We start from the raw sequence: 143,699 nt of genomic DNA, 5'->3' as shown, positions 1-143,699 counted from the left end.
AAAAAAAAGGGAGTGCTATAAGAGGAACCAGCTAGTTGCCTGATTTCTTGACAGTAAGTCTGAGGGCCTGAGGTCTATACCCAGGAGAGTAGCCACTCTTTCAACTTGTGCTCTGACCTTCACATATTCGCTTACGGCACGTATCTTCACACACTTCTCAATGGCACAGATACAGAAATTGTAAAAAGAAAACAATATGAAAAACAATAAAATCACCCCCCCCCCAATCCAGTAAAATAGCTAGCTACCTGCTTCTGGGTTGCCTAGTAATACATGATGTCATCATGTGCCCCCCACCATGTGTGTGGCAGATGCACCTGGCAGACGCAGTTATGCTGGGCAGGAGCTATAAATGGATCCCTGCCTCTTACCTCTCTCTTTTGCTCTCTCCCTCTTTCCTGCTCTCTCCCCTTTCTCTGTCAGGGCATCCCCTTCCCCCACCATGTCTCTCTCTCCTTCCCTCTCTTTCTCTACCTCCATCCAATAAATATCTTTCATACCAGATCTGTCATATGTGTGTCATCATTTTAAAAATAATAACATATCCAGTTTAACCAGGTCAAATTTAAAACACTGATATTCACCAGGCAGCAGCAATTAAAAAAAAAAAAAAGCTTATCTAGGATTGCTCACACTTCTCTTAGCTGAACCTTGGTAGTCAAAATAATAACGCTTTCCCAAACTTCTGTGATACCATTGTCCAGTCATGCCAGCATTAGGGGAGGTGGAGGCAGGACATCAAAGTTTAAGCCTGGTCTACATAGTAAATTCCAGGACAAGCCAGAGATACAGAAACACTCTCTCTAAAAACCAAATACATACATTTGTTTAAATCAGCTTGGTCTATGATGCCCAATGCCAATAGTTAGTGTCTCCACAATGGGAGATCATGAGGGCAAAAAAGGCCTGGGATGAGAAGACACAGATAGAAGGTTTGACATGAGAATGTTTTGTATAAGTTGATGGCTCCTGTTCAGCAAGGTTATTAATATGTACAGCTCTGATGCACTATTTGCGGTTGGAGAATGAAACAGTCATTAGAAAGATAATTTAGCAATGTTGGCAAGAAGAGCACAGGATCTCTCAGAGTTAGTACACAGTGGCCATGAGACTAATAACCTAATAACTAATGAGATGGACTCTTATGCTGAAGAGGCTGGTTCCCCTGACTCTTTCAAGATTCTCCTCCAGCACAAAATGTTTGCCTTGGGCAGCACAAAAATGTAGTTTTCTTTTGGAGCTCTCATCAGGGTCTCTGAGAAAGCCTTTGATAGGCCTGGCTATCAGAAGGCCCACCTCCAACCTAAACAAACAAACAATTTGAAAATGGTAACAGTAGTTTCATATAGAAAGGCAGGACTTAGAAAGAAAGACTAGTATGGGTTGGAGAGGCAATCCACATAATGGGGAATAAGAAAATATTAACAACACTAAAACTTGATTTTTAAAAACCATAATTCATGTACCATCAGCTATATTACAAAAAAAAAAAAGGAACGCAAACTCAAATTGCTAATTTCCTATATAAATTTTGACCTGAGAGTGATGGTACAGTCCTTGAATCCCACCGGCTACAGACTGAGTTGACAAAATACTTAGGAATGTAACCATACTCTGCCTCAAAATAATCTTTGGTATAAGGCTCAGTGAACAGATGCTTGCAAAGCATGGGTGGACTCTTGAGTGAGTACTTCTACACCAAAAAATGAAAATAGAGCAACTACAACCAATCTTACTGAAATAGGTAGATTATAAGTGCTGTAACTGGTGCCAGCTCGGCTGGGTGAGTAAAAGTGCCCTGAGAGTGATACCCAGGAAAGAACATGGCTCTCTAACTTGTCATCTCACCTTCACACTTGTACTGTGCTTTCTTTGTTCATACACATCTCAGTAGCCCCAATTCAGAATTAAACAAACAAACAAACAACTGAAAAGAATTTGGTAGGGGCTGGAGAGGTGGCTCAGAGGTTAAGAACACTGGGTGTTCTTCCAAAGGTCCTGAGTTCAATTCCCAGCAACCACATGGTGGCTCATAACCATCTATAGTGATGTCTGGTGCCCTCTTCTGGTTAGCAGGCACACATACAGGCAGAACACTATATACATAATAAATAAATAAATCTTTTTTTTCTTTAAAAAAGAATATGAGAAACAAAATATCAAAACAACAACAAAATCCAGCAACACAGCTAGATGTGTGAGTACAACCATTGACCAAAATATAACTTCCTTTACCACATTGCGAGGATGACAATAGGAATCAAAGCATTCACAGTGAACTTCCTACCAAGTTTTCAAGTTATCCCTGTACAGCTTTCTTAGGGTGAAATAGAAACAAATGCAGTTTTCTATGAAAATTCTTATTTTCTAGGTATTTCTTTTGGATTAAACAACTAACCCTTCCCTGAGTTTGCAAAGAAAAGATAAACAAAGAAATACATAAAGCAGACATTTGTTTTTTTTTTTTAAAGATTTATTTATTACTTATGCAATGTGTGTTAGCATGTACACCTGCACGCCAGAAGAGGGAACCAGATTTCATGTTTAGATGGTTGTGAGCCACCATGTGGTTGCTGGGAATTGAACTCAGGACCTTTGGGAAGAGCAATCAGTGCTCTTATCCTCTGAGCCATTTCTCCAGCACCCAAAGACATTTGTAATACAGTAAGAATCATGAATACAGGCCTGTCAAATCAGTTACTCTACTGTATGCACCCAGATATTTATTTTTTATATTGCAGGAGACCAAAGTTGAGAGATTTTTAAATTTTTTCAAAGGAAATTTTGGAGTTTTACAGACAATTTAAATTAAGAAATTAGATATTTTTAAAGGAACAGCTTTTAAAATATTTAAATGTATAAGCTATAGGACACAGCTTAACAGCTAATATCTACTTACAGCTAAGTACACACCATGTTTATCTTTCCAGGTCTGGAGTACCTCACCTATGATTATATTTTTTTTCTAGTTCTATCTATTTGCCTGCAAATTTCATGATGTTATTTTTTAATAACTGTGTAATGGTCCAATAGCACATTACATTTATTCTTTCTTTGGTTGAGGGTTATCTAGATCATTTCCAGTTTCTGGCTATTATGATTAAAGCCACTATGAACATAGTTAAGAAAGTATCTTTTTGGTAGAAGCGGACATCTTTTGGGTATATACCCATTTCCAGTTTTCTGAAGACATGCCATCATGCCATCTTGATTTCCATATGGTTCTACAATGTTTGCAGTCCCACCAGCAAAGGACTGCTGCCTCGCTCCTCCTCCTCACCAGCATGAACTGTCCTTTGTGTTATTTATATTAACTAATATGACAGGTACAAGATGGAATCTCAAAGTAGTTTTGATTTGCATTACCCTGATGGCTAAGGATATTGAGCATTTATTTAGGTTTTTCTCGGCCATTTGAAATTCCTCTATTGAAAATTCTCTATTTAGATTTATACCCAATCTTTTATTGAGATTATTTGGTTTGTTAATGTCTAGTTTCTTGAACTCTTTAAATATTTTGAATATTGGCTCTCTATCAGAAGTGTAGTTGGCAAAAATAATTTTCCATTCTGTAGACTGCCACTTTTTCCTATTGATGGTGTCTTGTAGAAGCTTTTCAGGGTTATGAGGTCCCATTCATTAATTGTTGATTTTAGTGCCTGAGCCATCAGTGTTCTGTCCAGGAAACTGTCGCCTATGCCAATGTGTTCAAGGCTACTCCCCACTTTATCTCCTATCAGATTCAGTGTGTTGAGATCTTCAATCCACTTAGACTTTGTATGGGGTAATAAATATGAAGCTATTTGCATTTGTCTACATGCAGACATCCAGTTGGACCAGCAATATTTGTTCAAGATGCTTACTCTTTTCACTGTGTCTTCTTTTTCCTTCTTTATCAAAAATTGGATGTTCACAGGAATGTGGATTTATATCTGGGTTTTTGATTCAATGCCATTGATCAATGTATCTGTTTTTATGCCAATACAGTCTTTTAGTCTTTCTTTTCTTTTCTTTTCTTTCTTTCTTTCTTTCTTTCTTTCTTTCTTTCTTTCTTTCTTTCTTTCTTTCTTTCTTTTCTTTTTTTCTTTTTCTTTTTTAAACTTTACTTCTGTAGTGCGGTTTGAAATTAGGGAACTCCAGGAGTTCTTTTCTTGTTCAGGGTTGTTTTAGCTATTTTGTATTTTTTGTTTTTCCAAATGAAGTTGAGTATTGTTCATTCAAGGTCTGCAAAGAATTGTGCTGGGGCTACAGAGATGGCTCAGAGGTTAGCACTGGCTACTCTTTCAGAGGTCAATTCCGAGCAACCACATGGTGGCTCACAACCGTCTATAATGAGATCTGGCGCCCTCTTTTGGCGTTCAGGTCTACATGCAGACAGAACATTATATACATAACAAATAAATAAATCTTTAAAAAAAGTGCTGAAAGTTTGATGAAGATTGTATTGAATCTATAGATGGCCAAAGGCTGAAATACTGGCCAAGTCCAGGAAGAACAGGCTGTTTTGAAGCTGTCCAGGGTCTGTGAGAACGTCCTTGGCTGGGAGTGAAAGTGCAGGTCTGGCTTGACACAGCTGTGAGGTTAGACTGGAGCACCTGCGGTTGCTGTTTTGGCGATGTCTTGGATGTACGGAACACCTGGGGCTGCCAGGACACGGGAACGGATATATAGGCAGAAGACAAAGTTAAGTAGGTCACACAGAAAATTACTTCTAGGTGTACATCTGAAACTTTTGGGAGAGCGAGCAGACAGGGAAGGTTTGGATTAAAGAAGAGAAGATTGAACATAGGGAAACTCGGTTTACCCAAAGGAACCTCCATTTATCTGATAGCTGATATTAATTAAAAGGTTTTGTTTTGGATCTGTCATCTAGGGAATACTGAGTCCGAATTTGGTTGCAGAAGCATGTAAGCTTAGAGGCCCTTAAAGCAGGCAGTAGGTATATGAATCTGAAATCATCTAGGAGACACTCCAAAGGAGAGCCTCGGGGTACAGTGGAAGACATGATTCCCATGGGTGAAGAGAAAAATGTAAGTCAGTTCTGCCAGACTTTGGGGCGTCCTCACGAAGCACTGGAGAACCAGAGGTAGGGGGGCACAAGCTGGCAAAGCAGGTCATCACAAGCAGTCAGGGGCCACAGGGAAGACTACCCAGGGACAAGGCCTCACCTAGTACTAGGATTTCCCAACGTGTGAGAAAAGGAGAGCTGAGAGATCGCATCGGAAAAAAGAAAAAGATTATTCACCCAAGGGAAGGTGCCTGTAGTGAGTGTGGGTGAGAAGCAGTAGCAGTCGCTGCCCCTGTTCCCCAGTGAAGGAGAGGTGCCAGCGTTCTCTCGGACAAGGGGAAGCGTTTATGCCAACCAGAAGGGAAGACTCACCAATTAGCCTGTGTTGGTGCAGGAATGTAGCAATCACGTAGTTGGGGGAGGGAAGTCCCCAAACCAGGGGAAAGGGCGTGGGTGGGATGGGGTTGAGGGGAGAATCTCACCTTTTGAGATAGACAATAGGTGTAGTACTTATCTGGAGCCCAAATGACCTGGATTCTGGTGGATTTTTGCAGCCTACAAGAATTAATGAATTAGAGCTGTAGTGATAAATGTCAAAGCTCTGGACAGTTACTATAAGAGCAGCAAGCAATAGGAGGAAATATGAAGCATTTTTATTTTATTTTATTATCTTTTTATTTATTATGTATACAGTGTTCTGCCTATATGTACAGTTGCACCGCAAAGAGGGCACCAGATCTCACTATAGATGGCTGTGAGCCACCATATGGTTGCTGGGAATTGAACTCAAAACCTTTAGGAAGAGCAGGCAGTGCTCTTAACCTCTGAGCCACCTGTCCAGCCCCAGAATTTTTATTTATTTAGGATACCTTAAATCACCTTAGATTTACCAACCTTAAAACATCTTTCTTAGACACTCAAACATTTATAACTTGTATTTACCAACTTTAAAGCACTTTCTTAGACCCTCAAACATTTTCTTAGAAGCTTCATAACTTAAACTTCTGTATCCTTAGGCCTTTGTATCTAATTAGTTACTGTGAGACATAGGTGGGTGAGAAAAAACACATTTATTGCTTTAACATTTATTTGTTAGAGAAGTTGTAAAAGGTTACATCTGTACCTGTTTTTTTTTTTTTGTCTGCTAATAAGTTAGACTGTGTCTAGACCTGACAGTATTATGTATAGGAGTGAGGCTTAAGGCTGTCTCCTGAATATGAAGAGAACTGAGAAGGCATCTGAAGCCTCCCAAGACAAAAGTTGGCAATATGACAGTGGGACCCTAGTGTGAGGTTAAAAAAGACCTGCAGTGTTACCCTGGGCTGGGCAAGGCTGGTGGAGGTCGCTGACTCTAGGAGCCATTTGTCCTCTGTCAGGCCAAGGAGCTTGAAGGCTGAAAGTGTCTATGGCTCTTGTGCTGGTTGAGCCTCCATGGCTGGGCACAGAGCACAAACCTTCATGGGAATATTTTGACTTCCAGAGGCCAGTCTGCCAGCAAGCAGTCGTGGCTTGAGGCAGCCAAGGGACTGGTGTCTTTCCTGGCTGCTTTTGAAACAGTTAACTGATGGAGTTGACTTTGGCTAGATCCCCACAGGTTGGGAGATTACAGACCTCTTGTTCTCTCTTCGGGAATGCTGACACAGCCTCAGAGCATATACTTTTATGCTATAGCTGAGTCCATTGGGAAGGTTCCTCTCAGGCTTTAAAAATCATTTTTTACCAACTCCTAGATGTGGACTCAGGGACCATCCTCAGCTGTTCAATTAAGACGGCAGTGAGACCATGTTTGCATCTGTAGGACTATAAATATATATTTTGGACATGTTAGAAGACTTGATCATCTATAAGATGACTGACTATTAGCTTGCATTTGTTAACCATTAAATATTAGGACTTTATGTCTGATACCTTGCAGGAGCCTGCCAGCACAGTTGAACAGTTCCTGAGTTGGGGTACGGATTGAAAGAAAACAACAAAAACTAATATACTACACATGGGATCTGCCAGTAGAAATTATCACACCGGGTTTATTCCACAATCCCTATTCATAGCCAGAGCAAAGCACCTCTGTACCATGAAGGGGTTCATCTAGAAGTCAAAATTGTTTACCTCGACCACCTGTCTGTGTGATCCTCACACAAACAAAAGGAAGTGAACTTTGCAAAATATCCTGCCTGCTGTCTCAAACAAAAGGAATTGAACTTGGCAAAACACCCTGCTTATCCCTGACTCCAGGTGAAGGCCAGGGTGAAAACAATAAAGCAGCCTGACAAACAAGCCTCTCTCCACAATACCTGTTAAGTTGGAGCCTTAAAAACATAGTCCATAAAGAGAATATAACAGTTTTTTATATGATTTAATTTATAAAAAGTCTAAGGCCATATTACAGATGATATTATCATATTTAGAAAACAAGACCAAACATATTTTAACCAATTTGAAAGTGAAGATATAGCATACTGTCCAAGTTTTATCGTAAACAAATGAATGTCTCTAACATTAATAGATCTCACTTTAGAGTATCCTTGGAAATATATAGTTTAAAGGTATCAATGCAAAAACTTCTACATAGTAACCCGTGAGTTATGAGTTTTAAAATCAACAAAATAGTAGAATAGTATAAAGCAATTTTAAAATTACATTTGAATTTATTATATCGACTCTATTAGCCAGAAAGCCTAGTGGTGAATCCAGATCACAGGCAGCTCATGTCAGGAAAAAAACAACAACAACAAAAAAAAACAGCATTCATTTATTAATTTAGGAACTGATAAAGACATAGGTAGTTAGACACACATTTTAAGTTAACTTGTTAATCTGAATAGACCTTTATAACCTTGAAATTTTAGCATCATGTTAAAATTATTTTGAACCAGGGTTGAATCATATATATAGCATATTGTAAAGATATAACTTTGAATTTAAATACCCATATCCATTTCAAAAGGAGAATTGCCTGCACAACATAACCCTAACACATTCAGATGTTTTTCTGGAGTTTTGTTGTTGTTGTGATGCACCTTTACTCACTCAGCCAAGTAGCTGGTTCCTCTCATAGCACTCCCTTCTATCCCACTTATTTCAGTATATTTTTCTGTAGTAGTTCTAGTTTCATTTTGTGGTAGAGAATACCAGGCCCTCATTCTTGAGCCAGCTTCATGCTTAGCCAGCATCTCTTCACTGAATTAAAAAATATATATATTGAGGCAAGGTCTGCTTAAGTTATTCGAATATTATGTCAATATACTCTGTAATCATACCTGGCCTTAAACTTTTAAAGCTGCTGCCTCAGTCTTCCATGTGGTGGGATTTTAGGACTGCATCACCACTCTCAGCTCTAAATTCATACGGGAAATTAGCAATATGAATCTATTTTCTTATAAGAAATAGCTAAAGTTGTTTCAATCATGGTTTTCAAAAGTGCACTTTTGGCGTCATTTATAGTTTCTTATTCCCTCTAATGTGGCTTTCATTTGTAATCTCTACTAGTCTTTCTTTCTAAGTCCTATCTTCCTGTTTTTTTTTTTTTTTTTTTCCATTTTCATATGTGTTGTTGTTAAGGTTGGAGGTGAGTCTTTTGGGAGTTAGGCTTGTCCAAGGCTTTCTCAGATGCCCTGATGAAAGCACCAAGGCAACATGACTTTTGTTTCCTATTTAGAGGCAGACTTGGTAAGTCCTGGCCTGGTGCTTGAGAAAGCATCTTGAGCAGGTCAAATAAACCAGGCTCTTGAGCCTAAGAGGTTATACTTTCAGTCTCGTGGCCACTGTGTGTTCAGTCTGAGTTATCCTGTGTTCTTCTAGCCAACATTGCTGAATTATCTTCGTGCTGACTGTCTCATTCGTCACCTATAAATAGTGTATCAGAGCTGTACATCTTAATAAACTTGCTTAACGTGAGCCATCATATTATTTAAGACATAGTGAGCCCAAACTTTCAATTTCTGTCTTTTTGTCCTAGGTCTTTACCCTGGTCACCACCCCTTTGTGGGCCCTGATAGTTGGGTTTTTGTTTCTTTGTTGGTTTGATTGATTTTCCTGGCTGTCCTGAAACTTACCCTATGGACCGGGCTTAAACTTTTGATATCTGGCTTTCATCTCCTGAATGCATGAAAGGCAAGTGCCACCACAGAAAGCTGGGAAAGTTTTAATGCGTTGGGTACCAGTGTGTAGCTGCGAGAGGTGAGCAATCCTAGGTGTGCCTTACTGAAGTTGCTGACGTCCGGTGACGTCAGTCAGGTTGTCTAAATTTGACGTGGATGGGCTGTGCACCCTTTCAGCTGGGAGGCAGGGGGTCACTCCACCGCCCAGTGTTTAACGATCTTTGTATGCTAGCGACCCTGTGCCTTCTGGAAGGAGAAGTGTGCACTGAGTGCAGGAATAGTGTAGGGACGACTTCGCAGGCCGGGCGCAAGCTCTCCTGCAGTGCTAAAAGCCGCAGGTGTGTAACAGTTTTCTTCTGGAGTGGAGCCTGGCAGGAAAACGCTGCGCGTCCTGTCGCTAAGCAGCGCCTGTCACTCAGGCGTCACCAGCCAATCAGGGCCTCGAGGCAGACCCGCCAGTCAGAATGGGGCGGGCACTTCCGGGGTCCTCCTTGCTGCAGTTTTCCCTGATAAACTGCGGAAGCCCTCGGTTGTGTCTAGAGCCGCGCGGTGATCGGCTGCCGGGAGCCGAGGAGAGTGGGGCGAGCTCGGAGTCCGCGCCATGGTGAGCGGGGCCGCCGTTCCCACGCGGGGAGGAGCCGCGGGAGCCCGAGTGGGTTCGCCCCGGGGGCGGGGACGGGAGGCGCGACGAGGTGTCCCGTGTTCACCTGAGGTTTTCTGAGGTCCCGGCACCTCCCAAGTGCAAGCGGGACCTTTGAGTGACTTGATTCCCCTGGCTGCGCCCGAGCAGAGAATGGGCAGCGGAGCCTGGTGGGAAAACTTCCTGTTGCTGGCCTCACCGGGCAGCGAGCTGTGGTAGGTCAGTAGTTTGGGGCCGGGCCTCTCACCTCCTGCGCCCTGCTCCACGTTGGTCTCCTGGTCTGCAGTTGTTCATTTCATTGGCAACCCAGAGTAGTGTTATGTCTTTAAGATAAAGTGTCCCGGAGATAAGAATTTCCTTGAAAAGTTATTCGTTTGTACCTGTTTTAACTTAAAGAAGCTGTGCAGAGGAGCTGAAGAGATGGCTCAGAGGTGAAGAACACTGGTATGGTATGTAGGCACAATGCTGTAGAAAGAAAGAAAGAAAGGAAGGAAGAAAGAAAAGAAAAGAAAAGAAAGAAAGAAAGAAAGAAAGGAAAGAAAGAAAGAAAGAAAGAAAGAAAGAAAGAAAGAAGCTGCTGTGCGGAGATAACTTGATAACTTTGTAGGAAGTTAACTGTGAACGCTTTGCTTCCGCTTGATATCCTGGAAATGGAGTGAGGGAGTTCTATTTTGGTCAAAGACTATATTACCACTTTAGCTAGGTATTTTGCTGGATTTTAAATTTTTGATGTTTTTCAGTTTTCATTTTGGTTTCTGTTTTGTTTTCTAAAAGTTCTGAATTTATGTAGATGAGGCATGTGTGAACAACCATGCCATATGTCTGAAGGACAATTTGGAAGAGTGGGTTCTCTCCTTGGTGTTTAACTGAGGCCCTCAGACTTGGATGCAAGTTCCTTTACTCAGAGAGCTAGCTGGTTCTTGCACATCCTATACTCCATCTATTTCTAGTAGTGCTTTTTTTATTTTTGGTGTATAGAATACTGCATAATCATTCTAGAGGCTCTGCCATGGTTGGCCTTTTGGTATGCAGGGCTATCAAAGGCTTTCTCAGAGGCCCTGATAATAGCCCCAAGAGAATACTACTTTTTAGTCTTGCCCAAGGAAAGGCATGGGAAATTCTGGTGCTAGAGCAAGCATCTTGAAGGAATCAAGGCAGCCAGGCTATTCAGCTTGAGAGCCTGTGGTTTTTAGGCTCATGGCTACTGTGTATGCGCTGTGAGAAAGCCGTTGTTCTTCTTGCCAACATTGCTAAATTATTTTTCTGCTGACTTTCTCATTCTCTACGTGCAAGTAAGGTATCAGAGCTGTACATCTTACTAAACTTGCTTAACATGAGCCATCAGCTTATGCAAGACATACTGCTGCCACACTTTTCTATCTTTGTCTTCTCATTTCAGGCACTCACTCTCATTAGTGTTTCTTTGTGTGTCCCTTGCTGTCCTGGAACTAACTGTAGACCAGGCTTAAATTTTGATCTTTTGTCTTCATTTCCAAAGTACTGGCCTGATAGGCATATGCTACCACAGAAGGCTGGGAAGTGTTATTGTTTTGGGAAGTGTTAATGTTCAGCTGAGATATATGTGCGCTATATCCTAGGTGGCCTTTTAAAAATGGCTGCTGCCTGGTGACTATCAATTCGGTGATATAAACTTGCCCTGGATAGAATGGGTGCCCTTTCAGCTGTGAGGCAGGGGACTCACTCCACTGCACATTGTTTAGTGTTCTTTGCATGCTTAGATGAAGGAGGAGTGTGCTTCCTGAGTGCAAGATAGTGCAGGACTGGCTTTTCAGTACAGCCTCAAGTTCTACTGCAACGGCAGCTCTCCAGCTCTGGGAAGGTTTCCTTCCTGGTGTGGAAGGCAGGGCTGGGAACCACCGTGCTGAGTCACTTTGCAGCACTCTGTTACTAAGAGAGCTGTTGCTGTCACTTAGGCCTCACTAGCCAATCAGGGTCTCCAAGGCACCCACCAGTCACAATTGGGAGGGCATTTCCTGTCCGCCGAGCTGCATGCTGAGCTGTGGGCCTGAGGAAGGGCCTGGTTTTTCTGTGTTTTGTGCTGTTACTTACTGACAGGAGTTGGGAGAAGAAGTAGGATAAGTAGGAATCTACATAATGGTGAGCAAGGGGACACCATCCCCAAGGGGCACGCTACCTCGGGAGCTCCTGTGGAGTTCAACCTGGACTATGCTAATGGAAAACATGGCTCAGTGCCCTGTCCGATTCCCTTTGGTCCCCTGAGGTCCCTGTCCTTCCCAGGCAGAGCTGTACCTCTGAATGACTTAGTTCCGCTGGCTGTGTCTGTACAGAATGTGGGGAGCAGGAGCCCTTGTGTGAGAACATCTTTGTTTATACTACCATGTAGTGGGAGAGCCTCCGCTGATTTTATGGTCTCCGGGTATGGCACATTTGCTCTCTTGCAGAGCTCTTTGTCTAGTGTCTTCGAGAAGTTCTGCCCTTGGAATTTAACAATCAAGTGTAGGATTCATGTGGAGTTAATTCTGTATGTGGTGTGAAGTCTGTGTTATTAAAATATTTGCATTTAGATTCCATGGTGGTCCCTTAACATGTGTTAGTAAGGTCACACGTACTGTGTCTCTTGGTTTCATATGTTAAAATTGAATTTACCTTAATCGTTTTTTTCCTCTGTTTGCTCAAGTGTTCTGTCAATCTTTTTTTTTTGTTTGTTTGTTTTGTTTTGTTTCTTTGAAGCATGATTTCTCTTTGTAGATCAGGCTGGCTTGGAACTCACTGAGATATGCCTGCTTCTACCTTCCTAGGGTGGGACTAAAAATCTGGGCCACTGCAGCCTAGCAAAATTACAGGCTTTATTATTGTTTTATTCCAAGTTTGAAGTCAAAGGATAACACTGTATGTACTTTGTATTCAATCTTACATTGCTCTCACCAGGACATATGCTGTGCAATTCTACTATGTGTCAATGAGAAGTAAAATGTAGAGTTGTTTCAAGCTAATAGGAAACCAAATTAACACCTGTTACATGGTTAGACTTTTTATTGGCAAGATTTAAAAGACTGTAACCGTAATCTGTCCCTTTCACTTTGTTTTTGCATGTATCTCTGTATTATACTTTCATTTAATCAATACGTTGCATTAGTTGAGCATGGGAGCTCACACCTGTCATCCTAGGACTTTGGAGGAAGACTCAGGCATTTCAAGACTAATGTGGTCCAAATACTGAGGACCAGGCTAGCTAAGCTACAAAGAGATCCTGTCTCAAAAATCACACACACAAGCATAAGAATGTGATTAAGTATAGGAATGAGACCATCTGTAGCCAGAATTTAACCAAATAGTGCTGATGGGATGGTTCAATAGGAAAAGTACTTGGTGTACAAGCTGATGACCTTAGGTTGATACAGAAATCCTTAGTGGAAGGGAGCACCAACTCTTGAATATTGTCCTCTAATCTTCAGACACTCAACAGGCCACTCTTGTGCCTGTCCTGACATGCAAATCCCCCACATACATCACACAGAGACACATAATAGGAAATTTTTTAGTTGTCTGTATCAGAAAAAAAAAGAATACTTTTTGGTCATGGATAATAATTACCCATTTTAATGGGATTAAAATATCATGTCAACCCCTGTATAGGTATTATTAAATAGATAATCTTTGCAATAAAAATTGTTTTCATGCATGCTCTTTGGTTGATGGTTTAGTTTGTGATCTTCCATCAGTGCAGGTTTGTTTACTCTGTAGATCTTTAATTCAATTTCATTGATTAATCAATTAGTCTGTTTCTATTCCAGGACCATGCAATTTTTATTACTATTGCCCTGTAGTACATCTTGAAGTCAGGGATGGAGATACTGCCAGAAATTCTTTTACTTATAGGCTTTGTTTTAAGTATTCTGATTTTTTTTTTGTTGTTGTTGTTTTTCCATGTGAAGTTTAGAATTGTTCTTTCATGGTCTGTGAAGAATTTTGTTATTTTCATGGGAATTGCATTGAATCTTTAGGTAGCCATTTTTGCTTGTGTAAATTCTACCCGTGCCTGAGCATGGGCGATCTTTTCATATTCTGATACCTTCTTACATTTCTGTTTTTGGAGACCTGAAATTCTTTTCATACAGCTCTTTCACTTCCTTGGTTAGAGTTACCTCAAGGTACTTTATATTACTTGTGTCTACTGTGAAGGTTGTTGTTTCTTTAATTTCATTCTCAGCCCATTTGTCGTTTGTTTATAGGCGAGTTACTGACTTTGTCTTTCTTTCTTTTTTTAAAATTTCGGATCAGCCACTTTGCTGAAGGTGTTTATTAGCTGTACGAGTTCTCTGGTAGAATTTTGGTGGTCACTTATATATACTATCATAGTGTGTACGAATAGGCATTCTTGGACGTCTTCCTTTCCAATTTGTATCCTCCTTGATCTCTTTTAGTTGTCTTACTGCTCTAGCTAGAATTTCAATTACTATATTCAAGAGATACGAGGAAGGTGGGTAGCCTTGTCTTGTCCCTGGTTTTACTGGAATTGCTTTGAGTTTCTCTTCATTTAATTTGATGTTGACTATTGGCTTGTGCATATAGCCTTCATTATGTTTAGGTATGGGCCTTGTATCCCTGATCTCTCCAAGACCTTTATTATGAAGGGGTGTTGGATTTTATCAAAGGCTTTTTCTTCATCTAATGAGATGATCATGAGATTTATTTTTTCAGTTTGTTTATATGCTGGATTACATTGACGGGTTTTCATATATTGAACCCATTCTTGCATCCCTGTGATGACGTCTGCTTGCTTGATCATGGTGGATGATTTCTTTGATGTGTTCTTGGATTGTGAGTGTCTTACTGAGTATTTTCGTATCAATGTTCATAAGGGATGTTGGTCTAAAATTTTCTTTCTTTGTTGAGTCTTTGTGTGGTTTAGGTATTAAGGTAACTGGCTTCATAGAATGAGTTTGATACTGTTCCTTCTGTTAATATTTTTTGAAATAGTTTGAGGAGTATTGGTATTAGCCTTTCTTTGAACGTCTCATAGAATATTGTGCCAAAATCATCTGGCATTAGGCTTTGATTGGGAGACTTGATGACTACTTTTATTTCCTTAGGGGTTATAGGACTGTTTAAACTGTTTGCTTGATCTTGACTTAACTTCGGTAAGTGAATTTATCAAGAAAATGTTCATTTTTTTCTTAGATTTTTTTCCAATTTTGTGGAATATTAAAGTAAGACAAAACCATTCTTTGAATTTCCTCAAAATCTATAGTTATGTTCGCCTTTCCATTTCTGATTTTGGTAATTTGGATACTGTTTCTCTGCTTTTCAATTATTAGTTTCACTAGGGTTTGTCTAGTTGATCTTTCTCAAAGAAGCAGCTCTTGGTTTCATTTTTTTTTGTATTGTTCTCTTTGTTTCTAATTTATTGATTTGAGCCCCAAGTTTGATTATTAACTGATGTCTACTCCTCTTGGATGTGTTTGCTTTTCTTTATTCTAGAGCTTTTAGGTGTGTTTTTAAATTGCAGAATGAAAATTCTCTAGTTTCTTTTATGAAGTCACTTAGTGCTATGAACTTTTTCCTTAGCAGTACTTTTATTGTGTGCCATAAGTTTGGGTATGTTGTGCCTTCATTTTCATTGAATTCTAGAAAGTCTTTAATTTCTTTATTTCTTCCCTGGTCCAGTGGACATCGAATGGAGAGTTGTTTAGTTTCCATGAGTTTGTAGGTTTTTTCTTGTTTTCCTTGTTTTTGAAATCTAGCTTTAATCCATGGGGATTTGATAATATACAAGGAATTACTTTAATTTTCTTGTATCTGTCGAGGCTTGCTTTGTGACCAAGTGTTTCATTATTTTGGAGGAGGTTCCATGAGGTGCTGAGAAGAATGTGTATTTTTTTGTGTTTGGGTGAAATGTTCTGTAGATAACTGTTAGGTCCATTTGATTCATGGCATCTGTTACTTTAATTATTTTTCTGCTTAGTTTCTGTCTTGATGATATATCTATCCTTTGGTGAGAGTGGGTTGTTGAAGTCCTGACTATTAATGTGTGTGGATTGTTGTGTGATTTAAGCTTTAGTAATGTTTCTTTCATACATTTGAGTGCCCTTGTATTTGGGGCATGAATGTTCAAATTTGTGGTGGTCATCTTTGAGTATGAAGTGTCCTTCCTCATCTCTTCTGATTAATTTTGGATTTTAGAATGGCTACCTCAGCTTGTTTTTTTGGTCCATTTACTTGGAAAACCTTTATCTGGCCCTTGTCTCTGAGGGAATGTCTGTCTTTGTTGCTAAGGTATTTCTTTGTGTGTTTATATGCAGCAGAATGTTGGGTCCTCTTTACTCATCCATTGTGTTAGCCTGTCTCATTGATGTTGAGAGATGTTAATGAACAATGACTGCTAGTGCCTGTTATTTTGATGTTGTTGGTTGTAGTGTGTTTGTGTATTTCACTTCTTTTGGTTTTGCTGCAGTGGCGTTATTTATTTTCTGTTTTCCTGGGTGCAGTTTACTCCTTCAGTTGATGTTTTCCTTCTAGTGTCTTCTGTAAGTAAAGCTGGGTTTGTTTGTAGATATTGTTTAAAGTTTTTTTTTTTCGTGGAATATCTTGTTTTCTTTATTTATAGTGATTGATAATTTTGCTGGGTACAGTAGTATGGGCTGATAACTGTTTTCTCTTAGGGTCTGCATGACGTCTGTCCAGGCCTTTCTGGTTTTCACAGTGTGATTCTGTCCATTCTGCCTTTAGATGTTACTTGGCCTTTTTCTTTGCTCTGTATATTTAGTGCTTTGATTATTTTGTGGTGTGAGGATTTTCTGGTCCAATCTGCTTCATGTTCTGTAGGCCTCTTGTATGTTTATAAGCATCTCTTGCTTTGGGGGAATTTTCTTCTGTGATTTTGTTGAAAATATTTTGTGGAGCTGGGAATATTTTTTTTCTTTTATTGCTATAATTCTTAGGTTTCCTGTTCTCATAATATCTCATAATATCCTTGATGTCTTGTTTCAGCATTTTTTTTTTTTAGGTTTTTTTTGGCAGAGGTATCTAGTTCTTCAATTTTATATTCTACACAGGAGATTCTTTCATCTCTTGTATTCTATTGGTATTGTTTATCTCTCTAGTTTCTGTTTTTTTTTCTTTAAGTTTTCCATCTCCAGGGTTTCTTTAGCTTGTGTTTTCTTTATTGTTTCTATTTGCAATTTCAAGTCTTGAGCCATCTTATTCATTTCCTTCACCAGTTTGTTTTCATTTTTCTGTGTTTCTTTAGGTGTTTCTGAGCCTCTTTTTTTTTTTTTTGCTTGTATTTTCCTGTATTTCTTTAAGGGGTTTATTAGTTTCTTCCTTAAATGCCTCAGTCATCTTTCAAAATAGATTTAAGGTCTTTATCTTGTGTTTCAGCTAAGTTAGGGTATCCTGGGGTGCTTGCAGTGGGAAAACTGGGTTCTCGGGGTACCATATTGCCCTGACACTTTTTTTTTGTTGATTTTGTTCTTACACTGGCCAGCCCGTGGGTGAGGACAGGGGTCCAGTCTGAGGGACTGAGAGTCCCCAGAGTCACTACATAGACACTGGGAGTTGGGTGAATGCAGTCCGAGGATGAGCAGGCTGGTTTATTCATGGAAGAGAGGGCACGTTACATAGCTTTGGGTAACCAGTCAGGTTCCTCCACACCATCTCTGAGCCTGTCATTAGTTGTTGGTCTCTGGGCAGGCTCCCCAACAGCAGGACATGCATCCTTAGCCTGACTACTTCCATAGTCACATCAGCAGCAGAAATGGCCCCAGGCTGTGAGCCCCATTGGTCCCTTGCTGGGAATGCCCCCAGTTGTTGGCTGGTTGTTCCTGGTTCCCTTCTGAATTTCTTAAGGATGACCGAAGAGCCCTGGGCAGGGGCCTGGAAGTTCCTGGTGCTGCCCTCCTCAGGATGGTGGGTATGGTTGTATATTGGTTGCTTGATCTTAGGGAATAGCCTGCAGTTCTCCTCAGTTAGCTGTGTCCCAATTAGAACCTTAAGCAGTGAATTGGAGTTGGGGTGTCTAGCCTGTATGCTCCAGAGGATGGGCAGGTTTCCTCAGGAAACCACTAGCCCTCCTCTTGCTGGGAGAACTTCCTGAGTCAGCAGCCCCGTCACTCACTTGTTTGTTCCTTGGTCTCTGGGTTCAAACTGCCTAGATACCATGTGGGCTGGTTGCTGCCTTTTTGGAGTGAGATCCTATATGCTCCTGAGGTCTGGCTGGTTTCCTCAGAGGAGATTGACAGAATGGTGGACTGGAGGCTGGTCCCAGGAGTTGGGTAGCCAGAGGCTGTAATTTTGGGTCCCTGGAACCTGGGACCCAAAGAAGATGAGAAAAGTTGGGTGGGTAGAGGCTGGAACTGGTTGTCCCAGAAGCCAGTAGCCTTTCCCGGAATGGTGGGAAGATCCATGTTGCTAGAGGCTGAAACTGTGCATTCCTGGCACCCTGTACTACCCTTTCTTGGTTCGGTCTACTCAATACCACACTTTGTCTTGTCACTCTTTGGCTGAGAGACAGCTAGGTTGTTTCCAATGTCTGGCTAATTAAGAATAAAGCCCCCTCCCCCCCAAAAAAAATAAAGCCTCTAGGAACGTAGTTGAACAAGTGTCATTGTGGTATGGTGGAGCATTTTTGGGTATATGCCCAGGAATGGTATAGCTGGGTCTTGAGGAAGATCTATTTCTTTTTCTCCAAGAAACCTACACATTGATTTCCAAAGTAGTTGTACAAGTGTGCACTCCCACCAGCATATGCTATCACTTCATTTTTGCTCTTAGCCATTAGAGATGCCTCTGTTGAGAGATCCCTGTTTAGCTGTTTTTTAACCCATCTTTTAATTGGGTTATTTGGTTTGTTGTTTAATTTCTCGAGTTCTTTATATATTCTGGATATTAGCACTTAGTCAGATCAAGGGTTGATGAAGATCTTTTCCCATTCTGTAAGCTGTCGTTTTGACCTATGGTTGGTGCCCTTTCCCATTCAGAAACTTTGCAGTGTCATGAGGTCTCATATATTAATTGTTGATCTGAGTGTCTGAGCTATTGGTGTTCTGTTCAAGAAGTAGTATCCTGTGACAATGTTCAAGTCTCTTCCCCACTTTCTCTTCTAATAGATTCAGTATAACTCCTTTTATGTTGAAATCTTTTTTGAGTTTTGTGCACAGTCATAAATCTGCAACAATATTTGCATTCTTCTACATGCAGGCATCCAGTTAGGCCAGGACCATTTGTTTAAGTTTCTTTTTTTTTTTTTTTTTCCATTTTATGGTTTTGGCTGCTTTGTCAGAAATCAGGTTTGTATAAGTGAGTGCGTTTATTTCTGAGCTATCAATTCAATTTCATTGATCAACTTTTCTGTTTCTGTTTTTATGCCACTAGCGTTTGTTTATTACTATTGCTTTGTAATACAGCTTGTGATCAGGTATGATGATATCTCCAGGAGTTCTTTTGTTGTATAGAATGGTTTTAGCTATTCTGGGTCTTTTAGTTTTTTATACAAAGTTTAGGATTGCTCTTTCAAGGTCTGTGAGAAATCCTGTCAGAATTTTGATGGGAATTGCAATAAATGAGTCTGTAGATTGCTTTTGGTAAGATATCCCTTCTTACTATGGGAGATCTTTCCATCTTCAAATATCTTTTTCAGTTTCTTTCTTCAAAAACTTTCACATTTTCTGGATGATGGTGCCACATGCCATTAGTCCCTGCACTTGGGAGGCAGGGTCAGATGGGTCTTTGTTAGTTCAAGGCCAGCATGGTCTACAGTGCAAGGATTGTAAGGTAGCCAAGGATTGCAGGATAGCCAAGACTACATAGAGAAACCCTGTCTCAAAAAAAAAAAAAAAAAAAAAAAAAGAAGTTCTTGTCATAAAAGTTTTACTTGCTTGGTTAGAGTTATACCCGGATGTTTTACATTATTAGTTGCTATTGTAAAGGGTGTTATTTCCCTAATTTTTTTTTTCAGGCTGTTTGTAGCTTGTATAAAGGAAGACTACTAATTTTTGTGAGTTAATTTTGTAAAGAGCAAGTTTACTGAAGGTTTTTAGCATCTGTGGGAGTTCTGTGGTAGAATTTTGGGGTCACTTATGTATACTATTATATTATCTGCAAATTGGAATACTTTGACATCTTTTCTGTCTACACTTCCTATAGCAGGAAGTATAGCTGGCCTGATAGGTGTGCCACCATAGGGGGCTGGTAAAGTATTAATGTTTAGGCTAATAATGTGCAGCTGAGAGAAATTATAATAATCCTGAGGTTGCCCTGTTAAAATTGCTGATGCATGGTGAGTATCAATCATGTGGTTTAAATTTCACCTGAATGGGCTGGATACATTTTCCACTCTGAGGTAGGAGAATTGCTGCACTGCAGAGTGCATGATGGTCTGCATATGCTAAAGACCCAGAGTGCTTGAGAAAGAAGGTGTTGCAGTTCAGGCACAATTTCTACTACAATGGGTCTGGGACAGTTCTGTGCTTTTGGTGGAAGCTAGAGCTGGGAATCACTGCTGAACGCCTTTACAGGATTGTGTCCCTAACAGCTTCTCTCAATACTCAGGCCTCAGTAGCCCAATAGGGCCTTAGGTAGGTGGGCATACCTGTCAGAATGTGGGAGGACCCTTCCAGTCTGCCATTCTGCAGGCTCATATTTGGGCCTGAGGGACTGTCTAGTGGCTCCCTGTGCTGCACTGTGGACCACTGGTGGGAGCTCTGAGAATAGCAGGAGCTAGTTCAGAAACTGCATCATGGTGAGTGAGAGGTCACAGTCCACATGGGGAAGAGCCACAGGAGCCAGTAGGGGTCTTGGCAAGGGCTGTCCTGTGAGGTCCCTTGAGGTCATGTGAGGTCCAGACAATGCCTTGACTTATACTGAGGTTCTAGCACAAGTTTCTGCAATTCCCAGGCAGAAGCAGGACCTCTGAATGACTGCTCAGTTGCCTGTGTCTGTGCAGACCATGGGGAGCCGGAGCTCTTTTGTGTCATCATCTTTGTTTCTGACATCACCATGTAATGAGCATGACTGAGCTCCTTTAATTTTCTGCATGAAAGGTAGTTTACTATCTTGGAGAGCTGTAGCTTCTCTAGTATCTTATCAAAGTTTTTCACCTTGCACTAAACATTCAGTTGTATTTTTATTTCTAATCTTTTTTCTGTGTTATGTTGATCTCTTTATTTTTCCCTGGAAAGTATAGTTTTTACTGTAGCGATATGCAAAGGTTGGAAGTCAGAGGATGTCAATATTTATGCTCTTTATGTTGATCATATGTTGATGTTGTGTTGATCGTCTTTTTCATATCGTATGACCTCTTGTAACCTGTTTTCTCTTGTTTTGTAGCATAAATTGTTAGATATTTTATTGGATCTTTTTTAAATCAATAGCTCAGGTTCTATAGCTGTAATATAATATTAACATAATATCCAAGATGGGATGTGGTTTTTGCTCAAGGTTAGCTCAGCTCCTTCCTAACATCTAATCCTGTATGTGGTACACGTCTCAGTGGGATTCACACTTCTCAAAGGTTATGTGTGCACTGTTTAACACATTAGTTAGGTGAGCATTAATACAGACAGGAATTGTGTAGGCAAGTTAGGTTCAGAGAGAAGAATTCAGTGGTCTCAACAAGAGACAGTTGAGTCCATCCATATACATGAACACATAAATTATAACCGTGTAAGCCAAACATTGTAAGCAATGTGTTTTACCTTATCCTCAGTCTCCTTCCAGAACATTTTGTTTGGTTCTATCTTTATCACAGTTACGTATGGTCTGGGCTTCCCAGTAGGTTTTCAGTCTTGTCTTGGTCCAATATTTTCTCTGGTCTTTAAAGGGAAATGTGTGTTCTGTTTCATTGTGTGACATGTAGATGTAATTTGTGTTTTTATTTTATAAAATATCGTAATCAAGAGATTGTCTTGAGTGCAAGAAGAAATTTGGACATTTTAACAGTGTCAGGTCTATTATATAATATGGGTGTATTTAAAATCAGATTAAGTGCATTTTTCACCATGGGTTGACTGTGATCCTCTCAGGACTTAGGTCAACGTGATGGATTCAAGAAAAAGTCTCCAAGGTAGGATGATGTGCCTGAGCATTTGTCTCTGTGGTGACATTTGTCATTGTGGTGCTTATGAAATCCATAGTAGGAGTATTTCTGGAGGATGTTCCTTTCATACAAAGGGTATTGGGTTTTTATATCCTTGCTTCACTTCCCCTTCTTTGTGTGATTGAAACTGAGAAGGCCCTTACCTTGTCATATAGAAACATCACTACTATTATAGACTCCATCCCTAAACAATGTAAGCTAAAATAGAAAACAATTTCTTTTCCTAGCTAAACCATTTTTCTTGCCTTGTATTTTTATGGTTTTTTTTTTTTTCTGATTGAATTACAGTTTTGTACACGCCAAGCATTTGCTCTTTTGCAGAGCTTTATTCAAATCATGACTTTTGATCTTTGTCAGAGGGCATCATTTTTCAGACCAAGATAGCATGTGTTCATGACATTAGTACTGATCTCCTGGACCAATAGGTTTCAGGAGATAGGTAACATTCTCCCTAAATCTGTGTATTATTTTTTTACTTTTTAAAATAATTTTGAAATGTATGCATGGCTCTCTTGCATGTATGTGTGCCTTAAGATGACAAACTGAAGCCAGAACACAGCATTGGAGTCTCTTTACCTGGAATTAGAAATGGATGCGAGCCTCCATGTGGGCACTGGGGATTGATTATTGTTCTCTTCAAAAGTAACATGTAATCTGAGTTTTGGCCCATCGTTATGTGCTCATCATTTTGTTATTTTTCTTGTTGTTTTATTGGTTAGAATCCACATTTGCTTTACTGAGTATGTTTTTGAGAACTCTCTTATCTGTTAGTAACTTATTAAAAGTGCATCCCTTCCTAGGAACGTCATATTAACCATACAGTTTTAAAGGGCTCACGCCAGTTTTCTGACAGACAAGTACAGGATTGGAATGAATGTTTAATTCTTTGGAGGAAACTTGAGTGAACTCATGAGTGTACTGTATCGTTTTTGCTTTGTTTGTTTGAGATAGGGTCTCACTATGTACTTTTGGCTGTTCTGTAAATCTTTCCATCCAACAGGCTTGCCTGGAAATCAGAGTTACACATGTTTCTTCCTCCTGAACTTTGGGATAAATGGTGTGTACCACCATGCCTGTTTTTTCTGTGTGTGTGTGTTTTCTTTTTCTGAAGTTAATAATTTTGGTAGAATAATTTTACTGTCATTACTATGTGGTGTTGCTGTGTTTGTATGTCTCTGTTTATATGTTGCTGTGCATTTCTCCTGCAATGCTATGGTCTATTCACTTGACACAGAAATGGATGGCATCCTTCATTTTCTGTTTCCTTCTTAAATGAGTTGGTGAATGCATTTGAAATTGTATGACACAGAATATTTCAAGTACACAGAATTATGTGAATATATTCTCAATGGAGTGTACTTTTAGAATGCACTCAGACATACCATTTTTATTATGTACATGTATTGAACATTTTAGGATGCAGTGACCTATGAGGATGTGCATGTGAACTTCACTCACGAAGAGTGGGCTTTGCTGGATCCTTCCCAGAAGAGTCTTTACAAAGATGTGATGCTGGAAACTTACTGGAACCTCACTTTTGTAGGTAAGACTGTGACTTTTTTCTTTACTATTTTACTTAAGAGGACAAACTTTTTGAAAGTGGTCAGTTTCTCTGATTTCATTGTCAACAGGGGAGCATGTGGTGAATAAATCAAGCATTGATCTAATGTTCACTGAGGATTGTAATTTCAGGTTTGCTACTCACCAGTAATACACATTTTCTGGTACTGAATTTTAGGCTATACATGGAAAGAGTGCAATACTGAACATTGTCAAAGTTTTGGAAGACAAAGAAGGTAATTCTCATGTGCAAGTTAATATGTATGTGCCTTTAAAGAAATTTTAATGTACCCTAAAGTTTTAATGAAAAATAACAGTGAAAATAAGTTTAGATTTTTGATGATTACTAAATTCCCAGAAAAACATCTTTCTCAATGCCAGGTAGCTTATTAATGTTTGGAGAATGTTCTTTTAAGAAACCACACAAAAAGCCAGGTCTTGGTGGGACATGACCTTATCTTAGCACTCAGGAGGCAGAGGCAGAGAGATCTCTAAGACTGAGACTTGCCTAGTCTACAGAGTGAGTTTCCAGAAAGCCCTGGCTATGCAGAGAAACTGTCTCAAAACACAGATAACAAACTTCACCCCACCTTTCAAAAACAAAAAGTTAGAACAAGATAAGACAAGGAAATGATGCCTTAACAGATGTCACAATTGAAATCATATCCACATGAGAGCCATGTTTTGGAATTGTCCGTCCATTTAGTTTCTTACCACCCAATTATCAGAAAAACGCATGCAAATTGATAAGGATATTGGTGTATCTGCAAGGCTCTGTATAAGGAAATCATCCATATTACAGCTAATGTCCCTCACATGCTTGTAGTGACTTTCCCTACTTTAGTGAGAAGTTCATGAAAGAAAAGAAGGTTGTGGTGGAGAAACCTGAATTCCTATACTACAAATGTGTGAGACAGAAATGGTTAGATGATGCAAATACAATGTGAAAATGTTTTATTTGTGATTCTTTGTTACTAGGCATATCATTTGTCACTCTGGATACAAGCTATATGAGCAGAAAAGAGATGGAAAGAAGCAATGTACCTTTGCATCTCCCAGATCAAGGAGAAGATACGTGGTAGTCCCCCCTATGAGAGGACATGATGACTGTGATACAAGTTTACAATTAATTGGTTTTCCAACTCTCGTGGGAATAGTTCAACAAACTCACAGTGCAGAAGGAACTCATGAAAACAGGGAATATGGAAATTCATCTGCCTGTCCTTGTTCACTTTGCACATTTAATATATCTCACCCTATAGGAAAAATTTGTAGCAGTAATCAGTGTGGTAAAGCTGTGAGTTCTTTTTTCTTTCAAAAATGTGAGAACACTCATTTGGAAAAAGAAAGTTTTATGTATGAGCCATGTGATAAAGGCTTTAGCTCTCGCAGGAATCTTGAAACATATAAAACAACCAATGATAAAGACGATCTCAATGAATGTAATCAATGTGATAAAGCCTTTAGATCAGATTCCTCTTTGCAATTACTCCAAAGAAGTCATTTGCAAATAAAACCCTATGAATATCAAGGTGATAAAGCTGCTGCTCACCATAGTCTTCAAGAACCTCGATCTCATACTAGAAAGAAAAGGTATGAATATCTTCAATGTGTTAAAACCTTTACACGTTCCAGTTATCCTCAAATACATGAACAAATTAAGACAGAAGAGAAACCTTTTAAATGTTATGAATGTGGTAAAGTCTTTGCACAGAGCAGCCTGCTTCAGAAGCATGAAAGAATTCACACTGGAGAGAAACCCTGTGAATGTAATCAATGTGGTAAAGTTTTTTCATGTAATGCTTATCTTAAAATACATAAAAGAATTCACACTGGAGAGAAGCCCAGTGAGTGTAATCAATGTGGTAAAGTCTTTTCATGTAATGCTTATCTTAAAATACATAAAAGAATTCATACTGGAGAGAAACCCTATGAATGTAATCAATGTGGTAAAGTCTTTTCATGTAATGCTTATCTTAAAATACATAAAAGAATTCATACTGGAGAGAAACCCTATGAATGTAATCAATGTGGTAAAGTCTTTTCATATAATGGTAATCTTAAAATACATAAAAGAATTCACACTGGAGAGAAACCTTATGAATGTAATCAATGTGGTAAAGTCTTTTCATGTAATGGTAATCTTAAAATGCATAAAAGAATTCACACTGGAGAGAAACCCTATGAATGTAATCAATGTGGTAAAGTCTTTTCTTGTAATGGTTATCTTAAAATACATAAAAGAATTCACACTGGAGAGAAACCCTATAAATGTAATCAATGTGGTAAAGTCTTTTCATGTAATAGTTACCTTAAAATCCATAAAAGAATTCACACTGGAGAGAAACCCTATAAATGTGATCATTGTGGTAGGGCCTTTGCATATAAAAGTGTTCTTCAAAATCATGAAAGAAGCCATACTGGAGAGAAACCCTATCAATGTAATCAATGTGGTAAAGCCTTTGCACGAAATGGTGATCTTCAAATGCATGAAAAAACTCATACTGGAGAGAAACCATATAAATGTAATCAGTGTGCTAAAACCTTCACACGTAACAGTGATCGTCAAATTCATGAAAGAAATCATACTGGAGAAAAACCTTATGAGTGTAATCAATGTGGTAAAGCTTTTGTAAGTAACAGTAAACTTCAAAAACATAAAAGAAGTCATACTGGAAAGAAACCGTATGAATGTAATCAATGTGGTAAAGCCTTTGTACGTAACAGTAATCTTCAAAAACATAAAAGAAGTCATACTGGAGAGGAACTGTATGCATGTAGTCAATGTGGTAAAGCTTTTGTATACAAGAATTATCTTCAAATGCATGAAAGAAGTCATACTGATGAGAAACCTTTTCAATGTCATCAATGTGGTAAGGACTTTACATGTAAGACTAATTTTCAAAAACATAAAAGAATCCATACTGCAGAGAAACGTTATGAATGTGTTCAGTGTGGCAAAGCCTTTCTAAGTAACAGTAAACTTCAGAAACATAAAAGAAGCCATACTGGAGAGAAACCTTATGCATGTAATCAATGTGGTAAAGCCTTTGCACAGAACAGTAATCTTCAGAGGCATGAAAGAACTCACACTGGAGAGAAACCCTATGCATGTAGTCAATGTGGAAAAGCCTTTACACAGAAGAGTCATCTTCAAGAGCATGATAGAATTCATACTGGAGAGAAACCCTATGAATGTAATCTCTGTGGTGAAGCTTTTGCATATAAAAATGTTCTTCATAGGCATAAAAGAAGCCATACTGGGGAGTAACCCTATGAATGTAATCAATGTGCTACATAATTTGCTCAGAACAGTGTTCTTTGGAAGCATGAAAGAATTTATAGTGGAGAGAAATCCTATGAAAGTAATCAGTGTGGTAAAGCCTTTACATGTAACTGTGATCTTCAGATGTGTGAAATAAGTCATACTGGAGAGAAACTGTAAATGTAATTAATGTGGGAAAGCCTTTGCACAAAACAGTCATCTTTAGAGGCATGAGTTATGGTCATCTTAGAAACCACATGTATGTAATGAATACTATAAAGCCTTTTCACAGAAGAGTTATCTTTTTAGTTATGAAAGAAATACTGAACAAAAACTCTATGAACATAATGTCATAAATAAAATTTAGCAACTTAAAAGTTTTTTTTTCCAGAGATTTATTACATATACAGTGATGTGCCTGCAGGTCAGAAGAGGACACCAGATCTCATTATAGATCATTGTGAGCCACCATGTTATTGCTGGGAATTGAACTCAGGGCCTCTGGAAGAGTAGTCTCATAACCTCTGAACCATCTCTCCAACCTATCTAGCAACTTTTAAAAGCATGAGGCAATTCATACTGGTTAAAAAAAAAACATTAACCTTATGTGTGAGGTATATCCTCCACTATACATGTATTTTGTCCACTAATCCTTCTCACTGGTGCTTCAGTAAGATTTGTGCAAATGCTCAAATCATTAAAATACTGTGTCCTGAAAACAAGTAACAGGACAGGAGCCTATCACTGAGGGCCTCTGAAAGTCTCTACCAAACAGTGTATCAAAGCAGATACTAAGACTCATAACCAAACCTTCAGCAGAGTACAGGTAATCATATGAAAGAAGGGGGAGTTAGATTTGGAGAGGACAGGAACTCCACAAGAAGCAAATATATCTTGGCACAGGGGTCTTTTATGAGACTGTATCTCCAACCAAGGACCAGTATGGATATAACCCCTGCTCGGATGTAGCCCATGGTAGCTCAGTATCCAAGTGGGTACCCTAGTAAGGGGAACAGAGACCATTTTGGACAAGAACTCAATGGGTGCTTCTTTGACCTCTCTCCCCTACCCAAGGGAGGAGCTTCCCTGCTAGGCCACAGAGGACTTTGCAGCCAGACCTGAAGATAACCTGATAAGCTAGGGTCAGAAGAAAGAGGAGGAGGTCCTTCCTTATCAGTGGACTTGGAAAGGGGTAGGGAGAAGATGAGGGAGGGAGGGTGGGATAGGGCGAGAATGAGGGAGTGGGCTACAGCTGGGATACATAGGTAGTAAATGGTAACTAATATTAAAAAAATAAAAATTTAATTAAAAAATACTGTTTCCTTTCAAATTGTAAATATACTGTTTCCAAGAATACAGAAACATAGGAATTGCTTTACCGGTTGAAATTACTGCAATGAAAAATTCCAAGAAATATTAGTGCTGTTCATCAAAACACTGATGGTTCTTAAAATCATCTGACTGAAAGATAGGTCATTTAGAAAACATGTCACCTAGTCATAGTGTTGCATGCTTGTAATCCTAGAGCTTGTGAGACAGGTAGATCTCTCTTGAGTTTCAGGCCAACCTGAGTTTTAGGATGGCCATAATTTTGTACAGAGATCTTGTCTTAAAATATCCAAAAGGTGGTTTAGCAAGATGATTTCTATAGTTTTAAGGTTCAATTCCTGGCACCCACAGGGAAGCTCACAACTATCAGTCTCATTTCAGGATATCCAACACCTCCCCATAGATATACATGCAGGCAAAACTTAACCATGTAAAATAAGTCATTTTAAAAAAAGCATATTAATCATTTTGGCACTTTCTCTAACATAATCTGGCTTCATGTACATACAACTAAATCTTCCATTGTCTTTGTTCACATCTAAAGAACTGTGTTAACAAATACAGTAAGAGCCAGTGTGCTTAGAGTAGAAAGTCTTGTCTTCCCCTACCTATTTTATCTAGATGTTCGAAAAGATAGGTAACGGTCAAACCCAAGAATTCCCATTTGTCCAAAAACTCTAGAAATATTTCTCAATTTTCAGTGGTATAAAGGATAAAGGGTTGGTCAAGTTCAGGGAGAGTCAGGGCAGGGGCTTGTAGGAGGACATCTCAGAGGAATAAGAAAGCAAGTGTGAAAGGTTTAATAGGATCCATAGGCTCAGTTAAGAGGTTCTTAGCTGTTCTACAGACAGGATGTGCAAGAAGACCAAAGTTAGTGCAGGTTCTAAGGTATTCCCACACGCTATGGAAGGATAGAACCTTTTTTTTGTGTGTGTGTGTGCTTAGAAGTGTGATGGACCTCAGGTGTTGTATGTGATCAAGAGTGATTTTTTGACTCTTATGGGATAGCCTAGGTACTTGACCCAAGAGACAGAAAGTTGAACTTTGTAAAGGAGGGCTCTGCATCCCTTGTTTTCTAAAATGTTAAGAAGCTGTGCGGTATGTTAGTATGACAGCAAGCCCGAGTAGAAGGTCATTTACATATTCTGTTAAGCAGCTGGGGGTGGGCTAGCGAGAGGAGATCAGTGGCCAGAGCCTGAAAGGGAAAACGGGCCTGACCTGGAACCTGTGCGTATGGACAGTTTATGTAAGCTAAAATTCTGTCCTCCCATGTTAAAGCAAAGAGATCATGTGAATTTTAGTGTAAAAACTGTTGAAGGCATCCATACGGTCTATGACTTTAAAATGAGAGGGAGAGGAGGGAGTCTGAGGTAGAGTATAGGGTTAAGGACTACTGGGTGTATAGGAGTGACAGCAGCATTAATAATCCTTAGGTCCTGGACTAACTAGGTAATGTAAGACTTGGGGGAGTCCCATGTTACCAGGAAGGCCCTCGAGTAAGGCATGGAGATTGGGAATGATGCAAGAGGTTTATTGAAGCTAGTGTGTTAGGGTCGTCCTGCACTGTGAGGAGAGGCGACCCCGAGGAACAAAAGCTTTGGGTTTTTATACATTCAGGCATAGGCAAACTTTGAAAATAGCAACAGGGCAGTTTTTCATTGGTGGATATTTGGGATCTAGCTATGTGTTTAGGACTCTCCAGTAGGGTGGCTGGCAGTGTGGTCTGGGTCAAGCTGCCCACATTGTAGTTTTTCCAAGGACTGCCTGCCCTCATCAGTGTCCTTGGGGTTTTCCAGGATCTTGTCTTTGCAGATGTTCCAAGGACAGCCTGCATCTATGTCTTTGGAGTGTTTTCAGCATCTGTCTGTGTGGATGCTCCAAGAACTGCCTGCATCTATGTCCTTGGGTGTCTCCGGAAACTTTCTGTAAGGTTTGAGTCCCAGGGGGGCCCCAAAAGGGAGGGGGGATACTCAGCATTTGACAATTGGTACTGGTTATATTAGAACCAGAGGCCTTAAAGGCTAGCCCTGCATAGTAAGGGGGAGCTACATCATAGTAAAGCCAGCAGGATCAAGTAATGTTAGGGTCAGTTTGGTTTAGGACCTGAAAGATAGTCCAAAGTAGGTCTTTTGATTCTAGAAGATGTAACTCAGGGAGTTCCTTTAATGCGGACAGTGACGGAAGCAATTATCAACAGGGGGAATGGTGCTGGTTTGTAGCCAGGACCTGGTTAGGACCAATAGCCTTTGCCTCAAAGGGCTGGAGAAGGAGCTTAACTGCAAATAATCCTCCATCGTCAGGACCAAGTTCATGATGTAGTGTCAGTTCCCATTGTTTTACCTGTCCCCATCTCTGAGCTACCATTCCAGCCTCTGAATTTCATGATTAGAGGAACTTTACATCTCTTACTCAATGAATTGGGCCCACAGGGATAAGCATTCTGATACCTGGGCCAGGAGAAAGTTAAGAGGTCTTGCCGACGACCAGGGTTCCAATGTAGGTCTTTTCCATAGAAAGGAGTCCCCCTCAGCCCCCGTCCCATTGAGGTCTTAGACAAGCTGATTCATAGCCCCAAGATTTACAATAGTATTCTTTAGCTCCTCCACAGGTGCCTTGTTTGGAGCTCTCTTCAGGGCATAGGTAGACAATTTTATAGACCTGGGGAAGATTATCTAGCTGGAGTTTGTCCCAGAGGGCCTGGACATTAATGGAAAGATCTGGGAACCAAGTTCCAGGAGGGGTGACTTTAGAGATAGAGCCTATATTATCTCCATAACTGTTATAAACAACCCAGGTAAGGTTAAGGGGACGAGGAAGGCTTGGAGTAATTAGACTTGCCCCCAAGCAAATCAACAAGATTTTAAAGGGAAGTCCCATCATGACTTCTTGTGTGCCTGTCCAGTGCTGCCCGTCGGACCGGCTTGACTTTCAGTGGGTTACCAGTGGATTCAGCTTGCCAGGACGGAGAGTCCAGGGATAGGTGGGCTGGCTTGGCTTGTGAGCCGTGGACCCAGGAGGCGATGCCATCCACTTTAATGGCTGTAGGTGTGTCAGCAACACAATGTACGGTCCTTTCCAGTGGGGCTCTAATGTTTGCCCTCCATGTCGGCGGATGTATACAGCATCGCTGATCTGGAACCGATGTGGAGAGTTAGGGGTCCCTGGGGCGTAGAGAGCAGACAACTGAGACCAGATATCGTGCTGTACAGTTTGCAAGGCCACAAGTCGAGCTATCCTGTCCTTGTCATGGAACTGGGATAATTCCAGATCAGGGCCGGAGGCCACCAAGGGTGTGAGGGAACTGAATAGAATTTCAAATGGGGTCAATACAAGCTTATAGGGGGAATTTCTAACCTTAAGCAGGGCTAAGGGAAGGATTTCTAACGAGTCCATGCCCATCTGCAAAGTCAATTTAGTTAAGGTCTCTTTTAGGGTTCTATTCATTCTTTTTACCTGTCCTGAACTCTGGGGACGATAACCTGGATGAAGTCTTCAATTGGTCCCCAGTACCATAGCCAAGCCCTGAGAGACAAAAGTCTGACCCTATTACCTTAGGGACTCCAAATCCAGGAAATATTTCTTTTAAAATCTTCTTAGCTACAGCAGTGGTCTCCTGTTCATCCAGAGAAAGTATTTATAAAGACTAGCAAATACTTATAATCATATTTCCTGGCTCTATTTCAGTAAAATATACTTGGAAGACTCCTGGCCATGTTCCCCTGAGCCTTCTTCCTATTTTATTTTTAGTGTTACATGCATTGACCTGTTGACATACCTTACATCGTCCTGTAACTATATCTACCAGTCTTCTTAAATCCAAGACATACACCTGAGACCCTTTAACTGCTTCTATTAGTTTCTTGTGTCCCAGATGAATCCATTGATGCATTTGCTGGATTAGATCCATGGTTTGCCTCCTGAGGAGATAGTTTCTCATTTTTGAGTTTTCCAATGTCCCTCATTTTGAGGTAATAGTTAGTGGGATAGTCCTTAATTTGGGCTTCCTCTTCAGCTGTGTAGCTGAGGGGTGGCCAGCCCTTAGTCCAGTCCCAAGTGGGGGATGAGATGACCTCGGTTTGGACCAGAACAGTTTCCTTTAAGGCTACCTCTTTGGCTACTCGATCTGCCATGTTGTTTCCTATGGTGACTAGATTATCTGACTTTTGGTGGCCCGGGTAGTGTGTGATACTAACTTTCTTGGGTAACTGGAGGGCCAACAGGAGGGCCAGAATTTCAGGCTTATTCTTAATATCTTTCCCGTTAGAGGTTAGGAGGCCTCTCTGTTGCTAGATTGCCCCATGTACATGAGCAGTGGTGAAGGCGTACCTGCTATCTGTGTAGATATTGATTTTTTTTATCACCTCCCAGTGTCAAGGTCTTCGTGAGAGCAATCAGTTCAGCCTTCTGCGCCGACGTACCTGAGGGTAATGCTTCTGCCCAGACAATAGTTTGCCAGTCCACGACCATTGCACTGGCTTGACATCCCTTGGCCAAAAATCTGCTCCCGTCTGTGTACCAAGTCATCTCTGTGTTTGGCAGCAGCTGATCTGATAGATCTTTTCGCCATCTCTGGAACTTAGCCAGTATTTGCAGGCAATCATGGGGGGGTGGGGGAGTGTCTCTAGATTGGGGTCCAGTAGCAGGGTGGCTGGATTTAGGCCTGCTGGGGGTACAAAAGTGATACTGTCTGAGTTTAGTAATGGATTCTGATAATGAGTCATTCGGATGTTAGTTAGCCAACGGTCTGGAGCCTGCCCGACAATATTTTCTAGAACATGTGGGGCTGTTATTTTAAGATTCTGTCCCAAAATGAATTTGTCAGCATCTTTAACCAAAGTGGCCGTGGCTGCTACTATTAGGAGACATGGTGGCCATCTTGCTGCCACAGGATCCAACCTCTTAGACAAGTAGGCCACTGGTCATTTCTATGGCCCCAGTTTCCGAGTCAATACACCCTGGGCTATACCCTTGTTCTCAGCCAAGAACAAATGGAACGGTTTGGTAACATGAGGCAGTCCTAAAGCAGGGGCACTCAGAAGTGCACATTTAATGGCATCAAAAGCATGTTGTTCTTTGTCTCCCCAGATAAATGGTTGCCCAGTCTTAGTGAGGGGATAGAATAGTGCTGCTAGCTCTGCAAACCCTGGAATCCAGAGATGTCAGAAGCCTGTCGTTCCCAGGAATTACCTCATTTGTTTAGGGCTTGTGGGTGTTGGGAGGCTGAGGGTAATCTCCTTTCTTGTTCTAGAAAGCCAGCACTGACCATCCTTTAACAGGTAGCCAAAGTAGCTTACCTGTTGCTGACAGATTTGTGCCTTCTTAGTGGAGGCTCTGTATCCTAATTTTCCCAGGCCCTTTAAAAGTCTCTTGGTACTTTCCAGACATTGTTGCTCGTCCTCAGCTGTGATCAGGAAGTCATCCACATACTGCAAAAGGTCACTTGGGGGTTGGAGACACCATGCCTTGTAAGATCCCGGTGAAGTGTTTCTTCAAAGATAGTGGGTGAGTTTTTGAATCCTTGAGGCAGCCGGGTCCAGGTCAGTTGTGCATTGAATCCAGTTTCAGGATCCTTCCATTCGAAGGCAAAGAAGTCCTGACTCTGGGGTGCTAATTCCGGGCAGAAGAAGGTGTCCTTCAAGTCCAGGATGATATACCAGGTCCTAGAGGGGGCTAGTGAACTCAGCAAAGAGTAAGGGTTGGGCATTGTAGGATGTAGGTCTTCAACCCTTCAGTTGACCTACCTTAGGTCTTAGACCAGGATAATCCTGGGTTCCTGGCTTTTTAACTGGTAATAAGGGAGTGTTCCAGGCTGATTGACATTTTCTGAGAATTCCCAATTTTAGGAGCCTGTTAATGTGAGGCCTGATTCCTTCCCGGGCTTCCTGGCACACAGGATATTGTCATATCTACACAGGGGCAGCCTGAGCCTTTAGTTCCACTATAACTGGAGGCCAATAGATTGCCTTTCCCATTCTTGCTGTTTCCACCCAAGCCTGTGGGAATTCCGCCAACCAGACCTCCATATTGAGTTCTTTTTTAGCTCCCTTTTGACCTGGCTCAAAAAGTTTGTATTCATCCTCCTGTTTGAGGGTTAAAATGTGCAAAGGTTCCCCATCTGGCCTCTTGAGTTGTGGCCCTTCTGGGAGAAAATGAATTTGGGCCCCTATTTTGGTTAGGAGGTCTCATCCTAATAGTGGGTAGGGGCATTCAGGAATAACCATGAAAGAATGGGATACCTGACCCATTCCGAGATCTACAGATCTTCAGGTAGTCCATGCATATTGTTTGGTCACAGTTGTCCCCTGCATCCATGATCTTTTGGCCCATAGGCCCATCTGCCTTCAGGAACACGGAATGTTGAGCACTTCCAAGAACTGGGTTGGTTTCCCCTCCACTTGTAGTATTACCCTGGGTTTGGGGAGGGGCTCTGAACCTCGTCCCCCCTAATCACTGTCTTCTTCCAATGCCAATACTTTTGGTTATGGAGGGCGCTTTTCCCAATTTTTAGTTCCTTGTTTCTTTTTTGGGCATTCCCTGGCCCAATGGCCTTTTTCCTTTCAATAAACACATTGATCCTTACTCAATTGTAATTATTTTTTTGGCCTCTTGGTTTGTCTTCCCTGGTTTCCCTAACAACTGTGGCCAGGATCTTTTGCAAGTTGCAATCCTGGTTTTTTTTTTTCTTCTTTAATTTTCTCTCCTCCTGTTCCTTTTCCCCCCTCTTTTTCTTTTCTTCTTCAGTTTCCCTGCTATGATATACTTTTTCTGCTACTTGCACTAATTCTCTCAAAGAATTATCCTGTAATCCATCTATCCTTTGCAGCTTCCTTTTGATATCTGCACTTGACTGTTCTACAAAAGACATAACTACATTTGGCTTGTATTCATCTTTGCTAGGATCATAAGGAAATGCCTCCATGAGTCTCTCCAGGAAGGCGGCTGGAGATTCCTCGGGACCCTGTCTAACTTATCGTACCTTAGTCAAATTGGCGGGCCATCTAGCTGCTCCTTGAGACCTGCCAACAGAGCCTGGTGAGATTGGACAGATCCTGTGTTCAAGGTTCTGATTCATTTTATTATGAATGACTTTGCCCTCTGTCTTTCTTTCTTTTTCTTTTCTTTAGTGATTTAATCCAAAACGAAGTTTTTGTTAGATAGGAATTTCCATAAAAAGAAAAAAAAACCTCTTCACTTGCTCCTGTTTCACCCCAAGGAAGCTGTGTAGAGATACCTTGATGACTTCGTAGGGAGTTAACTGTGAAAGCTTTGCTTCTTTTTGACATTCTGTCTGTGTTGAAATACATTCTGTCTGTGTTGAAATACATTCTGTCTGTGTTGAAATGAATTCTATTTTGGTGAATGGTTGTGCTAGCTGTTTTACTGTTTTTTTTTTTTTTTGTTTTTTGTTTTTTTTTTTAGTTTTTTGTTTTTCATATTGTTTTCTGTTTTAAAATTCTAAACTTGTGCCTTTGAGATGTGTATGAAGACACATTCCACAGCACATGTGTGAAGATCAGAGGACAAGTTGGAGGAGTAGGTTCTCTCCCACGTCTATCATGTATATAGCATATTGTAAAGATATAACTTTGAATTTAAAAACCCATACCCATTTCAAAAGGAGAATTGTCTGCACAACATAACCCTAACACATTCAGATGTTTTTCTGGAGTTCTGTTGTTGTTGTTGTGATGCGCCTTTACTCACTCAGCCAAGTAGCTGGTTTCTCTCATAGCACTCCCTTCTATCCCACTTATTTCAGTATATTTTTCTGTAGTAGTTCTAGTTTCATTTTGTGGTAGAGAATACCAGGCCCTCATTCTTGAGCCAGATCCATGCTTAACCAGCTTCTCTTCACTGAATTAAAAAATATATATATTGAGGCAAGGTCTGGTTAAGTTATTAAAATATTATGTCAACATTAACATACTCTGTAATCATACCTGGCCTTAAACTTTTAAAGCTGCTGCCTCAGTCTTCCATGTGGTGGGATTTCAGGACTGCATCACCACTCTCAGCTCTAAATTCATACAGGAAATTAGCAATATGAATCTATTTTCTTATAAGAAATAGTTAGCTAAAGTTGTTTCAATCATGGTTTTCAAAAGTGCACTTTTGGCGTCATTTATAGTTTCTTATTCCCTCTAATGTGGCTTTCATTTGTAATCTCTACTAGTCTTTCTAAGTCCTATCTTCCTGTTTTTTTTTTTTTTTTTCCATTTTCATATGTGTTGTTGTTAAGGTTGGAGGTGAGTCTTTTGGGAGTTAGGCTTGTCCAAGGCTTTCTCAGATGCCCTGATGAAAGCACCAAGGCAACATGACTTTTGTGTCCTATTTAATAGAGGCAGACTTGGTAAGTCCTGGCCTGGTACTTGAGAAAGCATCTTGAGCAGGTCAAATAAACCAGGCTCTTGAGTCTAAGAGGCTATACTTTCAGTCTCGTGGCCACTGTGTGTTCAGTCTGAGTTATCCTGTGTTCTTCTAGCCAACATTGCTGAATTATCTTCGTGCTGACTGTCTCATTCGTCACCTATAAATAGTGTATCAGAGCTGTACATCTTAATAAACTTGCTTAACGTGAGCCATCATATTACTTAAGACATAGTGAGCCCAAACTTTCAATTTCTGTCTTTTTGTCCTAGGTCTTTACCCTGGTCACCACCCCTTTGTGGGCCCTGATAGTTGGGTTTTTGTTTCTTTGTTGGTTTGATTGATTTTCCTGGCTGTCCTGAAACTTACCCTATGGACCGGGCTTAAACTTTTGACATCTGACTTTCATCTCCTGAATGCATGAAAGGCAAGTGCCACCACAGAAAGCTGGGAAAGTTTTAATGCGTTGGGTACCAGTGTGTAGCTGCGAGAGGTGAGCAATCCTAGGTGTGCCTTACTGAAGTTGCTGACGTCCGGTGACGTCAGTCAGGTTGTCTAAATTTGACGTGGATGGGCTGTGCACCCTTTCAGCTGGGAGGCAGGGGGTCACTCCACCGCCCAGTGTTTAACGATCTTTGTATGCTAGCGACCCTGTGCCTTCTGGAAGGAGAAGTGTGCACTGAGTGCAGGAATAGTGTAGGGACGACTTCGCAGGCCGGGCGCAAGCTCTCCTGCAGTGCTAAAAGCCGCAGGTGTGTAACAGTTTTCTTCTGGAGTGGAGCCTGGCAGGAAAGCGCTGCGCGTCCTGTTGCTAAGTAAGCAGCGCCTGTCACTCAGGCGTCACCAGCCAATCAGGGCCTCGAGACCGACCCGCCGGCCAGAATGGGGCGGGCACTTCCGGGGTCCTCCTTGCTGCAGTTTTCCCTGATAAACTGCGGAAGCCCTCGGTTGTGTCTAGAGCCGCGCGGTGATCGGCTGCCGGGAGCCGAGGAGAGTGGGGCGAGCTCGGAGTCCGCGCCATGGTGAGCGGGGCCGCCGTCCCCACGCGGGGAGGAGCCGCGGGAGCCCGAGTGGGTTCGCCCCGGGGGCGGGGACGGGAGGCGCGACGAGGTGTCCCGTGTTCACCTGAGGTTTTCTGAGGTCCCGGCACCTCCCAAGTGCAAGCGGGACCTTTGAGTGACTTGATTCCCCTGGCTGCGCCCGAGCAGAGAATGGGCAGCGGAGCCTGGTGGGAAAACTTCCTGTTGCTGGCCTCACCGGGCAGCGAGCCTCAGCTGCTTTTACTGTCTGCAGGGAAGCAAGTGTGCTGACTCGCAGAGCTCTTTCTCCAGTGTTGTCTAGAAGCTCCGCACTTGACATTCAGGTGTCGGCTCCGTCCGCAGTTAATTCTGTGCAGGTGGAAAGTCTGTGTTAAGACATTTTCGTGTAGATGCCACGGTGGTCCAAAAGAGCAAACTTACTCGGTTTTCTGGCCTCATGTGTCAAAATTGACTGTTTTAATTGTGTGTTTTTTCTTCCAAGTTTTTTCTCATGGGCTGTTGAACTCTTTATTCTTTCCCAGACAGTACAGTACAGTTTTTTTTTGAAGCAGGGTTTCTCTGTTTTTAGTAGGCTGGCTTGGAATTCACCTGCCTGCCTCTGCCTTCCCAGAGCTGGGATTAAAGGCGAGGCCACTACTGCCCAGCAAGAGTGTAGTCGTTAGTACAGTTGTATTTGAAGTTTGAAGTCCAAGGGTGTCACTGTGTTTAGTATTTATTCAATCTTGTGTTGAACATTGTTTTCATTCGTGATTACCTTTTCTCATCAGTTTTCTTTTGTTGGTAGACTAATTGTTAGACATTTTATTGGACTTTTGTTGAATCTGTACTTCAAGTTTTGTGTTGTCGTAGTATGATATTTACATACTAGCCAAGATGGCAGCAGATCTCATGGTTACTTTCTACTCAAGTTTAGCCCAGCTCTCTGCTAAGGGGAGCCCATGCCTGTGTAGCTCTGAGCCTTTTTCAGGGGGAGCTTTTAAGCACAAAACTCATGATCTGGATTGACACACTTTCAGTGTTGAAAGCAGAGTGGTTAGCTGGGGGCCAGGAGGATAGAGACTGGCATCAGTTCTTTTCCCAACTATAGCAACATGTTTCAGTTACTGCTGATCAATTAGCATACAGACAACAGTTTTTTTCCAAAGCCAGACATAGTTTCTTTCATCTCATGAGAAGTCTAAGCCTTTTCAATTTTGTAGGATAATTTTTTTGTAATGGAATCTAAGTGTTATTTTAATTCAGAAACATACTTAATACTATTAAGTCCTGATAAACCTGTCTACATAGTTTGGAAAGCATCAGAAGAGGCACATTTAGTCATCCCATTACTATATGCCCACAAAGTAGTCTCTGAGGCTCATTAATATTGTTGGTCTTCAGATGAGTTAACATACAAAGCAGAGTATTAATTTGGGCTGCCCGTAGTCACAGTGAGCTTTTTTCAGTCAATGGGCTGAAAGTCTGTTTAGTTCCTATCCATATGTAAGATGACAGGGGTCAGGTGCCTGAGGATAACCAGTGATCAACGGGGTCCATGTCAGAAGTAAGAGTCCCCATTCCCCTTACTACGAACCCTATATGAGGACTGAGATACCCATTGGCTACATGTGTAGGGAGCCTTGGTCCAGTCCATTCATGGTCCTTGGTTGGTGCCTCAGTCTTCACTGGCACCCGGGCCCCTGGTTAGTTGGCTCTGTTGGTCTTCTTGTAGAGCTCCTGTCCCCTTTGGGTCCTTTGATACCCCCCTCCTCCGCCGCACAAACTCTTCCACAAGGCTGCCTGTGCTTCACCCAATGATTGGTGGTAGGTTTCTGCATCTGTTTCCATCAGGTGCTGAGTGGAGCCACTCAGAGGACAGCTATGCTTGGCTCCCCTCTGCAAGCAAGCAGAGTATTGCTAATCCTGTCAGGGCTTTGCTGTCTGCCCTGGGGTGAGTTTCAGGTTGGGTCAGTCATTGTTTGGACATTCCTCCAATCTCTGCTTTATTTTTGTTCCTACACATCCTGTAGGCAAGGTAAATTTTGGGTCGAAGTTTTTGTGGGTGGGTTTGTGTTCCCCTCCCTTCACTAAGAAGGTGGCTTTTTCAGTGTCCATGACCCGTGTTACCAGGAGTCTCAGCTAGGGTCACCCTTCTATGTTAACACTTAGAAGCCTACCCTATTGTAGGTCTCCAGGTTGTCTCAGACAAGACCCCACTCAAGCTTTCTCTCCCTTCTGCAACCCTCTGCTGTCTCACCTCTGCTTTCCCCAGGTCTGATATCTGATTCTCACACCCTCCTTTCTCTCTGTGCTTTCCCTCTTACCCTGTTTCCTCTCTTCAACCACTTCCGCTGTCTGTTCTATTTCTCTTTCTGAGCGTGAGTTAAGCATGCTCTCTTAGATGTTCCTTGTTCCTTGCCTTCTTTGGGTCTGTGAATTCTTTGGGTCTGGTAATATGATTGCGTTGTACTATGTGGCTAAAATCCATTTATAAGTGAACATGCCATGTATGCCTTTCTGGATCTGGGTTATCTTGCTCAGGATGGTCTTTTCTAGTTCCATCCATTGGTCTGCAAATTTACATTCCATTGTGTAAATGTACCACAATTTTCTTTATCCATTCCTTGGTTGAGGGACATCTAGGTTGTTTCCAGATTCTGGCTATTATGAATAAAGCTGCAATGAACATAGTTGAGCAAATGTCCTTGTTGTGTGGGAGTGGTGTAGCTGGTTCTTGAGGTAGAGCTATTCCCAATGTTTTGAGCTAGTGCCAGATTGATTTCCAGAGTAGTTGTAAAAGTTTGCACTCCCACTAACAAGAGAGTAGTGTTCCCCTGTCTCTACATACTTGCCAGCATGTGCTGTCACTTGAGTTTTTGTTGGGTGTAAGATGGAATCTCAGAGTCATTTTGATTTGCATTTCTCTGATGGACTAAGGGTGTTGAACATTTCTTTAAGTGCTTCTCAGCCATTTGATATTCCTCTGCTGAGGATTCTTTGTTTAGCTTTGTACCCCATTTTTTAATTGGATGTTTTGTTTGTTGGTGTTTAATTTCTTCAGGTTTAAAAAAAATATATATTTTAGATTAGTCCTTTGTCAAATGTAGGGTTGTTGAAGATCTTTTCCAAATCTGTAGGCTGCTGTTTTCTTCTATTGACAGGGTCCTTTGCCTTACAGAAGCTTGAAATTTCAGTTTCATGAGATCTCATTTATTAGTTATTGATTTTAGAGCCTAAACTGTTGGTGTTCTGTTCAGAAAGTTATCTCCTGTGCCAATGAGCCCAAGGCCCTTCACCACTGGTTTTATGTTGATGTCTTCGATCGACTTGGGTTTGAGTTTTGTGCAGGGTGATTGATACAGATCTATTTTCAGTTTTCTACATGTAGACATGCAGTTAGACCAGTACCATTTGTTGAAGATGCTTTCTTTTTTCCCATTGTATGGTTTTGGCTTTATTGTTAAATATCAAGGTGTATGGGTTTATTTCTGGGTGTTCACTTTGATTCTATTAATCAGGTAGTCTGTTTCTACGCTACTACTGTGCAGTTTTTATGTTGCTCTGTCATAAAGCTTTAAATCACGGATGGAGATACTTCCAGAAAATTTTATATTGCATGTCGGAGGTACCCTGCTGGTTGAGGTTGCAGTTCTCGCCTGGTCCAGATAGCCATTGTGAGCTCTGCCTTAATGGCAGGTCTCTCTCCCCTCTCTGGGGTCCCCAGCTCTCTGCCTGACTTCATCTGAAGAGTGTCTCTATAGACACAGACTCCCCTAACCACATTTGATATATGGCCTCTGACAGAGCTCACTGCCACTTCTCCCCTCCAAGTGCCTGTATATTAATTAGGTACTGTGTTTCCAGTCACATGATAGGAGTGTGCTATATAATGCAAATCAAGCATCCTTGAAGTGCCTAGTTCCAACCAATTATGTACACCTATTCTTGGAGGCCCTCCATTCCCCACGGGGTGTATAAGCTTTGTTCTCTATAATTAAAGTTCAATTAACTATTAGCTGTTCCCTGGATGTTTGATTCCTGTATAGTGCTCCAAGGACATTCCAGACATTTCTCTGATAGCTAAAGACATTGAGCCTTTTTTTTAAAGTGCTTTTCAGCCATTTGAAATTCCTGTGTTGTGAATTCTCAGTTTAGCTCCATACCCTGTTTTTTAATTGGATTGTTTTATGTGTCGATGTTTAATTTCTTAAATTCTTTATATATTTTGGATATTACCCTCTCTCTTATGTAGGGTTGGTGAAAAATTTTTCCCCAATCTGTAGGCTGCCATTTTGTTCTGTTGACAGTGTTCTTTGACTTACAGAAGCTTTTTCGTTTCATGAAATTCCATTTATTAATTGCTGATCTCAGAGCCTGTGAAGCTCGTGTTCTGTTCAGGATGTTGTTTCCTATGCCAATGAGTTCCATACTTTTCCCCATTTTGTCTTCTAATAGGTTTAGAGTCTCTGGTTTTATGGCAAGGTCTTTGATTCACTTGGACTTGAATTGTTTGCAGGATGATAAACACAGCTCTATGTGCATTTTTCTACAGGTAGACATCTAGTTAGACCAGCACCATTTGTTGAAGATGCTTTCTTTTTTCTCATGTATGGTTCTAGCTTCTTTGTCGAAAATCAAGTGCCTCTAGGAGTGTGGGTTTGTTTCTGGGTCTTCAATTCAGTTACATTGATTAACCTGTCTGTTTCTATGCCAATACCATGTAGTTTTTATTACTATTGCTTTGTAGTATAGCTTTAAATTAGGGATGTTGAAACCATGAGGCATTCTTTTTTTAAAAAAAAATAAATTTTTATTTTCTATATTTATTACAGTTTATTCACTTTGTATCCCAGCTGTAGCCCCGTCCCTCATTCCCTCCCAATTCTACCCTCCCTCCCTCATCTCTTCCCATTCCCTTTTCCAAGTCCATTGATAGGGGAGGTCCTCCTCCCCTTCCATCTGACACTAGCTTATCATGTCTCATCAGGAAGTTCTTTTATTCTACAGAATTGTTTTGGCTATCCTGAGTCTTTTATTTCTTCATATGAAGTTAATGGTTGCTCTTTCCAGGTATGTAAAAAATTGTGTTAGAATTTTGATGGTAATCTGTAGATTGCTTTTGGCAGGATGTCCATTTTTACTGTGTTAATCCTACTGATCCATGAGCATGGGAGATCTTTCCACCTTCTAAAATCTACTTTTCTTTCTTCAAAGACTTTAAGTTCTTTAAGTCATACAGTAGAGTTTAAAACTCTAACCAAGATATTTTATATTATTTGTGGCTATTGTCAAGGGTGTTATTTTCCTAATTTCTTTCTCAGCCCATTTGTTTCTTGTATAAAGGAAGGCTGCTGGCTTTTTTGAGTTAATTTTGTATTCAGACTCTTTGCTAAAGGTGTTTATCAGCTGTAGGAGTTCCCTGGTAGAATCTTGGGGGTTCACTTATGTATACTATCATATCATCTGTGAATAGCGATACTTTGACCTCTTCCCTTCTAATTTGTATCCCCATGATCTCCTTTACTTGTCTTATTGCTCTAGCTAGTACTGCAAGTATCATATTGAAAAGATATGGTGAAACTGGGCAGCCATTGCATTTATATATGTGCCTTCTATCTGATTTCCCTAAGACTTTAAACAAGATGGGGTGCTGGATTTTATCAAAGATCTTTTCAGCCTCTAATGAGATGATCATGGATGATCTTGTGTTGTTTTTTTTTCTTTTTTAAAATTTTTTCTTTTTATTTTATTGTTTCAGTTTATTTAGTTTTCTTTCCAAGGGTGCCCCCTCCCTCCTCTCCTCCAAGATTCCTCTTTTTCTCCTTCTCCTTTCCCTTCTCTCTTGCCCAGAAAAGGTAAACCCTCCTCAATCCTATATCATCCTTCCTTAGCACATCAAGTCACACCAAGATAGAGCATATCCTCATCCTGAGAGGCCAGACAAGGAACCCCTGGCATGGAGAAGTGATCCAAAAACAGGCAATAGAGTCCATCTTGCAAGCAGTCCCCCATCTACTTGCCATTCAACCCCATGAAGATCAAGCTGCCCACCGGCTGTAAATGTGCAGGGTTCCTAGATCCAGATCATGTATGATCCTTAGTTGATGTCTCAGTTTCTGTAAGCCCCCATGGGTCTGGGTTAATTGTCTCTGTTGGTCTTCTTGTGAGGCTTGTGTCCCCTTCAGGTCCTTCCATCTTTCCTCTAACACTTCCACAAGACCCCCAGAACTCTAACAGCAAGACCCAGCATCCATTTCGGTCTGCTGCTGGGTGAAGCCTCCTAGACAACAGTCAAGTTAGGCTCCTGTCTGTAAGCATAGGAGAGCATCATTAATAGTGTCAGGGATTTTTGTTGTTGTTGTTTTATTTTGTTTTCAGCTTGTTTATATGGAGGATTACGTTCATGGATTTTCATATGTTGAACCATTCCTCCATTCCTGGGATAAAGCCTACTTGATCATGTTTTATGATATTTTTGATGTGTTCCTGGATTAGGTTTGCAAGTATTTTATTGAATAGTTTTGCATCAATGTTCATACAGGAGATTGGTCTGAAATTCTCTTTCTTTGTTGAGTCTTCATGTGGCTTAGATATCAGGGTGACTGTGGCCTCATAGAATGAGTTTGGCAATGTTCCTTCTGTTCCTGTCTTGTGGGAAAGTTTGAGGAGTAGGTTATTGGTTTTTCTTTGAAAGTCTGGTAGAATTCTGTGCTTTAACCATCTGGCCCAGGGCTCTTTTAGGTTGGGAGGCTTTTGATGACAGCTTCTATTTCCTTAGGGGTTAAAGGTTTTTAAATTGTTAACCTGATCTTGTGTAACTTTGGTAAGTGGTATCCGTCATGAAAATCATCCATTTCATTTACATTTTCCAATTTTGAGGTATATAGGTTTTTGAAGTATGATCTAATGATTCCTTGGATTTCCTTGGTGTCTGTTTTTATACCCCCTTTTAATTTCTGCTTTTATTAATTTGCATGCACTACTTGTGTGTTTTAGTTTCTCTAAGGGTTTATGTTGTTGATTTTCTCAAAAAAAATAGCTCTTGGTTTTGTTGATTCTCTGTATTGTTCTCTTTGTTTCTAGGTTATTGATTTCAGCCCTGAGTTTGATAATATTCTACTGTATACTCCTCTTGGGTGTGTTTACTTGCTTTCTTTTCTAGAGCTTTCAGGTTAGCTGTTAAGTTGCTAGTATGAGCTCTCTCTACTTTCTTTATGAAGGCACTTAGCACTATGAACTTTCCTCTTAGCACTGCTTCCATTGTGTCCCATAAGTTTGGGTATGTTGTGCCTTATTTCTCATTGAATTCTAGAAAGTCTTTAATTTCTTTCCTTATTTCTTCTCTGACCCTTAATGACAACTGACATTAAGTAGAGAGTTGTTCAGTTTTCATGAGTTTGTAGGCATTCTATTGTTTCTGTAGTTGTTGAAGTCTAGTTTTAATCGATGGTGGTCTGATAGAATACAAAGTATTATTTCAATTTTCTTGTATTTGTTGAGGCTTTCTTTGTTTCCTAGTATGTGGTCAATTTTGGAGAAGGTTCCATGAGGTGCTGAGAAGAAGGAATATTCTTTTGTGTTTGGATGGAATGTTCTGTAGATATCTGTTAGGTCCAATTCTCTCATAGCGTCAGTTAGTTTTGTTATGTCTCTGTTTAGTTTTTGTCTCAATGCTCTGTCCATTAGTGAGAGAGGTCTGTTGAAGTCTTCTACTATTAATGTTTGGGATTGGATGTGTAATTTAAGCTTTAGTAATGTTTCTTTTACAAATGTGGGTGCCCTTGCATTTGGAGCATATATGTTCAGAATTGAAATGTTATCTTGGTCAATTTTTCCTTTAATGAGTATGAAGTGTCCTTACATATCTTTTTTGATTAATTTTGGTTGAAAGACTATTTAATTGTAATTATTAGAATAGCTACTCTGGCTTGCTTCTTGTGTCTGTTTGCTTGGAAAATTTTTTTAAGCCCTTTATTTTAAGGTAATGACTGTCATTATTGCTGAGGTGTGTTTCTTGCATGCAAGAGAATAATGGGTCTTGTTTATGTACCCATTTTAGCCTGTGTCTTTTTATTGGGGAGTTGAAGCCATTGAGATATTAATGACCAGTGGTTGTTACTTCCTGTTCTTTTGATGTTGGTGGTGATAGTGTGTACCTGTGTTCTTTCTTTTCGTTTTGTGTGTGTGTGTGGTCATTTGTATTTTGTGTTTGCCTGAGTGTAGTTAGAGTTTTCTTGGGTTGGAGCTTTCTTCTAATATTTTCTGTAGGGTTAGGTTTGTGGCTAGGTACTGTTTAAACTTCATTTTATCATGGAATATCTTGTTTTCTCCACCTAAGGTGACTGATATTATTGCTGGGTATAGTAGTCAGGGTTGACATCTGTGTTCTCTTAGTGTCTCCATGACATCTTTCAGGCTCTTCTGGCTTTCATAGTCTCTGTTGAGAAGTCACGTATAACTGTGATAGGTTTCCTTTTATATGTGACCTGGCCTTTTTCCCTTGCAGCTTATATATATATATATATATATTTATTCATTTACTTATTTTTGTGCCGTACATTTAGTGTTTTGATTATTATGTAATGGGAAGATTTTCTTTTCTGGTTCAATCTATTTGGTATCCTGTAGGCATTTCTTTCTTTAGGTTGGGGAAGTTTTCTTCTGTGATTTTGTTGAAAAATTTTCTGGGCCTTGAAGCTTTGAGTCATCTTCTATTCTTATTATTATTAGGTTTGGGTTTTTCATATTGTTCCAGATTTCTTGGATGTTTTGTGTCAGGAAATTTTTTTAGATTTAACATTTTCTTTGATTATTAGTTTCTTCAGTCATATCTTCTACACTTGAAATTCTTTCTTTCATCTTTTGTATTCTGTTACTGATGCTGTGTCTAGTTTCTGTTCTCTTCCCTAGGTTTTTCATCTCCAGGATTGCCTCAGACTGTGTTTTCTTTATTGCTTCTATTTCCATTTTTAGGTCCTGGACAGTTTTATTTATTTCCTTCTCCCATTTGGTTCTATTTTCCTGTATACCTTTAAGGGGTTTATTTAATTCTTTCACCTGTTTGATTGTATTTTTCTGCAGTTCTTTGAGGGATTTATGTTATTCTTTTAAGGCCTCTATCATTTTTCGTAACCTCAGATTTAAGATAATTTTCTTGTGATTCCAGTGTGATAGTATTCTCAGGGCTTGCTGTGATAGGATAGCTGGGTTTTGGTGGTGTCATACGGGCCTGGGTTTTGTTGCTGTTGTTCTTGTGCTGACCTTTAACTATTTGGTTGACTCTGTTATTAGCAGGCCTGGTGTTCTCTGATGGTAGTAGGTTTCTGGGTAAGCAGAATTCCTGGTCCCAGATGGCTACAGTCCTCTGGTTTTCCTGCAGCTCCCTGAAACATGCTGGCCTCTGGGGCGGCAGCTCAGGGTAGGCCTTGGGAAATGGTGCAGGCCTGGGAGCTCACGTGTGGGATGTGCAGGGGAAGTGGAGCCCCAAGGGCCCTGGGCTGTTGGTCATGGGCTGTGGCAGGCCCTCTCACCTGCTCCCTGATCTGTGCTGGTTTCTAGGCTGTAGATTGGGGTGAGTCCTGGGAAATGGCACAAGCCTGGAAACTGAGTTATGGGTAATGCAGGGGAAGTGGAGCACCGAGGGCTCTGGGCAGACCTCACCACTCTGGCTGGCAGGTTTTGGTAGGTCAGTAGATTGGGGGCTGACTATTTCACCTCCTGCTCCATGCTCCATGGTGGTCTCCTGGTCTCCAGGGCTGCAATTGTTCATTTCTTTGGCAACTCACAGTTGTTGGGACATATTAAATAATGACCATCAGGCGAACAACAGATTTTATGTGAAAGAGGTTTATTAGATAGAGATGAATAGAGATAGAGAAGGGAGAGCAGGACATGATGGGGGGAAAGAAGGGGCGCCCCTACAGAGAAAGGAAATAGGGCCAAGAGGGGACAGAGGGCAAGAGGGAGCAAAAGAGCAAGAGAGAGACCACGTGTTGGTTTGTTCCCTTTAAGGAGCAAGGTAATGATGCCTTCCAGGTGTGGCCACCTGGCTGTGACACATGATGACATCATAAGTTGCTAGGCAACCCAGAAGCAGGTGCCTAAATACTAACAAGAGTAGTGTTATTTTTTTGAAATGAAGTATCCCAGAGATAAGAATTTTCTTGAAATTCAGTTATTTCCTTGAAAAACAGTTATTCATCTGTTCCTATTTTAACTTAAAGAAGCTGTGCAGAGGAGCTGAAGAGATGGCTCAGAGGTGAAGAACACTGGTTGTTCTTCCAAAGGTCCTGAGTTCTCAGGAACCACATGATGGCCCATGACCATCTATAGTGAGATCTGATGCCTCTTCTGGTATGTAGACAGTGCTGTAGAAAGAAAGAAAGGAAGGAAGGAAGGAAGGAAAGAAGGAAGAAAAAAAGAAAGAAGGAAAGAAGTTGTGAATGAGTCTGCAGATTGCTTTTGGTTAAGACATCCATTTTTGCTATGGGAGATCTTTCCGTCTTCTAATATCTTCTTCAGTTTCTTTCTTCAAAGACTTGACATTTTCTGGATGGCGGTGCCGCATGCTGTTAATCCCAGCACTTGGGAGGCAGAGGCAGGTGGGTCTTTGTGAGTCCAAGGCCAGGGTGGTCTACAATTTGAGTCTAGGATAACCAAGGCTACATAGAAAAACCCTGTCTTGAAAAACAAAAACAAAAAAACCAAACCAAACCAAACCAAAACAAAACAAAACCTTGAGGTTCTTGTCATACAAGTTTTACTTGTTAGAGTTATACCCAGATGCTTTACATTATTAGTTGCTATTGTAAAGGGTGTTATTTCCGTAATTTTTTTTTCAGGCTGTTTGTAGCTTGTATAAAGGAAGACTACTAATTTTTGTGAGTTAATTTTGTAAAGAGCAAGTTTACTGAAGGTTTTTAGCATCTGTGGGAGTTCTGTGGTAGAATTTTGGGGTCACTTATGTATACTATTATATTATCTGCAAATTGGAATACTTTGACATCTTTTCTGTCTACACTTCCTATAGCAGGAAGTATAGCTGGCTTGATATGGTGTGCCACCATAGGAGGCTCATAAAGTATTAATGTTTAGGCTAATAATGTGCAGCTGAAAGAGCTTATAATAATCCTGAGGTTGCCCTGTTAAAATTGCTAATTCATGGTGAGTATCAATCATGTGGTTTAAATTTCACCTGAATGGGCTGGATACATTTCCCACTCTGAGGTAGAATTGCTGCACTGCAGAGTGCATGATGGTCTGCATATGCTAAAGACCCAGAGTGCTTGAGAAAGAAGGTGAAGTTTTACAGTTCAGGCACAATTTCTACTGCAATGCCAGTCTCTGCAGGTCTGGGACAGTTCTGTGCTTTTGGTGGAAGCCAGGGCTGGGAATCACTGCTGAACACCTTTACAGGATTGTGTCCCTAACAGCTTCTCTCAACACTCAGGCCTCAGTAGCCCAATAGGGCCTTAGGTAGGTGGGCATATCTGTCAGAATGTGGGAGGACCCTTCCAGTCTGCCATTCTGCAGGCTCATATTTGGGCCTGAGGGACTGTCTAGTGGCTCCCTGTGCTGCACTGTGGACCACTGGTGGGAGCTCTGAGAATAGCAGGAGCTAGTACAGAAGCTGTACCATGGTGAGTAAGAGGCCACTGTCTCCACATGGGGAAGAGCCACAAGAGCCAGTAGGGGTCTTGGCACGGGCTGTCCTGTGAGGTCCCTTGAGGTCATGTGAGGTCCAGACAATGCTTTGAATTCTACTGAGGTTCTAGCACAAGTTTCTGCGATTCCCAGGCAGAAGCAGGACCTCTGAATGACTTTGCTCAGTTGCCTGTGTCTGTGTAGACCATGGGGAGCTGGAGCTCTTTTGTGGCATCATCTTTGTTTCTGATGTCACCATGTAATGAACATGACAGAGCTCCTTTAATATTTTGCATGAAAGGTAGTTTACTATCGTGAAGTGTGGCTGCCCGCAGTCACACTTGGATACCGCCTGAGGAGAGGGCTGGGAGATAGAGAGAACAAGTCGACACGAAGAGGGACACCAAGTCATTGATCCAGGTGCCGATTTATTGAAGGTAGAGCCAACTATATAAAAGCAGGAGAAAACAAGGAACTTTATTGTAATATCCATATGCGTCAGCTAGCAGCTTCTCCGAGGATTCACTCAAGGTTGCACGGAACCAGCTATCTGGCTCCCAGGGTTGTTCAAGGTTGCAGAGGACCAGCTATCTGGTTCCCAGCGTAGAGCGGAACCTGCTTAATCTTGTTCCCAGGAACAGCGCGGAGCTTGTCTGTCTTGTTCCCAAGAATAGAGCTCCCTAATGCAAAGCTTGCCAAGGTCAGTCTTTCAGAGGCTGACTAACTGCCAAAGTCAGAAGGCAAAATTTTATTTACCAGAGACCACTGCTCAAGCTAAGCACCAAATACGCACTTCATTTGGCTAATTCGAATCCACTCTGGCTGCCACAATGGAGAAATGTAGCTTCTCTAGTATCTAATCAAAGTTTTTCACCTTGCACTAAACATTCAGGTGTAGACTGTCTCGAGTTAATTTTGTTTAGGGTGTAATGTCTCTGTTATTTGTATATAAATGCCATGATGGTTCATTCATATGTGTTAGTATTGCCAGACTTATTGTGTTTCCTGGCCTCTTCTGTCAATCTTTACCCTATTAGAATTCTATTTTTATTTCCAAGTTTTCTCCTATGTTATGTTGATCTCTTTATTTTTCCCCGGAAAGTACAGTTTTTATTGTAGGGATATGCAAAGTTTGGAAGTCAGAGGATGTCAATATTTATGCTATTTATTCAGTCTTATGTTGATCATCTTTTCATACCATATGACCTCTTGTAACCTGTTTTCTCTTGTTTTGTAACATAAATTGTTAGATATTTTATTGGATCTTTTTTAAATCAATAGCTCAATTTCTATAGTTGTAATATAATATTGACATAATATCCAAGATGGGATGTGGTTTTTGCTCAAGGTTAGCTCAGCTCCTTCCTAAGATGATCCAATCCTGTATGTGGTACAGGATGTCTCAGTGGGATTCACACTTCTCAAATGTGTGCATTGTTTAACTCTTCTTTAAAAATACACTTTAGTTAGGTGAGCATTAATACAGATAGGAATTGTGTAAGCAAGTTAGGTACAGAGAGAATTCAGTGGTTTCAACAAGAGATAGTTGAGTCCATCCATATACATGACCACATAAATTATAACCGTGGAAGTCAAACATTGTAAGCAATGTGTTTTACCTTATCCTCAGTCTCTTTCCAGAACATTTTGTTTAGTTCTATCTTTATCACAGTTACGTATGGTCTGGGTTGCCCAGTAGGTTTTCAGTCTTGTCTTGGTCCAATATTTTCTCTGGTCTTTAAAGGGAAATGTGTGTTCTGTTTCATTGTGTGACATGTAGATGTAATTTGTGTTTTGATTTTATAAAATATCATAATCAAGAGATTGTCTTGAGTGAAATTTGGACATTTTAACAGTGTCATGTCTGTTACATAATATGGGGGTTTTAAAATCAGATTAAGTGCATTTTTCACCATGGGTTGACTGTGATCCTCTCAGGACTTAGGTCAACGTGATGGATTCAAGAAAAAGTCTCCAAGGTAGGATGATGTCCCTGAGCATTTGTCTCTGTGGTGACATTTGTCATTGTGGTGCTTATGAAATCCTTAGTAGGAGGAACATTTCTGGAGAAAGTTCATTTCATACAAAGGGTATTGGGTTTTTAAATCCTCACTTCACTTCCCCTTCTTTGTGTGGTTGAAACTGAGTAGGCCCTTACTTTGTTATATAGAATCATCACTACTATTACAGACTCCATCCCTAAACAATGTAAGGTAAAATAGAAAACAATTTCTTTTCCTAGCTAAACCATTTTTCTTGCCTTGTGGTTTTATGTTTATATATATATATTTTTCTGATTGAATTACAGTTTTGTACACGCCAAGCATTTGCTCTTTTGCAGAGCTTTATTCAAATCGTGACTTTTGATCCTTGTCAGAGGGCATCATTTTTCAGACCAAGATAGCATGTGTTCATGACATTAGTACTGATCTCCTGGACCAATAGGTTTCAGGAGATAGGTAACATTCTCTCTACATCTACGTATTATTATTAATTTTTTACTTTTTAAAATAATTTTGAAATGTATGCATGGCTCTCTTGCATGTATGTGTGCCTTAAGATGACAAACTGAAGCCAGAACACAACATTGGAGTCTCTTTACCTGGAATTAGAAATGGATGCGAGCCTCCATGTGGGCACTGGGGATTGATCATTGTTCTCTTCAAAAGTAACATGTAATCTGAGTTTTGGCCCATCGTTACGTGCTCATCATTTTGTTATTTTCCTTGTTGTTTTATTGGTTAGAATCCACATTTGCTTTACTAATATTTTTGAGAACTCTGATCTGTTAATCAGTAGCTTATTAAAAGTACATTCCTTCTTAGGAATGCCATATTAATCATACAGTTTTAAAGGGCTCACACCAGTTTTCTGACAGACAAGTACAGGATTGGAATGAATGTTTAATTCTTTGGCGGAAATCTGAGTGAGCTCATGAGTGCCCTGTATCTTTTTTGCTTTGTTTGTTTGAGATGGGGTCTCACTATGTACTTTTGGCTGTTCTGTAAATCTTTACATCCAACAAGCTTGCCTGGAAATCAGAATTACACATGTTTCTTCCTCCTGAACTTTGGGATAAATGGTGTGTACCACCATGCCTGTTTTTTCCGTGTGTATGTGTTTTTTTTTTTCTTTTTCTGAAGTTAATAATTTTGGTAGAATAATTTTACTGTTATTACTATGTGGTGTTGCTGTGTTTGTATGTCTCTGTTTATATGTTGCTGTGCATTTCTCCTGCAATGCTATGGTCTATTCACTTGACACAGAAATGGATGGCATCCTTCATTTTCTGTTTCCTTCTTAAATGAGTTGGTGAATACATTTGAAACTGTATGACAGACAATATATCAAGTACACAGAATTATGTGAATATATTCTCAATGGAGTGTACTTTTAGAATGCACTCAGACATACCATTTTTATTATGTACATGTATGGAGCATTTTAGGATGCAGTGACCTATGAGGATGTGCATGTGAACTTCACTCATGAAGAGTGGGCTTTGCTGGATCCTTCCCAGAAGAGTCTCTACAAAGATGTGATGCTGGAAACTTACTGGAACCTCACTTTTGTAGGTAAGACTGTGACTTTTTTCTTTACTATTTTACTTAAGAGGACAAACTTTTTGAAAGTGGTCAGTTTCTCTGATTTCATTGTCAACAGGGGAGCATGTGGTGAATAAATCAAGCATTGATCTAATGTTCACTGAGGATTGTAATTTCAGGTTTGCTACTCACTAGTAATACACATTTTCTGGTACTGAATTTTAGGCTATACATGGAAAGACTGCAATACTGAACATTGTCAAAGTTCTGGAAGACAAAGAAGGTAATTCTCATGTGCAAGTTAATATGTATGTGCCTTTAAAGAAATTTTAATGTACCCTAAAGTTTTAATGAAAAACAACAGTAAAAATAAGGTTAGATTTTTGATGATTACTAAATTCCCAGAAAAACATCTTTCTCAATGCCAGGTAGCTTATTAATGTTTGGAGAATGTTCTTTTAAGAAACCATACAAAAAGCTAGGCATTGGTGGGACATGTCCTTATCCTAGCACTTAAGAGGCAGACAGATCTCTAAGACTCTGAGGCTTGCCTAGTTTACAGAGTGAGTTTCAGGAAAGCCCTGGCTATGCTGAGAAACTGTCTCAAAACAGAAATCAAACTTCACCCTACCTTTCAAAAACAAAATGTTAGAACAAGATAAGACAAGGAAATGATGCCTTAACAGATGTCACAATTGAAATCATATCCACATGAGAGCCATGTTTTGGAATTGTCCATCCATTTAGTTTCTTACCACCCAATTATCAGAAAAACGCATACAAATTGTTAAGGATATTGGTGTATCTGCAAGGCTCTGTATAAGGAAATCATCCATATTACAGCTAATGTCCCTCACATGCTTGTAGTGACTTTCCCTACTTTAGTGAGAAGTTCATGAAAGAAAAGAAGGTTTTGGTGGAGAAACCTGAATTCCTATACTACAGATGTGTGAGACAGAAATGGTTAGACGATGCAAATACAGTGTGAAAATGTTTTATTTGTGATTCTTTGTTACTAGGCATATCATTTGTCACTCTGGATACAAGCTATATGAGCAGAAAAGAGATGGAAAGAAGCAATGTACCTTTGCATCTTCCAGATCAAGGAGAAGATACGTGGTAGTCCCCCCTATGAGAGGACATGATGACTGTGATACAAGTTTACAATTAATTGGTTTTCCAACTCTCGTGGGAATAGTTCAACAAACTCACAGTGCGGAAGAAGCTCATGAAAACAGGGAATATGGACATTCATCTACCTGTACTAGTTCACTTTGCACATATAGTGTTTCTCAATCTATAGGAAAAGGTTTTCAAAGTATTCAGTGTGGTAACGCTGTGAGTTCTTTTCCATCTTTTCAAAAATGTGAGAAAACTCATTTGGAAGTAGAAAGTGATGTATATGAGCCATGTTTTAAAGGCTTTAACTCTAACATATATCTTCAAACACACAAAACAACCAACAATGAAGAGGATCTCAATGAATGTAATCAACATGATAAAGCCTTTAGATCAGATTCCTCTTTACAGTTATTCCAAAAAACTCATTTGCAAGTAAAATCCTATGATTATAATCAAAGTGATAACATTTTTGCATGCCATAATCTTCATCAAGTACTGAGATCTCATACTAGAAAGAAAAGGTATGGATATCATAAGTGTGTTAAAACTTTTATACATTCCAGTTATCTTCAAACACATGAAAGAATTAAGACTGAAGAGAAACCGTTTGAATGTAATCAAGGTGGTAAAGCCTTTGCTCAGAGCTGCCTGCTTCAGAAGCATGACAGAATTCACACTGGAGAGAAACCCTGTGCATGTAATGAATGTGGTAAAGTCTTTTCATGTAATGCTTATCTTAAAATACATAAAAGAATTCACACTGGAGAGAAACCCTATGAATGTAGTCAGTGTGGTAAAGTCTTTTCATGTAATGCTTATCTTAAAACACATAAAAGAATTCACACTGGAGAGAAACCCTATGAATGTAATCAGTGTGGTAAAGTCTTTTCATGTAATGGTTATCTTAAAATACATAAAAGAATTCATACTGGAGAGAAACCCTATGAATGTTATCAATGTGGTAGGGCTTTTGCATATAAAAGTGTTCTTCAAAATCATGAAAGAAGCCATACTGGAGAGAAACCCTATCGATGTAATCAATGTGATAAAACCTTTATAAGTAACAGTCATCTTCACTTTCATTTAAAAACTCATACTGGAGAGAAACCTTATGGATGTAATCAATGTGGTAAGGCCTTTAAAAGTAAGAGTCATCTTCAGTTTCATGAAAAAACTCATACTGGAGAGAAACCATACAAATGTAATCAATGTGGTAAAGCCTTTACTCGTAACAGTGATCTTCAAATGCATGAAAGAACTCATACTGGAGAGAAACCCTACAAATGTCATCAGTGTGGTAAAACCTTTACACGTAACAGTGATTGTCAAATTCACGAAAGAAATCATACTGGAGAGAAACCTTATGAATGTATTCAATGTGGTAAAGCCTTTTCACGTGGCAGTACTCTTCAAATACATGAAAGAAGTCATACTGGGAAAAAACCATATGAATGTAATCAATGTGGTAAAGGCTTTACACGTAACAGTAATCTTCAAAAACATAAAAGAAGTCATACTGGAGAGGAACTGTGTGCATGTAGCCAATGTGGTAAAGCTTTTGCATGCAAGAATTATCTTCAAATGCATGAAAGAAGCCATACTGGAGAGAAACCCTATAAATGTAGTCACTGTGGTAAAGCTTTTGCATATAAAAGTGTTCTTTATAGTCATGAAAGAACTCATACTGGAGAGAAACCCTATGAATGTAATCACTGTGGTAAAGCCTTTACTAGTAATAGTAATCTTCAAATTCACGAAAGAAGTCATACTGGAGAGAAACCCTTTCAATGTAATCAATGTGGTAAAGCCTTTGCACGTAACAGTGATTGTCAAATTCATGAAAGAAATCATACTGGAGAGAAACTGTATAAATGTAATCAATGTGGTAAAGCCTTTACACGTAACAGTAATCTTCAAAAGCATAAAAGGAGTCATACTGGAGAGAATCTTTATGAATGTGATCAATGTGGTAAAGCCTTTCTAAGTAACAGTAATCTTCAAAAACACAAAAGAAGTCATACTGGAGAGAAACCTTATGAATGTAGTCAATGTGGTAAAGCTTTTGCACAGAACAGTAACCTTCAAAGGCATGAAAGAACTCACACTGGAGAGAAACCCTATACATGTAATCAATGTGGAAAAGCCTTTGCATATAAGAGTTATCTTCAAGTGCATGAAAGAATTCATACTGGAGAGAAACCCTATGAATGTAATCAGTGTGGTAAAGCTTTTGCATATAAAAATGTTCTTCATAGGCATGAAAGAAGTCATAGTGGAGAGAAACTGAATGAATATAGTCAATGTGGTAAAGACTTTGCACAGAACAGTATTGTTGAGAGGCATGAAAGAATTTATTCTGGAGAGATACCCTATGAATGAAATCAGTATGGTCAAGCCTTTGTACAGAATAGTCTTTAGAGGTATGAAAGAACTTACACTGGAGAACAACTCAATGAAAGTAGTCAATGTGGTAAAGCCTTTGTACAGAATAGTCATCTTCAGAGGCATGAAAGTAACTCATACTAGAGATAAGCCCTGTATATGTAGTGAATACTGTAAAGCCTTTTCACAGAGGAGTTAACTTTTCACTTATGAAAGAGATCATACTGAAATAAAACCCTATAAACATAATGTCATAAACAAAATTAATGTAGCACTTTTTTATTTTAAAAAAATATTTATTTATTACATATACAGTGTTCTGCCTGCAGGCCAGAAGAGGGGACCAGATGTCATTATAGATGGTAGTGAGCCACCATGTGGTTGCTGGGAATTGAACTCAGGACCTCTGGAAGGGCAGTCTGTACTTTTAACCTCTGAGCCATCTCTCCAGCCCATGTAGGAACTTTTAAAAGCATGAGGCAATTCATACTGGTTAAAAACACACAAATCAACATGAACCTAATGTATGAGATATATCCTCCACTCTACATATATTTTGTCTGATGATCCTTCTCACTGGGGCTTCAGTACAATTAGTGGAAATGCTCTAACATTAAAATACTGCCTTCTTTCCAATTGTAAATATGCCATGTCATGAATACAGAAACATAGGAAGTGCCTTACCAGTTGAAATTAATGCATGGAAAAAGTGCAAGAAATATTACTACTATTCATCAAAATACTGATGGTTCCTGTTTAAATCTTACATTATCCTTTCATTGTCTGATAGATAGGTCATTTAGAAAACATGTCACCTGGTCATAGTGTTGCATGCTTGTAATCCTAGAACTTGTCAGAGAGACAAAGTTAGGTAGATCACTCTTGAGCTTCAGGCCATCCTGGTGGACATAGTGAGTTTTAGGACGGCTATAATTGTATACAGAGGTTCTGTCTTAAAATATCCAAAAAGGGGGGTCTGGCAAGATGATATCTTTTCTAGAGTGGTAAGGTTCAATTCCCGGCACCCATATGGACGCTCACAACTATCTTTCAGTCTTGTTTCCGGATATCTAACACCCTCCCGCAGATATACATACAGGCAAAACTGTTACCCATGTAAAAGAAAAACAATAATTTTTCAAAGCATATTAAACATTTTGGAACTTTCTCTAACATAATCTGGATTCATGTCCATACAACTAAATCTTTCATTGGCTTTGTTCACATATAGAGAACTGTGTTAAAAATTACAATAAGAGCCAGTATGCTGCCAGTAAGAAAGTCTGCCTTTTTCTACCTATTTTATCTAGATATTCAGAAAGTTATGCAACAGTGTCAAACCTAGGTACTCTGATTTGTCCCAAAACTAGAAATATTTTACAGTTTTCAGTGATTTAAATGATAAAGGGTTGGTTGAGTTCTGGGATAGCCAGAGCAGGAGCTCATTGGAGGACATCTTAGAAGAAAAACAAGCAGGTGTGAGAAGCTTAGTAGCATGTATAAGCTCAGTTATGAGGCCCTTAGCTGTTTTGTAGAGTGGATTAGCAAGAAGATCAAAGTTAGGAATCCAGGTTCTAAGGTATCCCCCTACGCTATGGAAGGATAGAAGCACTTTTTTTTTTGGTACTTGAAGATGTGAGGGACTTCAGGAGCTCTTTGTGATCAAGTATAGTAGACAACCTAGGTACTTGACCCAAGAGACAGAAAGATGAGCTTTGTAAAGGAGGGCTCTGTATCCTTTGTTTCCTAAAATGCTAAGCTGTGCAGTATGTTATGACACCACACCTGAATAGAAAACCATTTATGTATTATCGTAAGCAGCTGGGAGACAGATCTAGGGAGAGGAGATCAGTAGCCAGAGCCTGAAGGGGAAAAATGGGGCCTGACTTGGAACCCATGGGTATGGACAGTTTATGTAAGCTAAAATGCTGTCCTCCCAGGTGAGAGCAAAGAGATCATGTGAATTTTAGTGTAAAAACTGGTGAGGAAGCCATCCATAAGGTCTACAACAGTAAAATGAGAGGTAGAGGAGGGAGTCTGAGGTAAAGTATAGGGGTTAGGGATTACTGGGTGTATAGGAGTGACAGCAGCATTAGTAATCCTTAGGTCCTGGACTAGGTGGTAAGAGCCATCAGGCTTTAGTACAGGCAGGATAGGGTTGTTATAGGGTAAGTAAATATGCTTAAGGGTACTTTTATGAAGAAAGCACTGTGTGATAGGGTTTATTTTATCTTATTTAAAAAATATTTAAATTTATTTACATCCAATGGGTACTCTCTCCCTTTCCCAGTCACCCCTCCCCTCCTTCTGCCTTGTTTATTTTTTCCTCCAGAAAAGGTGCCCCTCCCATCATGTCAACCCTCCCCAGCACATCAAGCCACATCAGGACTGTACATATCATCCACTGAGGCCAGGTAAGGCAGCCCTGCCAGGGGGAAATATAGCAGAAAGCCACCTGTTATGGTCTTTTAAAAAAAATTCTTAATTTATTTGGGGTGTTTAGGCCTCTACATCCCTTCCATCAATCCCTCAACCTTAAGTAGAAGAGAGAGAAGGTTAGTGGGTAGAGGAGCCCCAAACCTTTCTACTTTTCCCAGCTAATTAGGGTCAAGGGGTTCTTTTAGGGCTCTATAGCAGTCTCTGTCAGCCACAGGCGCAGCTAGCAGTCTCCTCCCCACAGCTTTTCCCTGAAGCATTTCTCTCCATCTGTCTGCTCCAAACCCCCACCCTGTTTCTGGTCTCCTAACAGTGTTCCATCCCACATGCCAACAGTGAACACCACCACAGGCAACTCCTGTTCTCTTTGTTGGCTTTCAAATTTATATTCTCAAGAGTCTAGACCACACCCCTCTCTGTGCATTGGGGGGAAGGCCATTGCCAGCAGGCAAAGATTAGCCCCACAGGTGACAGTTAGCAGGTGTGGACAAACTTTAGCCCAACTAAAGTCACACACTTGGGATTAAAACAAAAACATTTAGATAACATAACTGAATTTACACAGATGCCAAAACTTCTGTGTAAAAATTACATATCTTCATTTTGTTTTAAAAAAGGTCTTTTCTCCAACATTAATAAAGTATATACAATAAGAATAATTGTGGGGATTGTTAGGTAAGAATTACATTTACAATGTCCAGTCCATTCGTATTTGTCAATACAGATTGACAAATAGTAATTTGGAAAAGGTTCCATTATTTATCCTATCCTGAAAAGTCCAAAGTTCTATACCTAAATCACTTTCTTACATCTATCAACCAGAAAACATCTATCCAGAACTTAAAACATCCTTTTATATCTAAAACATGGTTTTAGTTCCTAAACAACTTTGTAGTGAGACTATGACTATTCTTCAACTCCATCAGAGACCTTAGAAGGGAACAATATTACCAAGTATATAGGAAGCATAGAGCCAACCTTCTTGCACTATAGAAATGACAGAGACAGTTGACTGCCTGGACAGTCACTAGGGGTTACTTGGTGTCATTGGGACATCCAGCTTTCAACCACTGGGTTAGAATATCTGACAGGCTTTTTCTGTGAAGGACTGACCACTTAGTTTGCAATGTTCGACGGTCAATTTTCCAGTGTCCAGCTTGTTTATAGTTTGCTCAGACAGGCTGCTGCTCTCAGCAGTTTAGGGACAGTTTGTTTTATTCTTTTCCTCCAGTGGCTATCTTGCCACGTTTGTTCTTTGATGCCCATCATCTTCTTTGAAGTAGATTAAAGATACCTGCTGGGAGTCTTTCTATCAGAAAAGCCTTTTATTATTAAAATATGTTTAAATGCCCTATTGTGTAGATCTCTGAAGTTTTGGAAATCCATCTATCTATCTATCTATCTATCTATCCATCCATCTATCTGCCTACCTGCTTATTGAGCAACCTTGCTTGTTTCTAGCTATGTACTATACTATAGCTTGAATACACGCAAGACTAAATAAAGCTTGTTTCTGTAATTGATTAGACTAGTATCTAATAAGACCTAAATAAGATAATATATAGGTGATAACTACTAATTTGCATCTCCATTATCCTGAACAGTTTCCAATAGTTAGCTTTTATAAGACTAGAGCTTTACATCCCATTTTTAAAATAAGTTGCATATGTACAATATATTAAACAAAATTTGAACAAAACAAACTTGAAATTCTATCAGTATATAGTAATCCATACCAATACACAATATTTGACACTAGTAGATTCATAGTCTACTTTTTATCCTGTCATCCTATATCCCCCCTCTTTTCTTTCATCATTCCCTTTTTCCTCCTTTAAAGGAGAGAAAAATGAGAGAAAAAGAAGGATGGGGGGAAGAGATTGATTCTAGCCTTTACCTTGTTTTTTTCCTCATCATGTCCAGTCCATAATCCACCAAATGACCAAAAACACCCACTTCACCTCTTTGGAATGGGAATGTCGTGTTCTTAAAATTCTTGTCTTCTGGGGGCAAGAACATCTTTTGGGGTACCTTTTAAGAAATTAGGATATTGGCTAAGCACTGGAAAAACTAGGTATGTCTTTTCCTGTCTAGCCTGTATGTTTTCTGTCCAGTCTTTGTGATTTTTTTGTCTAGTGTCTGTGGGATTGATCATTGGGCTAGCTTTTTTGAATTTCACCTGTATGTAGATTCTTGAGGAAACAGTAACTGAGGCAGTCTGGGACGCTGAATCATCTGGGCTACTTGCTTTGTCTTCATTGTTGTTTGGTCTTTTGCTCTGAATATAAACACACTTTTAAAGGTAATATTATAGGTACAAGTGCCATGTGAACACTTTCAGTTAGTTGGTTTAGCATTTAGGTAGCCTGCTTCTGGGCTGTCTAGCAACCTATGATGTCATCATGTGTCTCCTCCTAGGTAGTCACGTACCTGGCAGGCATTGTGAGTTGCTCCATAGAAAGACCAACCCTCTACTTTGTTGCTCTCTTGCCCTCTTACTCTCTCACTCTCCTGTTCTGTCCTGTTTCTCTGACAGGGTATCCTCCTTCCGTCCCCCATCATGTCTCATTCTCTCCTTTTCTTTCTTTCTTCATCCTCATCCAATAAACCTCTTTCAGATAATGTTTGCTGTGTGCATCATCATTTCATTGGTGCATTGGGCCAGGAAAGGCTCTCCTGGTAGCACCTCATCTGTCATGCCAGGACCCCTTTAACCAGACTATGCTGCCTGCAATGAATAGATTCTTCTTTTGTTCTATCTATCCCCAACCATCACTCAGCCACATATGCCTTAAAGCCTATACTTTCTCTCAACTTCCCTGCCCTTACAACTTACCTGTCCAGCTCGTGGCTGCTCCATGTGCTCCATGTACTCCGAGTACCCAGGACAAGGCAGACACTGTGCCAAAATTGGCTTGCGGAAACTAAAATGCTCATGCCAGATGCTGAAACTGCTGCTTTGGACACAGACACAGCCTACTTTTAAACTATTGCTGTTATGTAAGCAATTGCTGGGGACCCTGTGCACACTCAGATGGTTTTAGCATGCACCACTGCTTCAGGCCCCACAGGTGAGGTTTTAAATCTCCTGTAGAATGCTCACTTGCAGAGGAGAGTTTTCAGTTGCATAGACTTCCAAACAGCTGTGCTATGCACATGCGGAGAGTGTCAAACCAGGCTAGGACAGCCTTCCCAGCAGCAAGCATCTGGTTTCGCTGTGCCCCCACACTTGCACAGCGCACATGGCAAGGTGACATGTTGGTTTTAGCATAGAGAAGCCATGCCATGTGCTCGCCCCTCACCCACTCCTGCAAAACTCCAAGCTGCGCATTCCAAACACTGGAGCTCTAAATATTTCTGACCTGTAAGCTCCTACTTCCCAGCTTTTTTTAATCTTTTTTTTAAAGATTTATTTATTTATTATGTATACAATGTTCTTCTGAATATACACCTGCATGCCAGAAGAGGGTACCAGACCTTATTATAGTTGACTGCGAGCCACCATGTGGTTGCTGGGAATTGAACTCAGGACCTCTGGAAGAACAGCCAGTGCTCTTAACCTCTGAGCCATCTCTCCAGCCCTACTTCGCAGCTTTTAAAAATGTTTTCTTCCTGATTTCCGTAAAATGCTGCTCTTAAAAAAAATATGTATACATGTATATTGAAATGCTGTAAATTCTTATCTAACGATTTATATAATTTGCTTATTGGGTTTATATTTATAAGACTTCCTTAGTCATAACTGTTTATCTTCCTTTAGACTAAAAACAACAAGTCTCATTTAAATTGGTATGGATTTTTACATAAAAATAAAGTTATATTTTTACAACATGCTATATATACATGATTCAACCCTCATTTTTATATGATGCTGAAATGTCAAGGTCTATTAAAATTAAGTGTAAAGATCTATTCAAATTAAGCTAATTTAAAATTGTATATCTAACTGCCTATGTCTTTATCAATTTTTAAATGAATGAATCAATGTTATTTCTCCTGCCACAAGCTGCCTGTGATCCAGATTTACCACTAGGCTGCCTGGCTAATAGGTTTGATATAATAAATTCAAATGTACTTTTAAAATTGCTTTTTACTGTTCTGTTATATTGTTGGTTTTAAAACTTATAACTCGGAAGTTACTAAATAAAATTTTTGCCTAAATATGCTTAAACTATATGATATAATTCCAAAGATATTCTAAATTATGATCTATTAATTTTAGAGACATTTATTTATTTGTGCTAAAACTTGGTCATTATTCTATATTTTCACTATCAAGGTTTAAATATGCTTGGTCTTATTTTCTAAATATGATAACATTATTAATCTATTGTATAGCCTTAGACTTGTATAAGCTATGAACTGTGTTTATGACTTTTAAGTGTCCAACTTATCAGGGACAAAGCCTAAAGTCCTAATATTTGATGGTTAACAAATGCAAGTTAATAATCATCTAATAGATGATCAAGTCCTTTAACATGTTCAAAGATATATTTATATTCCTACAGATGCAAACATGATCCCACTGCCATCTTAATTGAACAGCTCAGTATGGTCCCTGAGTCACCATATTTGAGTTGGTAAAAATAATGAAAGGAGTCTTTTTGATAGGCTATTTACAGTAAAAACTATGCTCCAGACCTTGGCTGCTGCTGTGAGGCTGTTGGCATTCCTGCACAGAAAACAAGAGGTTTGCAATGTTCCATCCTGCCAGGGTATAGCTAGAAGTCAACTCCCATCAGTTAACTGTTTCAAATGCAGCTAGAAAAGATACCATTCTCTTAGCTGCCTCAGCAAGCCACCCACTGCCTGCTGGCAGACTCGCTTCTGGGAGTCAACATGCTCCCATGCAGGCTTGTCCTCTGTGCCCAGTCATGGAGGACCAACCAGCACAAGAGCCACAGACACTTCAGCTTTCGAGCTCCTTGGCCTGGCGGAGGACAAATGACTCCTAGATTATTTGCGACCTCCACCACCCTTGCCCAGCCCAGAGTAATATTGCAGGTCTGTTTTGGCCTCACACTTGGGTCCCACAGACATATTGACAACTTCTGTTTTGGGAGACTTCAGATGCCTTCTCAGTTTTCTTCATATGCAGGAGAACAGGCCTTAAGCCTCAGTCCTAGAATTGCTACTGTCAGGCCTAGACACACTATTCCTTGTTGCCAGACTCAAGAAACAGGCCTGATTGAAACCTTTTACCATCCCTTTATTTAGCTAAAGGACAATAAATGTTCATAGCAGTCTTACCTATGTCTCATGGTAACTAAATACAAGGCCTAAGGATACAAAAGTTTCAGTTATGAGGACCTTAAAAAAAGTGCTTTAAGGATGGTAAATGCAAGTTATAAAGGTTGCAAGGTCTAAGGTGATTTAAGGTATCCTAAATAGGTAAAAATGCTTACATTTTCTCTTGTTACTATGCTATTGTGATATTGACTTTCCAGAGCTTTGATCCTTATCAATAGAGCTCTGATCTATTAATCTCACTCTAACAGAAAAACATCCCACTATACCACTCTCATGGTTCCAAACTCAAGATTTAAAATCTACTTTGGTTTGTGTTTTAAGTATAGACTTATAATTTGTTTCTCATTGTGCTAGACTTATGTACATACAGTCTCTTTTGGATAGAGAGAAAAACGCCTCTTTTCCATAATGTGTAATCATACTAAAGGTTAAGATCAAGTGAGCTTTTGCCCCTTCTACTTCATGAAAGGTGTTTGACTTTCCAGAGCTTACTTTAGAGAGTGTTTATGTTGTTCACACAAAGGTGTATGTCTACTGCCTTTTCTACAATATATGTTTCAGTGCATATTGCAGTGGTGATGCTAACATATCTAAAGTTTTATCTCTTTGTAAAACTTAAAAAGAAATTCTTGTAAGCTGCAGGAAATCCACCTGAATCTACCTCTGAATCTCCCAGGTCAATTGGGGTCCAGATAAGTACTGCACCTACTGCCTATCTCAGAGGATGGGATTCCTCTCCTTTCCCTGGTTTTGGGCACTTCCCTTTCTGGGCTCCTCACTGCTACAATCCTATATCCAACACTGCTGATTGGTGAGTCTTTCCTTCAGGTTGGCATTAATTCCTGGGTACTTGATTACTACATTCCTATGCCCCAAACCAGCCAATAGGTGAGTCTTCACTTCTGGTTGGTGCAAACACTTCCTACCAATCTCACCTACATCCAAACCTATATCCAAACCCTTCATCTAGGACCTTCTTCTCCCTTGGGTAAGATTTTTCCTCTACTGGCATGGTTTCTTGCCCTCCCCCTCATGCTTGTCTATGAAATCCTAGGTAGGTAAACTGTATCTGCTATGCACAGCTGTGCCCTTGGTCTCTGGCCAATGCTAATGAGCTGTTGGAACAGACTGTACTATACTACTCTACTGAGTCAAACCTAGCTTTTGGGATGCCTTCAGAGGTCACTGACTCCTACCCGCCCAATGGGAATAGTCTATTTGTCATCCATTTGTCCGTTCCTCCAGATTCTCCTCTGGAATGTCTTCTGGAAAATTTCAAGTTTCTACACCTAGCACCTGCTTTAAGGGCCTCTATGCTCACACACCCCTGTAACCAAACTTGACCTCAGTTTCCTTAAATGACAGATCCAAAGCAAAGCCTTTTTAATAACTGCCAGTGATTGGGTATATGGAGGTTGCCAAGTTCAAGTCTCTTTGATCCAAACCTTCCAAGCCTCTGTTTGGTCTCCCAAAAGTTTTAAAGGTACACCTAAACGAATTTTCTCCATAACCTACTCAGCTTTGTCTTCTGCTTCTATATATGTTCCAGTATCCTGCCAGACCCAGGTGTTTCCTGCATTCATGACAGTGCCAAAGCAGCAACCACAGGTGTTCCAGTCTGGCCTGATGGACTTCTGACTAGCTGGACCTGCACTTTCCCTCCCAGCCATGGGTATTCTTACAGTCCCTGGACAGTGTTCATATAGCAAGTTTTTCCTGGACTTGGCCAGCATTTCAGCCTTTGACCTCCCTACAGCACTCCCAGTGTTGCAGGAAGTAGCCAGAAGAGAATCTACACCTGTTATTCACTTATTCACAAAAGGCTGGAATGGTGTGCTTCAAATCCAGGACAAGTAGTTCTAGGTTCTCCCAGCATTCCTCAGTCCCTACATGCTGCCTTGCAAGGCTGTCAACTCTACTGGCAGCCCTCTACCTTGAACTTTCCATGGCAGGAACTACCTTCCTCCTCTTGACCATATACTCTGGACATTTTGTTGCTATTAATACCCCCTTGCATATCAACCAAGAACTGCTTCCAATGAACCTGCATTCATATATTTTAACTTGCCTTACATGAGAAGCAGCCCAACCCCCCCCCCCTTTTTTTTCAATTACAGAAAAAGGGAGGAATGTTAGTATTTAAGCAGCCTGCTTCTGGGTTGCCTAGCAACCTATGATGTCATCATGTGTTACCTGCCAGGTAGTTGTACACCTGGCAGGCATGGTTCAGTTGCTGCATAAAAGGTTCAACCCGCCACTTTGTTGCTCTCTTGCCCTTTTTCCCTGTTACTCTCTTATTTTTTTAAACCAAAGTCTTTTTTTTTTTTTAGATTTATTTATTTATTATGTATACAGTGTTCTGCCTGCATGTGTGTCTGCATACCAGAAGAGGGCACCAGATCTCATTGTAGATGGTTGTGAACCACCATGTGGTTGCTGGGAATTGAACTCAGGACCTTTGGAAGGGCAGCCAGTGCTCTTAACCTCTGAGCTATCTCTCCAGCCCTCCCTGTTACTCTCACTCTCCTGCTTTCTCTCCTTTCTCTGTTGGGGCGTCTCTTTCCCTCCCTCATCATGTCTTGCTTTCTCCTCTCTCTCCATTTCCATCCAGTAAAACTCTTTGATGTAAAATCTGTTGTGCGTATCATCATTTCAAGAGGTCTTGTTGAATCTAATCTTTATAAGTTTTGTTTGTAATTATATTTTTTCATTTCCTGTAGATTCAAAAGCATAACCATGTTCCTATGTCAAAACTGTTGCAAGTTTCCATTCTGCTGTCAAAACATCCTTATAGTAAATGGGTTGATTTTAGTTGTACTTTTTTTTTTCTATAACCCAGTGTTTCTCAGCTTTTCTTGTTCTTTTTTCACCAACACTTAGAAAATTTAGAGTTAACAAAGCATTTTTTAACTTGTCTCTAAATTAAAAGGAGCTTTACTTTCCCTTTTTGTTTAAATAAGCGTCTCTTTAAAGTATGATTGGCTCTTCGTACAACAGCTTGTCCTGTAGGATTATGTGGTATACCAGTAATGTGCTTTATATTATAATATGCAAGGAATTGCTTCATCTTATTGGACATATGCAGGAGCATTATCATTCAAGGTTTATGCAGGTATCCCCATAATTGCCATTATTTCCAACAAATGTGTAATTACACAATCAGCCTTTTCAAAAGCAGTTGCCCATTGGAACCCTGAGTATGTACCAATGGGATGGTGTATATACCTTTGTTCTCCAAATTCTGCAAAATGAAACACATCCATCTGCCAGCTTTTATTTCTTTTGGTATGCCTAGTGTTACTTTCAGCAGGTAATGGAGTTTGGTTATACATGAGGGTAAAGTTCTTTAAGGTTTAAGGGGACTGGGAAAAGGGGTCCACTTTGATATGTTAAATAGGCACCTCAGATGCTTCTCCCTGGTTTGAAACTTAACAGCAACTGATTCAACAGACCCTGGATTTATGATTATTACTCATTTTATTACAAATCTCTTTGCTTTTTCTCCTTTCTGTTTGTTGTTGATTATTAGTATTTAATATTGATTTATGTATTAGTTAAACAGTGGTCATTCCTAAACCAGCTATATACCCAAATCACTACACAGAGACTAGGATTTATTTAATTAACCTAGAGCACAATGCTGGGCAATAGTTACTCCATCCTAAACGTTTACTCCAAGCCTGCAGAGATTCCTCCCATTTAGATTTCCCACATTATACTTCCTTTTTAGTGATATTTTAGGTCCGGTGTTTCCAGGTCCTCTCCTCTCTGATCTCTCTTCTCTGACTGTCCCCTAACCTCGCTTCTTTCTCCTCCCCAGGGACCAGGATGTCCCACCCTATTCTCTCCATTGCTCAGCATTGGCTGGTTGTTTTTATTGGCAATACAGAGAACAAATGGTAGCACGTTTATTCAAACTTGAGACAGGTGATATTTAGAATAAGCATCACAATGCAATGTCCAGATTGATAGTGGGGTAGAGAAATAAGAATTTGAATGAACAAGGGTAACTTGTATACATTCCACAAGAACCTTATACCCACACTGTTTTCGTTTCCAACTCAATACAGTTAGTAGTTTAATTCAAAAGAAAGTTCCAGGAGATAGGAATTTGCAAAAAAACTCTTCAGTTGTTTACCTGGTACCCTAAAGAAGCTGTGCAGAGATAACTTAATAACTTGGTAGGAAGTTAACTGAATGCTTTGCTTCTTACTGCCATCCTGACAGTGTGGTGACTCAATTTTATTTTGCTCAGTGGTTACACTACCACATAGCTACCCATTTTACTGGTTTTTTGTTGTTTTTGTTTATTTTTGGTCATGTTTTGTTTTTCTCATTGTTTTATTTTTTCTTCAAAAATTCTGCATTTGGGCCACTGAGATATGTATGAATCCACATGCCTGAGCACATGTGGACAAGGTCAGGAGACAAGTTGGGAGAGTGTACTTTCTCCTAATTATCAACCTCAGGACCTCATATGTGGTTACATGTGCCTTCACTCACTAGCTGGTCCAGAGATAGCACTCTCTTTAGTCCCCTTGTTTTGGTAAGACTGGTTGTCATTGCTCTGGTTTAATTTTAGGGGGTAGAGATTGCTGGGTACTCAATCCAGAGCCCTCCCATTCTTGACAAGTGTCAGTCCTTGAGGCTTAAACAAAACATTATTTTAAGGCAGGATCTGGTTAAGTCTCTCAGTTTATTTTACCAACTCAGTCTATAGCCACATAAGTCTTTAAATTTATGATGCTCCTGATCAGCTTTTTATGTGGTGGGATTCTAGGAGTGTACTGCCATTCTCATCTCAGAATTCATCTGTGCAATTAGCAATTTGAGTCTGTCGTAATATGTCTAAAGATAAAATTTTTAAATTATAATTTTTAAATAAATTATAATTTATAATTAGCTTTATAATTTAAAACTAATTATACTTTTTAAAATTTACTTTTGTTGTCATAATGTTTTTTCTTAGTATGTGTATAGCATCGCTTATCTCTACTAGCTTTTCTATCTAAGCCCTGTCTTTCCAGGCAGTGATAATTTTGTTTCCTTTTGCAAGTGTTTCTCTTTGTTTAGGTTCAAGGTGGGACTTTTCAGAGTCATCCGAATCCAGGGCTCTCTCAGAAGCACTAGTTCTGTATCCTTGCAAGTCTAACCTTGGCTACTTTCTGAACTTGAGGTCAATCTGGACTAATTGAGACCTTTTTTTTCTTTTTTTTTTTATAAATTTATTTATTTATTATGTATACAATATCTGCATATATGCTTTCACATCAGAAGAGGGCACCAGATCTCATTATAGATGGTTGTGAGCCACCATGTGGTTGCTAGGAATTGAACTCAGGACCTCTGGGAGAACAGCCAGTGCTCTTAACCTCTGAGCCATCTCTCCAGCCCCCTAATTGAGACCTTTAAAAGGAACTTTTATTCCCTTGTTTCAACTGTTGTTGCAGAGGCTTACGGCCTCCTCCTGCTAACCTAGGCCTAGTGCTGGAAGTGACTAGCCTCCATATAGTCTAACCTAGGCCTAGAATGTGTTCAGCCTCTGAGATTTACTACTTAATAACCTTACCCTTGTTGCTCTTTCTGAGCTCATAATTGGCTGTTTGAACTCAGCTGTTCTTACTCAAACTCCTCTCCCAGTTGATTTATCAATCTGCCTTCTCCATTGACCCAGGAATTGCTTTGCCTGAAATGCCCCTTAAGTAGCTTCCCTTTCCTCTCTCTTCTCATGAGCGTTGTGCATATTCTGTTCTGTCATATCACTTTTTCTGCCACTCAATTAGACATCACTTTCAAGGATGGGTGCTCCCTTTTATAAACTATCTTTAGCTTCATTGTTTAGCATTAAAGATGTGTACCACCATACCTGGACCTAAGCTTTTCTTTACCTGTAACTTGCTCTTTACCTGTAACTCACACTGGCCTTGAACTCAGATCTGCTTGCCTCTGTCTTCTAAATTAAAGGTGTGCTTGTATTCCAGCTAGATCACACAGACTTAGAAAGTCTGTAGATGTGATCTCTTGCCAGAATAGCCATGGTTTGAATTAACATTTCGCCACAGAGACCCTGTGTGTGGTCTCTGTGTGTGGTAGTGCACAAGTGTAATGCCACGACTCAGGATACAGAGGCAGAAACATGGAAGCAAGTTCACCTTAGTGTTCACAAAGAGTTCCAAACTAGTCACTCCTACATAAGGAGACATTGTTCCCAACACCAAAAGATCAAAAAATGTCATAAACCATAAAGAGGAAGGCATATATTGTCAAGTCACTTGCTTCTGATGCTAAGGACTTGAGTTTAATGCCTTGGACCCACATAATGGAAAAACAAAACAATGACAAAACTCTCACAAGTTGTTCTTTGATTTGAACATGTATGTACCATGTAAGTCACCAAAGATGGAAACCAGGGAGCTGAGAATGTAGATGAGGGGTAGAGGACTTAGCCAAGCACATTTGAATCTCTGGGTCCCATTGTAGCCCCTGACAAAAATATCTTGTAGGATATTGTACCTCCACAGATATAGCCCAGGCTAGTCTGAATGCTTGGACAATAGGCAGGTACCAGAAAATCAACTGGATATATTGCTTAAACATTTCCTGATGTTTCAGGGTAAAGACATCCTAATCAAGGGTGAGTACTAACAGCAGAATGTGTTTATACTTCTCTTACCCCAGGAATTAAATCCAGCAGGAAACAGGTTCTATTTGCTCCTGCCAATTTTCTCCCACTACAGAACTCACTCATCCCCATTTCCATTTAATCTAAATTAAGGCGAATCATCAGTGTCCAGCTAGTTTTATGTGAACCTGACACAAGCTAGAGTTACCTGAGAGGAGGGAGTCTCACTTGGGAAAACACCACCACACCATCAGATTGCAGGTAAGCCTATAGGGTGTTTTCTTATTTAGTGATTATTGAGGACAGCCCACCCCATTAGGGGTGCTGCTATTCCTGGGTTTGGGGGCCTGGGTTGTATAAGGAAGTGGGCTGATCAAGCTATAGGGATCAAGCCAGTAAGCCATACCTTCTATGGCCTACACATCATTTCCTGCCTTCAAGGTCTTGTTCTGCTTGAGCTGATTTCCTGACTTTCTTCAGTGATGGACTATGATGTGGAAGTGTAAGCCAAAGTGATGCTTTTTACCCAAGTTTGGTCATGGTGTTGAAAGAATCAGACTAACTTAGTAACCTATGTTTCTTTTAATTGCCTTATAACTTATGTTTTCAAGTTTTAGGCCCATGTTAAATTAAAGCCTCTTAGTGCTTCTCCAGAGAGCTGAGTAATATAAAATTTCCTGACATCAGCCATCTGTGAGGGCAGAGATAAGGAAGAGAACAAGCAGAGATCGCTACTAAATGGAGAGAAAATCACTGGCTGGCACCTGTGAGATGAGCTTTGTTTGGAAACTGGGCCAAATGGCCCCAATCCTTCTCCTGCATGGCTCCTGACCTTTGATCCAAAGCCTGAAATCCCCACTCCTCAGAACAGACACGGGATGAATTAGTCATTCTCCCACCTTTAACTATGGCTATATCTCATATGGCAAGAAATTTCAAACTGATTTGGAGATCAGATATTTACGGCAGGGCTGACTGGACCTAAGGGTGCCCATTATTTTAATTATAAAACTTTTAATTATTTTAAAAGTTAAACACCTCATCCAATCCTGAATCGCCAAGATCGCAACTCCAGGAGATTCCCGCCTTTTGTCTTTTAAAAACCTAAAGTCTTTGTCTCCCGGGGCCACTCCTTGCTGACTAGCAGGGTGACCCCATTGCAATGGTCAAATAAAACCTCATTCATTTTGCGTTGTTCCGTCTCTGAGAGTCTCTTTTAAGTGCTTCTTCTTGGTTGTTAAGCTCCTGCTGAGCCCATTAGGCTTCTGCTGGGCCTAACAGTGTTTATTACAGCCATAGAAACCCTAAGATAATCAGACACCTTTCTTTGCAAAAACAAACAAACACAATAAAAAAAATGCTTTCTTGTTCACTAAATATCCAAACATTAGCAGCATATCCTGTCTCACAGATTCCTAAGCAATCCATTCAAAGCCTGATTTTTGGTAGGCACTAGTTCACCATTTCTTGTCATGGCACTGTCATACAGGCCTCAAATTCCAGAATTTGGCAGGCTTAGCAAGGGACATCAAAAGCTTGACTGGCTCTTAGCTATACAACAGAAAATAGACTAAAGACTCAGTGCTTAAGACCATGCCTGTGCCTCTTCCTTACCTGCTCCTCCCACCATCTTCCATCTTTCTCCTCCCCACCAGTTTCTCCTTCACATCCTAGTCCCCTACCTACTTCTTCCCCCAACTGCTCCTCCCCCAACTACTCTGCCTCCATTTCTTCTTCCTCCCACCTGTTCCTCTGCTACACACACCCAGTCCTCCTCAAGTGGTTTCCATTTCAGTCAGTGAAGCAGTATTATCTTCCTTGGTCTAGTGTGAGGTATCTCTCCTTTACCTTGTTTCTTTACTTGAAAGCCCAGCAGACTCCTCCATACTGTTTTTCTACCAGGACACCTGCTATGCCCTGCCTGTGTTGTCTGACCCTTCTTCCCTCAGAATCATTACTGTCATGGAACATGCAACTGTGGTAGTGTATTTGGTTTTACTGAGGTGTCTTTGACACACAGGAGAACAATGGGATCACTGGCTCAGGACAGACCTAATGAAGGACATTAACACTTTGAGATGTTGGGTTAGAAAGAGCTATCTTCCACAGAGACTGAGTGGCAGTTGGTAGAAGCAGGGCAGTGTATGCATAATATAATTGTGTACTGTGTAGAGATTCAAGTGCTGGTTTCTGTGCCTCCTCAACCCCCATCTGGTTGCTGTCTTTGTTCTGAGAATCTCTTGTTTCAGTGTTGTGTAAATACTGCTCTCCAGGTGTCCTCTGCTCTCCAGGTGCCAATAAAGCAGCTTACAGTCAGTTGCTGAGCAGGGGCAGAGAATAGGGCCGGACGTCTGCCCTCTAGGGCTTGGAGATGTTAGAGAGGAAGGAAGTAGAGGGTTTCATGCTAGACAAGCCCTCTACCAAATGAGCTATGGCTGGGAGCAATTCCATGTTAAATTGGCAGAAGGAAGCAACTGTGCCACTTCCTGGAGGCAACCCATTTGTGCTTGCACAGCTGACAAATAGGTGTGTCTCTGATTTAGGCAAACCCCAGGGATTTTGCCTCAAGACTTCTTGTTGCTGTACTTCCTTTCCATGCTTGTTTCATATGTCTGCCATGACAGAGATCCTTACTGCCTATTGCCTCCCTGTGTTGGGCAGATTTCCTACAGATTATTTTGAATGTACTTTCATGAAATAGTGCTGTTTAAACAAACTGATGATTTCATAATCCCCGATGATTTTATAGAAATTCTGACTTGATTCAAGTAATTTAAAAACATAAATTTTTAAATTATGTTTTAAAATAATTTCCTGCAACATAAAAACTAAGAGTTCTGTGAACTTCCATGTGTTAGGCCCAGCATGAGCCTAATTTTAAGAAGGTTTGAAGAGAACCCAGGAAACTAATCATTGCTGCAAAATCGCAAGAGGTTCATTTTGACCATTGTGCAATGGGATCACCCCTGCTCGTCAGCAAGGAGTGGCCCCGGGAGAAAAAGGCCTTAGGTTTTTAAAAGGCAAAGCGCGGGAATCTCCTGGAGTTGCAATCTTGGTAATTCAGGATTGGATGAGGTATTTAACTTTTATAATAATTGGTTGGTTCTGGGCACCCTTAGGTCTGGTCAGCCCTGCCGTAAATATCTGATCTTCAAGTCAGTTTGGAATTTCTTGCCATATGAGATATAGCCACAGTTAAAAGTGGGAGAATGATTAACTCATCTTGTGTCTGTTCTGAGGAGTGGGGATTTCAGGCTTTGGATCAAAAGTCAAGAGCCATGCAGGAGAAGGATTGGGGTCATTTGGCCCAGTTTCCAAACAAAGCTCATCTCACAGGTGCCAGCCGGTGATTTTTCTCTCCATTTAGTAGAGATCTCTGCTTGTTCTCTTCCTTATCTCTGCCCTCACAGATGGCTGATGTCAGGAACTTTTACATTACTCGGCTCTCTGGAGAAGCACTAAGAGGCTTTAATTTAACATGGGCCTAAAACTTGAAAATACAAGTTATAAGGCAATTAAAAGAAACATAGGTTACAAAAATTACAAAGTTAGTCTGATTCTTTCACATGTGCATTACAACAGGAAGGAAAATAAAACTGACACAAATTAATAATCAAGGAAACACATTCTAGGTTTGGTCCAAAGATAAGGCCCAGGTGTACACTACAATAAGAAAGACGATATAAATATAGAAACAAAGACTAAATGGGTATCTGTACAAGACAAATGGATGCCATTTCTTAGAAAAGCCTTGACATAAAGTTTTTGCTCTGAACACATACATTTGAAATAAGAAAAATATAAATCTTCACTTTGAACTCATAATCTGCCCTGACCAGTGGGTTGTTCAATGGGTACCTGAGGAGGGGTGAATGAATGGAGGGAACAAAAGGCACATAGAAGGAGAGCAAGTCTAAAATCTGATCCAGCTCTCAGTTTATTTGAAATTTTTTATACAACTTTATTGGGAGAAGGCAGGGGGGGAGAAGGTGTCAGCAGGGTAGTTTATGGCTGAAGGAGATACCAGGGTAGTTTATGGTATAGGAGATAGTAGGGTGGTTTATGGTACAGGAGATAGCACAAGAATGTTAGCTAAGATATCTCAAGATGCTCTAGCCTAATAAGCAGATGTTCTCACAAGTCCCTGGAACATAACTCTCTCACCCATGACCTTAAAGGTCCTGGTGCAGCTGTTGGTAACTTTCCACTAATTGGCTTTGGCTCCTGGCTATAATTAGGATATAGATAAAACCACTGTTTTAAACTGATAATAAACAAAAGTATCTAGTTATGTACAAAACTATCTAGTTATGTATGATTCTAATGAAAGAACTTAGAATCAATCATCCTACTCTAACTCCCTTTTTATGTAATGATTATATCTATTTTTTGAATGAGGTGATTTTTCTCATAGATGGTAAAAAAGCCCAAGACATAATTAAACATTGTCGAAGCCCACAGTAATTTGCTTCATCCACCACTTGTATATATGTATATATGTATATATTGTCTATATGTCAGATTGTCTCTCTATATGTCGGCTTGTCTATGATGTATTTATGAGTGTATGTTGCATGTATTATGTACGTAGGCATGCATGTGGGAAATTATGAAGCTTGTTAGAACCTGTTTGTTGAAGTCCCCTAATTCGAAAAATGTGTCCATCTGTCAGATTGTCTATATATGTTTTTATGAATGATCTGTCGGAGCTCCCTATGTGTGTGTGTGTCATGAGCGCTTGATTATGCTAGAGGACTTTAACCGAGAGGCCACAAAGGGTGGCAAGGTATTGATAAAAGCCAACAGAATGATTTTTGAATGCTGCTTTAATCATGCAAATCACACAGATATCTAAGAGTTGCATAGCTCATTATACATCTTATGGGGAATACAACCTGGCCACAGGTACGGGCTCGGACACTTTTGCCTCCGGCGTAGGGTGTCTTCTAGGCCCTGGAACTTCGCAGTTCCAGCCGGGCCTTAGATGCAAAGGAAGCTGTGGTTGCTCGGGAGCTGCCTTCCAGGGCTGGTCTGATAAGGTTGTCCTTTCAGAACCGGTTTGTTAAGGTAGTCTGGGATTTTCAAACAGCGGTTTGGGAATGGGCTGGTTATTGGGGGTCTATCAACTTCCTCATCATGGGTCTAGCCTGCCACGCCTGTGTAGGCTCAGGCTGCATTTTTATACATTTTGGGGGGCATGGCTTGGCTTATTGTTCTTTCACACATGCCAGCTGCTAATCAGCTGACATTACCTAATTTCATTACTTAATATCTTAGGGGCTTTACTTTAATTGTTATACTTTATTTCAGATCATAACTTAGCTTATCATTCTTGCACACACACTCACACACGTCAGCTGCCTTAAGAGCGTACTTAGTTACTATTACTAGGAATATCTTCTTACCCTTGACAGCTCTGCTGTCTTACAAGCTTTCAATGTCTTAGGGGTGTTGTCCAGTCACTGTCACCAAAAATGTCTCTTAACTTTGCTCCTGGCAGCTTTGCTGTCTTACAGGCTCATTACAGTGTGAATGTATGGTTTCCTTTTTCTTTGTTTCTTCTCACCACAGACAGTGGCCCCAAATAGCAGGGCTGAGAGCCTGAAAGCTTAAGAGTTAAAATACAGGAACCAGAGTAATTAGCCTGACAGTTAAGAGTTAAGAAAACTCAGTTTCTTGCTGCTATCAGTGATCAGCAGCCCAAATAGCCTGAAAGTTTAAGAGTTAAAGTACAGAGAGACTGGAAGCAGCCAGCTCCCAGCCCTGATTCACTTAGAGCAAAAGCCTTTGCATTCTCTTTCTTACTGGTACTGCGGTCCTACTGCAGCTGCCCCCGGACCCGGTGATGTAAATTCTGTTTTTTTATAAGCTCTGTCTTCAGCCCTTGAAACACAGTTGCCTATATATACTTCAGACCAGAGATATGATTTCCCTCATCCCATTAGTTCTCTTGACACAGGCTGCCTGTCTATAATTTAATTCACTACTGACACTACCTAGAAAAAGTTACACTCCCACAAAGTGAAGAGTTAAGAACAGAAGAGTCCTCACTTGAGGTATCTGTTGTATATTCTCACTTTCTATGCTGGCCAAGCAGCTATAAATAAACTGGGTTTTGGTCACTTTGTAGTGTATAAAGTTTAGGGCATGGCACAGTGGTTATGTAGCAGTAGCATGGCCTACGTTAGCTAGATAATCACTTTATGTTCACTTACAGGAAATTGGTGACTGTACTTTCTTCATACACCCTTTTTAAAAAAACATAATATCTTCACTGTACAAAACAGAAAATCAAAGCTCAAGTTGAAGCTCAGTAGGGTGAGAGTTGGCTTAGCTTTGAACCAATCCTGTGATTTGGTCCTACCTGTAGCATACACTGGGTGAAAAGCTGTAATCTTGGCTGAGACAAGGGGAGGGCCATTATGGAAGGCACTAAGAGAATGTGTCTCCAAGTAAAACAGAATACAACACAACATACTACCAACCAACCTAATGAAGACATCGAAATCTCCTAGACTTTTCAGTGGTCATCCTAGACTACATAGGGAGTTTTGGGCCAGCTTTCAGTGCATGATTCCTTGTCTCATAAATGAATAAATAAATAAATAAGTTAGTTGAAATACTAGTTGGCAACAATGATACTGTACTTTTGTGTTCTCACAGATTACTGTGCAGCTTAAAAACTAAACACGAAATGCTTCATCATACAGTATTTGGTCATGCTCCATTGATTAAACTTAGCAAAATTCTAAATATATCTGAAGCGTATTTCACACAAAGTATTGGTGTTCTGAGTTTCATGACATGATCAAAGAGAAAGGGTTACTCAAGAATGAATTAGGACCTGGCTAGCTGCAGGGAGAGCCAGCCTTGGTAGACTGAATGCCAAACAGCTGTGCAAAAGTATATTTATCAGTTGTTAAGCAGAAGTATTTTTTTTTTTTTAGTAAAACAGGTTTCTCATACCAAAGCCTCTGATCTAATCTATATGTTTTGTGGAGGAAGACATCACACCCCTGCAACTTTACCCTTTTATACACTGTTTTCAACAATGTAGTACTTTACAGGTATTCCAGGGTTGTCTTGTGACCAAGTCATGCGAAGGCTGTAAATCTCCTTCAGAAAAACAACCCTATAAATCACAGAAAATAACCATTGTTTTTCTACAATGTTTTTTTCAAGGTCAAAATACTTGTAGAAAGCAAGTATTCATTCTGATGTCTACTCAGTGAAAAACCAGTGTTCATTCTAAGATTTACCCTACATATAATGATTCTACTAAAATTCCACTAGAAAAAATTGCATACTATGTATGATTGTGTAAGGAGACACAGCTAGATAGTGGTCTGTGTTAAGAGTGTTCGTCCCTACACTACCACGTGCTACTGATGAATTGGATTTCTGTTTTCCTGAATATCTATTTCAAGAATTGGTTACTTTGAACTGTAAGGTAGGCTTGGACACTGTGTGTAGCTCACAAGGTGAAGTGTAAGGTAAGGGTAGGGGAAAGTGTGGAGCTCACATTTGATGTCCTTTGACTTTGGAAGGAAACTGAGGCTGCATCCTTGCCAACTTCTATGAGATGAGAGGCTTTCCTTATGAGATTCTAGATAAATTTTAATTTTTAAGGGATGTTTATTTACTAGCTTGTATGGGAAAGAGCATGCTCATGTCATGGTTCCTGTGTACATCCCAGGTAACATCTCATCAGAGTTGGCTCTCTTTTTCTACCATGTGGGTCCTGGGCATCAAACTCAGATTTCCCAGCCATTAGGAAAATGGGGTAGGGAGATCAAGTCTAAGGACACCAAGCCCATCATCCTTTAACCACCTTTGCACACATTTTCAGTTTTCTAACTTTACTGGGCTCTCACATTCCCTCACGGCCCTTAGTTCTCAAGTCAGGCACTTCTACAAATTCAGGCTAAGTTCAGTCCCAGTAAATTCTTTGTTCCAGTGTCAATAGCATACAAAGATATGTCTTGATCATTTTACCCAGAGTCTGGCTTTACTTTAGATGCTCTCTAACTCCCAGTCAATTCAATAGAGTTATAGTTTTCCAAACACAAATCTAATTCTTGCACCTTCCAGATTTCAACCTTTAAATAGTTTCTCTTGACTCTATAATAACAAGGTAGTGAGTACCAGCATCTCAAACACCCTCACAGTTCAAGTTTTACTTGTGTTCACTTGGTTAAGAATACCAGAGTGTAGCCTCTGTTGTATACATTCTCTTCTTAAAGCCCACCATTCTTTTCATTTCTTTTCTGTTTTTCTTCAGACTTAAGAAGTTTATTTGCATTACAGTGCTTATAACCAGTTTCCTTCTCCTACATAATTATCACTTCTAAGGCCATGTGCAGCAGATTAAAATGTTGAGTCTAAGAGAACCTTCCAGCAGTAAGACCAGCACGACGGATGTCACTCAACAGGCTTGAAAGTAGAGTCAAACACAAACCAACCCAAATGTGGTTCTTAATTTAGGATATGGGCTACCGGGATGAGATGTATGGAGCTGCCAAAGCCCGTGTGCATGGTTCTCCAGGTCATTCTTGAGGTTACAGAAGCCATACCTGAGGCTCATGGCCTAAAATCATATCTGCACCAATTCTGATCTGCCACATGGCCAGGAGGTAGGCCTTATTCTTTCTGGCTTCTGAATCTGGAAGATGCAAAAGGATGGATAATTGTTTGTATTTTCCTGGCCCCTGTGAATACCTTCTAGAAAACCCAGTTTCCACCCTTCTCCCCCATTTCAAATTTCTATCTTGCTAAAATGCTGATCATGCAATCCTTTGGTGAGCCATTGCATTCTGACCTTGTGGTCTGGCCACTAACATGAAACCCACGCTCTAGTACTACCTCACCATGGCTCTGAAAATGTCAGGCTAAAATGTGTTCTTAGTGCTCACTGGCTTCTGAACACAGTGCAGAAATAGCCACTTGTTCTTTGCCCCGATGCCACAGGCACAGTGGGTCAGCTGTGCGCTGCCTGTGGTGCTGACAGACCCAGAACATCTTCAAGGCAGTCAGCATTTTACACAGCCTCTTCTTAAGGCCAGCACTCTGAAGGCTGACACAGGCAGTTTCCTCTGAGTTCTGGGCCGCCCTGGTTTAATGGCAAGTTTTAGGCCAGTGAGAATATACAATGCAGTGCTGGGTCAAAACCAAACAACAAACAAAAACAGTATTAATAATTTGGTTGGGCTGGGGCAAGGAGATGGCTCTGTGAGCAAAGGTATTTGCCATTTACTTTTGCTGGTACATAGGCTACAGGATAATACCTACTGGTATTTGCTGGTAAACTATAGGTATGACCATTTTAATTGAATCACCAAAGCCCACCTTTAAGCTGTAAGGAGAGACTCCACCTGTGTGGAGATCCTATATGCAAGTGTCAAAGGCACATGGGCAGCAGCATGGACCACTCACACATGACATCCTGCACCTTAGCCCCTGCCCAGATGTATGGTGAACAACCATTTCTTGAGGTCCCAGAACCTGAGAGGTGAGAAGGACCTGCAATAATCTGTTCCTGTCACAAAATCAGCAAAGTGCTGATGGCCATAGAACAGTCTCAATCTCAGTCTTCAGTCTGGATACTGTAAGCATTGCCTGAGCAGGCCTGAGACAAAGTCCTCACCATAGAGTTAGACTTTGGTGCATCCTGCTGAGGATGTGATTAGACAGATCCTGTGTTCATGGTTCTGATTCGTTTTATTATGAATGACTTTGCCCTCTGTCTTTCTTTTTCTTTTCTTTAGTGATTTAATCCAAAAAGAAGTTTTTGTTAGATAGGAATTTCCATAAAAAGAAAAAACCTCTTCATTTGCTCCTGTTTTACCCCAAGGAAGCTTGTTCAGAGATAGCGTGATGACTTTGTAGGGAGTTAACTGTAAAGGCTTTGCTTCCTACTGACATCCAGTCTGTGCTGAAATGAATTCTATTTTGGTGAATGGTTGTACTAACACATAGCTAGCTGTTTTACTGGGTTTTTAGTTTTTTGTTTTTCATATTGTCTTCTGTTTTTAAAATTCTAAACTTGTGTCTTTGAGATGTGTATGAAGACACATTCCACAGCACATGTGTGAAGATTAGAGGACAAGTTGGAGGAGTAGGTTCTCTCTTACATAGTGAACTCAGGATCTCAGACTTGGTTGCATGTGCATTTACACATTAAGCCAACTAGCTTGTTTCTGTCATGGTGTTCCTTTCTTTTCCACCTATTTCAGTATATTGGTTCTGGTTACTCCATTCTTATTTTGGGATAGAGAATCGTATGTACTCATTCTTGAGCCACTCACATACTTGGCTGACATCTGGACACTGAGCTTAAAACAAAAATTTATTTTGAGACTGTGTCTACTTACTGTCCTTAAATATTTTTTCAACATAGTCTGTCGTCATACCAGGCCTTAAACTTGTGATGCTCCTGCCTCAGCCTTCCATGTGCTGGGGTTCTAGGACTGGACTACCACTCTCAGCTCTAAATTTCATATGGAAAATTAGCCACATGAGTCTTTCTTCTTTTAAAACATAATATAGCTAAAGGTGTATTAATTATGTTTTTTTTTAAAAATCAACTTTTGGTATCATTATTATTTTCTTAATCCCTATTATGCGTATTTCATTTCCAATCTCTACTAATCTTTCTACTCTTCCTTCCTAAGCCCTATCTTTTCATGAATTGATTCTTTTTTCCATTTTATTTTTAATTAATTTTTATTTTTAATATTAATCACAGGTTATTTACTTTGTATCCCATCCATAGCCCCCTCTCTCACTGTCTCCATTTTCATATGTGTTTTTGTTTAAGTTGGAGGTGAACCTTTTGGGAGCCAAGCCTATCCAATGATTTCTTAGCTGTGCTGATGAAAACAAAACCAAGGCAACATTACTTCTGTGTCTTGCCTAAAGGCAGACTTTGGAAGGTCTGGTTTGGTGCTTGAGCAAGCATCTTGAAGGAGTCAAGGGAACCATACTCTTCAGTCAGAGAATCTGTGGTTATCAGTCTCATGGCCACTGTGTGATCTCTCTGAGGTATCTTGTGTTCTTCTGCAAACATTGCTATCTTGTTTTTCTGTGGACTGTCTCCTCCACCTATAACTAGTGTTATCAGAGCTGTACATCTTAATAAACTTGCTTATCAGGAACTATCAGCATATGCAAGACATACTGATGCAAAATTTTCTTCCTCTGCCTTCTCCTCACAGGCTCTCACCCTGGTCACCTCTCTTTTAGAGGCCCCAATTGTTCGTGTTTGCTGTCATAGACCAAGCTGATTTTAAAAAATTATTTTTTAAGACAGGGTTTCTTTGGGTGTCCATAGATGATCTGGAACTCACTCTGTACACCAGGATTAAACTTTTGATATTCTACCTCCACCTCTAAAATGCCTGACATGATAGGCCAGTGCCACTGTATTGAGGTGGACAATTGTTAATATTTTTCCTACCAATATTCAGCTGAGAGAGGTGTAAGCAATTGTAGATGAGAATTTTTTTTAATTGTTGATTTCTGTGAATATCCATCTGGTGTTTTAAATTTGATAGACTTTAAATTTTAAATTTGATAGACCTGGATAGACTTGCTGCACTTTCAGCTGTGAGGCATGTGGATCATTCCACTGCAGTGTTTAATGATCTGCATATGCCAGAGACCCTATCTCTAGATGAAGGAGAAGTGCCTGCTGATTGAGGAATAGTGCAGGGACAACTTTACAGTCCAGTTGTAAGCTTTACTGCAATGCCAGTCTGCCCAGGTCTGAGACATGTCTGTGCCTATAGTGGTGGCCAGGGTTGGGAACCATTGTTCTTTGTCCCTTCTCAGCATTCTCTCTCTAAGGGAGATTCTTCCATCACTTTTGGAGAGCTGCTTGTTTGTCAGGTTGCTTTGTTATTGAGTTCTCAGTGAAAAACATGTTTTCATTGTATCAAGGTGCTTTGCTCTGACTATAAAAAGGAATTGTAAGGCCTTTGTATATAACAGTGTTCTTTACAGGCATGAAAGAATTCATACTAGAGAGAAACTCAGTGGATGTAATGGATATAATCAATGTGGTAAAGCCTTTGCAAGACATAGAAGGCTTCGAAATGATGAAAATTTTCATACTCTTGAGAAATTGTATGAATGTACTCTGTCATAAAGCCTTCACATATTGCAGTTGTTTTTATATATGTGAAAGAAGTCATACTGGAGAGAAACCTTATTAATGTACTCAATATGGTAAAATCTTTACATATAACAGTCATCTTCAACAACAGCATGAAAGTCATACTGGAGAGAAACTCTATGACTGTAATCAATGTGGAAAAGTGTTTCTACTTTGCAGTAGCCTTCAAATACATGAAAGAACTCCCACTGGAGAGAAACTGTCTGAATGTAGTTGATACAGTAACGTTTTGGCACATCAGTGTAATCTCCAAACACATCAAAGAACTCACACTGGAGAGAAACCCTTCAAATATCATCAGATGTGTGATAATGCCTCTGCATGTTTGTTATAGGCATCTACAAAAGCATAAAAGAATTCCTATTGAAGAGAAACACTAAATTAACAAATGCAGTAAAGCCTTGTATTTTGTCAACTGAGACATCTCACTGGGGCTAATGTAAGGTTAGTAGAACCCTTTCATCTTTAAAATATTGTCTTGTTTTAAAATTGTATAAAAATTGTCATCCAAGGATAAAGGAACACAGAATAATTTGAGTAACAAAACATTTCCAAATGAAATGATATTCATACTGCCATCCATTTTTATGGGTTATGTTGGAATAAGTATTTGTTCTTAACACTTTTTCAGAAACACAAATGAATGGCAGAGATTTGTCTCAATGGATAAAGGTGGTTGCTATCAAGGCTGATTGACCTGAGTTCATTCTCTGGGAAATCCACATTACTCTGATTATTATACTTGAGATGTGACATCTATGCATGTGTGCATGCACGGATGCATGGATACACACACACACACCCACACCCACACACCCACACACCAATCCATACATAAATATTTTTGAAACTTAAGTAAGGGCCAGTGAGTTCACTAATCAGTTGAAGGCACTTGCTGCAAACCTTACTACCTGGGTTTGAGTTCTAGAACTCACCTACAGGAAGTAGAGAATAGACACCTGTAAGCTGTCTTCTGACTGGCCCATATATACCCTGAAATAGGTGTATACACACAGGTAAAATTATTATTATTTTGGTTATTTGAGAGAGCGTTTCTCTGTATAGCCCTGGCTATTTTGAATTGGCTTTGTAAATCAGGCTGCACTTGAACTCACAAAGAAACAGGAGAAAGTTATTAAAGATGCAATTACGAAAGCAAATAACCAAAATATTGAGAATGTAAATGTTTTACCAGTCATAATTATTGGTTTAGTATTCCAAGAAGTGTTCCTCTTCATCAAAAGAATGATGGTTCCTGTTTAATTCTTACATCATTCTTTCATTCTCTGATTAAATATAGGTTATATTTAACCAGCTGCATACCTGTAACCTCAGCACCTGGGAGATAGAGGCAGGTACATTGTTTGAGTCCAGCCTGGACCACAGAGTGACTTCTGGGATGGCATAGCTATTTGGAGAAACCCTGTCTTAGAAATACAGGCAAACAAACAGAATGCAAAAACATCAAGAACAACAAAAATTTCCTCCAAACCCAACCATCATTCCTAATATAATCTGCACTAATGGATCTTTTCCTAATATAATCTGCACTAATCTCTACTCAACTAAATCTTTTGTTGTATTCACTGTAAAAAAGAGAACTGTGTTAGAAATGCCAGTGAGAAGCAATATGCAGACTACATTCACAAAGTGATGGATATCCATTCAGTTCTTCAATATCCATGTATCAGGGATTTTCATCACCCGCAAGTGACAAGATGGACAAATGGAGCATCTTTATTTTCTGCATTATAATGATATATTTGGAGTCTGGAAAGCTGACTCAGTACCACTTCTCCTGTTCGGTGCCCCAGTCCTGTTTTCCAGCACCCACATCAGATGCAGAGAGAAGGTCTGATGCAACTCTTCTGGCTTCCTTTGGCCCAAGGTATGCAAGTGTTATGAACACACACACACACACACACACACACACACACACACACAAGTGCTACCCCACATTGTAAAATATGCTTTCTTTATGTATATATTCTTTAGGAAATAAAAACAATTTGATTTATGTGTACTGTTGGGACACAGTGCTGGAATGGAGTCATGAGAATTCTAAGTGCTTTTGAGAACACTCTAAGAAAACAAGGATAATATTAATCAGTTAAGAGTTTAAACTATTCTTCCATGGGAAAACATGTCTGTACCACATATGTGGTTGTTCTTGTCATTGAGCACAGCTTGAATTCATGAGAACTTCGCTTAGGTGCCATTTCTTAATCCTCAGAGTACAAATTAACTCAGGCTCTGTATAAAGTTGGCTATTGCATGAGACTTCAGTCTTGCTCTTTTATTGGCTTCATTCTCCCAGATCCTGCAAAACACTAGAGCAGTGACAAGTACTGAATATGAAGTCAGCAATAAGATAAGAATGTGGGAAGCCTCAGACAAGCTCATAGCGATGAAGCAGAAACCAGGAATGTTGAGCTTGTCCACCATTTTTGAAAGAAGGAGCTTAAGTACTTAGAACATATCCATTAGAATTTTCATAAGTCATTTAGGATTAGAATTCCTGGATCTCATAATGACATTAGATGATGAAAGTATGGGACAGAGTCCAAAAGAATATTTAAAAGGAAGATGAATAGGAGAAATGATTCCTGTTAAATTTTGGGTCAATTAACCATTAATTCAGACTGTTTTCAAAATACTTGAGGAAGAGAAGGAGGATATTAATCATGAGGAAAAGACAGTGGATTCTTGAATTAATCAAAATTGGATAATCAAACCTTAAAAGTGGTAAGAGAGACAAAAAGAAAAAGAATATTTACCCTGTTCAAGCAAAATCAAAAGAAAAAACAGTACCACTACTGTCCCGGTGACAACTCCTTCAGCTTCTTCTTTAAAAGTAACCTTTATTAGCCTGATGTAATTATCAAGCTTACTGCTGAATAAACTCACCCTTTCTGTTCTTTCTGAACTGTAGCTGGCTGGTTCAACTCAGCTGTTCTAGTTTAAATGCCTCTCCAGCTGACTGATTTAATCTGGCTTCTCTCAGCTTCTCATTCAATTGCTTTTCTTGGTCTCAAACTAACTCTGGAATTTTGTTCTAACCTCTGGCCTCTTATTCTCTGGCTTCAACTCCCTCTGATGACCTATACTGAACTGCATGAAGTCACAAATGAACCCAACTCCATTGTACTGTACTTACTGTACTGACTCCCAACTGCGTGACTCTTTCTACCTTCACTGCTCTTCGATAGCTTTTCTTTCCTGTGCTGGTCTCATCAGAGTTGGGCATATACAACTTCTGACTAATTCTGTCAAATCTTTCTCTGCTTTGTCACTTTGTCTGCACCTCAGTTAGAAGTCACTTACAAACATGGCTGTTTCTGTCTATAAACTAACTGACCTTACCTACATTGTTTGGGATTAATGGGGTGTACTAAAGGTATGTCTGTATTTCAGCCAGAGTAGCCATGTTGCTGGATTAAAATCTCTATATCCCTCACTGCAATTTCTTTTAGATATGCATGCTCCACTGCCTGAAAAGCACCCTGAAGTAAGGGATTATTAATCTAATCTTAAATTTCCACCATTTCCTGATGAGGACTTAGGAGAAATGAACTCATCCTCCACAGGTACAGGGGCTGCAGCTGCAGTTGTTGCTCAAGTAGAAATAGGAAGTAGAGATCCTCCTGAGCCTTCTTTCCCAGCTGGTGGTGGGCAGGTTTTCTGGGAGGGTGTGGCCACAGAAAGAGGGGCTAGAAAGTAAGGGTACTGCTGTGGGAACAGAACAGGATTAGAGGTTGTGAGGATTGGATCCTGGATTGAGGCATAGGGGTGTGTCTGGGGGGAGCAGGAAATGGGTGGGGAGAGTACATCATCAAAAAGGATGAATCCAGTGTGTGGAGGCAAGCATAGAAAGGACAGCAGGGCTGGACCAGAGAAAAGAACAGGAATGATCAGGATGGGGTGGGTGGAGCCAAGAAGGGGTTGTACCTGGGTTGGTAAAATGATTGAGGGAACAGAAAGGCAAAATGCATCATATCATCAGGAGACTTACCTCCACAACCCTCAGGAAAGGGTGGCCTGTCCTGGATTTTACAAGTCCAGAATATGGAGCGTGTAAGACAGCTCAACATGATGACGATGCTTGGTGATGAAACTCACCACCAAGAGTGGGGTCTGTTAGGCAGAAGGGTGCAGGCAAGCAAGTGCACTGAAGCTTGTGTTGCATACATGCATCTCCACAGTAGGAGGTTGGCCACAGGTGGTTGTCATATGCCTGGCACCTGTGTGGAGATCCCACTAGCATATGCAAGTGTCATAGGCAGAGGGCAGCAGTGTGGAGGACACATACATGATATCCAGTATGTAACCCCTGGGAGAGTCACTACCCAGATGTGTGACGACCATCTCTCTCTTGAGGTCCCACATCCTCAGAGGTGAGAAGGCCCCACAATAAATTGTTCCTGTCAGAAAGGAGTTCCATAAAGAGCTGACGGATGATTCTTACTCACTTGGTAACTTCTTAGCTAACTGTGAATACTTTGCTTCCTGTTGATAGCCTGGAAATGCTGTAGGCACAAGGTTATTGTTCAATTTAAATGCTGGTTTCTGTGCCCCCAAATCTTACTGCAATCCTTGTCCTGAGGATCTCCTGTCTAAATGTTGTGTAAACACTGCTCCCTAATTGTTCCCTGCTATGCCAATGAAGCTGCTTACTGAGTAGGGGAGAGAACAGGGCTGGGCATCCTGCCAGGAGGGGAGGAGGAGTTAGGGAAGAAAGTATGGGGATTCAGCCGCCAGATTTCTTTTTTTATTAATATTTTTTTATTTTTAAATAATTTTATACATTCACTTGTATCCCAGCTGTAGCCCACTCCCTCTTTCCCTCCCAAACCTCCCCTTCCTCCCTCATCTCCTCCCTGCCCCCTTCCGAGTCCCCTGAGAGGGGGTGTCCTCCTCTCCTTCTGTCTGGCCCTAGCTTATCAGGTATCTTCAGGATGGTTGCAATGTCCTTATCTGTGGCCTAGCAAGGCTGCTCCTCCCTTAGGGGGGAGGGGAAGCTCATGAGTTCATGTCAGAAACAGTTCCTGTCCCCCTTGCTAGGGAACCACTTGGATACTGAGCTACCATGCAGCCACCAGATTTCTAGGAGAAACCAGAAAAGGGAGCTCAGTAGAAAAAGAAACAAAATGCAAGCATCTCTAAGATGTTTGAGCGAAGAAACAAAATTTAGTTTAGAGGGTTGAGAATAGAGTAATAACTGCGCAGTTATTGTGATGTGAAGCTTATTATTGAACAAATATAAAAGAGTCTCAATTATTTGGGTGATAGCTAGGTTAAGAGAAACTGAGAAATGCCCTTTTGTAGAAGCAACTTTAACACAGTGAGGTGACAGAAGTTCTGAATGCTGAATGGTTGTACTAACACATAGCCAGCAGTTTTGCTGGATTTTTCTTTTACTTCCCTTTTTTCCTCTTTCCTTTTTTTAATGTTTTATTTATTTATTTATTTTGTTGTTGTTGTTCTTTACATTGCTTTCTATTTAAACATTCTGAATCTTTGCCTTTGTGATGGGCGTAAAGACACATTTCACAACACATGTGTGAAGGTCAGATTACACATTGAAGGAGTGGCTTCTCCCCTAGGTATAGACCTCTGGCCCTCTGACTTAGTTGCAGGTGCCTTTACTCACTGAGCAAACTGGGTGATTCCCGTTACAGCATTCTCTTCAATCCACCTATTTGTTTTAGTAGCTCAATTTTCATTTTTGGGGTAGAAAATACCAGGCACTTATTCTAGAACCCCTTCCATGCTTGGAAAACATCTGTCCACTGAATGTTAAACAAAAGCTTTTGTGAGGCAGGTTATGTTTAAATTGCCTAAGTATTTTGTCAACTCAGTCTGTAGCTATACCAGGCCTTAAACAAGTGATGCCCCTGTATCAGCCTTCCATGTGTTGGGATTTCAGGACTTTACTGCAGCTCACAACTCTAAATTCATGTGGGAAATTAGCAAATTGAGTCTGCCTTTTTTCAAAAAGTAATTTATTTAAAGGTTTTTCAATTATGTTTTTATTTTTTTAAATCAGCTTTTGGTGTGTTCAATACTTTCTTATTCCCCATTATGTGTATCAAATTTCCAATATCTACTACTCGTTCTAAGTCCTAATTTTCCATGTTTTTGTTTCGATATCTGTTTAGGTTGGAGGTGAGTCTTTTGGAATTCATGCCTAACCAAAGCTTTCTCATATGCCCTGATGAAAGCACAAAAATATATTATTATTTTTTTCTGTCTTGCCTAAGGGTGCTTGAGTGGTTATCTTGAAGGAGTCAAGGGAACCAGGCTCTTCTGAGAAACTGTGGTTATCAGTCTCATGGCCATTGTGTGCTCACTCTGAGGGATCCCGTGTTCTTCCAAGAGTGCTAAATCAACTTCCTGCTGACGGTCTCATTCTTCACATGTAAATAGTACATCAAAGCTGTACACCTTAATAAACTTGCCTAACATGAATCATCAGATTATACAAGACATACTGATGTCAAATTTTCTATCTTTGTCTTCTCATCGCAGGTCCCACAGACCAAGCTGGTTTAAATTTTTTTTTTTTTTTTTTGTTCTTGTTTTTAGAGACAGTGTTTCATTTTGCAGCTTAGGCTGTCCTGGAACTTCTCTGTGTATCAGGCTTAAACTTTGATGTTCTGACTCCACCTCCCTAGTGCTGGCATGAAAAGCTAGTGCTACCACTGTAGGTTGGGAACCTGTTAATGTTTTGTCTACCAATGTTCAGCTGAGAGATGTAAGCGATCGAGGTGAGCCTTCTGACAATTGCTAATGCCTGGTGACTATCAGTTAGGTGTTTTCAATCTGACCTGGATAGATCTGGCACTTTTCAGCTGTGAGGCAGGTGGATCTCTCCACTTCACAGTGTTTAATGTTGTGCATATGCTAGAGACCTTGAGCCTAGAAAAAGGAGCAGTGTCTACTGAGTGCAGGAGTAACGCAGGGACAGCGCTGCTGTCCAGGCGCCGTTGTGATACACAGTGTGCAGAGGGGCCTACCTTTTGCAGGCTGAGCCAAGGTGTGCCCCTGAGAAATTACTCCAGGGGCTTAATTATGCACCTATGGTATACAAGAGGTTTATTGGGGGAGCGGGGAGAAGTGAGGTCCTGGGGAAAGGGTAGAGGCAGACAAATGGACATGTAGACAGGCGGAAATAGGGAGCAGATCCATGAGAGCAAAAAGAGGGAGAGAACGGGGCGAGCACTGCGAAAAGAAAAAGAGGTGGGTGGCTGGCCGAACACACCTGGGGCACCTGGCAGGTGCTGGCGACAGATGCTGATGTAAACGCCTTTCTAGTTCCCTGAGATTAGGTTCGTGGCCTGTACGGTAACAGACGCACGCTTTGCTGGAATGCCTATCACAGCAAGTTTGGGACAGTTCTATGACTGGAGTGGAGACCAGGGCTGGGAACCACCGCTCTGTGACACTTCTCAGCACTCTGTCCCTAACAGAGATGTTCCTGTCACTCAAGCCTCACCAGCGAATGAGGGTCTCGAGACGAACCCGCCGGTCAGAATGGGGCGTGCACTTCCGGTCCCAGAAACTGCCGGCTTGGGAAGGTACTGGGCAAGTCCGTTTGTTAGGAGAGCCGCGCTGTGAGCCGCTGCCGGGAGCCGAGGAGAGCGGGGCGAGCTCGGAGTCGGCGCCATGGTGAGCGGGGCCGCCGTCCCCACGCGGGGAGGAGCCGCGGGAGCCCGAGTGGGTTCGCCCCGGGGGCGGGACGGGAAGCGCCCCGTGAGGTCACTGCACCTCCCCGAGGGGGAAGCTGAACTTCTGAGTGACTTGGTTCCCCTGGCTGCGCGTCCGCAGGGCTTAGGGAGCCTTGAGTGAAAACGTCTTCGTTGCCGACGTCACCGGGCAGCGAACCTCAGCTGCTTTTACTGTCTGCAGTGAAGCAGGTGTGCTGACTCGCAGAGCTCTTTCTCCAGTGTCGTCTAGGAGTTCTGCACTTGACATTCAGGTGTCGGCTCCGTCCGCAGTTAGTTCTGTGCAGGTGGAAAGTCTGTGTTGTTAACATATTTGCATGTAGATGCCACGGTGGTCCAGTCCCATGTGTTAGTAAGGCCAGACTTCCTGGGTTTCCTGGCCTCGTTCGTCAACATTTACTCCCTTTTAATTGTGTTTTTTTCTTTCTTTCCTCCTAATTTTGCTCTCATGTTCTGTTGTTCTCTTTATTCTTTCCCAGACAGTACGGTACAGACAGGTTTTTCTGGTTCCCTGAGTGAAACAAGGGGTAAGACCATGCACTCAGAGAAAAGATACATACTTAAATCTCAGTTTAGAGGCCTCCAATTGTTTAATCACTTGTTAGGCAGGGTAAGGAAGGTTATGTGAAGAAGCCTGAAAGCCAGCCAGACGAGTTGTCTCCTCCCCGCTACGTGGAAGAAATATTTTCATGCTTTTGTCTGTGTCTCTTTATTTTTTCTCTTTTTCTTTATATTTTCTCTCTTCGTATGTAAGAAATGCAGTCCCGATGCAGGAACTCCGGACTGCTCCCCTCCCAAAGGGACTCACAGACCGTGGTTCAATGCAAAAGCAAGAGGCATAACTTTATTCTGATCGCGATGGGGTCGCCCCTTCAAGGCAGGAGACGACCCCGAGCATACAAAGCACAGAGTTTTTATACCTAAAAACCAGACCACACGTTTCTTTACATTGACTGGTCAGCAGAAAGATAACATAAAAAAGAGTTTTGCAGCTGGCAGCTTGTGGTTTCTTCCAAGAGCAGTCCGCCCTGCCCCAGGTTCCCTAGTTCTCAAAATAAGCTAATTCTGCCCTATAGGGAAGGCCATCTGGTCTGGCCTCTATTCAAGGTTCAGTAGCCCCAGTTGTTTTTCTTTCTAATCTGGCCCTTATTCAAGGTTTTGCAAAACCTGCACTCCCGGTGCAGGGTCCGTACCACTCCCTCCCCCAAAGAGACTCACAGACCGCGGTTCGATGCAAAAGCAAGAGGCAGTTTATTCCGATCGCGATGGGGGTCGTCCCTTCAAAGCAGGAGATGACTCCGAGCATACAAAGCACAGAGTTTTTATTCCTAAAAAATCAGGCCTTTACATTGATTAGTCAGCAGAAAAGATAGCAGTAATGCGGCTGGCAGCTGTAGCGGGGAGCTCACAGCTCCAAGGACAGTCCTCCCCTCTTTTCCCATCTCTTGGTTCTGTAGCGGGCCGCTTACAGCTTCAAGGACAGTCCTCCCCTAAATCGCCTGACTTGTTCTTCTTTCTTCCTAGCTGGCCCTTATTCAAGGTCCAGTTGTTTTTCTTTCTAATTTGGGATGGTCCCATTTCTCATTCCCCCCTTTTTCTTTGGCATAATTTTAACCCTAAAATTACAGGCTAGATTCAGCCTGCATATCTAATTGCTGATACTGCTGTCGAAGCATAAGGACCTGAACGGTACTGATCCGTTCTCTCACGAAATTAACTAGCTTGTTAAGAATGCAGGGGCCAAGAGTTACAATCAGGAGAAGAATTAGCAAAGGGCCTAGCAAGGTGGAGATTAAAGTGGTCATCCATGGAGAGGAATTAAACCATCCTTCAAACCATCCTAGGCTTTGGGCTCGTTCTTGCTTTCTCTTTTTTAAGCCCTCTTTGACCTTATCTAGGGTCTCAGTGACAACTCCAGTATGGTCGACATAGAAACAGCATTCTTCTTTTAGGGCTGCGCATAAACCTCCTTGTTGCAAAAACAATAAATCTAAGCCCCTTCTGTTTTGTAACACCATCTCTGATAATGACTGTAAGGAATCTTTGAGCTCTCTAATTGTGCTTTCTAATCTTTCTATGTCCTCATCAACAGCTGCCCTAAGCTTATTTAACCCGCTATGTCGGAGGGCTATAGCCGACCCTCCAGCTGCTGTCCCTACTGCTCCTAGCCCGACCCCAAGCATTATGGCTAAGGAAATTCCCAGGTCTCTTTTTGTTTGTATCAGTGGTTCCCCCACAGAGTCCCAGTATTGGAAGGGTTCTTCTTACGGGTGATAGGTGACTCGGGGGGTTACCTGGACCATGACACAGTAGTCAGATGAATTGACAAGCACCTGAGTACTGACACAAGTAGTAATCCCTGTCGCACAGGCCCACCATCCATCGATTGGTGGTATGAGGTACCCAGACAGACCTGCAACATCATAGGTTTGGTTGCATAAAAACTGATGACTCGGGGGGACTTTACCTACACAGAGTCCTTGCCCTGAAACGGCAGACAGGGAAAGTCTAGCCTCCCTTTGCGTCCAACGGCAGGCTGTTGCCTCTTGGGAGTTACTTATCTCATCTGTAAAGGCAATTCCTTCATAATATGGGGGAGCAATTCCAAAGCATAACCAACAAGACTCAGTAACCTTGGGGTTGGTGTTATTTAGGGCCTGAAAGGCCCCCTGTGCTAGGGAAGTAATGTATGGTCCAGGAGGCTTAGGGGAAGAAGAATCTTTACCCATTTTTGAGTTAGGAGTCAGTGAGGGGGTTGCTGGACGTGGGGCTATAGTCTGGGGGTCCGATTTCACTGGGGGAACCAGGTGAGGGCCAGCTTTATTTGGCCCTACTTCAGCAGATGGGCCTGTTATTTTTAATTTGATGGTGAAAAGTAACCCATCATCATATCTTTCCTTGTATATTCGTAGGCCCCAAGTGAACCCCGTCACCCAGTTAGTTGAAATCTGTTTTCCAGCGTCTGTGAACCGGATTAGCAGGGGGTGGCACCAGGTGGTACATATTGGCTGATTAATCCACCTATTGTTTGGTCCCCGGTCTGGGGGCTGGGCATGACTGTAATCTTTAACAACAATGTAATCCCAACTGGAGGTAGGCTTCCAGTAAGTATCACCAGTGGTTTCACACCCCCAATTTTTTGCAGTAGAAGTCATTTCTCCCCCCACATTTGTTTACCATTTTAGGTTGCTGGTGGGGTCCTGGACATACATAAAAGGTTAGGACTCGCAGCATACTGCGGTGGTTGGTGGTCCCGCAACCCCCCCAGGGATCTAAGCTCCTTTTCTCACTAAAAGACCCATGTCTATGGTCCCCAGGAACCACGTTGGGGTCTAGGTGGCTTTGCAAATTCCAGTTAGCAGGTGCTCCTAGAGCCATTTTACAAAGGTCAGGGTACAAGTCTGGCCACCATGTGAAGGGTGGGGCTATCTTTGAAACAGACCAAATTATAATATGTCTCTGATTAGTTACTTCCCAAGTCAAAAGTTTGGGCTGGTGAGGACTGGAGCCCAAGCAAGTATTGTAAGTGCATAACAGAGCCAAAAGCACCAGCAGTTTGTGGATATCACCCATGGCTAACATTCTTAACAAGTTTAAGTTTTAAGGGATTGTCACTGGGCTGGATTTTCCAGTCAGAAGTGGAGTCCTCTGGAGCGGGTTTGACGTGTGATGTGTGGATCCAAGCAGCAATGCCTTCTACCTTCACAGCCTTTGCGGTGGTGAGCAGGATGCAGTAAGGACCTTTCCACCGGGGTTCCAAATTTTGACTACGGTGTCGCCGTACATAAACCAAGTCTCCAACTTGGAACTGATGTGGCACCTCTAAGGATCCTGGCGCATATGCACTGCCAACCTTGTTCCAGATTTCTTTTTGAATAAGCTGCAGTCCCTTTAACCTGGACAACAAGTCAGAGTTACCACTAGTTATGTCAAGAGGGTCTCCCAGGAGAGTCAAGGGAGCAGGAACTCCATACAATAGTTCAAAAGGCATGAGATTCAACAAGGAAGGAGTATTCCTGACCCTAAAAAGAGCCAGAGGGAGGAGTACCACCCAGTCACCGCCAGTCTCCATGGTCAATTTAGTAAGGGTCTCTTTTAGAGTTCTATTTATTTTTTTCTACCTGTCCTGAACTTTGGGGTCTATAAGCACAATGTAATTTCCAATTAGTCCCCAAAAATCTGGCCACCTCCTGACTCACCTGAGCAACAAAGGCTGGCCCATTGTCTGACCCGATTACCTTTGGAACTCCAAACCGGGGAAAAATGTCTTCTAAAATCCTCTTGGCTACAACCAGAGCAGTCTTTTGCTTGGTGGGAAAAGCTTCCACCCATCCTGAGAAGGTATCTACAAAGACTAGAAGATATTTATTTCCATACCTGGCCAGCTTGATCTCGGTAAAGTCCACTTCCCAATGCATTCCAGGTCTAGTTCCCCTTAACCGTTTTCCCGAGCTTTGGAAATTCTTCCCTACGTTTACCTTTTGGCAAGAGATACATGTCTGAGTCACTTTTTGGTTAGAGCAGTGAGGTTTAGTATTCGGTAAGGAGATTGGAGAACAATTTCAGTCAATTTCCTTGCCCCTAAATGAGTCCATTGATGCATTTGCGCTATTAGTCTCTTAGCATCTTCCTGTGGCAAAATGACCTTACCTTTGGAGTCAATCCATGCTCCCACATTAGCATCGAATGTCCCTTGTTTTCTCTGTATTTGCTCCAGGTCGTCCTCTGAGTATTTTAGCTGTTCCTTTTCTGGCAATTCAGTAGTTAATATCATTGGAGCAGGACTTCCTCTAGCAGCTGCTTTAGCCTCCTGATCAGCCATGTTATTTCTCTTTGCTGCCTTGGAATTTCCCTTCTGATGTCCCAGACAGTGAATTATGCTTACCTTGGTGGGCAGTAGTAAGGCATTGAGCAAGGCCAAGATTTTATTTTTATTTTTAATTTCTTTACCGGCTGACGTCAATAGGCCTCTCTGCTGGTAGATGGCCCCGTGCACATGGGCCGTAGCAAAGGCATACCTGCTGTCAGTGTAGATGTTTATCTTTTTGTCTTTCCCCAAAGTTAATGCTTGAGTTAAGGCAATTAGTTCTGCTTGTTGAGCAGAGGTGCCTTCAGGCAGCGCTTGGGCCCATATTACCTTGTGTCCATCCACCACCGCTGCTCCCGCTTTTCTTTTTCCATTTTCCAAAAAGCTACTCCCATCTGTGTAATATGTCACCTCTGCATCCAGCAGAGGCTGGTCTTTTAAGTCCTTTCACCATCCCTGTTCTTCCGCCAACACCTGGAAGCAATCATGCTCTGGGGGCTGAATCTCTGGATCTGGTAACAGGGTGGCAGGGTTTAGCCCCGTTGTTGGGGCAAAAGTAATCCTGTCATTATTCAAAAGCAAAGTTTGGTAATGAGTCATGCGAGCATTCGTGAGCCAGCGATCAGGTGGCTGTCTGACAACACTCTAAAGGGCATGAGGGGCATAAACAGTAAGATCTTGTCCCAAGGTCAGCTTGTCAGCAACCAATGCGGCGACTGCTGCTATTATCCGAAGGCAGGTCGGCCATCCTGCTGCTACTGGATCAAGCTTTTTAGATAAATAAGCTACCGGTCTCTTCCAGGGTCCAATCTTTTGAGTTAACACCCCTTTAGCCATTCCCTGGTTCTTGGCCACATAGAGATGAAAAGGTTTAGTGACATCAGGAAGTCCCAAGGCTAGAGCTGATATTAAAGCCTGTTTAATATTATCAAATGCAGCCTGTTCATCTTTTCCCCAGGAAAAAGAGTCATTGACCTTTGTAAGGGCATACAGAGGGGCTGCCATTTCAGTGAACTCAGGAATCCATAATCGGCAAAACCCCGCTGTACCAAGAAATTCTCTCAGTTGTTTTGTAATTCGTGGAGGGGGAATATGAAACACAGTCTCTTTTCTAGCCTCCGATGACCATCTTTTTCCTTCCTTTAGTATATACCCCAGGTAACTGACCTGTTTCCGGCATATCTGGGCCTTCTTTGCTGATGCTCTATAGCTGAGTTCGCCCAATTCTTGTAACAGTTGGCCGGTGGCTTCGAGACAGGTTTTCTGACAATCTGCAGCTAGTAAGATGTCATCCACGTACTGGAGAAGAGTTACCTGAGTATTTGTGGCCCGGAAGTGTGCCAGGTCTCGGTGTAGGGCTTCATCAAATATGGTAGGAGAATTCTTAAATCCTTGGGGAAGTTGAGTCCATATTAGTTGGCCCGAGACCCCGGAGTCGGGATCTTTCCATTCAAAAGTGAAAATGTCTTGGCTGGCAGGGCTAAGTTGAAGACAAAAGAATGCATCTTTAAGGTCTAGAACAGTATACCAGGCTCTGTCGGGGAAGGGAGCTCAGCAGGTTATACGGGTTGGGGACTTTTGGATGTAAGTCCATAACCTGTTTGTTAACTTCCCTCAGGTCTTGCACAGGCCGATAATCGTTGCTCCCAGGCTTCCGGACCGGCAGTAATGGAGTATTCCAAGCAGATTGACACCTTTTCAAAACCCCTAGGTCAAGGAGTCGCTGTATATGAGGGCAAATCCCATCATGGCCTTCCTTAGACATTGGATACTGCCGCACTGCAACTGGGGCTGCCTGAGGTTTTAGCTCTATCTGGACTGGCGGTTGCTTTCTTGCTTTCCCTAAGCCAGCTGTTTCAGCCCAGGCCTCAGGGTATTTTTTTACCTACCAGTCAATGTCTTTTTCCCCCCTCTTTTAAATTTTCAAATAGCTGGTATTCATCTTCCAAGTGAATTGTAAGCACGTGAATAGGATCCCCTCTTTTATCTGTAACCTGTGGGCCTTCTGAGTTAAAATAGATGTGGGCTCCTATTTTGGTCAGGATATCCCGTCCCAGCAATGGGTATGGGCAGTCAGGCATGACTAAGAACGAGTGGGATACCCGGCCCACTCCAAGGTCCACTGTTCTTCGGGTAGTCCATGTATATTGCTTACATCCAATGGCCCCTTGAACCCATGATTTTTTTCTTTCTTAGCCCCTGAGTCTTGCAACAGAACTGAATGCTGAGTGCTAGTATCCACTAGAAAATGGACTGGCTTCCCCTCCACCTTGAGGGTTTCCCTGGGTTCAGGGAGGGGAACCGAACCCTGTCCTCCCTAATCACTGTCATTGTTTAAGGTCAGGACCCTGGTTCCTGTGGCTCGAGAATTCAGCTGCTTCTTCTTCCTTTTGGGGCAATCCCTCCTCCAGTGTCCCGTCTCCTTGCAGTAGGCACACTGGTCCTTAGACAAAGGGCCCTTACGGTTGCCAGGAACTCTCTCCCTTTCAGTACGACTTTCCTGAACTACGGTGGCCAGAATCTTAGTCAATTTTTTATCCTGCCTCTTGTCTCTCTTTCTCTCTTATCTCCTGTTTTTTCTGTTTCCTTTCTTCTTTTTCTTCTTCTGTTTCTTGACTATAGAAGACTTTCTCTGCTACTTGCACTAAATCCTTCAACGACTTATCCTGCAGACCTTTTAATTTCTGAAGTTTCCTACGAATATCCTTAGCTGACTGATCTATGAAAGATACAGCTACTGTTGCCCTGTGCTCATCTGAAGCAGGGTCATAGGGAGTAAACCGGCAGAACGCATCCATTAGCCGTTCTAAGTAGGCTGCAGGAGATTCCTCCGGCCCCTGGACCACTTCTCTTACTTTAGTCAAATTGGTGGGTCTTCGAGCAGCCCCACGGAGACCCGTCATTAGAGTCTGGTGGTAAACCTTCAAGTGCTGCCTACCCTCTGGTGTATTGTAATCCCAATCAGGACGAGAGAGAGGAAACCCATTATTAATCTTGCTGGGGGAGAACTGTAGGCCTCCCATCCGCCCCCGGCACATTCTTCCTTGCTTCTAGAAGAACTCGTCCCCTCTCCTCGGTAGTCAGGAGTGTCTGTAAAAGCTGTTGGCAATCATCCCAAGTGGGTTGGTGAGAGAAAAGGACAGATTCAAACAAGTCAGTCAAGGCTTGGGGGTTCTCAGAGAAAGGGGGATTGTGAGCCTTCCAATTGTAGAGATCAGCTGTGGAAAAAAGCCAGTACTGAAGGGGGTGTTCCCTGTCCCCATCTGGGAATCCATAGGCTCGCAACGGGAGAGCCACCGAGTCTGGCTGAGTTGCTCTGCGGCTTCGTGTTCCAGCTGCTGGGCCCCGTTCATTCTGAGCAGGGTCAGCTGGTGAGTGCAGCTGGACCTCTGGTGGTCTCTGCGGCACTGAAGGTGTCTGCGGCGGCAGCGCTGAGGGACCGACAGCTCCTGATGAGGAACCTGTGAGGGGACTAGGAAAGTTGCATGATAGCCCTGCCCTAGGACCCGAGGGAGGACTGACAGCCTCCGGTAGACTGACAGGGGAAAGGGTCAGAGGTCTGGCAGGAGAACCGGCCAGGGGACTGGCAGGGGTAGGGGCCATGGCTGGCGGATAAGGTGGCGGAAGGTCAAAAAGGAGGAGGTCTGCTTCTGGAGAAGTGAGCACTTTCTTTTTCTCCTCTTCCTTAACGGCACAAACAGTTGTCGACGGAGTCTCTGTGGGGAGAACAAAGGGGTGCACCCAGGGGGGGTGGATGGCGAACAATATCCTCCCAGGTTAGGACATAAGGTACCTGATCAGGATGGCCCCCCTGTGCTTGGAGGGCCTTAGCCTTAACAGCAAGAATCGTGTCAAGGTGAAAGGTGCCCTCCGGTGGCCATCCAACCTGAAAAGCAGGCCATTCTGAGGAGCAAAAGGCTTGCCACTTCGCTTTTCTAACTTCCACTGAGAGGTTATGTGCCCTATATTTCACTTCTGAGAAATGGTCAAGGGTGAGGGATAAGGGTGTAGTCACAATCTGTCCCATAATGAAATCTTCCGTCAGAAAAGTCAGAGAGGCAACAAGAACAGAGACAAAAAGAACCAAACAAGCAATCAGATAAGGACGCCCTTGCGGGTGATACCACAGTGCCCTAACGGAACAGCTCCCCAGCCGGTCTCTACGAAAATCAGACTCAGATGGGAGGAGGACCGTCTCTGATCCAACCTCCCAACAATTGGAACCTGGAGCATCCTCCAGCTTCCTGGCTTTTCGATTATCTGACGCGTCCATCAATCGAAATAGCCTAATCAAGCAACCAAGACGGTTCAGACAGGCGCCTAACCAGAACAAAACCAGAACAAAACAGAATCTGCAGAAACCTGAAGTCAAACAAACAAAATGACTGACCTGTTTCAACCTGACCTCCGAACCTGGTCTGGTGAGGGTCGGGGAAGGGCCGCATCGGTTTCCCGGGCGACGCACAACATGCAAAACTTGCACTCCCAGTGCAGGGTCCGTACCACTCCCTCCCCCAAAGAGACTCACAGACTGCGGTTCGATGCAAAAGCAAGAGGCAGTTTATTCCGATCGCGATGGGGGTCGTCCCTTCAAAGCAGGAGACGAGTCCGAGCATACAAAGCACAGAGTTTTTATTCCTAAAAAATCAGGCCTTTACATTGATTAGTCAGCAGAAAAGGTAGCAGTAATGCGGCTGGCAGCTGTAGCGGGGAGCTCACAGCTCCAAGGACAGTCCTCCCCTCTTTTCCCATCTCTCGGTTCTGTAGCGGGCCGCTTACAGCTTCAAGGACAGTCCTCCCCTAAATCGCCTGACTTGTTCTTCTTTCTTCCTAGCTGGCCCTTATTCAAGGTCCAGTTGTTTTTCTTTCTAATTTGGGATGGTCCTATTTCTCAGTTTAGTTGTTTTGCTTTCTAGTCTGGGATGGTCTCGTTTCTCAGTTACTGCAGTTTTCTTCAAAGTTTTGAAGTCAGAGGATGTCATTATGTTTAGTATTTATCCAGTCTTGTGTGTTGATCATTTTTTCCCTCATGATGACCTTTCTCATCATTTTTCTGTTATTGGTAGCATACATGTTGATGCTTCTTATTGGACATTGTTGAATCTATTTCTAAAATTCGGTATTGTTGTAATATAATATTGACATATCAGCCAAGATGGCAGCAAACTACATGACTACTTTCTACTCAAGGTTAGCTCAGCTCCTGCTAAGGAGAGCCCATCTTCCATCAGATACAAATCCGAGTCAGATCCACACTTCTCCAAGGTTAAATGTACAGTGTTACAGCCTTTTCTTTAAAGAGACACTTTCAAGAGGTTAGCATAAATATAATAGGAGATGGTACCTATGGCATGGCCTAGGCTATGGAACAGCTAAGGAACAGAAGAAAGATTTCCATGGCCTCAGGCAGAGACAGTTGAGTCCATGCATATATCTTACCTCACAGATTATAATTGTGGTAGCCAAGCATGGCCATCCAGGTGTTTCACCTTCGAAGTCTTAGTCAGGCACAAGATGTTGCTTGGCCCCATTTTGTCCCACTTGAGAATGATCTGGGCTTTGACCAGACAGGTTTATGATATTCCATGTTGGCTGGAATTTAAAACTTTCAGATTTCAACTTGTTAAAATAGTTGAATCAAATTTAAAACCTTAGTAGCCTTGTGTGGCACTTCTACCCAATTAGAAATGATGCTTCTTGATGGCATCATCTCCAACAGTCACACTTTAGCACACCAAGAGATTGCCTTCGTTGCCTCCACCAGACCTGAGCCAAGGTTTCCCAGGTTTCCTGAGTGAACTGGGTAGGGAAGGAAATAAGGGATAATGCCATGCATTCAGAGAAAAGATACATACGTAAACCTGAGTTTAGAGGCCTCCACTTGTTTAATCTCTTCTTAGACAGGGTAGAGAAAGTTACTGTAATTCAGTCAGAGGAGTGGGCTCCCTCATATTTGCAGGAAATATTTTCTTCCTTTTGTATCTCTCTCTCTTTCCCTCTTTCTTTGTTTCCATTAGTATCTTTCCTTCTTTTCTTTTAGATGCCATTTTTACTTAGGTTATATTCCTGTGGTGTTTTATGTTAGCTCAACTACTTCATGTGCCTATTTTTTGAATGCTTAGTCACCAATTGCTAGAATTAACTAATGTTAAGAGGTATGCCCTTGTGGGAGTAGGTTTGTCTTTGTTGTAGGATATTTGATCCCATTGTGAACCCGGAGATTGTGAACTGTAAAAACCCATTTCTTTTTTGGTGTGGTTTAGTTCTCACACACACCTTTAATCAAAGAACTTTCTGTGTATTGTAAGCAGGTGATCACGGTGTGGCTCAGCCCTAGACCTTAAACACAAGAGCTTTTGTACACAGGATTTAATGAAAACCCTAGGTCAAGAAGTGGAGAAAGTAACCAAATCATAGGAATTAAAGAGAAAGGAGGGACTTTGAGTTAAAGGGTATTTAAGACAGGATGGAGAAGGAGAGCCCCTTTTTAACCCTCAGGGCTGTCTGGTGAGCTAACAGGCCTGTTCGTCCCAGGCTGCCAGCTGAGCTAGCAAGCTTTTGGCTTTTTGGCTTTTTCCTTAGTGGATGTAAGCTGAGTAGGAAAATCAGATGATTGCTTTCTCTTCTTCTCTGAGCTAAGAAGTTTCACCCCAGCATTTGGCAGCTGAGGCTTCTTTGGTAAAATCAAATGGTTGGGATTTCCTTCGTTCCTTCCTTCATTCGCTCGTTCGTTCGTTCGTTCCTTCCTTCCCTCTTCCCTTTTTTCTTCCTTCCCTCCCTCCTTCTTTCCTTCTTATTCTTTTTTTTTTTTTGGTTTTGGTTTTTGGTTTTTCAAGACAGGGTTAGTCGTCTATGTAGCCATGGCTGTTCTGGATTCCCTTTGTGTATCAGGCTGGCCTCAAACTCACAGAGCTCTGCCTGGCTCTGCCTCCTGGAGTATTGGAACTACACCACACTTGGAGAGCTTTTGATTTTTTTAAAACATGTCTTATTTGTTTGGCTGTGACACTGTAGGTGAGCTTTGAGGTTTCAGAAGACCAGTGCCAGGCAAGTTATATTCCTGGCATGGTTTATATTAGCTCAACAGACTCAAGCTCCTATTTTTGAGTGCTTGGTCTTCAGTTAGTTGAACTCACTGTAAAACTGAGAGGTATTCCTTTGTGGTAGTATGTTTGTCTTGATTGTTTAGCTGTGTCACACTAGGTGGGCTTTGATGTTTCAAAGCTAGTGTTCCTTTCTGCTTGTCTGCCTGTGTATCAGATATCACTCCGCCCCATGCTTGCCCACCATGATGCTTCCTTTCAAGATGATAATGGAGTAACCCTCTGTCACTCTAATCAATCCCCAAAGTATTCAATTATTAGAGTTGCATTGTTCATAGTGCTTCTACACAGCAATAGAACAGTCACTGAGACAGGTTGTTTGTGTAATAGTTTGACAAATTACTTTTATTCTGTGCATGTCTCATGAAATCAAATAAGACTAAGTGAAAGAAAAATGAACTGATTTCTAGACATTCAGTCTGTGTCATGGTTATTACTCATGACTCCTGCGTGTCAATAGAGAAAATGTACAACAGGGGCAGAAATTAATGAAACGTGTGGATTGGACAGAAAAAGAGCTGTAGGTTAATTCAGATAGTAGTCATGTGATGAAACAGAGTCCACAATTATCAGGAATGTGAGAGCCATTAAAGCGAAGGCACCTGCTCTTTTTTGGACATGTAGAAAATGTGTTGTAAGGGCACTGTACTACACAGTAAAGCATTTAACTATGGAAGGAAAAAGTGACATGATTCCTAGTCTTAGAAACCTGAAGGTCTTTACAGAACCTGCTGCTACTTTGTTCCAAAGGGACCGGGTCCATCCAAAGCTAGAACTCCTTATGGTTTTATCATCCATGTGCTACTTTTCTTTCAAAGAAGAGAGATGTGATTTTTAAAAATATTTATTTATTATGTATACAGTGTTCTACCTGCATGTACACCTGCACTCCAGAAGAGGGCACCAGATCTCATAGACGGTTAAGAGCCACCATGTGGTTGCTGGGAACTGAACTTAGGACTTTTAGAAGAGCAGACAGTGCTCTTAACCTCTGAGCCATCTCTCCAGCCCCAAAAGATGTAAATTTTAAGGGTCATGGATTCTTTCTCTGTGTGTCCAGCAGAGTCCATTGAGGAGACTGGGAGAGTTCATTGCATGAATCCATGATGATGAAATGTGGGCTACATTTTGAGACCACAACATGCTGAGATACCCAAGCTTTGAGACACCTGCCATGAATATCTACATGTAGGGAGTGGAAGTAGGCAAAGAGCAAGATTGAGAAATTGCAGAGAGAAAGAGCCATCTAAGCCCTTTGCAACTGAATCCCCAGGTGTCTGACACAGAGCTACATGATTTCGTGTTTGGCCAGCAGGGTTTCAGATTGCCTTGTTATAATCTTTTTTGAAAAAAAAAATAAAGTGTATTCTCTGCCATTGTGTGTTGGGAATATAAAATTTGTGTTTTGAGTTTACAAGATGTCAAAGTCAAGAGGTCGATTTGACTTGGCCCTGTTAGCTCCAATGCTTATAGGTGGCACCATAAAAATGACCTCAAATATGGGGATTTAAAAGAAAACAAGATTTAAAGTTGAGGAACTCCTGGGAATCATATGTATGTAACTAGAAAAAGGCAGGAATGTTAGTTGGAGGTAAATATTAGGGACAGGCAGGTTTGAAGGAGCAATATTTGTTTGTAGAAGTTCTGCAAACTTTGTTGCTGGAGGAAGGAGTTAAAGTGGGACATCATCAGTTCATAAAATTCCTGGAATTCATTAGTGCACTTCAGCCTTCTTTCCTTGAAGAGGAAATCTCTGGATCCCAGAAGTTAGTCCCAGTTAGGAAGAGTAATTCAGGGAGATATAGGTGCAAGGGAACCAGAAAAAAATTCCTAATGATGCTGTTCGGCTTTAGAAAGAAATCAGGAAAAAGAAGATGCCGGAGCCACCGTCGAACAGTACCTGAGTGGGGAGTGGGGATTAAAATAATTAAAACAAATCACACTATACACGGGATTGGCTTGAGAGGGCTGTCAGTATGACTGCAGCAGTGTGGCTTTATTCCAGGGTTCATTTTTTATAGGCAAAGCAAAGTCAAGTTACATCAATACAAAAAGAAAAGTTCATGGAAATGCCAAACTTTTCTAACACTACTTACCTATAGCACTTATAGTCCAAGGTCGTACAGATAAGCTTTTGTTAAAATTTACTTTTTTAATTTTTCATTATTAGTTACATTTTTATTAACTCTGTATCCCAGCTTCATCCTGCTCTCTTATTCCCTCCCAAACCCTTCCTCCCTCCCTTATCTCCCTGCCCCTTTCCAAGTCCACAGATTGGGGAGGACCTCCTCCCCTTTCATCTGACCCTGTTTTATCAGGTATCTTCAGGACTGGCTGTAAAGTCCTCCTCTGTGGCCTAGCAGGACTGTTCCTCCTTTGGGGGGGGAGGTCAAAGAGCCTGCCATTGAGTTCTTGTCAGAAATAGTCCCTGTTCCCCTTGCTATGGGAAACCAATTGGTTACTGAGCTACCACAGGCTTCATCCGAGCAGAGGTTCTAGGTTATATACATACATGGTCCTTGGTTGAGTGTCAGTCTCAGAAAAGACCCCTGTGCCCAGATATATTTGGTCCTTGTGGAGCCCCTATCCTTTCCATGTCATACTAACTCCCCCCTTCTTTCATATGATTCCCTGCACTCTGCCGAAGGTTTGGTTATGAGCCTTAGTATCTGCTTTGATACAATGCTAGATAGAGTCTTTCAGGGGCTCTCTGTAGTAGGCTCCTGTCCCATACAGACAAGCTTTAAGGAGCTTGGAACAAGTTTTAAGAAACTTGGCAAAACTTCCTCTTTTTTCTGTCTCAGGGTGAAGGCCAGTGTGAAAACATAACAAAGCAGCTTGACAGACAAGTCAAGCTGAACACCACCAGCAGAACACAAGAATAATTAGAAGCTGAAGATTGATTATCTTTACAGAGGCTCACTTAAAATTCCTCCAAAGAATTAAACATTCACTCCAGAAATATACTTGTCTATTAGAAAGTGATCCTGTATAAGATATTATCTTGAGAGTTAAAAGAAATTTTGGACATTTCAGCAGTGTTGAGACTGCAATATAATCTGGAGACCTTTAAAGTTGGTTGAATGTGGGCCTGTCATCACCTGTGTGAAAATGCAGTGAATTCAATGAGAAATTGTCCCAGCACAATGATGTATTTAAGCATTTGTATGTGATATGTGGCTTTCATTGGGTGCTCATGGTACCTTTAGGAGCAGAATCCTGTCTGGTAGAAGTTAGTATCTGGGGATAGGCTTTGAGTATTAATACCATCATTACAGTTGTCTTCTTTCTGTGGTTGAAACTGAGTAGCCTATGAAGAGTTTAAGTTAGCTCCTTATTTTGAAATAAGGAGCCATCTTGACTGGGAGCTGAACTCAGGTCCCAGGAAATATCACAGAATGTGCGTCTGACAAAAAAACAAAGTTAGCTCTCCAAGCAACAGCCTCCAGGAAATATCACAGAATAAATGTTTAGTAAAAAATAGAGACAATCTCCCTGGCAACTGTGATTATGTAAATGGTCACCTCTCCCCTATGGCTTTTACCCAATTTTGTAACATCAAGGCATGAACCCCTGCTTTCTCTCATGGAAACATGCATCCCCTCCACTTGCTGTCATGGAAACCTCCTGCTTAGTCTTTCCCTTTAAAAAACCCTGCTCACTCAGGGCTCAGGGTCCCACTTCTCTACTGCTGTGTCAGTGAGACTTGGGTCCCAAGTTCGATCGCTCTGGTAATAAAGCTCTCTTGCTCTTGCATTGAGTCATCTCCTGGTGGTCTCTGAGGGTCCTGTGATCCTGGTGTTCCACCTACTTCCTTCTCATGCTGCCATTCCTTCACCATCATTATAGTCTCTGTCCCTAAATAATATAAGGTAAAATACAAGCAATTGCTTTTTCTTAAGAAATGATTTCTGTAGCCTCATATATTTATGTTAATATTTTTCTTATTGTATTAGGGTTTTCTACATGTTCAGCATGTGTACTGAGCTTTACCCACATCTTGACTTTAGAACTTTGACAGAGGGTATAATTTTTTACACTAGTGTTGCATGTGTGTATGACATTTATGCTGATACCTGATAGGATATTGTTGATATTGTTACAATGTGACACACTGATTGGTGTGTAACATTCTCTCTTCCCTTTTGTGAGTTTTTAGTTTTTTTTTTTAAATTTTTAAAATGTGTATGAGTCTTTTCCCTACATTTATGGATGTGAACCGTGTGAAAGCCCGATGTTCATTGACATCAGTGGAGAGCATTGGATTCTCTTGGCTTGGCGATTTGAATGGTTGGGGGCCTCAAAGTGAGGTCTGGGGATTGATCCAGGCACTCTGCAAAAGCAACACATGATCTTCATTGTAGATCCTCTTTATGTAGTCTGTTGTTTCTCTTAGTGGTGTTGATGTTTTTTTTTTTCTTATCATCATTTCCTTCACTAGTCTTTTTTTTTTAGAACTCTTTGATCTGTCAGTAATGTACTAAAATATATTTTTTTTCACAAGAATATCATATTATCTTTACAGTTTGTACAGGGTCACACCAGAGTTCTGATAGATTCACTTGTCCCTGCCTTCTGAAGTCTGGGATTAAATTTGATTGTCACTACACCCATTTTTTTTCATCCCTTTTTGAAGTTAACAATTTTGATACAATTTTGCTGATGTATTCTCAACAATGCTGTTCCATGTCCATGTGTTTGTATATATTAGTAGGCATTTCTTTTGCAATTCTATAGCCTATTCCTTACACACAAAAATTTGAGGCATGATTATCCTGCTTCTTTCTGAAATGAGTTGGTGATTGCATTTGAAATCTTGTGACATAGAATTATTATGGTGAGCACACAGAATTATGTAAATATATCAATAAAGTGTACTTTTACAGTGCAGTCGGTCTCACCGCTTCTATTATCTACATATGTATACTTTATATATTTACATGCATATACCCATACATGTATATGATATACTTTAGGATACAGTGACCTTTGAGGATGTGCATGTGAACTTCTCTCAGGAAGAATGGGCTTTGCTGGATCCTTCTCAGAAGAGTCTCTACAAAGATGTGATGCTGGAAACCTACTGGAACCTTACTTGCATAGGTAATAATGTGAATTTTCCTTTACTTTTTAACTTGTGGGACAAACCTTTCTTAGAGATTGGTGCTCTTTGATTTTGATTGTGAAAAAGGTTGAAGGTGGTTAATAAATCAGGCATTGTTCTAAGGTTCAGTAATGACAATAATTTTGCATAATTTCTAGTAACATATTTTCTGGTACTGTATTTTAGGCTACAAATGGGAAGACCACAATATTGAAGAACATTGTCAGAGTTCTAGAAAGCATGGAAGGTAACTTTTATGTGTAAACCAATTCTGTGTTCCTTTGAAGAAATTTTCATATACCTTCAAGTTTTAATGAAAAAATAGTGTAAGCAAGCACAGCTTGGTGTGTCAGGTAACTGATTAGTGTTTTGCAAAATATTAACTTTAAAAACCAAGAACAGGAAGCAGGGCCTTAACAGGTATCACAATTTTAGTCATAGCCACATAAGAACCATATCATTGAACTCTCCATCTGCTTCATTTTATACCTTTCAAATATCAGAAAGGGAGGTACATTGATTATGAGATTACTGTATGCCCAAGACCTGTTACAAGCTAATAGTCCATAGTAAAGCTAATGTTACTCATGTACTTGTATAACTTACCATAGTTTTTTGAGAGGGGCAATTTATGAGAGTCAAGCAGGTAGTTGTGGTAGAAATTCTTGAACTCCTATACCACATGTCTATGAGGAACAAAAAGTTAAACTGCGTGAATGGAATATGAACATCTTTTATTTTTTGTTCTTCCATTAATAGGTGTATCAACTGTCCCTCTGGATATAAGACACATGATCTTAAGGAACATGGAAAGAAGCAGTGTATCTCTCTCTTTCCCAAAACAATTAGAAGATATGGAGTTATCCCCACTATGAGAAGACAAGGTGAATGGGATACAAGTATACAAGTAATTGGTTTTCCACCTTCAGTGGGAATACATCAAAATACTCACATTGGAGAAAAGCCCTATGAGAACAGTACTCTTCAAAAACCAGAAAGAACTTATAGTGGAGAGAAACCCTATGAATGTAATCAATGTGGTAAAGCCTTTGCCTGCAAACATACTCTTAAAATACATGAAAGAATTCATACTGGAGAAAGACCGTACAAATGTAAACAATGTGGTAAAGCCTTTGCAAGTAATAGTAGTCTTTACAAGCATGAAAGAAATCATACTGGAGAGAAACCTTATGAATGTAACCAATGTGGTAAAGCCTTTGCAGATCATAGTCACCTTAAGATGCATGAAAGAAGTCATACCGGAGAGAAACCCTATGCATGTAATCAATGTGGAAAAGCCTATACATACCGCAGTCATCTTCAAAGGCATGAAAGAACTCATACTGGAGAGAAACCCTATGAATGCAGTCAATGTGGTAAAGCTTTTGCATATTGCAGTAGTTTTCAACTACATGAAAAAAATCATACTGGAGAGAAACCTTATGAATGCATTCATTGTGGAAAGGCCTTTGCCTATCGCAGGAGTCTTCAACTGCATGAAAGAAGTCATACTGGAGAGAAACCCTATGAGTGTAATCAATGTGGTAAAGCCTTTCCATATCGTAGTAGTCTTCAATTCCATGAAAGAAGTCATACTGGAGAGAAACCCTATGAATGTAATCAATGTGGTAAAGCCTTTGCATATCGTAGTAGTCTTCAATTCCATGGAAGAATTCATACTGGAGAGAAACCCTAAGAGTATCTCAGTACTTTTCAAAAGCATGAAAAAGTTCATACAAAAAAATCCTCCAGAAACCTAATAGATGAGGTATAGTTTGAATACCACATTCGTTTTCCCCACTGTGCTCTCTCACTGGGGCATGAGTAGGGTTAATAAGGATTAATAGAACCATTCCATCATTAAAATATTGACTTCTTTTCAAATTGTAAACATATTGTCATCCAAGAATGGAGGAACACTGGACAATTTGAATAATTAAATCTATTTGCAAATGAAAATGATATTTATGTTGTCATTGTTTTGGACTGTATTAGTTTATATGAGAGCTAAATTTTTGTTCTTAACAAAACATGTTCTCAGAAATGTAAATGAATGCCAGAGAATTGTCTCAGGGAGTAAAGATGGTTGCTGCTAAGCTTGATGACCTGAGTTCATTCTGTTGGATACACATATTTCTTTTGTAAGTCTTTCTCTCAGTACTACACCTGAGTTGTATGCCCACATACCAGCACATAACATAAATATTGTTGAAACAGAAATAAGGGCCAGTTAGTTCTGGTATATGTACACCATTTCACAGCTGTACACACAGTTGTAATGTTTTAAAGTGATAAAATTAACAAAGCAAAAAAATTAACCAGAATATTGAGAACATAGGACATGATTCGCCAGTTGTAATTAATACATTATAAAATTCCAAGAAGTATTTTTATTCAGAACCATGAAGGTTTCTGTTTAAATCTTAGATTATCCTTTCATTCTCTGATTGAATGACAGATCATTTTTAAACATATCTCAGCTGGGTAGTGTGGTGCACATATGTAACCCCAGCACTTGGTGGGCAGAGTTAGAAGGATCTCTCTGAGTTTGAGGCCATCCTAGGATGGTCATAGCTATGTAGCGAGATGCTGTCTCAGAAAGGGGGTTGGGGTTCTGAACAGCTGGCTCAGAGATTAACAGCACTGGTTGTTCTTCCAGAGGACCTGGGTTCACTTTCCTTTTCTTATATGGAAGCTTAAAAATGTCAGTAACTCTAGGTCCAGGGTCTCTAACATCCTCAGACAGATGCCCATGCAGGCAAAACACCCATGTTCATAAAATAAAAGTAATCATTTTTAAAAAGTGGATTTCAGGGCTGGAGAGATGGTTCAGAGGTTAAGAGCACTGTCTGCTCTTCCAGAGGTTCTAAGTTCAATTCCCAGCAATCACATGGTGGCTCACAACCATCTATAGTGAGATCTGGCACCCTCTTCTGTTATGCAGGCATTTATGCACTTCCCCCACCTTCCTCACACCTGGTCCCCACACCTGTTACCCTCCGTACCCTCTCTCCCACACAGTTCTCTCTATCTACTTCAGATGACTATTTTATTTCCTCTTTTGCTTGATATTCAAGCATCCTCCCTTGGGCCCTCCTTGGCTTGTTTGAGTGTGTGGTTTGTAGCATGCTTATCCTTTACATTATGACTAATGTCCACTTATAAATGAATCCATAGCATGTATGTCTTTTTGGATCTGGGTTACCTCACTCTGGATGATCATTTCTAGCTCCATCCATTTGCCTGTGAATTGCATGATGTCTTTGTTTTTAGTAATTGAGTAGTCATGTGTAAATGTACCACAGGTTCTATATCCACTGGTTGTTCCTAGTTTCTTGCTATTAAGAATAAAGCTGATAGGAAAATAGTTGCACAAGTATCAAGGTAATAGTGTATCTATTTGCATTCTTCTACATGCAGAAATCCAATTAGACCAGGACCATTTGGTATGGTAGGTCATCTCGTGGGTATATGCCCAAGAGTGCAGTAGGTGGGTCTTGATGTAGAACTATTCTTATTTTCTGAGAAACCTTCAGATTGATTTCCAAAGTGGTTGTATGAGTTTGTACTCTCACCAGCAATGGAGGAGTTTTCCCCTTGTTCCACATCCTCTCCAGCATGTGCTGCCACTTGAGTTTTTTGTCTTAGTCATTCTGGTGGGTATAAGATGGAATCTCAGAGAAGTTTTGATTTGCATTTGATTTGATAACTAAGGATGCTGTTTTTTCTTTAAGTACATCACAGCTCTTAGAGATTATTCCGTTGATAATTGTCACTGGCCTGCAGTGACACCTGGATAACACCTGAGTGAGGGCTGGGGGAAGGAGGGAGCAAAGCGACACAAAGAAGGACACCAAGTCTAGGCTTTTGATCAAGGTATCGTTTACTGAAAGTCAGGTTAACACTTAAATAGCAGCAAAGTGCAAGCAGTTTCTCATGGATACAATTTTTACTTAGCCAAAACATATGAGGACTCATTCATATGTTACACAGAAGCTGCTGTCTAGTTACCATGGTTGTACGGAGTTTCTCAGGGTCAGAGCCCTCTACTGTAGAACTGCCAGGGTCAATCTCTGAGACAGCAAACTTTAGATTATAGCCAGGGCCAAGAGGCCGAATTCTACTACTCAGATGCTCACTCCAATTTGGCATTAACTCCAAATGGGCTGCCACAGATAATTCTTTGTGTAGCTCTGTACTCGCTTTTTAAATTGGGTCAGTTGGTTTGTAGGAGTTTAATTCTTTGAGTTCTTTATATATTTTGGATATTAGCCCTCGGTTGGATGTGGGTTTGATGAAGATCTTCCATTCTGCAGGCTGCACTTTTGTTCACTTTTGTTGTGAGTGTTGTTTGCCTTAAGCTTTTCAGTTTCATGAGGTCCCATTTATTAATTGTTGATCTTAATGCCTAAGCTGTTGGTTCAGGAAGTTGTCTCCTGTACCAGTGAGTTCAAGACCATTTCCCACTTATCTTTACTAGACTTATTATATACAGTTTTATGTTGAGGTCTTTGATCCATTTGGACTTTAGTTTAGTGCAAGGTAATAGTGTATCTATTTGTATTCTTCTACAGGCAGAAATCCAATTAGACCAGGACCATTTGTTGAAGATGCTTTCTTTTTTTCCCATTGTATGGTTTTGGCTTCTTTGTTAAAAATCAGGTGTCTGTGTGGGTTTATTTCCGAGTCTTTGATTCAATTACATTGATCAACCAGTCTGTTTTTATGTCAAATCATGCTTTTTATTACTATGTTTTTATTACTATGGTTTAGTAGTACAGCTTGAGATTAGAACTCTAGAAGTTCTGATATTGTACAGAATTGTTTTTTTTGTTTGTTTTGGGTATCCTGGGTCTTTTATTTTTTCTATATGAAGTTGATTGCTCTTTCAGAGTCTGTGAAGAATTGTGTTGGAGTTTAGATGGGAATTGGGTTGAATCTGTAGGTTGCTTTTGGTAAGATGGCCATTTTTTTCTATGTTAATCATTCCAATCCATGAACATGGGAGATCTTTCCATCTTCTGATAGCTTCTTCAATTTTTTTTTTATCAAAGACTTGAAGTTTTTATCGTACAAGTCTTGCTTGATTATAGTTATTCCAAGATATTTTATATTATTTGTGACTACTGTGAAGGGTATTATTTCCCTATTTTTTTCTCAGCCCATTTATCACTTGTATAAAGGAGGGCTACTGATTTTTTTTTGGTTAAATTTGTAAGCAGCCACTTTGCTGAAGTTGTTTATCAGCTGTAGGAGTTTGTTGGTAGAATTTATGGGATAACATGTATACTATTATATCGTCTGCAAATAGTGATACTTTTACTTTGCCCTTTCCAATTTGTATCCCCGTGATTTTATTGCTCTAGCTAGGACTTTCAGTACTATATTGAAGAGATACTAGGCAGCCATGTCTTGTTCCCGATTTTAATGGAACTGCTTTACATTTCTTTTTATTTAACTTGATGTTAGCTGTTGACTTCCTGTTTATTGCCTTTATTGTGTTTAGGTATGTTCCTTGTATCATGATCTCTCCAAGACATTTAACATGAAGGAGTGTTGGATTTTGTCAAAGGCTCTGTGGCTAGCAGTTGGTACTTCTATAACAATAACTGATTGTTCGATTATAGATTTTTTTGAATTTGTCATTGGAGAATCATAGAAAAGAAATTGATAAAGCAGGGTGCAATTAGTAAAAGCAGGAAACCAAGAATGAAGAGGTGAGGAAGGAAAGAATCATCTTAAATATGAGGTTCTCAAAGGCTCAGGAGCTGGAGTCTTTGAGTTCTTCCTTACATTTTTTGGAGGTCTGAAGTTACTGGAGTTTGTCCTTCCTTTTTTATCTTAGCTATGTGGTGAAAGAACTCTATTTTGTTCAGGGATTGTAGTATCACATAGCTAGCCATTTGTTAGATTTTTAAAAAAATTTGGTGCTTTTTGGTTTTTCTTATTTTTAGTTTTTTTTTGTTTTTTGTAAATTTTGAATTTGGGCCATTGAGATGTACATGACCACACATGCTGCTAAGCATGTGTGAAGGTCAGAAGACAAGTTGGAGGAGTGGGTTTTCTCTTGAGTATTAACCTCAGGATCTCAGACTTGGTGGCAAGTGCTTTTACTCAGTCAACCAACTAGCTGGCTCCTCTCAGCCTCTCTTCTGGCCTGCTATTTCAATGTATTGGTTGTACATATTGAATATGCAGTCTTTGCCTCAGGCCTGCTCAGGCAGTGCTTATATAGCAATCTGACTGAAGACTGAGTCTGCTCTATCATCATTAGCTCAGTGCTGAGCTCTTTTGTGACAGAAGTTTGTTGTGAACACTTAATACCTTTGAGGATGTGGGACCTCAAGAGTGGGCAGTTCACCTAATGTATGTAGCTCTATTTTCATTTTGGAGGTAGGATGCTGGATCCTCATACTAGAGGCCCTGTTTTTGTGGCAAACATTTGTCCACTGAGCCTTAATTAAGAAGGTATTTTAAGGCAGGGTCTGCTTATGTGCCCAAGATTTTATAAACTCTGTGTGTAGCCATACTAAATCTTATACTTGATGCTTTTGCCTTAACTTTCCATGTGGTGGGATTTTAGGACTGTAACACTACTCTCAGGTCTAAATTCATGTGTTAAATATGGTATTTGAATCTGTTTTCTTTGTAAATCAGTGTAGCTAAAAGTATATCAATTATGAAATTAAGTTTTGGTATATTTTTTTTCTTATTCCCTATTATGTGGACTAAATATCCAATTTCTCCTACTCTTCTTTTTTCAGCTTTTCATGTGGTGGGATTCCCGGAGAGCATCACTACTACATTCATGGAGGAAATTAGTAATTTTTGTCTGCCTTCTTTTTTAAAGTAATATAGCTAAAGGTGTATCAATTATGTTTTTAAAAAATCAACTTTTGGTGTCATTAAATTTTTCTTATTCCCTATTATGTGGACGGATTCACAGGGTTCCATTAGTCTTTCTTTTTAAGCCCTATTTTTCAAAGCATTAATCCTTGTTTCCATTTTGCTGTATGTTTTTCTTTGCTTAGGTTTGACATGCACCTTTTGGGAGCCTGGCCAATTCATTGTAATCTCAGAGGCCCCTATGAAAGCAGCAAGGGAACAGGAGTTCTTTGTTCTTGTAAAAGGGCAGACTTGGCAAACAGTCTTCTCTGGTGCTTGAACCAGCATTTTACAGAAGTTGAGGGAGCCAAGCTCTTTGGCCTAAAAGGCTATGGTTATGAGTGTCAAGGGCACTTTGTCTTTGTCTGTGGTATCTCTTATTTTTTTCCCCAACATTAGTTAATTATCTTTCTGCTGACTCAGTCCTATTCTTTCTCTGCAAAAAGTATATAAGAGCTGTACTTAATAATCTTGCTTAGCATGAGCCATCCATTTATGGAGGGCAAACCGATCCAATATTTTCTATCCTTAACTTACCCTAGGCCTTTACCCTGGTTACCTTTCCTTTGGAGACCTTATTGCTAATGTTTTGCATTATAGACCAAGCTTGTCTAAACTTTTGATATCCTGCCTCTATGTTCCATGCACTAGCAGGGTAGGAGACTGAGAAACTATTAATGTTTTGTCTAGCAATGTGCAGCTGTGAGAGTTCATAAAAATCCTAAGTTTGCCTTATTAAAATTGCTGATTAATGGTGAATATCAATCATGTGGTTTAAATTTGACCTGAATGGGCTGGATATATTTTTCCACTGTAAGTCAAAAGGATCGCTGCATTGCAAAGTGCATGATGGTCTGCGTATGCTAAAAATCCAGCGTGCTCGAGGAAGAAGGTAAAGTGCCTGCTGAACACAGGAAGACTGCAGGACCAAGTTTTATAGTTCAGGCACAATTTCTACTGCAATGCCAATCTCTGCAGGTCTGGGATAGTTCTGTGCCTTTGGTGGAAGGTAGGGCTTTGAATCACTCTGTTGAATCTCTTCAAAGGACTGTGTCCCTAACAGAGCTTCTCTTGTCACTCAGGCCTCACTAGCTAATCAGGGCCTTCAGGTAGGTGGCCAAACCTGTGAGAATGGGAGAGAGCACTTCCAGTCTGCCATGCCACAATCTCGTCTCTGGGGCTAAAGGACTGCCTAGTGGTTTCCTAAGCTGCACTGTGATCCACTGCACCACCCAGCAGAGTGTTTAACTATAAAAGGGAAAGAGGCAAGGTGATTGCTAGTCCCAGAAAGCGACACCATGCAGAACCTGCTGCTGCTGTGTTCCACTGAGCCTGAGTCCATCCAAAGTTAGAACCTCCATTTGGAGCTATCATCTATGTGCTACTGTTTTCTTGACAGATGTTGGGTATATTTAAAGGTAATGGAGTCTTTCTCTGTGGTTTCAGTTCAGCACGATTACAGCCAATGTTTCGCAGTATCATTGTCCCAGCGAGGATACTGTGAGACATTGTAGGATGAAGCCTGGGTTGCATTTTGAGATCACAATTTGTTGGAAAACCCAAGCTTTGAGACACCTTCCATGAAGGGCTGCATATAGCAAATTGAAATAGCCTAAGAAGCTGGTGCATAAGTTGCAGAGATAAAGAGGCATCTAAGCCCTTCAAAACTGAAGTCCTAGGTGTCTGACACAGTGCTACAGGATTTGTTGTCTGCCCAGCAGGGATTTAGTCTTGCCTTAGTCCAATATTTTCTTAGGTCTTTAAAGTGAAATGTCTTTCATTGTTCGAAGTGTAGATATAATTTCTGTTCTGATTCTGTAAGATATCACAGTCAAGAGATTGCCTTGAATGTAAGACATTTGAACAGTGTTGGGAGTGCTATATAATATGGGGATCTTTGAAATAAGACTGAATGCATTTTGCATCACAGGTTGACTGTTAACCTCTCATCACCTGTGTCCAAATATGATGGATTGAATGAAAAGTCTCCCAGGTAGGATGATGCATTTGAACATTTGTCTCTGGTGTGGCCTTCATTGTAGTGTTTATGAAACCTTTAGGAGGAGGAACATTTCTGGAGGAAGTTACTTCCTTGGAAAGGGCATTGAGTGTCTATATCTTCACTGTACTTCCTCTTATTTGTGTGATTGAAACTGAGCAGACTTTCCCTTTGTCATATAGGTACATCACTACCATTACAGACTTTGTCCCTCAATAATGTAAGGTAAAAAAAACAATTCCTGTTTCTTGCTAAACCATTTTTCTGGCTTGATATTTTTATTTTTTTTTGGCTGATCAAATTATATTTTTTGTACATATCAAGCATTTTCTCTTGTACTGAGCCTTTTCCATGTCATAGCTGTTGAACTTTGTCAGAGGGTATCATTTTGCAGACCAGAGAGCTTGCATTCATGACATTAGTACTGATCTCCGAGACCATTGGGTTGCAAGTGTATATAACATTTTCCCTACATTTATGTATTTTCTTTCATTTAAAAATACTGAAATGTGTGCATGAATCTTTTGCATATATATTTACCATGTGTGTGACTGGTGTTCACTGAAGCCAGAAGAGAGCATTGGTTTCTCTTTCTTTGGAGTTAGGACACTTCAGGTGAGTGCTGGGGATTGATCCATGTCCTCTTCAAAAATAACATGTAATCTGATTTGTTGGCCCATAATTATATGCTCCATCATTTTTGTTGTTATACTTGTTGTTCTTTTATTGGTTTAGAATCCACATTTGTCTCACTAATGTTTTTGACTCTTCGATCTGTTAGTAACTTATTAAAAATTCCTTCCTTCCTAGGCATATCATATTAACCATACAGTTTTAAAGGGGTCAGTACAGTTTTCTAATAGATAAGGACAAAATTGGATGTTTAACTCTTTGTAAGAAATTTCAGTGAGGGGCGGAGCCAAGATGGCGACTAGCACACACAGTTTCTGAGCAGTGGGATACCTGATCTTCTGAGTTGGAGAATGGAAGGACCCCCAACCCAGGAAAACCACAGCGAGGCTTTCTGAACACCAGAGAACATCGCAGGAGGTGAAAACTTTGGCCTCCGGTCACCAGGAGACTTGCTTGGGGAGGGAGAGAAAAGATCCTTTGTTCTTGCTGCACTCCCTTCCCCCAGACCTCCTACCTCCTCGGCACAGCGGCACAGCGGACTCATCTTTCTCAGCACAGACCTAACTGCCTGGGGTATACAACCGCTGAGACGGAGCCCCAACCACTTTAGCGGCAGACAAAAGCCAGCAGTACGTACCCCGGAGTCCCAGATTCGCGCAGCGGCTGCACCATCCTCCCAGGGCACGAATCTGCTAGACACCATACTAGCTCCGCAGGATCGCCATCACTGACGGTACGACCCGCCCAATCCCACAGTGACAGAGAATACGCTATTTACTCACCGAAACCAGGCAGAAACGTCATACAACCTGGACACACCAGGCACTGGGCCTCCCAAGCTTGGAGAGCACAACGAAGAGATCCCAGGACTTCCCAGAAAGCATTGGGACTAGCAAGCCAGTCCAGTTACAGCAGGACGTGGCAGCGGAGCAGTACTGAACTGGCGGGGCACCACAGCCCTCCAGTTTAAGACTAACCAGGGCCAAACCAGAGAACAGAGAGCCTGATTACCCCATCCCTGCTGAAGTGACCACCCTGAAATCTCCAGCTGCAGCAAGACCTCAGAACCTGGCAGTGACAGCAGCACAGAACTGGCGGAACACATCAAAGAAGCAGGGCCAAACCAGAGAGCAGAGAGCCCCGGATACCACGATCTCAGCCAAGAGACCTGCCAGTAAGTGAGTGCACCCTTGAGAATCTGCAGTTCCCCAGATCCTGGGTCCTTCTAAATCAGAAGCCAGGCATCGAACCCCCCTCCCACCCACATACCCACTTTGGGAAACAGAGGGGCACTAGGGACATCGAAGTTCCTGCCCTGTGGGCCTGATTGAGGAGCTAAGACAGTTAATACCAGAAATTGCGCTGCGATCATCATTAGCGCCTGCGACATATACAGTACAGAGCCCCTCCCACACACTCAAGGGTTCAACATTAGCCATCACCCTGTCCCTCGAGAAACTCATCCATGCACACTTACACACACAGACACACACGCGCGCGCGCACACACACGCTTGCATTTGCCCCGTTTGCGCCTGCGTACTTTCCTCCCACAGGTACAGCTAGTCCTCAGCACACGCTGAGAGTGCTCAGCTTCCTGAAGAACTCTCCAGACACCAGAGAGAGACAGCACCAGTCTGATCTGCAGAATCCAAAAACAAACAGGGAAGATTTCAGATAAGCCAATGGCCAGAGGTAGGCGAAAGAACACTTCCAACATAAATCAGGACATCATGACTTCACCAGCAAACCCCAAAATCGATGGATACACCAATTCAGCAGAAGCACAGGAAAATGATTTTAAAGCCATGCTTGCCCAATTATTTGAGGCTCATAAGGAGGAAATGAACAAGTCTTTCAAAGAGATGGCCAGTCAATTGGAGGCAAAGAAAGAAGAAATAGACAATATCCTTAAAGAAACACAGGCAAACATAGCCAAACAAATAGATACACAAGTAGAGGAAAAATTAGTGGCATATAAGAAGGAAATGAAAAAAGAAATAGAGGCCATCGTAGAGAGACAGGAATCCAAATTCAAACACATGAAAGAAATGGTGCAAGGCATGAAAACAGAATTAGAATCAATAAAGAAAACACAAAATGAGAAAACCCTTGAGCTGGAGAACTTGGAGAAAAGATCAGGAACCACAAAAGTAAGCATCACCAACAGAATACAAGAGATGGAAGAGAGAATCTCTGGAGCTGAAGACACACTTGCAGAAATGGATACTTCTCTCAAAGAAAAAGTAAAATCAGAAAAGTTCCAATCACAAAATATCCAAGAAATCAAGGATGCTATGAAAAGACAAAATCTAAGAATAATAGGAATTCACGAAAAAGAAGACTCCAGACTCCAAGGCCCAGAAAATATTTTCAAGAAAATCATAGGAGAAAATTTTCCCAACTTAAAGAAAGAGATGTCCATAAATATACAAGAGGCCTACAGAACTCCAAATAGACTAGACCAGAAAAGAAACACATCACGTCACATCATAGTCAAAACACTAAATCTACAGAACAAAGAAAAGATATTAAAAGCAGCAAGGTAGGCCAAGTAACATATGAAGGTAGACCTATCAGAATCACGCCGGACTTCTCATCAGAAACTATGAAAGCCAGAAGGGCCTGGGCAAGTATCATGGAGACTCTAAGAGATCACAAATGTCAACCCAGACTACTATACCCTGCAAAGCTTTCAATCAACATAGATGGAGAAAACAAAATATTCCATGACAAAACTAAATTTATACAATATCTACACAGCAAACCATCCCTACAGAAGATACTAGAAGGAAAACTCCAATCCAATGAAAACAAATTCACCCAAGAAAACAGGGCATACAGATAATGTCCCAACAAAAATGAAAAGAAAACAAGCAATGAATCAGGGTTAGATCATCGACTCCATTACAAAAGGAACTAACATGCATTGGTCACTATTATCTATCAATATCAATGGACTCAACTCACCAATAAAAAGACACAGGCTAACAGAATGGTTAAGGAAACAGGATCCAACATTCTGTTGCATCCAAGAAACACACCTATGCAACAAAGACAAACACTACCTCAGAGTAAAGGGCTGGAAAACTGTTTTTCAAGCAAATGGTTCCAGAAAACAAGCTGGAGTAGCCATCCTAATATCTAATAAAATAGACTTTCAACCCAAGTTAATCAAAAAAGATAAGGAGGGCCACTATATTCTCATCAAAGGAAAAATCCACCAAGAGGACATCACAATCTTGAATATCTATGCCCCAAATACAAGAGCACCGACATTCGTAAATGAAACATTATTAAAGCTTAAATCATACATTGATCCTAATACCTTAATAGTGGGAGACTTCAACACTCCACTCTCACCAAGGGACAGATCAACTAGACAGACACCAAATAGGGAAATAAAAGCACTCACAGAATCCCTAAATCAAATGGACCTAATAGACGTCTACAGATCATTTCACCCAAACTCAAAAGAGTACACCTTCTTTTCAGCACCCCATGGAACCTTTTCCAAAATAGACCATATAGTGGGCCACAAAGCAAGCCTCAACAGATACAAAAGGATTGAAATAATCCCTTGTATACTATCTGACCACCATGGACTAAAGCTCGACCTCAACAACAACAGAAACAACAAAAAGCCGACACGCACATGGAAACTAAACAACTTACTACTCAATGACAGCTGGGTTAAGGAAGAAATAAAGAAAGAAATTAAAGACTTCCTAGAATTCAATGAAAAGGAAGGCACAACATACCCAAATTTATGGGACACACTGAAAGCAGTGCTCAGAGGAAAATTTATAGCACTAAGTGCCTGCAAGAAGAAATTCGTAACATCACATACAAACAACTTAATGGCCCAACTGAAAACCCTAGAACAAAAAGAAGCAGATACACCCAAAAGGAGCAGACGGCTGGAAATAATCAAACTAAGGGCTGAAATCAATCAAGTAGAAACAAATAAAACTATCCAAAGAATCAATGAAACAAAAAGCTGGTTCTTTGAGAAAATCAACAAGATAGACAAACCCTTAGCCAAACTAACTAAAAAGCAGAGAGAAACTATCCAGATCAGCAAAATCAGAAATGAAAATGGGGACATAACCACAGACATTGAGGAAATCCAAACAATTATTAGGTCATACTACAAAAGTCTATATGCCACAAAATTTGAGAATCTAAATGAAATGGATAATTTTCTTGAAAGATTCCATCTACCAAAACTAAGTCAAGATCAGGTAGAAAGACTGAATAGCCCTATATCTCCCAAGGAAATCGAAGCAGTCATTAACAGTCTCCCCTCCAAAAAAAGCCCTGGACCAGATGGCTTCAGCGCAGAATTCTACAAGACCTTCAAGGAAGTGCTAACTCCAATTCTCCTCAAGCTATTCCACAAAATAGAAACAGAAGGAACACTACCAAACTCATTCTATGAAGCCACAGTCACCTTAATACCTAAACCACACAAAGACCCAACAAAAAAAGAGAACTTTAGGCCTATCTCTCTTATGAACATTGACGCAAAAATACTCAATAAAATACTTGCAAACCGAATCCAAGAACACATCAAAGATATCATCCACCATGACCAAGTAGGCTTCATCCCAGGCATGCAAGGGTGGTTCAACATACGGAAATCCATCAATGTAATCCACTACATAAACAAACTGAAGGAGAAAAACCACATGATCATCTCCTTAGACGCCGAAAAAGCATTTGACAAAGTCCAACACCCATTCATGTTTAAAGTCTTGGAGAGATCAGGGATACAAGGCACATACCTAAACATAGTAAAGGCAATATATAGCAAGCCTATAGCTAACATCAAACTCAATGGAGAGAAACTTAAATCAATCCCACTGAAATCAGGGACAAGACAAGGCTGTCCATTGTCCCCATATCTCTTCAACATAGTACTTGAAGTCCTAGCCAGAGCAATAAGACAACTAAAGGAGATCAAGGGGATACAAATCGGAAAGGAAGAGGTCAAAGTGTCACTATTTGCAGATGATATGATAGTATACATGAGCGACCCCAAAAATTCAACCAGAGAACTCCTTCAGCTGATAAACACCTTCAGCAAAGTGGCAGGATACAAAATCAACTCAAAAAAATCAGAAGCCCTCCTATATACCAAAGACAAAACGGCTGAGAAAGAAATTAGGGAAACAACACCCTTCACAATAGCCACTAATAACATAAAGTACCTTGGTGTGACCCTAACCAAGCAAGTGAAAGACCTGTTTGAGAAAAACTTCAAGTCTCTGAAGAAAGAAATCGAAGAAGATATCAGAAGATGGAAAGATCTCCCGTGCTCATGGATTGGTAGGATTAACATTGTGAAAATGGCCATACTGCCAAAAGCAATCTACAGATTCAATGCAATTCCCATCAAAATACCAACTCAATTCTTTACAGACCTTGAAAAAAGGATTCTCAGCTTCATATGGAGAAACAAAAAACCCAGGATCTCCAAAACGATCCTGTACAACAACAGATCATCTGGAGGTATCTCCATTCCTGATCTCAAGCTGTACTACAGGGCAACAGTAATAAAAACTGCATGGTACTGGCATAGAAACAGAAAGGAGGATCAATGGAACCGCATAGAAGACCCAGAAATAAATCCACACACCTATGAATACTCGATATTCGACAAAGAAGCCAATTCCATTCAATGGAAAAAAGACAGCATCTTCAACAAATGGTGCTGGACCAACTGGATGTCTACATGCAGAAAAATGAAAATAGATCCATATTTATCACCCTGCACAAAACTAAAGTCAAAGTGGATCAAGGACCTCAACATAAAACCAGATACCCTAAATCAATTGGAAAAAAAAAGTGGGGAACAGCCTAGAACTCATTGGCACAGGAGACAACTTCCTGAACAGAACACCAACAGCACAGGCTCTAAGAGCAACAATCAATAAATGGGACCTCATGAAACTGAAAAGTTTCTGTAAAGCAAAGGATACCGTCATCAAAACAAAACGACTGCCTACAGACTGGGAAAGAATCTTCACTAACCCTTTATCTGACAGAGGACTAATATCCAGTATATACAAAGAACTAAAGAAGCTGAAAAGCAGCAATCCAAGTAATCCAATTAAAAAATGGGGAACAGAGCTAAACAGAGAATTCTCGACAGAGGAATATCGAATGGCAGAAAAACACTTAAAGAAATGCTCATCCTCATTACCCATCAGGGAAATGCAAATCAAAACGACCCTGAGATATCACCTTACACCCATCAGAATGGCCAAGATGAAAAACTCAAGCAATAACACATGCTGGAGAGGTTGTGGAGAAAGGGGAACCCTGCTCCACTGCTGGTGGGAATGTAAACTGGTACAACCACTCTGGAAAGCTATCTGGCGCTTTCTAAGACAAATAGGAATAGTGCTTCCTCCAGACCCAGCTATACCACTGCTAGGTATATACCCAAAGTTTGTTCAAGTACACAAAAAGGACACTTGCTCAACCATGTTTATAGCAGCTCTATTTGTAATAGCCAGAACCTGGAAACAACCCAGATGTTCATCAACGGTGGAATGGGTACAGAAATTGTGGTATTTTTATACAATGGAATACTACTCAGCAATCAAAAAGGAGGAAATCATGAAATTTGCAGGCAAATGGTGGGATCTAGAAAAGATCATTCTGAGTGAAATATCCCAGAAGGAGAAAGACAAACATGGGATATACTCACTTATATAGACCTATAAGATATGATAAACATAATGAAATCTATACACCTAAAAAAGATAATCAATTGAGCAGACATGGGGTAAGATGATCAATCCTCATTTAGAAAGACAGATGGGATGTGCATTGAACGTATGACAGGAGTCTACTGAGCGCATCTGAAAGACTCTAACTAGCAGTGTTTTCAAAGCAAAGACTCATAACCAAACCTTTGGCAGAGTACAGGGAATCATAAGAAAGAAGGGGAGTTAGTCTGATGGGGAAAGGATAGGAGCTCCACAAGGACCAAATATATCTGGGCACAGGGTCTTTTCTGAGACTGACATTCAACCAAGGACCATGTATGGATATAACCTAGAACCTCCACTCAGATGTAGCCTGTGGTAGCTCAGTAACCAATTGGTTTCCCAAAGTGAGGGGAACAGGGACTATTTGTAACAGGAACTCAATGACTGGCTCTTTGGTCTCCCCACCCCCAAAGGGAGGAGCAGTCCTGTTAGGCCACAGAGGAGGGCTTTGCAGCCAGTCCTGAAGATACCTGATAAAACAGGATCAGATGAATGGGGAGGAGGTCCCCCCCATCAGTGGACTTGGAAAGGGGCACGGTGGAGATGAGGGAGGGAGGGAGGGAGGGACTGGGAGGGAATGAGGGATCGGGACACGGCTGGGATACAGAGTTAATAAAATGTAACTGATAAAAAAATAAAAATAAATAAATAAATAAATAAATAAATAAATAAATAAAAGAAATTTCAGTGAGCCCCTGAGTGCTCTGTATCTGTTTTGCTTTGTTTCAGACAGGGTCTAACTATGTAACTTTCTCTATTCTATAAATCTGTACATGGAACAGGCTGGACTGGCAATCATAGGTTCACATGTTTCTCCTGAAGTTTGGGATTAAAGCTGTGTACCATCATGCCCATAATATCCATTCTTTTTTGAAGTTAATAATTTTGATACAATTTTGCTGATATTACTATACAGTGTTGCTGTTTGTATGTATCTTTGTATATGTTACTATTCATTTCCCCTACAATGCTATAGTATGTTCAGTTGGCACAGAAATGGATAGCATTGTTTGTTTTCTGTTTTCTTCTTAAATGAATTGGTTAATGCATTTGAAATTCTATGATGTAAAATTGATGTATCAAGCACACAAAATTATGTAAATATGTTTTAAATGAAGTGTACTTTTACAATGCAGTCAGACACACCATTTCTGTTATGTACATGTATGGTACATTTTAGGATGCAGTGATCTTTGAGGACGTGCATGTGAACTTCACTCATGAAGAGTGGGCTTTGCTGGACCCTTCCCAGAAGAGTCTCTACAAAGATGTGATGCTGAAACCTACTGGCACTTCACTGCTGTGGGTAAGTCTAATTTTTCTTCACTTTTTTACTTAAGAGGACAAACTTTTTTTGAAAATGGCTCATTCTCTTCTGTGATTTAAATGTCAAAGAAGAAGCATGTGGTAAACAAATTAAGCATTCTGCTAAGGTTCACTGAAGATTGTAATTTCAGTTTTGCATAATTTCCAGTAATATATATTACATTTTCTGGTACTGTATTTTAGGTTATAAATGGGAAGATCATAACACTGAACATTGTCAAAGTTCTAGAAGACAAAGAAGGTAATTTTGATATGCAAGTTTTCATGTATCTGCCTCTGAAAGAATTGTAATTTACTCTGAAGTTTTAATGCAAAACCACAGTGTAAATAAGAATACCTTTGTGATGATTATTAAATTCTCATGGTAGCATGTATCTCAATGCCAGGTAGCTTATCATATTTTGTAGATCATTTCTTTAAGACACAAGACAAAATGACCAGCATTGGTGGGACATGCCCATTTTCCTAGCATTCAGGAGGCAGAAGCAGGTAGATCCCCAAGAGTCGGAGGCTAGGCTAGACTACAGAGTGAGTTGCAGGACAGCCAAGGCTACGCAGACAAACCGTGTCTTCAAAAACTCAACACCAAACCTCACCTCCACCCCCGCAAAAAGATAGAATGAAATAAGACAAGAAAAGGAGGCCTTAACAGATGTCATAATTTTAATCATAGCCGCATGACAGCCCTACTTTAGAATTGTCCATCTACTTAGTTTCTTTTATTTCTATTTATTCATTTTACATCCTGGTTGTAGCCCCTCCCTATCTCTACCATCCACCCTTACCTATTCTGCAGCAAAGGGGAGCTCCCTTTCATCCACCCAGCTCATCAAGTTTCATCAGGACTGACCATGTCCTCTTCCCTGTAGCCTGGCAAGGCAGTCCCACCAGAAGGCAGTGACCAAAAAGCTGGCAAGTGAGTCCGTCTCTACTTCAGTCTCTATTTCCCTTACTAGAGTACTCACATGAAGCCTAAGCTGCCCATCTGCTACATCTTAGTAGGGGGCCTAGGTCCAGTTCCTGCATGGACCTTGATTGATACTTCAGTCTCAGCAAGCCCCTCTGGGCACTGGTTAGTTGGCTTGTTGGTCTTTTTGTAGAGCTCCTGTCACCTCCAGGTCCTTTTCTCTTTCCTCCCCCTTTTCCAGAAGATTCCCTATTCATCACCATGTTTGGCTGTGAGTCTCAGCATCTGTTTTGAGGCACTGCTGGGTAGAGTCTCAGAGGACATCTCTGACAGGCTCCTGTCTGGAAGTTTATCAGAGCATAGTTCATAGTGTCAGGGGTTGGCACTCTCTGATGGGGTGGGTCTTTGGTTGGGCCAGGCATCATTTGTGCATTCCATTAATCTTTGCTCTGTCTGCTGTCTTTTTCCTTGCACATCTTGTAGGCAGGGTAATTTTGGGTTGAAGTTTTTGTGGGTGAGTTGGTGTCCCCTTCTTTACTAGAAGACTGATCTATTTAGAGGGTGTCCTCTTCAGTCTTTATCGTCTCTGCTACTAGGAGTCTCTGCCTGAATACTCCTCTTATCCTCCCTGGAGCCTATCCTGACTTAGGTCTCCAGCTTGTCACAGAGATACCCCACCCTCAGTTTTTTTTTTTTTTTCACTGAAGGCCCTCTGTCCTCTCTCCCCAGGTCTGATCTACACTCTCTTAACTCTCTACATCCTCTCTCCTCCTTGTTTCTTCTCTGTCTTCTCTTTCTACTGCTGTTTATTCTAGCTCCCCTTCCGAGATTTATGCGTCCTTCCTTGGATCCTGTATGTTGCTGATCTCCTTTGGGTCTGTGCCTCATAGTATGCTTATGTAGAGGTTAATGGCTAAAATCCACATATAAGTGAGTGTCTTTCTGGGTCTGGGTTACCTCACTCAGGATGAGCTTTTCTACTTCCATTTGCCTACAAATTTTATGATTGCTTTTAATAGCTGAGTAGTATACCATTGTGTAAATGTGTCACAATTCCTTTGTCCATTCTTTGGTTGAGGGCATCCAGGTTGTTTCCAGTTCCTGGCTTTTACAAATATAAAGTTGCTATGAAGATAGCTGAGCAGGTGTCCTTGTTGTATGGTACAGTGGCTTTTGGATATAGACCCAGAAGTGCTATAGCTGGATCTTAAGAGAAGGCTATTTCCAATTTTCTGAGAAACCACCATATTGATTTCCAAAGTGGTTGTACAAGTTTACACCCCCACCAGCAATGAAGGAGTGTTCCCCTTTCTCCATACCCTTGCCAGCATGTGCTATCACTTGAAATTTTGATTTTAGCCGTTCTGACCATTCTGAGATTTGCATTTCCCTGATGATTAAGGAAGTTGAACATTTTTTAAAGTGCTTCTTGGCCATTTGATATTTCTCTGTTGAGAATTCTCTGTTTAGTTCTGTGCCCCATTTTAAAACTGGGTGATTTTGTTTATTGGTGTTTGATTTCTAGAGTTTATTATATTAGTCCTTTGTCAGATGTAGGACTGGTGAAGATCTTTTCCCAATCTGTAGGTTGTCTTTTCATTCTATTGACAGTGTTCTTTGCCTTATAGAAGCTTTTCCATTTCTGGAAGTCCCAAGTCCCATTTATTAATTGTTGATCTTAGAGCCTGAGCTGTTGGTGTTCTGTTCAGGAAATTGTCTCCTGTGCCAATGAATTCAAGGCTCTTCCCCACTTTCTCTTCTAATAGATTTAGTGTACCTGCTGTTATATTAAGGTCTTTTGATCCACTTGGATTTGAGTTTTGTTCAAAGAGATAAATATGGATCTATTTACATTTTTCTAGATGTAGATGTCCAGGTAGACAGCACCATTTGCTGAAGATGTTGTCTTTTTTTCCATTGTATGTTTTTGGCTCCTTTGTAAAAAATGAAGTGACCGTAGGTATGTGGGTTTATTGCTGGGTCTTTGATTTGATTCTATTGCTCAACTAGTCTCTTTCCATGCCAGTATCATGCAGTTTTTATTGCTATTGTTCTGTGACTATCGCTTGAAGTCAGGGATGGAGATACCTCCAGAAGTTCTTTTATTGTATAGGATTGTTTTTAGCTATTCCAGATTTTTTGTTTTGTTTCTCCATATGAAATTTAGAATTGTTCTTCCAAGGTCTGTAAAGAACTGTCTTGCTATGTTGATGGGGATATACTGAATATGTATATTGCCTTGGGTAAGATGGCTATTTTTACTGTGTTAATCCTAAGGGTCCATGAGCATTGGACATCTTTCTATTTTTTGGTATCTTCTTCGATTTCCTTCTTCAGAGACTTGAAGTTCTTATCATATAGGACTTTCACTTCCTTGGTTAGAGTTACATCAAGATACTTTATATTATTTCTGGCTATTGTGAAGGGTGTAGTTTCCCTAATTTCTTTCTCAGCCTGTTTGTCATTTGTGTACAGGAAGGCTAATGATTTTTTTTTAATTAATCTTGTATCCAGCCACTTTGCTGAAGCTGTTTATCGGCTGTAGGAGTTGTCTGGTAGAATTTTGGGGGTCACTTATGTACTATCATATCATCTGCAAATCCCAATACTTTAACTTATCCTTTTCTGAATTGTATGCCCTTGTTCTTCTTTAGTTGTCTTCTTGCTCTAGCTAGAACTTCAAATACTATGTTAAAGAGGTATAGAGAGAGTGGGCAGACTTACCTTGTCCCCTATTTTAATGGAATTGATTTGAGTTTTTCTCCATTTAATTTGATGTTGGTAATTGGCTTGCTGTATATGACCTTTATTATGTTTAGATATGGGCCTTGTATCCCTGATCTCTCCAAGTAAAGTTCATAGCACTTAACATCTTCATTAGGAAATCAAAGAGATCGTAACTTATCAACACACCTGAAAGCCCTAGAACAGAAGAAAGTAAACATATCAAAGAGGAGTAGACAACAGGAAATAATTAACTCAGGGCTGAAGTTAATAAATTGGAATTAAAGAGAGTGATGTAAACAGTCAATGAAACATGAACTGGTTCTTTGAGAAAATCAACAAGATATACAAACCCCTAGCCAAACTTAACTAAAAGGCAGAGAGTGTGTCCAACTTAACAAAATCAGAAATGAAAAGGAGCCATCTACTTAGTTTTTTACCACCTAATTATTATAAAAGGCACACACATTGATAAGAAGAATGTGTTACTTCTCTCTCTACAAGACATCTGTCCTCTTGACCCCGCTCTTCCTATATCTGATCCCTACCCTCATTTCCCTCAGAGTTCACTCTCTTATCCTGATTTCTGTCTTAAATCACTTCTGCTGCTGCTGAGAGTCGAGTATCCCCCCTTGGACCATTTTAGTTTCTAAGTTTCTTTGGGTCTCTGAATTGTAGTATGACTATCCTATAATATGACTAATACCTGCTTATAAAGGAGTACATACCATGTGTCTTTCTGGGTCTGTGTTACCTCACTCAAGATGATCTTTTCTAGTCCCATCCATTTGCCTGCAAATACCATGATTTTCTTGTTTGTAATAGCTGACTCGTGTTCCATAGTATAAATGTATCATAGTTTCTGTATCCATTCTTTAGTTGAGGGAGAGAGAGGAGTAAAGGGTCATCTTCATTTTCTGCCTTAAAATGATGCCTTTGTGAGGTGGAGACTCAACTCTGTTGTACTGCTTCTGCTTGCTACCCTACTTTGTTTCCTAGTACCCACATCAGACAGCTCATAACTACTTAAAATTCCTGTTTGAAAAGATGTGATTCATGGTTCTGGCTCCCTTGGATACCAGGTATATACATAGTGTAAAGGTGTGTGTATGTTTTTGTGTGTGACTCCATATTGTAAAAGAGTTTTCATCATATATATATTATTTTTTAAAAAAGATCAATTTAATTAAGTCGTATTCTTGGAAGAAGGCCAATGGGAGTGAAATAGTGTGAGAATTTTGAGTGCTTATGGTGATACTCCAGGGAAACGTCACAAGTGTCTCATCACCTCATATTCCTTGAAACACAGAATTGTTTTTGGAATGTGTTTTCATGCTTATAACAGTTATAGCAGATAGGAGTAAGTTTCCTTCAAATTGCTTATTATTGCTTGTTGTTGTTATTCAGTTAACCCATTGGACTATTCTTTATATGTCTCAAGGAAGTATTGGGCAGATTCTGAAAGGATATTGAAAAGGCATATAAACAAAAGGGAAATATCCACCATTCAATTTTGGGTCACTTCAACCTTAATTGAGACTGGAGAGAAAAGTAAAATTTGATCCTAAGGAAAAGATGGCAGATGCCTGAGTGAATATAAACTGTGTGCTCAAACCTTTAGAAAAAAGGGAAGTTTTCCTGTTCAAGCAAAATTTAAAGTAAAAACAGCACCATAACAGCTATGCCAGCCCTCTACCAGAAGCCTTCTATATATATATATCTTCCATTAACCTGAGATGACTCAGGAGCATTTACTGAAGAATTTGGTAATCAATATCATCCTGAATTCTCTTCGAATTCTGTGAGGGTATAAAAAAGACTATGGTAATGCTAACTTTATGACTTAGGCAAGCTGTGGCACAGCAGAGAAATGAAATTCTTTTACCAATTTGTCCTTGATTCCTAAGCTGGGCTTGGTGTTTCCAGTTTAATTTCAGCAAAATGAAGGTGTTTATTAAGGATTAGACATGGATACAATGAAAAGCTTTAAAAAGCTTGTACTTCTTATGCACTCACTTTTACAGATAGTGATGAATATCCTTTAGTTGGTGCAATGATGAAGAATGTGTGCCCTGTGATTGCTCGCTGACAGATGAAGCCCATGCAGAAGCTGACAACTAGGATTAATGGGTAATACTGAATATGTCACATATGCTGACAGGGACTGATATATGGGTATCAACAAATAATCAGTTACATAACAAATCCCTTACAACCATCCCACATATTAGGGACATAACCATGGCTGCCTAGATGAAACTGAAACAGAATCTGACTTCAGGTCTACTTATATAAATATTATACAAGGTGCCTCTGGCCCTTATACTCGTTTCATAGGAAGACTCAAAGATGCTATTGAATAACAAGTGAAGGGGGAACAAATTTTTGAGGCGTTATTAAACAGCTGCCTTTTGATAACACCAGTGAAGACTGGCAAGTATTAATCAGGTCTGAGACAGAAAGGAAATGCAATAAACTTTCTAAAATATGGAGTAATGTAGGTAACCTAGAAAAAAATTAGCTGCTTTAGAAAGTTATGCTTGGGTGAGATAACTCAGTGGTTAAGAATACTGGGTGCTCTCAGAGGTTCTGAGTTCCATTCCCAGCAAACAAACAAACAAAAAAAAAACATGCCACTTCTTAGTTCTCCAGTAAGAAAGCTAATAGTTAATGCTGCTTTAAAGCCTCTGTGGTCATAAAAAACTGGATCCAACAAATAAAGAACAAGATGTTTTGTCTGTCTGTTTTGAATGTATAAGTTTACCATGTTTTTTTATGTCCTATCTATAGATTATTGGTAATTGAGTATGTTTAAAATAACAAAGTTAACTTAAACTTAAAACCTAGGGACATAACTTATATTCCAGATTTTGGAGAACTAAGATATGTTCATGTAACATCGATACTTTTTCAGGATTTATCATGGCAACTGTCTTAGCAGGAGAAGCCACCAAACATGTTATAAGTTGGTGCTTAAAATGTTTTGATAAAATTGATACTCCTTCCATTATAAAGACTGATAATGGTATGAGATATACTAGCCAAGCTTTTCAGCATTTTTGTGATCAAATGAATGTAAGTCATAGGACAGGTATTCTATACAATCCTCAAGGTCAAGGAATTGAGCATGCCCATGGATCTCTTAAGAACCAATTGAAAAAAAGTAAAAGGGGGGGGAGGGTTAATATCCTGAAACACGACAGAATTATCTTAATCATGCTCTCTTTAATTTTTTGAATGTGTATATAAAAGGCTGTTCTGTGGCTGATCGATTGTGGCACTCTAACACCAAACACAATTATGCCCAAGTAAAATGGAAAGATCCAATTACTGGAATATGGCAGGGCCCCTATTCTATATTAATATGGGTAAGAGCACATGTTTGTGTCTTTCTACAGGATGCTGAAGGAGCCCGGTGGATCCCAGAAAGGTTGGTGTGATTTATGGGAGACGTTTCCCAGAAGGAGGATGGTCCTACTGCTGATGATAATGAATTATGTCCTGATGGTGAATGGAGAGCTGTATGCTCCTGACCCACCTTTGTTATATCCTGCTCCTGAGAGATGTTGTGCAGAGAAGCCTTTTAGATACAACATGACTGGAACAGACAGATATATACCTGATTGGTCTGGTAATAAGGACAATTCTCAACAAAATCAGGAAAAATGAGAAAAAGGACTGACTGTGGGACTTTGGTGGTCTGATTCTGGTTTTCAGAAGGCCTATATTTAGAAGCTTGCTACAGAAACTCTCAGGAGCCCTGTAACTGCCTATGTAAATTCTCCTTATGCTTTTTTGTTTGGAATGATTAACATTTTTATACAAGACTCAACTGTAAATGTTTCTTGCCATCAATGTAAACTAACAAACTATTTCTAAGCTTCAAATGGACAACAGGTTCTGGCTGTTCGATAGCCTATTTTTATTATGGTTCCTGTGAATATTTCTCAGGCTTGGTATTCTGATAAGGGATTACAAGTGCTAGAAGAAATGCAAAGGACTTTAACTAGACCTAAAAGAATGGTTGGGTTAATTATTGCAGGTATTATGGCCCTCAAGGTCATCTTTTTATGTCACTTTTATGGAGGGTTATAGGACTTGGCTTATTACTTTTATTAAGAGCATGTCTCCTACCAATGATAATTAAAACCTTCATCAAGGGCGTCTAGAATGTTAATGCTGTTCTGCATAAGATTAAATGCCACCATCTACCCTAGTGGAAGTTGGTAGTCCAAAATGAGTAAGATCTCTCTGAGGAATATTCAACCTAAGACAGAGCATGAATGATGGAATTCATATATCAATGATGGGTAAGAATACATCTTTCAAGAGAGACAGCTTAGGACAGGCATAATCTGCTCTTATGCTATGGTCTTTTCAAAAAATATAAAAAAGGGAGACCTGTGGAGAGCTGCTTGTTTGTCAAGCTGCTTTGTTATTGGGTATTCAGTGAAAAACATGTTTTCACCCTGGCCTTCACCTTGAGACAGAGGTAAGCAGGATGTTTAGCTGAGTTCCTTTAACTTGGTTATGTGATCTTGGACCATATCCACCATGACCAAGTAGGCTTCCCCCTAAGGCATGCAGGGGTGGTTCAATATGTGGAAATCCATCAAAGTAAATAATCTACCATATAAAAAACGGAAAAAAATCCCACATGATGCAAAAAAAAAAAAAAAAACATTCATTTTTAAAGTCTTGGAGAGTTCAGGGATACAAGGTACATACCTAAACACAGTAAAGGCAATATACAGCAAGCCTATAGTCAACATCAAACTAAATCAATCTCACTGAAATCAGAGACAAGTCAAGGCTGCACACTCTCCTTACCACTTCAACATAGTACTTGAAATCCTAGCTAGAGCAATAAGACAACTAAAGGAGATCAAGGGGATACACATTGGAAAGGAAGAAGTCAAAGTATCACTATTTGCAGATAATATTATAGTATTCATAAATGACCCCAACAATTCAACCAGAGAATGCCTTCAGCTGAGAAACACCTTCATCAAAGTGGTTGGATACAAAATTAACTCAAAAATATCTGAAGCCCTCCCACATACAAAAGACAAATGGGCTGAGAAAAAAAATTAGGGAAACAACACCCTTCACAATAGCCACAAATACCATAAAGTACTTTGGTATGACTCTAATCAAGCAAGTCAAAGACCTGTATGAAAAAAACATCAAGTCTCTGAAAAAAGAAATCAAAGAAGATCAGAAGATGGAAAGAGCTTCCATGTTTATGGATTGGTAGAATTAACATAGTGAAAAATGGCCATCTTACCCAAAGCAATCTACAGATTCAACGCAGTTCCTATCAAAATACCAACACAATTCTTTACAGACCTTGAAAGAAAAAAAATTTAATTTCATACAGAAAAATAAAACCAGAATAGCTAACACAATCTAGTACAATAAAAGATCTGGAGGTATCTCTATCCCTGTTCTCAAGCTGTACTATAGAGGAGTAGTAATAAAAACTGCATGGTACTGGCATAGAAACAGACTGGTGAATCAATGAAATCTAATTGAAGATCTAGAAATCAAGTCACATACCTATGGATACTTTAATTTTGACAAAGAAGCTAAAACCATACAATGGAAAAAAGAAAACATCTTTAACAAACGGTGCTGGTCTTACTGGATGTCTATAACTAGAAAAATGCTAATAGAGCCATATTTATCACCCTGTACAAAAGTGAATCAAAGCCTTCAATGTAAAACAAGACACACTAAATCTTAGAAGAAAAAGCGGGAAGAGACTTGACCTCATTGGCATAGGAGACAACCTCCTGAACAGAACACCAACAGCACAGGCTCTAAGATCAGTAATCAATAAAAGAGATGTCATGATATTAAAAAGCTTCTGTAAAGTAAGGGACACTGTCAAGAACAACAGCCTACTGACTAGGAAAAGATCTTCACCAACCCTACCTCTGACAGAGGGCTGATATCCAGAATATAGAAAGAATTCAAGAAGTTAAATAGCAACAAACGAAGTAATCCATTTAAAAAATGGGGAACAGAGATAAACAGAATTCTCAACAGAGGGATATTGAACGGCAGAGAAACACTTAAAGAAATGCTCAACATCCTTAGTCATCCAGGAAATGTAAATGAAAATGACCCTCCGATTTCCCCTTAAACCCATCAGAATGGCCAAGAGCAAAAACTTAAGGGATGACACATGTTGGAGAGGCTGTAGAAAAAGGGGAATTCTCTGCCATTGCTGGTGGGAATGTAAACTTGTACAACTACTTTGGAAATCAGTCTGGTTCTTTCTCAGACAATTAGGAATAGTGCTACCTCAAGATCCAGCTATATAACCCCTGGCATATATCTGAAAGATGCTTAGCCATATAACAAGAACATTTGCTTAGCTATGTTTTATTAATAAAGCCAGAATCTGGAAACAACCTAGATGTCCCTCAACTACAGAATGGATACAGAAATTGTGGTACATTTACACAATGGAATACTACTCAGAAATTATAAACAAGGAAATCAAATTTGCAGGCAGATGGATGGAACTAAAAAGATCATCCTAAGTGAGGTAACCCAGACCCAGAAACACATATGTAGTATATATTTAGTTATAAGCAGATATCAGCCATATAATATAGGATAAACATACTAAAATCTATAGTCCTAAAGAAACTAAACAACAATGAGGACCTCAGGGAAGAGGCTTAATCCTCATTCAAAAGGGCAAATAGGACAGACATTGGAAGTAGGAGAAGACAGGGAACAGGACAGGTACCCTCCACAGGGGTCTCTGAAAGATTCCGTCCAATAGGGTATTGAAGCAGATGCTGAGACTCATAGCCAAACTTTGGGCAGAGTGCAGGGAATTTTTATGGAAGGGGGAGACAGAAAGACCTGGAGGGGACAGGAGCTACACAAGGAGAGCAACAGAGCCAAAAAAAAATCTGGGCTAAGGGATTCCTGCAGAGATGGATGAATCAACCAAGGACCATGCATGGAGAGGATCTAGACCTCCTGCTCAGATGTAGCCAGTGGTCAGCTCAATTTCCATGTGGGTTCCCTAACAAGGGGAGCAGGGACTGCCTCTTACATGGACTCAGTAGCCGACACTTTGATCGCCTCCCCCGGGGCAGGGGTCAGACTTGCTAGGCCACAGAGAAAGAGGATACAGACAGTCCTGATGAGACCTGATAGGCTAGGGTTAGATAGTAGGGGAGGAGTACAACTCTCAGTGGACTATGGGAGGGACATGGGGGGATAGGTAAGGACAGTGGGACCAACAAAAGTTGAGGGAGGGGGTTACAACTGGGATACAAAATGAATAATTTGTAAGAAATAATAAAGAAAAATTAAAAAAATATTCATTGTGATTAAAACATGAGGAAAATTATTGGGCACTGAATGCATTACTGAACACCACTGAGGACTCACTCACTTGAAATGAGCCCAACAAATAATGGGCAAAATACTGTATCCTGATTATATCTTGATTTTTTCAGGACTACTTCAAGCCTGGAAGAAAGTTTGAAAATCCAGGAGAAGTAATTGTATACCTGAAGCAGTACAATGCTCTCCTGAGTAAGCAGTATAAGTCATGGCCTCTAGGTCAAATAGGACATGAAAGGCTCATGGACATGTCCAGGGAAACTTCAGACAGCCTGCCCACCTGGATGCCACAGGAAACCACAGCCTTTGCAGAAGCTACATTCACAGTGTGTGTTGTGAACCTAAATTCAGTTCTACCTATGTAGAACTATATATGTTTCAGAGATAACAGCCTGTAGCAGGTTTATAAAATCTGAAAAATTTGGGAATCTTTTGTACATTTTGAAATAATCTGAATTCTTGAGGTTTCTGGAATCCATGGTACAGTTTTTAGATGCTGGCATATGTTGTCTCTTTCTAAATAATGTGTGATATGACAATTTGTTGGAAACAAGGTTTTATATCATTAAATTCCTATTACTATTAATCTGCTGAGAGATGGCATGATTTCCTCTAGTTAATGTTTTCTCCTGGAGAGCATCGTGTACATTTTATATGTTTATGACCATATTGAATAAGAAGAGGTCACCTTCTTAAAATAACCTTAGTTATTTTATTTTGATTTTATTCAGGATCAAACCCAAGTGCCTCACATGTGATAGGCAAATACTCTGCCACTGAGTTAGCTTTTATAAAGAATTTCCTTTAGCTGGTTATGTGACTCACACCCGTAATCCAAACACTTGAAAAGTTGAAGTAGGACCTTATTTAGCATGGAGTGAAACTTCACTCCAAAACCACAAAGCAATTTTCTCCTTATAGGACCAAGATTTCACCAGTGCATATGCTGTGCAAATTCTAGAGTGTGTTGTTGAGAAATAAAATGTGAAGTTTTCTGAGGCCAGTTGGCCACCCTGCCATGATAGGGGTAAGCTTTTCATTGGCAAGAGCTAAAAGATTTTAAAACTAATGTCACTGTCACCTTGTTTTGCCCCTTTCTAAAAGTTGCTCTTTATCTATGTACTACTACACTTTTATTTAATCAATGTGTTTAATTACCTGAGGATGGGGGCTCACACCTGTCATCCTAGTACTTTAGAGAAAGACACAGAAATTCAAGACTCAACTGGGCCAAATAGTTTCAGAATAGCCAAAGATACAAAGAGATCCTGTTACAAAATACTCACAAAAGTTGGAGATAGGTATATCTAAGTATATTTGTATATTTAAGTATACGAATTAGACCAGCTGTGGGTTAAAATTCAAATAAACAGTGAAAGAAGTATGGCTCAGGAGGAAAAGTATATACTATGCAAGCCAGATACCTAAGGTTGATCCCAGGATCCCTTTGTGGAAGGAGAAACCAACTTAAAATTGTCCTCTGAACTTCAAACTCTCATCACAGCACTCCTGTTCCTGTCATGACACATATACCCCCACACAGATACACAATACTATTTTGTAATTGTCTAAACAGGAATTTTGGTCTTGGGCTAAATTTAAAAACTTGTGATTGGATTAAAATGTCAAGTCGACTTATATATATGTATTATTTAATACATTATTGCAATGAAGAAGTATTCTTTCCATTTTTTAATTTTTATTTATTACACTTTATTCACTTTATATCCCCCTGTGGCCCTCTTCCTCCTCCCCTCCCAATCCCACCATAAATCCCCCTTTCTCCACACATGCCCCTCCATGTCCACTGATTGGGGAGGTCTTTTTCTCCTTCCTTCTGATCCTAGTCTATCAGGTCTCATCAGGAGTGGTTGCACTGTCTTCTTCTGTGGCCCGGTAAGGATTCCCATCAGGGGGAGGTGATCAAAGAGCAGGCCAATCAGTTCATGTCAGAGACAGTCCCTGTTCCCATTACTATGGAACCCACTTGGACACTGAACTGCCATGGGCAACATCTGTGCAGGGGTTCTAGTTTATCTCCACCAATGGTCCTTGGTTGGAATATCAATCTCAGAAAAAGACCCCTGTGCCCAGATTTTTGGTTCTGTTGCTCTCCTTGTGGAGCTCCTGTCCTCTCCAGGTCTTATTATTTCCTACTTTCATGAAATTCCCTGCACTCTGCCCAAAGGTTGGCCATCAGTCTCAGCATCTGCTTTGATACCCTGGAGGGTAGATCCTTTCAGAGGCCCTCCGTGGCAGGCTCCTGTATTGTTCTGTTTTCTCCTTCTGATGTCCATCCTCTTTGCCTTTCTGTATGGGGTTTGAGAATCTAGACAGAGTCCTTCTTCTTGATTAGTTTCTTTAGGTGTACAGATTTTAGTAGGTGTATCCTATATTTTATGTCTAATATCCACTTATGAATGAGTATATACGTTGTGTGTCTTTTTGCTTCTGGGATAGCTCACTCAGGATGATCTTTTCCAGTTCCCACCATTTACCTGCAAATTTCATGATTTCCTTGTTTTTTTTATCACTGAGTAATATGAAGAAGTATTTTTATGTATCATTATTTCTCCATTTTTTTCTAGAGCTCCTTTTAATCAACTGGCATCCTTATGTGTCACTTTAGGCTTATTTGAGACAGGATATCATGGGGCCAAGGCTAGCCTTGATTATTAAGGGTATCAGGTTACCATGTGTAGCTGAGAAAGACTTTTCTCAAAAGGCTTAATTTTAGTGAGCTGCCTGTTCTGCAGACTGCAGTCTTTACCCTGATACACAAAATTTTATTTGTAGAACCATACATAATTATACAGAGATGTGATGGATGTAATGTAACAAGGAAGGGCAGTTCATTCACTCCTATGGATTCATGCTGGGACAGAAAATTCCTGTTTGCTTTAGATACAGCAATTAATGGGACATTTTAAAACTCCTTTCCTCCAAGGAAAAAAAAAACATGTACATGTCTTGTGCTGGTAATTTCACTAAGTACCAACATTCACAAACTGAAGTCACAATATACAAACCTTTCCAGGGACCTGGAGTCATGGCTCAGGGGCTGAGTATGCATACAAAACTCTCGGAGGACAGAGTTTGGTTCCTATACCCAGGCTGCCATTTCTTTTGACTATGAATGAAATCAAAGCCTAGTCTAGATTTGCCATTTTCCATAACTCTGTTGTAACATGTATCCCAAATTCATTGCTCTACTTTTTTGTGAGACCTTCTTGTCTGATCAGTTTTTGTTGCTGTTGTTTTTGTTTCTTGAGGCTGGGTCTCATATATCTCAAGCTTGACACAAGGACGACCTGTGGCACAGCCATTTCTAGGGGAACAGTAAAAATCATAAAGCCAACATAGCTACTTGACAAAGATCCACCAAAGCTGAGTTGAGTGACGTGATCACTATGATGCAGTCTTCCACTCTTTTGGCCTTGATATCTAAGTGTCACATGCTTGGGGGGAGATTATTATTTGTACAACTTGGGGATATTGGATTGATGGACATTTTATAATTGTTTATGCTTTCTCCCAGCTGAAATCCCCAGTGGTGGGGACCATGGAGACTGAAGAGACCACCCTCTACCTAACCAAACAGTACTCCTTTTGGAGAGAGGGGAACACCAACTCACCTACAAAAATTTCCACTCAGAACTTATCCTGCCTTCAGGATATGCAGAGATTAAGATAGAGCAGAGATCAAGTGAAAGTGCAACCAATGCCTGGTCCTGCCTGAGACCCACTCCATGGGAGAAAGCCAATCATTGACACTAAAGATGATGCTCTGCTGTGTTTGCAGATGAAAGCGTAGCCCAGCTGTCCTCTGAGAGGCTCTGCACAGCACTGGATTAAAACAGAAACTTAGACTCACAGCCAAAGAATGGGTAGAGTATAGGGATCCTCATAGAAGAGTGGATGAAAGGACAGAACAACCTGGAAGGGACAGGAACTCTACAAGAAAATTAACAGTCCCAACTAACCTGGGCACAGCGGGGTTTGCAGAGACTGAAGCACCAAGCAAGGACCATATATGGAATAGACCACAACACTCTACACATATGTAGCCAATGGGCAGCTTTGCTGTCATGTGGGTCCCCCAGAAAAAAGATCAGGGGCTGTCTTTGATGCAGTAGTTCTATATAAGGCAAAGCCTTCTCTGGTTTCAGCTCCATTATTCTCATTCACCTTCTCTGAAGGTGTTCACACTTTTTTATGTTCTAGCTGAAAACTGGTCCCTGTTCAAGAGCCATCTATCACTCTTATAGGGATGATGGTTCCTCAGAGAAGAGAGCTGACAAATTAAGAAGACTAAAGGCTCATGTAGTACCCAAGTTTGTTTAGCAGCCCAGACAACTTTGATGTTTAAGAAAATTTATCTGAGTATAGTTTTTATGTGTTCAAGCTGGATAAAATTACAAAAACAAAAATCACATGGGACAAAGGCATATTTTTCCACAGAAGAATATGAAGGATAGTTTAAAAATGTAATTGATTAATAGCAAACAATAATGAGTAAAAGTAAGTAAATTCAGTTCTAATGGTATATTGGGAGGAACACAAAATCACATTCTAAGAATAACATTGTGCTTTGATAAAATCTAGCTCCCAGCAGTCTTGTTTTCCTGAGTGTTCATGCAAACACTCAGAACTCATCTCACATGATTCCATTCCAGGAATGTTCCAACAATATACATTAATTAAATTTATTTTATTTTAATTAAAAACAAAGATATACATGAAGAAAGCCCTTTTTAAAATATAGAGTAGCAGACACATACACATTATATATACAATATTTTCACATCATAAAACTACTTGGTGCCAAAAAAAAAAAAACTACTTGGTGCCAAGGAAAGCCCAAAAGTTCGTGAGATGTCATGGACCAGGATTTACTGGTAGTTCTGCGCCAACTGATGTAGGTGGGTATCCAAGAGCAGCAGTACCACTGGGTCAACTCTGCAATTCCCAAAGATGTCATTATAATGTAGAAAATGAAGATGCTTCTACTCATTCTGCCTTCTATAACTTCTAGGTGCCCTTGCTATTGGGCATTGAAAGACTGAATACATTTCAATCCAGTCATGAATGGACACTGCACATTGGCTCTTATTATACTTGTTAACACAGTTCTCTAGATGTGAACAAAGACAATGAAAGATTTGGATGTATAAAGATGAGTCCAGATAATGTTAAGGAAAGTTCCCTAATGTGATATATGCTGTAAAACATGATTATTTTTATTTAAATGCACAGCAGTTTTGCCTGCAAGTGTATCTGTGGGAGGGTGTTGAAAACCATGAACCTGGACTTAACAGACAATTGTAAGCTTCCATGTGTGTGCTGAGAATTGAACCCTACTACTCTGGAAAAAAAAACATCTTCCCAACCCTCCCTTTTTAGGTACTTTTTGAGACAGGATTTCTATACATAATTATGGTCACTCTATGTGCCCCAAGATGGCCCAGAACTCAAGAAAGATCTACCTAACTTTAGTTCTAGGATTACAAGCATGAAACACTAAGACCAGATGAGACATGTTTTCTAAATGACCCATCTATGAATCAGACAGTGAAAGGATAATATAAGATTTAAACAGTAATATTTCTTGAAAATTTTCAGTGTATTATTTTTTCAATGCAGTTTATTCAGGAACCTTGAACAACCATCGGACCCTGGGGAAACCAGCCCACAGCTTAAATAGCCTCTGGGTAGCCAACCCCAGTGTGCCACGTGGGCAATGCAGATAGGTCCACATACATGGAAGCAAGCCAGATCCTCAGCCTTAGCCAAATGTGGAGTTGTTTGTGACAGAGAGCACTCACCATCGGGAAGGTGGAAGGTGGAAACCAGCTCCATCTTTAAGATGCGGCATTACGCAGCTCTCTACAGTTCCCCCTTTTTGTTTTAGACGCATCAGGCAAGAGTAGAGGTCTGATCTCTGATATTAGAAATAAATTGGGACTTTGTACTGATGTTCATTTAGGTGTCATCCACCCAAAGAGCATCAGACCCGTCCGATATCTTTTTCTCAGAGGCGGGACCTGGGGCATCAACCCACATGCAATCAGACTTGCTCTTCTCTGGGTCGAAAGCGGCTGACCCTGAGTGCAGTGCTTAGCCTCGCATCCTGAGCGTAACATTTTAGCTTTTTATGGTAGCCAACCATGCTTGGGGAGACTGTCCTGCTTCAATGGCTGTAAAGGCCTGAATGATCATGGCTGCATTACGCTGTTGTGAGACTCTAATCTTGCATATACACCACAGGCAAACCAAGGAGACCAACACCAGAAGGCCTGCTAACGCTCCCATGCCCGCCCATTCCTTCAGATGATTCATGGCTGCAGCAATCCATGGTGATAATCAATGTATTATTTTTAAGTGGTGAATAATTTCCTATATTTCTGTATTCTCGAATACAACAGGTTTGCAATTTGAAAAGGAGCCAGTACTTTAATGGTGGAGTGTTTCTACTAATCTTACTGAAGCCCCAGTGACATAGCTTAGTGGGAAAAATGTATGTGGAGTGCAAGGCTCTACTTCATTTATTACATGTTTTTTTTTTTTTTTTTTTTTTTTTTTTTTTTTTTTTTTTTTTTTTTTTTACCACTGTGAATTTTTTCATGCTTTTAAAGGTTGCTACAAGATGCAGCTAGGACATCGATTATGTTCATATGGTTTTAGTCCACCTGATTTCTTTCATGACTCAAAAGACAACACTTCTGTGAAAAGGTTTATCCACATTGATTACATCCTTAGGGTTTCTCTCCAGTATGAAATCTTTCATGTTTCTGAAGACTACTGTTCTGTGCAAGCTTTACACTAATAGGGTTTCTCTTAACTATGCCTTCTTTCATGTTTCCGAAGATCACTGTTACATGCAAAGGATTTACCACATTCATTACATTCAAAGGGTTTCTCTCCAGTATGAATTCTTTCATGAATTCGACAATCGCTTTTACGTACAAAGGCTCTACCACATTGATTACATTCATAGGGTTTCACTCCAGTATGAATTATTTTATGTCGGTGAAAAGAACTATCATCTGCAAAAGCTTTACCACATTGATTACATTCAAAGGGTTTCTCTCCAGTGTGAATTCTTTCATGCCGGTGAAGAGCACTCTTTTCTGCAAAGGACTTATGACATTGCTTACATACATAGGGTTTCTCTCCAGTATGTTGTCTTTCATGCCTGTGAAGAACACCTTTATATGCAAAGGTTTTACCACACTGATTACATTCGTAGGGTTTCTCTCCAGTATGATGCCTTTTATGACTATAAAGCCAACTTTTATATGCAAAGGCCATACCACATTGATTACATTCATAGGATTTCTCTCCAGTATGAAATTTTTCATGAATTTGAAGATGACTATTACATATAAAGGCTTTACCACATTCATTACATTCTCAGAGTTTCTCTCCACAATGACTCCTTTCATGGTTTTGAAGATAACTGGGACATGTAAAGGTTTTACCACATTGATGATATCCATGCTTTTTTTCTCTGGTATGAGATCTATGTACTTGATGAAGACTTTGACATGCTTTATCACTTTGAATATATTCATAGGATTTCATTTCCAAATGATTTCTTGGCAGTAATTGTAAAGAGGAATCAGATTTAAAGGCTTTATCATGTGGATTACATTCATAGAAATCCTCTTCATTATTGGTTGTTTTGTGTACCTGAAGATACCTGTGATGGTTAAAGACTTTAGTACATGGCCCATATATATTACTTTCTTTTTACATATGAGCTTTCTCACATCTTTGAAGAGATGTAAAAAATT

The 143,699-nt window shown here is 40.5% G+C and overlaps 1 protein-coding gene, 1 non-coding gene and 2 pseudogenes across 2 annotated transcripts; 2 read left to right on the top strand and 2 right to left on the bottom strand.

Annotated features, from left to right (window-relative positions):
• Nucleotides 1-11,733: 11,733 nt before the first annotated feature.
• LOC110546210 (zinc finger protein 345-like) lies at nt 11,734-27,026 on the top strand. Its single transcript, XM_060371246.1, has 4 exons — nt 11,734-11,866; nt 23,241-23,367; nt 23,563-23,620; nt 24,363-27,026. Exons 1-4 carry the CDS (start codon nt 11,864-11,866, stop codon nt 26,653-26,655), a joined length of 2,481 nt encoding a protein of 826 aa, XP_060227229.1. The 5' UTR covers nt 11,734-11,863; the 3' UTR covers nt 26,656-27,026.
• A 10,135-nt stretch (nt 27,027-37,161) lies between these two features.
• On the top strand, nt 37,162-136,441 carry LOC110546270 (zinc finger protein 160-like; annotated as a pseudogene).
• Nucleotides 79,243-79,383, bottom strand: LOC132648818 (small nucleolar RNA SNORA43). The gene has a single exon (XR_009587221.1). It is a non-coding gene; the product is annotated as a small nucleolar RNA SNORA43 (small nucleolar RNA).
• A 6,196-nt stretch (nt 136,442-142,637) lies between the features above and the next one.
• On the bottom strand, nt 142,638-143,487 carry LOC110544187 (zinc finger protein 120-like; annotated as a pseudogene).
• Nucleotides 143,488-143,699: the final 212 nt, after the last annotated feature.

The sequence above is a fragment of the Meriones unguiculatus genome, chromosome 17 (assembly GCF_030254825.1).
Source record: "Meriones unguiculatus strain TT.TT164.6M chromosome 17, Bangor_MerUng_6.1, whole genome shotgun sequence".
Taxonomy (NCBI): domain Eukaryota; kingdom Metazoa; phylum Chordata; class Mammalia; order Rodentia; family Muridae; genus Meriones; species Meriones unguiculatus.
Note: the sequence above shows the minus strand (reverse complement) of the source record. Positions and strands in the feature narration are given on the sequence as shown.

What these genes read in the sequence shown, in the direction of transcription:
- LOC110546210 (XM_060371246.1), top strand. An exon ending in CTGGAACCTCACTTTTGTAG is followed by an intron (nt 23,368 to 23,562) that starts GTAAGACTGTGA and finishes ACTGAATTTTAG; the next exon opens with GCTATACATGGAAAGAGTGC. An exon ending in AGTTTTGGAAGACAAAGAAG is followed by an intron (nt 23,621 to 24,362) that starts GTAATTCTCATG and finishes CTTTGTTACTAG; the next exon opens with GCATATCATTTGTCACTCTG.